Raw genomic sequence first — 144,179 nt, forward strand, 5'->3', positions numbered from 1 at the left:
TACTGCCACCAGGAGTCATGTCTCCAGCTCCACCCAAATGACATCCCTGAGAGAAGGACTATGTGCAGATCATATAAATCCATCAGGGTCTTTCACACATACTTGTACGATTTATAACAGCCATTTTCAGCATGTAAAATGATAGCAGAAATGGTCAAAGTGATGAACTTTGATTTGTAGTGGATGTTCCCCAGATCACTTATCTGTCTGAGTCAGACTATACAAATAACAGGATTGTTGGCTGGGTTACAGGAGAAAGTTGGACGGTGGTTTGAGGGTATTTTGATTTTTGTGTTATGTTAACTTTCATTATTCTACATCACTTTGGTCAGTCAGTATATATAAATCAATAAATGGAATGGAATAGACGTGACATGTTACATCTGTAAATGATGTGTTTTTACATGTAAAAGTCTTCTAGAATTGTAATCTCAGAGTGATATAAATATATTATCTGACCTCCACTAATCCAAGCAATTGAAAGGGAGAAGACCTGATGCTTCCTGGGGAGACTGGGGATTATTCTATCAAACCACCAGTGAGATCATTGAAAGAATTCATGTGCTGAATGGAAACTTCTTACACCCACCCATAGAAGGAATCAAACATGTCATAGCTTCAAAGTCCCATAAACCTTTGGGTTTCACACAGCCAGTAAGAACTGTGTTAATCATGGCATCTATTTCAAGCTCTATAGCACATTTTGGATTCGAGTCCCTTCCTCTCCTCTACATAGTGCTGTCCTTCAAACCTTTTGGTTATTAAGCCTGAATTCTTTTCTAGGTATTCAGCAGCTACACCTGTAAATCATCTATCTGCAATGACATCCAATTCTATTCTCTTTCCTACCTTCGTTGCCTTTTTCCCATGTTCTGTTCATGAACTGGCTCCATTCTCAACAAGAACAGTGTTTGCAAAGGCACTATAGAAACGTGGGCCCTTCCTATTAATCAACACCTGGATAGAAAGGAGAAATTGCTTTCAAAGTTCAACCCCCTTCTCTTTGGAAGCAGAAACTGTAGAGCAGGCTGCAAGTTTCTTTGCAGGAGGTCTATCTTTGGGAATGGAGGAATTTGTGCTCATGACACCGCTCTGTCTTTGATGGTAAAATGGATTTTCCCTGTACCACCCATGCCACTGAAATATTCTGTTCATATTCTGCTCGTTTTTTTGACTGACCGCAAACGTGACCTTCTCAGGGCTCTACAATATCATTTCATTTTTGTCACATTTGGCTCCGGTTCAGCAATGCCTCTGAGCACCGGTGTGACGATCTGTAGAGAAGCCGCACTGTGCTCATCCTATGCAGTTGCATTCTGCCGCTGAAAGCTTGTCCACAGTCTGCCACATATTTTTCGCATCCATGAATGATATCAGCTCGTACTTTGTAGGCCGACAGCAGGGATTGCTGCTGATCTTCTCATGTGGGCCTGGGGAGATGGCCTTGCTTTTCAACAGGCTGGACAGTGTCAAGTCATAGTTATTCCTGGACCGCTGGCAGGCACCACTGCAGTACTTAAACCTCACAAATTCATCAGAATTGTAGCCCAGTCCCAGGTCCCGCACCTTGACCATCAGGCTCCGTATGCGGCATCCCTTGGCCCCACGGGCTGACAGCTTTCTGTTCTTCTTGGGTTTATTTTGGTCCGCAGGAGAGCGCTCTGACCGGAAGAGGCGATCATCTGCAAACTCCTCAGCACTCTGCTCAACCGAGGTTGAATTGTTTCCTGTGGTAACAGGAACAAAACAAACACATATCAAAGAAAAGCCACAAGATACACAATAGAATACAGCAGGAGCAGAGTAAGAGTATTAGGCTTTCTGGGTGGATATTCAGCTGTTCCCACTTCCCCCAAGATTTTGATAATTAAATTCAACAATTTTGACCATCCGAACAGCATTCTTCCTAGAACAAGTCTGTAAAAATGCAGAATTAGACACCATAGGCCCAATATTCAAAAAAGCTGAGGGGTTGATATTCCAAGCTCTTGGCCGTTTCAGGGCTAACCAATAATTTTCAGTGTCATTTAACCAGTTAGTGCCGCTGAAAATAGCCGGTTAGCGCCTGTCAGACTTGTCAGTTCTTGTACCAAGTAGAGCACTGCTGAGCCCAGTACTCGGACCAGGTTCTTCTTGGCGGCCGGACAACCCCGGGTTTCACCTGCGCTGACCACTGTTCCCCAGAGGTTGAGCCCCTAGGTGCGGGCGGCCTGCAGGACTTACGAGACAGAGGTGAAAATGGGGTGGTGAACATATTGGCCAAGCAGACAGCAGGTCAAGAGAGTAATCCAGGCACAGGCAAAGTCAGTAGGCAGGCAGCAGGCAAGAGAGCAATCCAGGCACAGGTAAAGTCAATAGGCAGGCAGCAGGCAAGAGAGTAATCCAGGTACAGGCAAAGTCAGTAGGCAGGCAGCAGGCAAGAGAGTAATCCAGGTACAGTTAAAGTCAGTAGGTAGGCAGCAGACACAAGAGTAATCCAGGTACAAGCAAAAACAGCAACAAGGGACAAAGCAGAGAAGAAGCAAACTACTGAGCAAGTAACACCTACCAAAGTAGAAGCCGAAGCATGGAGTCCAGGAAGAGATCAGCTGATAAAGTGCTGGCGTCTGACATTAGCAGGAACCGGCAGAGAGAAAGAACACAGCCACAGGACAAGAGCAGGGGAAGGAGGAACCGGAAGACCAATAGGAGAGAAGCAAGGGAAGCCAGGCAGAGAGACAGCAGACCCAGGTGCATGGAAGCAAAGCAATCAAGGAGCCTGCAGCCAGAGAAGAACTACACACACATGGCTCAGGGCTGTGCCAGCCAAGTGTGCGTGTCGATGGGACCCCGTGCAGCCCGAGCCGCTTGCGTTGAGGTAGGGTACATGACAGCGCCAAACTGAAAACTGGCTATTTTGGAAGCATTTGGGGCAGAGTCCGCAGTACTGATATTCGCGGTTAACCGAATAAAAGTCAGTCCTATCTTTATGCACCAATGGTCTCTAATGTTTCTCATACCTCACACTAACACTATCTGCTTTTGCCTCAAGTAGAACGTAAACTGCACTGAACCCTGGAAAGGGGATATTAGCGGTATACAAGAATTGAACTGAATAACCCATAGCCGGTTAATGCTGAATATTGCACTTCACCAGCTATGTGTTAGCCTGCTCCAGAAACCTGGAAATTCAATGCCGGACATGGCTCGGCACGGAATTTCCAGGGTTAATGTCGGTGGCTGAATATCAGGCCCCGAGCCTCTAGATTTAGGCTCACAAGTTATGGTCATAAATTTGTGCCCAATTTTTGTAGCTGAAAATTCATCTTAATTTAGGAGCTGAAATTGCACCTAGCAAGCTGGCGGCTAATATTCAGCGGCAACTTAACTGGACGACAGTAATCAGCCACCAGGAGAGGGCTGTTCTGGGAATGGAGTCAGGAGTTACGCAGGCGCCCGTGCCACATAGCAAAAGGGGCATGAAGGACCAGAGTAGTCCATATTTCGTCTAATTTGCTATGTGGCTGCCGGCACCCACATAACTATCAGCTAGCGGTTGTGGCCTGAAGCTGATCCTCCTCTTTCCTGTCCCCCCCCCCCCACAACAAGGTCCCAAACCCTTCTTCCCAACCCTCCGCTGCAAAAAACTCAGATCCCCTCCCTCCCACGCCTCCCAAGACGAGATGGACCCCCCCCCCCACATGATCCACCCCTCCCCAACAACTGGACATCTCCTTTTGAACCTTTCACCCTGTAAAAAGATCCTCCACCCCCTGAATCCCCTGCAGACCATCCTCAGTCCTACCTTAACAGGTCTGGTGGTCTAATGGTGGTCAGGAAAGAGCAAAGCCCATTCGCTCCTGCTGGCTCCAAATACAAAATGGCCACCAAGACCTCTAGCGGTAGTCTCAGGGCTAGAGATAGTAGTGTGAGAATACTGCTCGAGGTTGCAGCAGCCACTTTTTTTCCTCAGGAGCTGAGAGGGCCGGGAACGAGTGCTAATTTGCGCAAGACCTGAACTGCGTTAAATCTGGCTTAGCGCATGATTTCCAAAGAATGTTATGCATCCCTATGAAGAAAGACTAAGGAGGCTAGGGCTATACAGCTTGGAGAAGAGACGGCTGAGGGGAGACATGATAGAGGTATATAAAATAATGAGTGGAGTGGAACAGGTGGATGTGAAGCGTCTGTTCACGTTTTCCAAAAATACTAGGATTTAAAACAAATCGGAGAAAATTTTTCTTCACCCAACGTGTAATTAAACTCTGGAATTCGTTGCTGGAGAAAGTGGTGAAGGCGGTTAGCTTAGCAGAGTTTAAAAAGGGGTTGGACGGATTCCTAAAGGACAAGTCCATAAACCGCTACTAAACGGACTTGGAAAAATCCAAAATTCCAGGAATAACATGTATAGAATGTTTGTATGTTTGGGAAGCTTGCCAGGTGCCCTTGGCCTGGATTGGCCGCTGTCGTGGACAGGATGCTGGGCTCGATGGACCCTTGGTCTTTTCCCAGTATGGCATTACTTATGTACTTATGTACATACTGCCAGGAGAAGTTTTGCCTCTTCGGACTACGACTAAGATTCTTGCAATATTTTTAGACCACACTTTATCTTTGATACACAAGTAAACAATCTGTGTAGAAAAGTCTTTCTTATTCTTCATAAACTGACAGCCATTCGTGCTCTTTCATAAACATTTTTTGCATTTCTATCTATACTGAGTTATCAACTAAGAATTATAAAAGGTTGCAATTATTGTACAATACTGTGGCTAGATTGACTTTTAAACAGTGAAAGTATGGGAGGTTAAGGGGGGGGACGAGTTGGGGAGGGATAGGGTGCAGGGGAAAGCAAATAGACGTAAGTAAGACAAAGAATAAGGAAGAGAAAAATGGTACTATGCAGCATAAGAGAATGTGTGGGGAATACATGATAAGAGGGGGGAACCATAGGCTGGGGTGGTTGCTCCCGGAAGATAAAGAACTTTTGTGGGTGATCGGATGCCACCACAACCCGTGAAAGATGGTTAAAATAGTGACCTGGAATGTGGGAGGCATCGGATCACCAGTGAAGCGCTCTAAGATACTAAAATATCTACAGAGAATCAGAGCGGATGTTGCTCTTTTGCAAGAGACGCATCTGAATGAGACAGAACATGATAAGCTTAAAAAATGGTGGGTAGGAGAATGCATTGGTTCACCAGCAAAAGGGAGAAAAGGTGGAGTGGTCGTCCTAATAAGGAAGGGGGTGGTGGACAGGATTTGTGATGTAATTAAAGATCCAGAGGGAAGGTACATTTTTTGCAAGGTACTATTGGCAAGGAGACAGATACTATTGGGTAGTATTTATGCACCAAACCAAATGGATACCAAATTCTATCAACAGCTACTAGGGCATTTAATAGTAGAAGACTCTTCCCGATTAATTTTGGGAGGAGACTTTAATACAGTATGGGACCCGCAGATAGACAAATCAAATGCTACACAGACACCAACTCACTGGATGTCAAAGGGACTACCGAACTTATGTTCCCTTTTGGACCTATTGGACATCTGGAGAGTTCTACATCCACAGGACAGAGATTACATACATATGTCCAGAGCACATAACACACAGTCAAGGATAGACTATCTACTGATGTCACGCACATTAATGGGAGAAGTACAGGATACCCAAATAGGACCGTATGCAATATCGGATCATGCGGAAGTTTGGGCGACTTGGAACCCTGGGGAGGCGGGAGGTAAATTTAAGCAATGGACATTCCCAAGTTATTTGACCCACAATGCGGGATTTCGGGAATATTTGTTGAATAGTTGGAAGGAATATAAACTTTTTTATGAGAACACAGCCTCCGACTCAATAGTATTCTGGGAGGCGGCAAAAGCGGTCCTGAGAGGAGAGATCATTAGTTATGTAAGCCAATTTAAAAAAGCAAGAGACAGAGAGATACTGAGACTAGAGAAAGAAATTGTAACATTGCGGAAGAAGTATGACAGGTCTTCCAGTGCTCAAATGAGGAAAGAATTGGTGTCAGCTCAAGTGGCTTTAAATACCCTTATCCATGAGAGAGAGATGAAGTCACAAGCTTATTATAAGTTCCAATTATATAAGCATGGTAGTAAAGGCGGAAAGATGTTGGCCAGACTTATTGCTCGGAAACAGACATCGAGAAGGGTTATAACTTTAAAGGATGAGACGGGCAAAATGTGTTTTACAGATTTGGAAATCCAAAATATTTTTAAAACTTTCTATCAGAACTTATATACAGAAGAACATAACTCAGGTCTTCCGAGCAACTTATACTTAGAGGGGGTGGCCCATCCGGTCCTCTCGGAAAGGGAACAAAAAGTATTAAACGAACCAATAAGTATTGATGAAGTACACTGGGCAATAGCTAATAGCACACCAGGGAAAGCGCCAGGACCGGATGGTCTAAGAGTAGAATTTTACCAACTATTAGGGGAAGACATACAGCCTGCATTGGTAGAGACTTTTAATGGGTGGGTAGAAAGAGGATTTCTTCCTAGACAATTGAACATGGCTCAAATTATTTTGCTACCCAAACCCAAGAGAGATCTTACATTGCCGGAGTCATATCGACCCATTTCTCTGCTGAACTGTGAAATGAAGATATTTGCTAAGATATTGGCAGGATGCATGAGTCGCGTATTACCAAAATTAGTGCAGGAGGGACAGGTGGGATTTGTCAAGGGAAGATCAGTTGCTAAAAATTTGAGGAGAATCATCGCAGCGCTGGAACATGTAAAGAGGGAATCAAAGCCAACATTGATGATCAGTTTTGATGCCAAGAAGGCATTTGATCGAGTTGACTGGAGTTATATGTTTGCCATGCTAAATGCATATGGATTTGCAGGGTGGTTTATTACAGCAATTAGAACACTATATACATCACCGCAAGCTAGAATAATGGTCAATGACAATTATTCGGAGGCCTTTGAAATAAAAAGAGGAACTAGGCAGGGGTGTCCCCTGTCGCCACTTCTTTTTGCATTATACTTAGACCCACTGATTAGAGATATTATCGAGATGCCAGCCATAAGAGGAGTGGTGATTGGGAAACAGGAATTCAAATTAGCTGCCTTCGCAGATGATTTGTTAGTTATGCTCACAAACCCAGAGGAGTCCTTGCAAGCACTATTGGAGGTGTTTAAAGAGTTTGGAACCTATTCTGGGTTTAAACTAAACCTGGAGAAATCAGAAGCATTGGTTAGTAATATACAGAATGCAACGTCCTGGCAGGGAACGTTCCCATTGAGAAGAGCAACCAATTCGTTTCGATACTTGGGTATAGAGCTGACGCCAGAAGTGGTAGAACTATATTCACTTAACATTAAGATGCTGTTGACTCAGACTAGACACCAATTGGAGAGTTGGAGACAGGCATATTCTACCCATCAGCGGCAGTTGCAACTAATTCATATGGTGATCCTACCTAGGTGGTTGTATGTCATGCAGACCATACCTATATGTATATTGGGGAAAGACCTGAAAACATTCACTAAGATGGTAATGAAATTTTGCTGGGCCAATAAGAAAGCTAAGATGAAACAACAGTTCATGATGGGCAATTGGCAACAGGGAGGGCTAGGATTACCAGACTTGAAGTTATACAATATGGCCTGCTTAATGCGGCATGTGAGGGATTGGATATTTGGAACAACATACTACACACCATTAGAATTAGAACAGGAATATTTTGATCTGCTGCGATTGAAATCCCTAATACAATTAGAAACGACGCAGGTCCCCGAGATACACAGGGACAATTTGCTGTTAAAACCGCTTAGGAGAGCGTGGCAATTCTTGGGGAACAGATTGAAGATGGGGAGAGGGGTAACAGAACTATTAACAATCAGAGGGAACCCAACCTTTACAGCAGGTATAGAAAACCCAGTCTTTCAGCGATGGGAAGAAAGAGGTTTAGAATGTCTGGACGATGTAATAGGCGATAACGGTGGGATTAAACCTTTAGATCAGCTATTGGAGGCAGATACAATTCAATGGGGTGATACATTTGTGCACTGCCAGCTCAAACATTTTATTCAGTCAATAGATCAAGGCCGATTGGAACAGAAACAGGGATTGAAACTAAAAAATTTTTTCCTAGAGATTTCTGAAGAAGTGCCATCAATTTCAGGGATACATAAAGCTCTGTGGCCATATGAGAAACCCAAAAACTTTCAAAAGATAAAAGAGCGCTGGGAGAAGGACTTAGGAGTCAAGTTATTGGTATGGGATGTTGAGAGGCAACTGAAGGGGATACCGAAATTGGTCAGCGGAGCTCAATATAGGGAATGTGCATTCCGTTTTATACATCGAGCATACATGTCACCTGCACAATTAGCAAAATTCGGGGGATTGCAGACGCCCTTGTGTGCGAGATGTGGGAGAACAGACAACACATTTTACCATAGTTTTTGGAGCTGTTGGAAGATTAGAAGGTTTTGGGGGAAAATAGCTCACTATATATCACAACTATTAGGTCGAAAGTTAGCAGGTACACCAGTGCAGATGCTGTTAAATTTACCAGGATCATTTAAAGGTCAAATACCAGAGCACAATTTATTTTTCCGTAAAATAACATTGCTGGCAAAGAAATGTATCTTGCAAAACTGGACAAATGATATAGGGCCAGATTATTGGCACTGGCGGAACCTTATCCACCAGTTAATGACGTGGGAAGCTAAAGAAGCCAAACGTTCACTAAAAAGAAAGAAAACATTTATGAAAATTTGGGGTGCTTATGTAGATTCTTTGTCTCATAGGGGAAGAAGTTTGGTCCTCAACACATTAAGATGATAACAAAGCATAAGTATCAATAAAAACGGGGGGAGGGGTGGGATTGGGGAGGAAGGGGAGAAAAGAAAAACTTTTGGAGACAGTAATAACAGGTTGTTGTATAGTTTTTGCTTGGCAGATGTGGTATCAATGATGATTGTAAGAATGTTCCTGTTATGTCTTCAATAAAAATGTTGAAATATAAACAGTGAAAGTATTCGCCTGTAACTCCATTATTGACTTCCCTTCATCGGTTGTCTATGTATTGCTGGTATTAATTTTAAATTGTCCTGTCATGTTTTTAAGATTTTACATGGTCTTACTTCTGTTTATCTTGTTAACTTGGTTCTTAAGATGGCTAGGAGGCATATACAGATCTACAGATTGTTTTTTATTACATTTTCCATATTTTTATTTATTTATTAGGATTTATTTACCGCCTTTTGAAGGAATTCACTCAAGGTGGTGTACAGAAAGAATAAATCAAACATGAGCAATAGGCAATTACAGCAGTAAAAATATTCAAACAATACAAAGTATGGCATAGTATACTACTTACAATGTCAACACAATACGTAATAAAACATTTTAATTGACAGTGTGGGGTATAAGCAAAGATGGAACATGTGGAGGGGCACAATCGAACGCGAACGCCTATCTCCATGGGCGTCTATGTCCGAAAATGGGTACGTGAAGAGGCAGGACAGACCGTATTTAAAAAAAAATGGACATTTTTCAGCTGGGCGTTTGTTTTTTTTAGCGATAATGGAAACTAAAAACGCCCAGCTCAAAAACGTTCTAATCCGAGCCATTTGGTCGTAGGAGGGGCCACGATTCGTAGTACACTCGCCCCCCTGACATGCCAGGACACCAACTGGGCACCCTAGAGGTCAGTGCGGTGGACTTCAGACAACGCTCCCACATGCATAGCTCCCTTACCACGGGTGCTGAGCACCCAACTCCCCTCCCCCAAAACCCACTACCCACAAAATGTACAACACTACCATAGCTCTTATGGGTGAAGGGGGCTCCTACATGTGGGTACAGTGGGTTTTGGAGGCCTCCCATTTACCACCACAAGTGTTACAGGTAGGGGGGATGGGCCTGGGTCCACCTGGCTGAAGTGCACTGCGGTACCCACTAAAAGTGCTCCAGGGACCTGCATACACGCAGGCCTCTAGGACTTGTTGCTGCTATATAACATTGGCACACCAGTTGACACCTGAAGACTAATCTCTCCGAAAACGTCCTTTATTGGAATAAGCACGCTTACGCACAGTTAACTGCAGATCAGAGGTTGTGCCCCACTGGCAACGAGTCTCCCTGGTACTGAGATTAGCAGTAGGTCAGAGCTGGCAGAATGCTGTACAATGCCCTCTTTCAGCCACATTCAAGGTAAGAACTAAGTTCTGTAGCGTGGCTTACAAAAATGGCCACTACCTCATGGACTACCGGAAACAAAACAGGGCACACTCTGACCCAGTAAGCAGGGGGAAAAGCACCATGGGAATAGAGCCTACCAACTACCAACATCGTGAGCATTTGCCACAAGCTAGTGGAATCACGGAGCCCAATACCCTACACCCACCACAATGCATTGCTGATGTGACTCTGCAGTGCGCATAACAGAAAAGGTGTCACACTCACCCGAGAGCCACATCAGAACCAGGGAAAGGCTGTCACAGGATAGAACACATTCTGCTGTCATGGAGGTGGGTATGGCATTTGAGGCTGGCATAGAGGCTGGAAAAAAGTTTTTAAAGTGGAGTTTTTTTTGGTGGTAGGGGGTTAGTGACCACTGGGGGAGTCCGGGGAGGTCATCCCCAATTCCCCTCCAGTGGTCATCTGGTCAGTTGGGGCACTTTTTTGGGACTTGTTCGTGAAAAAAAAGGGTCCAAAAAAAGTGACCCAAAATCGCGGTAAAAACGCCTTTTTTTTCGATTATCAGCTAATGACGCCCATCTCTCCTCGGCCGATAACCTCGCCCCAGTTCCACCTTCACCACGCCTCCGATATGCCCCCGTCAACTTTACCCGTTTCCGCGACGGATTGCAGTTGGAAACGCCCAAAATCAGCATTTGATTATACCGATTTGGGCGCCCACGGGAGAAAGACGCTCATCTCCCGATTTGGGTCGCAATATAGGTGTTTTTCTCTTTCGATTATAAGCAGGATAGATAGGTAAGAGAGTAAGAGAAAATAATTTGTAATTATTATTATTTATTGCATTTGTACCCCACATTATCCCACCTTTTTGCAGGCTCAATGTGGCTTACAGGGTGTTAATATGATATAGTCATTACATAATGTTAGATACAGTTGATAATAAGCTGAGGGTAAATGAGGATTTAGATGGAAAGGTGTTAGGTAAGGTCGTGTGAGAGGTGTTTTAAAGCACTGGGGTGATTTAAGGAGTGATTTAAAGCAGGGGCGTAGCTACTATGGGACCACGGGGGCCTGGGCCCCCGTAGATTTGGCACTGGAGCCCCTTGCCGACGACCCTCTCAACCCCCCTCCTGCCACCAACCCCCCGTCACCGTCTGCTACCTTTGCTGGCGGGGGACCCCAACTCCCTCCAGCCAAAGTCTTCTTCCTTCGTTTGGTTCCTGAGTCCGACGTCCTGCATGTACAACGTGTAGGACGTCAGACTCACAGAAACAGAAGCCTGCGCGGCTGCATTGCTGATCTGCAAGGGCAGGCTTCTACTTGGAATGTTGCTAGTGGAATAGCAACATTCCACGTAGAATCTCAAATAGGGAAAGGGAAATGGGACTTGACATACCGCCTTTCTGAAGTTTTTGCAACTACATTCAAAGCGGTTTACATATATTCAGGTACTTATTTTGTACCAGGGGCAATGGAGGGTTAAGTGACTTGCTCAGGGTCACAAGGAGCTGCAGTAGGAACTGAACCCAGTTCCCCAGGATCTCAGATCACTACACTAACCATTAGACTACTCCTTCACTCCAAAGAATACTACTAGGAGTCCTAGAGCTAGACTACCAGGGACCATCTTCTGCTAAGTTTCAGGGGGCTGGGGGAAAGGATTCTTGACAACTTGTAAGCACGACTTTAGTTCAAGGGGAGGGATTTATCTGAGGGATCAGTTCTGGGGGGAGTGTGGGGATCTGCTAAGGGGGTTGGGTGTACAATCAGAAGGGATGGAGGGGTCAGAGAATGAAATGGAATGTCAAGGGAAGAGTAGGGTATCGGGAGTGGGATCAGATTGGGGGGGGGGTGTCATGAGGGGTGAATGTGTGTGGGGGGAGCGCCACTGCTGCAGATCTGTGGTCTATTGTTGATTTCTTTCTTCTTGCGCCCACACTGGTTTACCCGCAGTGGTACATGGTGCAAGTACTGGATGTAATGCTAAGTGTAAACGTAGGGCAAATGCTGGACACGCCCCCTGCATTTACCGTGTGTAGGTTTTGCAGTTAACGCAGAGTAAGTACACAACCTTACCACACTTTACTGGAAGAGCCCCTTAATTTCCAGTTGCAAGGTTTTGAAAAATGTGATCCAAATAGTCCCCTAGTCAATGTGCCAAAGCTTTGTGTTTTATGAAGTCGCCTTCCCTACTACGACTGCATAGCAGAAGGGGGAGTGAGAGGTACCTGCTACAATCACGTCTGTTTCCTTTGGAAAAGTACCATTTGTGTACACTTAAGCAGGACACACTGGAGTTGCACTTATCCCTTTACTGAACTCCTAAAAGGACTAACTTAGCCTGAATCTGCAGTCCCTATAAGGCCACAAGATCCTGGTCATCTCCCCAGACCTCTGTGAATGAGGAAAGTCATCTGCCAGTGAAGATTAACAATATAATGGTCAATATTCAGCAGGCAGCGGAACAATGCAGGCAAAATTAGGCCTCAATATTCAAAACCGGGCCTTGTCTGGGTATGATAGGATTCCGTCAGGCCTCCAGCTCTTCTATGGATCCTGGCCGATATTCAGCCCCTCTCCTGCCAAGATGGCTGGTTCATACCCATATTCAGCTCTGCCCAATTAAGAACCACTGAACGTCAGCGGTTGGTCTGCTGGGCACAATTTAAGTGGGTAAGAGCTGAACCCTGCCTGATTACATCACTTTGAATACTGGACTCACAGAGCAGAAAGAAACCATCATCTCCACACTTGTAATGAACAAGCTTCTAAGCATTGATGAATCCCAACCCACTTCCACTGGACGAAGTACTTACCAAGTAGCGAACTCCACGTGGATTTTAACAGGAGGTCCGTATTGTCTTCTGCATCCATGAAACTGGGACTCGTAGTGCTCATGCCAGCAACAGTACCCATCTGCCAAGGCTCTGGTGGTGGGGATCCAGCGATCACGCTAGTTAATAGTGAGAGGAAGGTGAAAGCTGTCCAGAGTGTCACCTTGAAAACAGAAGGCATGGTTGTAGCCAGAGGAAAAACACATGATGAAGGAATAGAGTTTGGGACTGAGTTAACCCTTCTGGCACGCCTCCTGTTTACAGATAACATGTGTAGATTATAGTGTTACAATCCTCCTGCTCTGCTCAAGAGGCTCAGAAGCTTTCCTTACTTCTGACACACCCTTCTCAGAGTAGCTGACTGACTGCTGCCTCCGGCAATGCACTTCATGGAAGTGTTTAGGTCTTACAGAGCCCCTCAGCAAATTAAGTGACAAGGAAATGTGGTTTGAACTCAGGGCAAGACATCAAGAACACCCTCCTGACCTGAAATCCAGTTACAAGAGAGACATACCTGCAGGAACTTGATCTCCAAGAGACAGAGAAGAGAAAAAGATAAGCGGAAAAGGGCTGCTTGAGAATCAGAAGTGTAAAGGAGACATGAACTTTTATCCCTCCCCATCCACTCTTTCTGAAGCTTCCTTTGCTAACGGTGCATTTGGTCTACCCTGATCTCACTTGCTTCCCGGATCTGTGCTACGTAAAACCAACTGACACAAGACTCAAAACTGAGCATGGGATTCTCCATCCTTTGTAAGTAAGAATTGAGCGCCAAGCGGTGGCTTCCAGATCCTACAGCAAGACACAAGGCTGGGCAGTTCATGCAGTTCTGCTCTCAGGGCCAGCAATGCTGGGAGAGTCTAAAGAATGATGTTTCTTCACTATAGTGTGATGTCAAAGCTTTCAGTCAACACTTTATTTATATTCAGACAGACACTCCCATCTTAAGAAGTTACTTTTACTCCTCAGTCCTCAGCCAGGATTCCTGAGGCAAAATACATTAAGAAAGTGGTTTCATCCATCACAGATTTTCATCGGGATGTCACTGAGCCCACCCCACCCCCTCATCCCCTGCTATGTTTTAAAATCTACATATGATTGCTAGCACAAGGTTCTTTTTGGAGGTTAAGCCAATTTAGAAACATGATGTACTATTCTGTGTCAGGAAATATAGACTCACCTTGCAACTCTGGTGTGGTTTTTTCCCAAATACTAATCCTCTTCCCATAAACGCCAGCTCAAGCTCTGGGAACATCAGCACTCTCCTTCCTGAAATCACAACGGAATCCGTGAAAACACACAGTCTCACTCCAATCTCATCACAGTACTCAACGCCATACTAATCTTGTCCCCATCTAGCTACCAGACTGCGCCTCTTCCTACCTCACCCCAAGGCTGTGCCTTTCTCCGTCTGCGCCCCTGCCCCCCGCCCGCCACCATAAGCCATAATTTATCAGAGTTTAAAAGGAAGTTTAGAGCTCTTGGAACCCCACTTCACCCCGTACCTTGATATGTATCCACCACGTTTCAGTAGACAGTGGCAGAGATTTTCTTATCCCATCAGCTGCCGAGCCCAGAGTCTCCTCGCTGCTGCATCCCACCCTTGTGGAAGCAGGAAGTGACATCAAAAAGGGGCGGGATGCAGCAGCGAGGAGGCTCTGGGCTCGGCTGCTGACAGGATATGAAAATCGCTGCCTGATGCTCTCTACTGAAATGTGGATGCACATTAAGGTACGGAGCAGAGAGGTGTTCCGAGACAGGAGGACACATGTGCCGGAGATGCGTGGCCCCTAGGAGCGGTAGTGGAGGGATTGAGGCCTGAGGAATGGCTGCTGTCTACTCTTATTGACTAGTCATGTCTTCATGTGCACCCAAACATTGATTTCTTCATCATGGGTGACACTTTACATATTTTAAACTCAATTATTTCAAGCCCTTATCAACACTAAACCACATACAGATCTATAGAAACAATTCAACTGTATTTAAAGACCACTCAAGAGGCAGTGTCTCATAATTTAAACCTGATATAGTAACATAGTAGATACCAGCAGATAAAGACCTGTACGGTCCATCCAGTCTGCCCAATAAGGTAAACTCATTACATATGGTATCTGATACTTCATATGTATACCTGATCTTGATTTGTCCTTGCCATTTTCAGGGCACTGTTCTTGTTCTAAAACATCTGAAGTTATCATGGAAACCTCTGAAAAGCTCCACTTTAGTCCATCCAAATCTATTCAGCCATGATCAGGACACAGACCACAGAAGTCTACCCAGCACTGGCTTTGCTTCCCCATTACTGGTGTTGCCACCTAATCTCTGCTAAGCTTCTTTGGATCCATTCCTTCCAAACAGGATTCATTTGTGTTTATCCCACGCATTTTTGAATTCCATTACTGTTTTCATCTGCACCACCTTCCGCGGGTGGGCATTCCAGGTATCTACCACTCTCTCCGTGAAAAAATACTTTCTGATATTATTCCTGAGTTGGCCCCTCTTCAACCTCAATTCATGTCCTCTAGTTCTACCACCTTCTCGTTTGTGGCTTGTTTGTGGATTAATACTTTTCAAATATTTGAATGTTTGCATCTTATCCACTGACGTCAGGCTCACCATTCTATAATTTCCCGGATCACCTCTGGAACCCTTTTAAAAAATCGGCATTACATTGGCCACCCTCCAATCTTCCTGCATCATGCTTGAATTTAAAGATAAATTACATGTTAAAGATGTGACTAATTGTTTGGATCTTTCAATCAATAAAAAAGAATTAAACATAAAGATAAATTACATATTACTAAGAATAGCTGTGTCTCTATCCCCCATTTTTCAGCATTGCTCTTCTGTATCATTATCCTCTTCCCATCCAGTGTCATTTCTCTATGTCTCTGTCCCTATGTTCCTCTATGCCCAGCATCTCCTCTCTGTGTCACTCCCCCTCCCCATGTCCAGCTTCTCGCCTCTCTCTTCTCTTCCTCCTGCACCCATCACCCTGGAGCCAACATCTGTAACCTAGACGTTAACATTTACACATGTATGATGCATGCAAATGTTTAGAGTAGCATTTCTGAGCCCCTATCAGTGTGCCACCCAAGTGCTATACTGCCAGCACTCACTTTGAATGTTCATAGTCTGGTCACCAGGGGGAGGCACCCAAGAACATGCATTAATGACCAAAATACCGGTATATAAGTGTGTATGGCCCTTCTTCTAATCCTTTACCTCTCTTATCTACCCCTCTCCACTTGTCTCTACCTCTCCTCCCCCACTTTCTGTCTACAGGTTTTGGTTTTTTTTGGTGTTAACCACGTAGTCGCTGTTTCTGGCTCCCTTGCGGTATATCAAATGCTGTGAATAAAATAAAATAAATGCCAATTGTGACGAAGCAGTGGGTTTTAAGCCTGTAACTTGTACTGATTATTTCTTGAAGTGTATTTCACTAGTTTGGCCAGCAGGTGGTGCATGTTTATGTTTAAAGTTGTTAGAGAAATGACTGTTCCCTCTTTAGTTAACACAGGTAAGAGGTAACCAGTGATGTGGCCAGCTATTTTTAAAACTTGTTGTTCTGGGCTCTGATTAGCCCAGGAGCTCAAATTCATCTAGGAAATACTGGATTTTTCTCCAGTCTCAGTTTGGGAGAAGAGAGAGAAAGATCTCTTTGCTGAGGCCCTGTTAAGTTATATTTGATAACCTGTGAGCAGCTATATTACCCGTACTACTACTACTACTACTATTTAACATTTCTAAAGCGCTACTAGGGTTACGCAGCGCTGTACAAGTTAACATAGAAGGACAGTCCCTGCTCAAAGAGCTTACACTCCAGGCACTATTCAGGTAGTGAACAAATGTTTAGATAGTTTTATAATTGATCCATATTCAGTTACCTGTTATTATGTGTTATTTTGTTCCATCTGTTTTTATGATTCACTGTTCAATATTTCTATGACAATAAACATTTTTAGTTTATTGCCTCTGCTTGTCTGGACTGACTAAGAATCCTGGTGGTTTCTGTGTTGGGTCTGTGAGTGCTTTCCAGGAACTGTGGGAGCACTGGGAGTGTGGCCCCAGGAACCTAAAAATCACTGGGGAACACCTTGAAAGCAGGAGACTCGCACAGAGGCAGTTGGGACCCAGTCGGTGGGAGCAGGGTGCTAGTGTAGAGAACAAGCGGCAGGTGCAGGTGGACCTGAGCTGTGCTGGGGATAACCCTCTAAGTTGCTGCGGGGTAGTCCCAGGTGGGTGGTTGGGTGTTTTGTGACACCAATATTCCAGCTCTGTGCTTTTGGTGTGCAGTTTGAAGGTAGATGTACAAGTGGGTGGAGAAGGGAACACAGTTGCAGACAGGACACACATACAATTCAGCAATCTAGGTGCAAGCATTTATATGAGCTGTTTGGCTGGTGTAAGTCGTCACGCCTCAATTACACGCACGTATTTCTGCTAGTAGGTGTCTACTTCTCTTTGTAGAATGGACTCCAGATAGGCCCCTCTTAATAACTACTGCACCTGAATAGAATGTGCCTTTATCAACTTATAAAGAGAGAGAGCTAGATTTGTAGCTCTCCCTGTCTTGGGGGTCGGAGTGGACGGTTGCCGCTATTTATCACAACGAGTCAACACCTCCTCAACCTTTGGAGCTTGCACGGGTGTTTAACAGCATTTGCATGGGCCATTTTGGACTCCTTTATCTCTACTCTTTTTCTTTCTCTCTACTCTGATTACTTATCTCTCTATATAAAAGGCAACCCCAACGTTCTGAAGCCTCCACGGAAGTTGAGGCGCCCGAGATATCCGGTGTGCCCTGGAGTGTCTGCACTGCCCTCGCGTCAAAACGTCATGACGTCGAGGGCGGAGCTATGACACTAGAGGGCCGAAACGGAAACGCCACAGCGAACAACTAACAAGGCAAGTAGCTCGGAGGGACGGAGGGAGGGGGCCCCTTGCTAGCGCCCGTTTCATTGTGCTCAGAAACGGGCATTTTTTCCTAGTCTATTTAATATTGTAGTTGTATGTTCACTGGATTGGCACTAGCCTTTTCAGTCACTTGTAAGCCACTTTGAGCCTGCATCTTGTGGGAAAAGATGGGGTGTAAATACGAGAAATAAAATAAATAAATAAATAAATAAATGCTTACATAGTAACATAGTAGATGACAGCAGAAAAAGACCTCCACGGTCCATCCAGTCTGCCCAACAAGATAAACTCATATGTGCTACTTTTTATGTATACCTTATCTTGATTTGTACCTGTCCTTTTCAGGGCACAGACCGTATAAGTCTGCCCAGCACTATCCCCGCCTCCCAACCACCAGCCCCGCTTCCCACCACCGGCTCTGGCACAGACCGTATAAGTCTGCCCAGCACTATCCCCGCCTCCCAACCACCAGCCCCGCTTCCCACCACCTGTTCTGGCACAGACCGTATGCCCAGCACTATCCCCGCCTCCCAACCACCAGCCCCGCTTCCCACCACCGGTTCTGGCACAGACCGTATAAATCTGCCCAGCACTATCCCCACCTCCCAACTACCCACCCTGCCACCCACCACCGGCTCTGGCACAGACCATATAAGTCTGCCCAGCACTATCCCCGCCTCCCAACCACTAGTCCCTGGCACAGACTGTACAAGTCTGCCCAGCACTATCCCCGCTTCCCAACCACCAGCCCTGCTTCCCAACACCGGTTCTGGCACAGACCGTATAAGTCTGCCCAGCACTATCCCCACCTCCCGCCACCAGCTCTGCCATCCGATCTCGGCTAAGCTCCTTAGGATCCATTCCTTCTGAACAGGATTCCTTTATGTTTATCCCACACATGTTTGAATTCTGTTACCGTTTTCATTTCCACCTCCCCCCGCGGGAGGGCATTCCAAGCATCCACTACTCTCTCCGTGAAAAAATACTTCTTGACATGTTTCTTGAGTCTGCCCCCCATCAATCTCATTTTATGTCCTCTCGTTCTACCTCCTTCGCATCTCCGGAAAAGGTTCGTTTGCGGAGTAATACTTTTCAAATATTTGAACGTCTGTATCATATCACCCCTGTTTCTCCTTTCTTCCAGAGTATACATGTTCAGGTCATCAAGTCTCTCCTCATACGTCTTGTAACGCAAATCCCTTACCATTCTCGTAGCTTTTCTTTGCACCGCTTCAATTCTTTTTACATCCTTTACAAGGTACAGCCTCCAAAACTGAACACAATACTCTAGGTGGGGCCTCACAATGACTTATACAATAGATAAATTAATAATTGTCCTTGAAGGTATCACTTTTTGGTGATTGCCACGTCTTTCCTCCCTCTAGATCTGCCTCACTGCTAACTGTGGATGGTTTGCAAGTATGTGCAGCCAGAGCAGGGTGAGATCATTAGGTGCCCACCTTGGCTAGTCAGATCCATGAGGCTGCTAGAACAGGCCTAGATTTACCAAGAAACCTCCCTCTCCCACCAACTGATAACCAATCCATTTCCTTGGGGTGACAGCCCCACATCCCTCCCTCCCACTGGCTCTGACTGAAAATAAACTTGGAGGGGCCCAACAGCCATTCTCTCCTCACCTTTCATTCATCAATGCACTGCTGAACCTGATGTATGCCATGCTCTTAGGTCCGTGTGATACAGCATTCCTAATACTGTCTGAACACACGTGTGTATATTCACAATCTGATTTTGAAATTTAATCTTGATGAACATCTTGGGCTTGAAAATAGGTTTCTACATCTTCTTTTTTTATTTATAAATTCAAGTGTGAACAATTCAACGTATTTTTTTACCGCTGTAATTGGCTATGGCTTATGTTTGATTTATTTTTACTGTACACCGCCTTGAGTGAATTTTTTCAAAAAGGTGGCAAGTAAATAAATAAATAAATAAATAAATAAATAAATAAAAGAGTACAAGAACATTGAAACATCACATAAGAAAAGGAAACCAACAAGCCCACATCATGGGAGGTGGGCTTCTACTTAAAAGTGCACATGTAACTTTGTAGTTAGGAACCCTATTGACAATTTAGCCCATACAGTATCATGTGACCCATGGGACATGCCTTCTCCATGCAGTGGATCAGCAGGTGCTTCATGTGTCTCCACATGTAACACATAAAAACATAAAAATAGCTATACTGGGTCAGACCAATAGTCCTTCTAGCCCAGTATCCTGTTTCCAATCCAGGTTACAAGTACCCGGCAGAAACCCAATTAGTACATTTCATGCTACCATGTCTGTCTCCATGGACCTTTCCTCCAGGAACTTGTCCAAACCTTTTTTTAAACACAGATACGCTAACCGCTGTTACTATATCCTCCAGCAGTGAGTTCCAGAGCTTAACTATTTGTTGAGTGAAAAAATATTTCCTCCTATTTGTTCTGAAAGTACTTCCATGTAATTTCATTGAGTGTTCCCTGATTTTTGTACTTTTTGAAAGAGTAAAAAATCAATTTTCTTCTACTTGTTCTACACTACTCAGGATTTTGTAGACCTCGATCATATCCCCCCTCATCAGTCTCTTTTCCAAGCCGAAGAGCCCTAACCTCTTTAGCCTTTCCTTATGTAAGAGGAGTTCCATCTCCTTTATATTTTGGTTGCTCTTCTTTGAACCTTTTCTAATTCCGCTATATCTTTTTTGAGATAGGACGACCAGAACTGAATGCAATATTCAAGGTGTGGACGCACCATGTAGCGATACAAAGGCATTATCGTATTTTTGGTCTTATTTACCATCCCTTTCCTAATAATTCCTGAGCAGAAGATTTCAGTGTATTATCTACAGCGACACCCAGATCTTTTTCTTGAGCGCTGACCCCCCAAGGTGGACCCTAGCATCAGGTAACAATGATGTGAATTATTCTTTCCGATGTGCATCACCTTGCATTTGTCCACATTAAATTTCATCTGCCATTTGGATGCCCAGCTTTCCAATTTCCTAAGGTCTTCCTGTAATACTTCACAGTCCACACGTGTTTTAACAACCTTGACTAGTTTTGTATCATCTGCAAATTTAGTCACCTCACTCGTTGTTCCGATTTCCAGATCATTTATAAATATGTTAAATACCACCGGTACAGGCTTTGTACCTGCAGAGGTACTTCTTCCTAGACTGACCACTATTGGAAACAGGATACTGGGCGTGATGGACCTTCAATCTGTCCCAGTATGGCAACGCTTATGCTATGTTAACACTGTGTGACCTGTCAGCATCTGCAGAGACTTCCATTAGCAGGGCACTGCACGTGATGAGCGGAGATGAGGACTCTACCATTATTAAACATATTGAATCTCTACGTGTGGGGAGAATCCTGGCTCAAGCCACGGCATGTGGCACTGTTTATTGTGACAAGAACATTTAGCACTCAGGATCCACACACTGCCACTGATTTGCACTGCTGAGAGTCACTTAGCCCTTATTTTGCTAATATTGAGAGAGAGAGAGAGAGCGCAGTTCTTTACACCCGGTGGCAGCCCTGAGTCTAACACTGAATCTCCCAAAGGAGACAGGAGTTGGGCCCCTTGGAAATATTAGCTGTCTGGGTGTTTGTATGAGAAAGTGATACTTAAAGCTCTGGGAAATAATATTTTTCCCATGAAGTTCCACTGGAATGTCTTCTCGAAGGAGGAGTTTGGCCTGAGCGAAGGCAGTGAAATCAGCCTGGGTACATGCCAATCGCCAGGGCGAGCAGGCTCGATGGGGAGTAGAACAGGTGCTGTGATCTGGGGGAAGAGGTTTCAGCAGGGGAACATATTAGAGCAAGGACAGAATTGAAAGTGGCATGCCTTGCTTTTAAGTCACTATATGGCCTGGCCTCTGAGAAATTGGGCATAGTTTGAATATTCCAAGATCTTTGACATCTACTCGGCTGACTCATCGTATGCAAATTATCCATCCATGAGAAATATTTGTCATAAACATCTCTTAGAGCTTACTTTTGCCTATCAGGGTGCATCAATTTGGAATCAGCTGTCTCTTGAAATAAGGCAAACTGATTCCTATTCTCTGTTCAGGGAGGCCTTGAAAACGCATCTATTTGAAGCTGAAACTTGTTGATTTTGTTTACTAAATTGTACAAACTCTTAATTGTTATATATTCTTTGTTATATCATCTGCGTTGAACCTTTGGGATAACTGTGGAATAGAAGAACCAAAATAGAATAGAACAGAGGGCAATGAAAACAGCCTTAGTCTGCTCTGCTTTCTGACACTTTCAGAATTCACAAACAGGTACAGTGCAAAAGGAGAGATGGTTTCAGGGGCTCCCTACGCAGAAATATGCACAATACATCTCTACTATACAATTAATGCTGGGCACCTGCTGTAGCCTCTTGAATGGGGATTCCTTCTGCAAACTGCTTGCTGTATACTTGCTGTAGACTCTTAGATGGGGAAAGGGATCCTTCTTAAACAGCACATGCTCTTCATCTTCTGTACACCCTCAGAAGGGTTCACTTTAACACTGTGCAGCTGTTCTAGTCCCTTACAAGGGGATTCTCTCTTCTGCTATGCAAGCTGCTTAACTTTTGTTGACCCTTACAAGGGGTTCCCTTTAACTTGGTACATGCTGTGCACCTGTTCTAGACTCTTAAGGAGGTTCCCTATAGCACAGTACATGCTGTGCACCTGATTTAGACCCTTACAAGAGGTTCCCTATAACACAGTACATACTGTGCACCCGTTCTAGACACTTACAAGGGGTTCTCTTTAAACCATTACATGCTGTGCACCTGTTCTAGACTCTTAAGGGGATCCCTTTAGCAAAGTACATGCTGTGCACCAGTTCTAGACCCACACAAGGGGTTACCTTTAACTCGATAATGCTGTGCACCTGTTCTAGACTCTTAAGGAGGTTCCCTTTAACTCAGTACATGCTATGCACCTGTTCCAGACACTTACAAGGGGTTCTCTTTGAATCATTACATGCTGTGCACCTGTTCTAGATTTTTAAGGAGGTTCCCTTTAACTCAGTACATGCTGTGCACCTGATTTAGACTCTTACAAGAGGTTCCTTTTAACACAGTACATACTGTGCACCCGTTCTAGACACTTACAAGGGGTTCTCTTTAAATCATTACATGCTGTGCACCTGTTCTAGACTCTTAAGGGGATCCCTTTAGCAAAGTACATGCTGTGCACCAGTTCTAGACCCACACAAGGGGTTACCTTTAACTCGATAATGCTGTGCACCTGTTCCAGACATTTACAAGGGGTTCTCTTTGAATCATTACATGCTGTGCACCTGTTCTAGACTTTTAAGGAGGTTCCCTTTAACTCAGTACATGCTGTGTACCTGATTTAGACTCTTACAAGAGGTTCCCTTTAACACAGTACATACTGTGCACCCGTTCTAGACACTTACAAGGGGTTCTATTTAAATCATTACATGCTGTGCACCTGTTCTAGACCCACACAAGGGGTTACCTTTAACTCGGTAATGCTGTGCACCTGTTCTAGACTCTTAAGGAGGTTCCCTTTAACTCAGTACATGCTATGCACCTATTCTAGACCCTTACAAAGGGTTCTCTTAAACTTCATAAATGCTGTGCACCTGTTCTAAACCCTAAAAAAGGGATTCCATTTAACTCAGTACATGCTGTGCACCTGTTCTAGACTCTTAAGGAGGTTCCCTTTAGCACAGTACATGCTGTGCACCTGTTATGGTCCCTGACAATGGGTTCCCTTTAACTCAGTACACACTGTGCACCTGTTCTAGACTCTTAAGGAGGTTCCCATTAGCACAGTACATGCTGTGCACCTGATCTAGATCCTTAAAAGGGATTCCCTTTAACATAGTACATACTGTGCACCTATCCCAGAAACTTACAAGGGGTTCTCCTTAAATCAGTACATGCTGTGCACCTATTCTAGACTCTTTAAGGGGATCCCTTTAGCAAAGTACATGCTGTGCACCAGTTCTAGACCCACACAAGGGGTTCCCTTTAAAAGTACATGCTATACCCTTGTTTTAGTCTGTTACAAAGTGTTCCCTTTAGCACCATACATGCTGTGCACCTGTTCTAGACTCTTAAGGAGGTCCCTTTTAGCACAGTATATGTTGTGCACCTGTTATGGTCCCTGACAAGGGGTTCCCTTTAACTCAGTACACACTGTGCACCTGTTCTAGACTCTTAAGGAGGTTCCCTTTAGCACAGTACATGTTGTGCACCTAGACCTTACAAGGGATTCCCTTTTAGCACAGTACATGCTGTGTACCTGTTCTAGAATGTTAAGCAGGTTCCTTTTAGCACAGTACATGCTGTGCACGTGTTCTGGTCCCTTACAAGAGGTTCCTTTTAACTCCATACATGCTGTGCACCTGTTCTAGACCCTTACAAAGGGTTCCCTTTTAGCACAGTACATGCTGTGCACCTATTGTAAACCCTTACGAGGGGTCCCCTTTAACTAAGTACATGCTGTGCACCTGTTCTAGGCCCACACAACGGGTTATTTTTAACAGTTCTTGCTGTTTTAGTCTGTTACAAAGGGTTCCCTTTAGCACCATACATGCTGTGCACCTATTCTAGACTCTTAAGGAGGTTCCCTTTAGCACAGTACACACTGTGCACCTGTTCTACACCTTTACAAAGGGTTCCCTTTAACTCAATACACGCTATGCACCTGTTCTAGACTCTTAAGGAGGTTCCTTTTAGCACAGTACATGCTGTGCATCTGTTCTGGTCCCTGACAAGGGGTTCCCTTTAACTCAGTACAAAAGCACACAGTCTTGGAACGCACTACCCATGGCCCTGAAAACCATGACCAATCTAACCAGCTTTCGCAAAGCTTTGAAAACACATCTCTTCAACAGAGCCTATAAAAGTCACCCTCAATGAAACAAATCATTCCTTAAACCACTCAAGTACACCAAAAACACCTCTCACCCGACCTTACCTAACACCTTTCCATCTAAATTCCTCTTTCACCTCAGCTTATGATCGACTGTTTTCTTAAATCATATCCATACTCTGTAAGCCACATTGAGCCTGCAAAAAGGTGGGAAAATGTGGGGTACAAATACAATAAATAAATAAATAAATAAATACTGTGCACCTGTTCTAGACACTTACAAGGGGTTCTCTTTAAATCATTACATGCTGTGCACCTGTTCTAGACTCTTAAGGGGATCCCTTTAGCAAAGTACATGCTGTGCACCTGTTGTACACCCACACAAGGGGTTCCTTTTAACTCAGTACATGTTCTGCACCCGTTTTAGTCTGTTACAGAGGGTTCCCTTTAGCATAGTTCATGCCATGCACCTGTTCTAGACTCTTAAGGAGATTCCCTTTAGCACAGCTCATGCAGTGCACCTGTTCTGGTCCCTTACAAGTGGTTCCCTTGAACTCAATACACACTGTGCACCTGTTCTACACCCTTACAAAGGGTTCCCTTTAACACGGTACATGCTGTGCACCTGTTCTAGACTCTTAAGGAGGTTTCCTCTAACTCAGTACATGCTGTGCACCTGTTCCAGACACTTACAAGGGGTTCTCTTTAAATCAGTACATGCTGTGCACCTGTTCTAGACTCTTAAGGCAATCCCTTTAGCAAAGTACATGCTGTGTTCTAGACCCACACAAGGGGTTCCTTTTAACAGTACATGCTATATACCTATTTTAGTCTGTTACAAAGGGTTCCCTTTAGCACCATACATGCCATGCACCTGTTCTAGACTCTTAAGGAGGTTCCCTTTAGCACAGTTCATGAAATGCACCTGTTCTGGCACCTTACAAGTGGTTCCATTTAATTCAGTACACACTGTGCATCTATTCTACACCCTTACAAAGGGTTCCCTTTAACACGGTACATGCTGTGCACCTGTTATGGTCCCTGACAAGGGGTTCCCTTTAACTCAGTACACACTGTGCACCTGTTCTAGACTCTTAAGGAGGTTCCCATTAGGACAGTACATGCTGTGCACCTGATCTAGACCCTTACAAGAGGTTCCCTTAAACTCCATACATGCTGTGCTCTTCTTCTAGACCCATACAAAGGGTTCCCTTTTAGCACAGTACATGCTGTGCACCTGTTCTAGACTCTTAAGGGGATCCCTTTAGCAAAGTACATGCTGTGCACCAGTTCTAGACCCACACAAGGGGTTCCCTTTAACAGTACATGCTATACACCTGTTTTAGTCTGTTACAAAGGGTTCCCTTTAGCACCATACATGCCGTGCACCTGTTCTAGAATCTTAAAGAGGTTCCCTTTAGCACAGTTCATGAAGTGCACCTGTTCTGGTACCTTACAAGTGGTTCCCTTTAACTCAGTACACACTGTGCACCTATTCTACACCCTTACAAAGGGTTCCCTTTAACACGGTACATGCTGTGCACCTGTTCTAGTCTCTTAAGGAGGTTCCCTTTAGCACAGTACATGCTGTGCACCTGTTATGGTCCCTGACAATGGGTTCCCTTTAACTCAGTACACACTGTGCACCTGTTCTAGACTCTTAAGGAGGTTCCCATTAGCACAGTACATGCTGTGCACCTGATCTAGATCCTTAAAAGGAATTCCCTTTAACACAGTACATACTGTGCACCTGTTCCAGACACTTACAAGGGGTTCTCTTTAAATTAGTACATGCTGTGCACCTATTCTAGACTCTTTAAGGGGATCCCTTTAGCAAAGTACATGCTGTGCACCAGTTCTAGACCCACACAAGGTGTTCCCTTTAAAGGTACATGCTATACCCTTGTTTTAGTCTGTTACAAAGGGTTCCCTTTAGCACCATACATGCTGTGCACCTGTTCTAGACTCTTAAGGAGGTCCCTTTTAGCACAGTATATGTTGTGCACCTGTTATGGTCCCTGACAAGGGGTTCCCTTAACTCAGTACACACTGTGCACCTGTTCTAGACCATTACAATGGGTTCCCTTTAACTTGGTACATGCTGTGCACCTGTTCTAGATGCTTAAGGAGGTTCCCTTTAGCACAGTACATGTTGTGCACCTGTTCTAGACCCTTACAAGGGATTCCCTTTTAGCACAGTACATGCTGTGCACCTGATATGGTCCCTGAGAAGGGGTTCCCTTTAACTCAGAACACACTGTGCACCTGTTCTAGACTCTTAAGGTGGTTCCCATTAGAACAGTACATGCTGTGCATCTGATCTAGACACTTACAAGAAGTTCTCTTAAACTCAGTACATGCTGTGCTCTTGTTCTAGACCCTTACAAAGGGTTCCCTTTTAGCACAGTACATGCAGTGCACCTGTTCTAGACACTTACAAGGGGTTCTCTTTAAATCAGTACATGCTGTGCACCTGTTCTCGATCCTTGCAAGGGATGCACATAAATTGAGTCTCTTTCAACTGAAAGGAAGCTCTAGAACGAGGGAGTATAAGGTGAAGGTGAAAGAGGACAGTCTCAGAAGTAACTGAAAGGGTGGTGAATTCGTGGAACGGCCTCCCGGTGGAAGTGGTAGAGATGAAAATAGTATCTGAATTCAAGAAAGCTTGGGTCAAGTACACAGGGTCTCTAAGGGAGTAATAGGGAGTGTAGATGGCATGGATGGGCAGACTGGATAGGCCATATAGAAACATGACAGCAGCTAAAGGCCAAATGGCCCATTCAGTGTGCCCATCCTCTGTAACCCCATCTCTTCCTTTTCCTAAGCGATCCCATATGCTTATTCCATGTCTTGTTAAATTCTGACACATTTTTCGACTCCACAACCTCCACCGGGAGGCCTTTCCACACTTCCACCACCCTTTCCATGAAATAATACTTTCTTAGATTACTCCTAAGCCTACACCCTCTTAACTTTATCGTTAATGGTCTTTATATGGTCTTTGCCTGCACACCTGTTGTAGACTCCTCCACGGTATTCCTGCCTGTGCATGCACTGTAGGCTCTGCTGATCATTGTTTGTACACAGGGCAGACTGACAATTGGAACAGCAGGGCAGTGCCCGAGGGTCCCACTCTCTCCTAGCTTCCATGTAATGTAATAACTTTGGATCAGTGGGCTCAGATCACTGTCAGTCTGTCCCTGTATGACCGGATCCTTTTTCACATTATCATGGCATGGGGGTGATAAGACAGAACCAGAATCTTTAGGTACTGCTGCTAGAGAGGGGGTAACCTGTAGGTTGTGTCATCAGCTGATTTGAACCAGATTGTAACTCCTTTCCTCTTCTTCTTCCATATCTAATGTCCGGCTCTGTCTTTCTGTTATTGTAAACCACCTAGCTGTTTTTTTAATTATAGCCTGTATAATACATTTATATTATATAAAGTAAACGTGTACATCACAGTTCCAGCTTTCTTGTGTCCCTCTTGAAATGGTTACCTGCACATTATTATTATTATTATTATTTGTTGCATTTGTATCCCACCTTATCCCACCTCTTTGCAGGCTCAAAGTGGCTTACAATACATCATGAGTAATGGAAGAATGTTAGTAATAGAAACATTTACTATTGCATGATCTTGGTCAGCATGATGACAATACAAAGTAGTAGTATACAAGCAGATGTTAAGAAACAGTTCCGAAGTTAGATAGGCGAGTTGTGCATATTCACATGGGTTGATCTTTTGGGTATGCTCTTTCAAAGAGATGGGTCTTCACTAGTATGCGGAAGTTCGTTATTTCGTATATCGATTTCAAGTTGCGCGGCAGTGCGTTCCATAACTGCGTGCTCAAGTAGGTGAAGTTTGACGCATGCATTAGTTTGTATTTCATTCCTTTGCAACTTGGGAAGTGTAGATCAAGGAATGTGCGGGATGATCTTTTGGCATTCCTAGGTGGTAGGTCTATTAGGTCAGACATGTAAGCTGGTGCGTCTCTACATCCTGTGTAAATGTGCTTTAGACAGCTTTTTACTTTTAAATCATGTGTAAAGTACGCTCTGCAAGCTAGAAGTCATTTATAAACCACCCCATAGTGCGGGACCCCTCTGATTCAGGGGGAGTCAGGATGGGGCATTTCAGTACATCATTCTGAGATGCAAATCATTTATAACAAATTCTAAAATCTACATCAGATACTCAGACAACAGGAAACCAGTTTCAAAGGCAAGGAGCTTTTGACAGGCTCTCTCTAGAGTCTCCCAAAGCTGCCCTTCAGATCCCAGGAAAACCAAGTAACTACTGCCTCTCACTATCAGAATTAAATGACAGTGGTCCTGCAACCGAATCACAAAACGAAAGTAAGCGGATAAAATATACACAAGCTGTGTGTAAGGGGGTTCTGTTTACCTTCTTCTGCTTGCCCTAAATACACAGTTGAGGTGTCTGGAAAAAGGAAAAGTCGTACTTTTGTTTAAAAAAAGAAGCCTTTTAAAGAGAAAAGCAACGGTGACCAAAAAATAAGGGAATATGAAAAGGTAGCTAGATGTTAGGAAAACTTTCTCTCTGTAGGTGCATTGATCAGTACTGGGCTGCAATTACACTTCCTAATCCCCAGAACTGACCCAGTGATCTGCTTCCTAAGACCCAAGAGGAGAACCGAAAGGCAGTAACCCAGAGAACCACTTCTCAGGACAGGACCAGTGACTGCTCACATGGGCGGAGAGACAGTGAGTGCTCTCTCAAGAATCTTCTCCAAGAGACCTGGAAGGAGAGACGGTGAGCACTCACCTGGAGATCCCTTGCCTGGGACCTGGGAAAAAAGACAGTCAGTGCTCTCTTCTCCTCAGCACCTGGAAGGAAGCAGAGAGTGAGTGCTGACCCAGGGATCTGCTCCCAAGATCTGGAGAGAAACTGAACAAGGAGCTGCAAGCACCCCTTCTTAGATCCCAGAAGCAAAGGGTGAACTTGTACGGATGCACTTGTTTGCCTGTATACACACCCCTATTTCTCCATCTGTCAGTAATCAAGCAGGGCACGTGGAAAGCAGAGTAAAGAAGACCCTTAAGAATGTTTCCCAGGCTCTTGTGCCATTGCTAAAAAGTTGCTCTTGCAGTCCTGAAATAAATGGAGAATCTCTTTTCAGTTTGGTCCTTGGATTTCACGCTAAGTTGCTTTCCTCTTTTCCCTGAAAAGATTTCCTCCACCTGAAGGAAGAAAGGAAAATGACCGCTACACCTGTCACCATGGAAAAGTTCAGTTGCAGGAATAAGGCAGCTTTGTCCATTCCCATCTCTAGGGTCACTTTCAGTAGAGGTTAGAGACTGAATTCCCCTCCCATTCAGACTGTGCTAAAAAAGGAAATATTAGAAACATTAACAAATAAAAATCAAACCCAGCTCAGATCATATTTCTGAGTTTCTTCCAGATTATCAGATGTAAACATAAGTGGCCAAGCCCTGTGGCCTATGTAAAGCAGAGTAAATGAAAGCCACATTCAGGATTTCTCTCATTTCCCTTCTGTCTCAGACTCATCTGAGTTCAGGCATCTGAAACCCATTAGTGACAGAAAAGAGCAACTTTCAAGTATTTGCAGGACATTAGCAAGACTGACATTCTCTGACGCTTTGACAAAACCCATACCCTGAGTTTAAAAAAGGGCGATTTGGGGGTAAAGCACTGACCTAAAGTCAGGGCTCCGTGTACTAATATGAAAGAGAAAAACTCAGACACTCGATAGGAGGCTGGTCTTGAAACTGTGTAAACGCATGTACCAGAGTATTCCTCGCTCACGCACTACCACAGTATGAACAGTCATGGTACGCACGGACCCACAGTGTGAGGCTGCTTGTCCTAAGCCCAGAGTTCAAGGGTAAGAAATGCACAGTAACATAATTACCAGCTGAACTCTATTCAATTCAATTCTTGTATAGCGCTAATATCCCCTTTCCAGGGTTCAGTACGGTTTACGTTCTAGGTGAGGTAAAAGCAGATAGTGTTAGTGTGAGGTATGAGAAACATTAGAGAACATTGGATTAATGCATGAGATTAAAAACATTAAGGAAAGGATAATGGATGATACTAGGAAGTAGAAGTCATGATGGATTGTTATGAAGCAGTCTTTGGGAAGAGAAAGGTTTTTAGCATTCAAGGCCTCCAGGATAAGTAAGGACACGTAGGATGACAGACATTATAACATTAGCCACACAACCCACTGTGACAATCCAGGTGTACTGCCATCAATATCCCTCCTTCAGTTCCTTGGTGTCTACCCCCCCCCCCCCCAAACTCTTTCCTGATGAAGAACACACAATAACAACCCCCCCATGCCCTGCAGATAGGGTTACCATATTTTGTCCTCCAAAAAGGACACATGCCCCGCCCCCACCACACCCGCCCCCTGTCACACCCTCGCTCCGCCCCCTGTCACATTTTCCCTTCCCCCCTGTCACATACCCCATCGCCCCCCCTCCCCCCCTTACCTTACTACTGCCCTGGTGGTCTAGTGACCTCTTCGGGGCAGGAAAGAGCCCCCTCTTTCCTGCCCGGAGCGCTGCCCTGCATGCTTCCTTCCTGTTGCTGATTCTCGGTGCCGAGTGAAAATGGCCGCCGAGAGTTGAAGTCTCGCGAGGTCACTTCAACTCTCGGCGGCCATTTTGAATCGGCTCTGAGGATCAGCAACAGGAAGGAAGCATGCAGGGCAGCGCTCCGGGCAGGAAAGAGGGGGCTCTTTCCTGCCCCGAAGAGGTCACTAGACCACCAGGGCAGTAGTAACTAAGGGGAGGGGAGGCTAGCAATCTGCCCGTTAGTCCGGATTTCTGGACAAACGGGTAGGCTGGCGGGTGGGAGGTCCTATAGGACGGCTTGCCCACCAGCCTGCCCGTTTGTCCAGAAATCCAGACAGCTTCCCCCAGTCATTGCCCAGAATAACTTTCTCCATTAGACTGGACAGTGATTCTCTCGTTCATTTCACACCTTGCCTCAGTATATGATACAGAATAAGTCTCCCCACTGCCCAGCACACTCTGTCCTGATACTACTGCATTTGCAACTGCGTCTGATTTCATGGAAGTGCCTGGGGAATGCCAAACTTGATCAGAAGGAGAAGATACACAGTATCGATTTATTGGGATTTATTAACCGCCTTTCTGAAGAGACTCACCCAAGGCAGTTTCCAGTAAGTACAGTTTAACATCAAACTTCCAATTTTGTTAACAGCATAACAATAGTAGAATGTACAAGTATAAACATAAATACAATGAAAGAGGAAAACAGCAAATTGAAACCTAATAATAGAACAAACATGAAACAGGATCAAAAATATACACATCTAACAGCACTGAAATTCAAATCAAAACTAGAACATTCAAATGACATTGTTGTGATGCTTTTCTACAATACAGCTTATCAAAAAGCTGAGGGACCAAGAGCAGATACATGATGGGAGCAAGATGGCTGGTACAGAGTCAGTTGAGATAATTTGATGGTTAGCTAAACTCAAGGCAAGTTCATTGTATAGTTAAGCAAGATATAAGGAACTGATCAAAGTTACATTGTGTGTAGGAAGCCAGTCCAGGTGCAGAATGGGTGTATAGTCAGTCACCCTATGGGAGAAGAGCCAGGCTTTCACCTGTATGAATGTTTGGGCTCATTTTCGAAAGAGAAGGGCACCCATCTTTCGACACAAATCGGGAGACGGGCGTCCTTCTCCCAGGGTCGCCCAAATCGGCATAATCGAAAGCCAATTTTGGGTGCCCTCAACTGCTTTCTGTCGCGGGGACGACCAAAGTTCCCGGGGGCGTGTCGGAAACATAGCGAAGGCGGGACTGGGGCGTGCTTAACAGATAGGTGTCCTCGGCCGATAATGGAAAAAAGAAGGGCGTCCCTGATGAACACTTGGCTGACTTGACTTGGTTCTTTATTTTTATACGACCAAGCCACAAAAATGTGCCCTAAATGACCAGATGACCACCGGAGGGAATCAGGGATGACCTCCCCCTACTCCCCCAGTGGTCACTAACCCCCTCCCACCCTAAAAAAAAATTAAACATTTTTTCCAGCCTCTATGCCAGCCTCAAATATCAAACCCAGCTCCATGACAGCAGTATGCAGGTCTCTGGAGCAGTTTTAGTGCTCTTCATGCAGGCGGACCCAGGCCCATCCCACCCTACCTGTTAAACTTGTGGTGGTAAATGTGAGCCCTCCAAAGCCCACCAGAAACCCACTGTACCCACGTCTAGGTGCCCCCCTTCATCCCTAAGGGCTATGGTAGTGGTGTAAAGTTGTGGGGGAGTAGGTTTTGGGGGGCTCAGCACACAAGGTAAGGGAGCTATGCACCTGTGAGCTTTTTCTGAAGTCCACTGCAGTGCCCCCTAGGGTGCCCGGTTGGTGTCCTGGCATGTCAGGGGGACCAGTGCATTACGAATGCTGGCTCCTCCCATGACCAAAGGGCTTGGATTTTGTCGTTTCTGAGATGGGCATCCTCAGTTTCCATTATCGCTAAAAATCGGGGATGACCATCTCTAAGGTCGACCTAAATGTGGAGATCTGGGCGTCCCCGACCGTATTATCGAAATGAAAGACGGCTGCCCATCTTGTCGATAATACGGGTTTCCCTGCCCCTTCGCAGGGACATCCTGCGAGGATGCCCTCAGGCAAACTTGGGTGCCCCGTTCGATTATGCCCCTCCATGTGTCCCTTATGGTACAATTGATCAAAACGATTCAAACATAATTCAAGACAAATATACATCACTACGCAGCGAATACCAGCCAGGACACGCATAAGATCCAGCAGTTAGAACCCGAGGAATTAGCCCCAATTATTCAATGCTGGTGGCTGCCGAAGCCTGAAGATTGACCTGGTTGAGTATAACGGAATTCATAGACATTCCATCAACAAAATGTTTTTCAGGAAAAACAAAACCAGAAGATCAGAAGAGAGGACTAATGCCTGCATTTTTTCCCCATATTTAAGGACATCTGATTCGCACGCAACCAGGTATTAATAAAACATAAATGTAGTGAGACAAAGTCAATCACTGACTGAATCGATGTTTCTATTGTGAGAAAAACTGTAAATGTTCTGCATATAACCTACAATTTACTCCCAGACATAAAAGCAATTTACAGACGGGTAGCATGCACCTGAAAGGGATGAACCCTGAGGGATGACTGCTAAACACTGCATCTACAAAGGCCTTTCAGTACTCTGGGAAACTTTAAAATGACGATGGACCAAACTAAGACACATCCTGAAAGTCCTAATGAATTTCAATGTTCCAATAAAATCAAATGATTAATCGTATTGAAAGCAGCTGATATATCCTAAATAATCATTAAAAGTCATCTAAGTCCAAATTGGGAGGTTTTGCTGATAACGTCCCCCAAAAAATGTTCTAGGAGAGAGACGTCATAGCCTGAAAATATCTAAAAAGTAGAGCCATTTTCAAAAGTAGCTTTTGGACGGCAAGAAAGCAGGCACAAAAACGTCTGACTCGCATCAGTTTGAGAGAAATGGCCACACAGATATGCCTGCAGAGCAGAGAGGCAGCCTAGTGGTCAGTGCAGGTACAATGGCACCTAGGTATACGTCCCACCATAACTCCTGTGAGCCCTCCAGGAACAGAAAAAAAACCTACTGTACCTAACTGTACACCACTACAATCACCTTCTAGCCTGCAGGTGTCTCCTATATTTAGGCACAGGCGGTATTTGGTTGGTTCTGGAGGGCTCACAGCTTCTTCCTCAGCAAAATTCGCCCTTTCCTCTCTGAGCACACCACCCGAACTCTCATCACCTCTCGCCTTGACTACTGCAACCTACTCCTCACTGGCCTCCCATTTAGCCATCTATCCCCCCTTCAATCCGTTCAGAACTCTGCTGCACATCTTATCCTCCGCCTGAACCGATATACTCATATCACTCCTCTCCTCAAGTCACTTCACTGGCTTCCAATCAGGTACCACATACAGTTCAAGCTTCTCCTACTAACCTACAAATGCACTCGATCTGCAGCCCCTCATTACCTCTCTACCCTCATCTCCCCTTACGTTCCAACCCCAAACCTCTGCTCACAGGTCAAATCCCTCCTCTCAGTACCCTTCTCCACCACCGCCTCCAGGCTCCGCCCTTTCTGCCTCGCCTCACCCTATGCTTGGAATAAACTCCCTGAGCCCATACGCCAAGCCCCCTCCCTGCCCATCTTCAAATCCTTGCTCAAAGCCCACTTCTTCAATGTCGCCTTCGGCATATAACCATTATACCTCTATTCAGGAAATCTAGACTGCCCCAACTTGACATTTCGTCCTTTAGATTGTAAGCTCCTTTGAGCAGGGACTGTCCTTCTTTGTTAATCTGTACAGCGCTGCGTAACCCTAGTAGCGCTTTAGAAGTGTTAAGTAGTAGTTTCCACCACAAATGAAGTAGGTAGAGTGGGATATGGACCTGGCTCCCCTTGTACACATTCCACTGAACTGACCACTAGGCAAACCCACAAACCTGCTTGCTGCTCTGCTGTCACTTTCACTTCTTAGAGGGGGTGGGAGGGGGGGTCAGTGACTACTGGGGGATTAGATTAGAGAGGGATCATGATTAATCCCTCTAGTGGTCATTTGGTCAGAGCACCTTGATTGAAATAGGTCTAGACAAAACTGTCCTTTTTTTACCTTGGATGTTTCTTCCTGTTTCATTATCGCTAAGACGTCCAACTTTTCGGCCTGCTCTAGTCCTGCCCAAGTCCCCTCTCCAAAACATCCCCTTACTATTTGGGAGAACTCAGTGAAAATGTCCCAATTATGTTTTTTTTGATAATTACGATTTAGACATTTTTGGCAGATGGACGTTTTTCTGGCCATTTTGAAACGTCCATCTGCTTTGAAAACGAAAGCCTAAATAACTCCAAGCAGCCCTAATAGAATCAAAAACTGTCATTAAAAGAGTTTCTGTGCCACGTGTCTGGTGGAAATTGAACTGAAATTGAACAATCAAGAAAATCCTATAACTGAGCCAGAACTAGTTTTTCAAGCCGTTTTGACAAAAAAAGTTAATGATGATATTGGCCAGTACTTAGGAGGATGGAAAAAACAGGTATTTCCACATGGTACTTCAGTGGTTTAGTTCATATCTTAGGGAGGTGGTGGTGAATTAAAAAATGGAAAGGGATCCTGTATGGAAAGAGAATGGAATCAAACAGTGCTTAGATTAATTGGATAATATGACCCCCCACCCTCAGCTCTGACAGCTTCACAGTTGCCACTTAACAGGGCAGCAACTGCTCCTTAATCAGCCTGAGTTTATGTAGCTATTTTTGGGATCCTCCTCTCCTCCCAGGGTCCCGGCGGAGGTACAAGAAACCAAAGATCACTCCCCCCCCCCCCCAAGCAGGAACCATTATTACTTCCAGTTCTATCTCTCTTGTCAATCAAACTGCCTTCCCACTCTCTCTCTCTACAGCATGTTTCCACAACACACCCCTTGGGCTGGGCTTCCTCCCACCCAGGGCCATCCCACACTCTCCCCCCAATAATTCTAGGGAAAAGCTGTCAGTAATCCCCATATAATGGGGGATTACACATGGATATGCTATTGTAGCTGACACTTTGCTGGATGTGGACGAGAGTTTGGAGGGGAGGCCCAGGAGATACCCCAATCCCAGAGTATTTATTAAGGCCCAGGACCCGCTTCATGGACCTCACTGATCCACAATGCCTTACTAGGGATACCATACAGCAACTCTGTAACCAGCTACAACTCCTCCTCCAGGCCAGGACACGCAGAAATAATCCAGTGCCAGTCCACCTTAAGGTCACTGCCTCCCTGGCCTTTCTTGCCACCATCACTGTTCAGTCAGTGCTAGCGGTCAAGGCAGGCCTCACCCAGCTTGCCATCTCCAACTCAATTGCCCACTTCCTCGATGCCTCCCTCACCCACACTTCAGACTATATTACCTTCCCCATTACTGCCCAGTCTGTATCTCCCTTGGGGCCTTCTTTTACCAAACTGCGCTAATGATTCCCGGCACAGCAATGCCAACACAGTCCATTCACTTTGCTACAGAGGAGTCGCTAGCGCAGTTTGGTAAAAGAGACCCTTAGGGCATTGATGTGATACAAAAATAATAAAACACACCTGATAACTCTCTTGTGGGCACTAGCCAGCTGTGGAAGAGTAGTTTAATGGTTCAAGTGGGGGCTGGGATGTTAGGGATCAAATTCTGAGGCTCTCATTGACATTCCTTGTGACCTTGGGCACAAATATTATTTAACACAGGCCCCGTTACTGCCAGGAGGGCCTATTTACTAATCAGGCACATTAATCACAGATTCCTACCGTATCTGAATATCACGTGCTTTGAACTTGGGTTTGGAAAGATAGGTAAACAAATCCAGTAACTGCATGTGAGGTGCAGTACACAAGACCTCTTCCCTTATCCAAACAAGTTAATCTACACCATACGCTAGTTAGAGGTGTCAGGGCAGATATATGTCAAAATACATTCCAACCACACTATAACACCATTATCAAAAGTTGCTGTCCCAGAACCCAGATGGTTATCATTTTGAGCAGTTGCTTTCTTCTTCCAGGAAAGGACTAGTTGATATTAAACAAATATTTATCCAGTTTCAACAAAAGCAAATTACAGCTAAGTTTACTGTTGTCTTTCCTCAGAAAATGATTCTCTGATTAAACCCTTTCTCAATTTTTGGCTAAGTAGCAATGAAGTGACAAAACCCCTCCAGACGGCAGGGTTAGGACAGGTCCTGCTCACATAGCAGATGGTGCACAGGATGAGAATTCTACGAAGCACGGTTTGTCCTGTCCTTGCATTGAATTCTTAGCAAGGTGTTGGGCCTTTTAGGTTCTGCAGTCTGACGTATTCCAGTCTTCTCAAGACATGTCCTGTGCACAGTCCTGTAAAACCAAGATTCCACCTCAGTGCAATTAAAAGTCACCAGTTGGCTCTGACACCTTGAGTCACTAGGAGCCAGATTCCATAAATGCTGCACTCAATGCTATTCTATAAAGGCACTTTGGGATGAGCAGTCTATAGAATAGCCTTGAATGCCAAATTTGGTGCTCAACATTGGCGCATGGAATTATGCTAGTTGAAGACAGGTGTAAATCCCAAAAATGTACAAAACATTTTATACTGCTTACCCCAGAAATAGTGGATTTTCCCCAAGTCCATTTATTAATGCTCTACGGACTTTTCCTTTGGGAAGCTGTCCAAACCTTTTTTAAACTCCGCTAAGCTAACCGCCTTTACCACATTCTCTGGCAACGAATTCCAGAGTTTAATTACACGTTGAGTGAAGAAACATTTTCTCCGATTCGTTTTAAATTTACTACATTGTAGCTTCATCGCATGCCCCCTAGTCCTAGTATTTTTGGAAAGCGTGAACAGACGCTTCACATCTACCCGGTCAACTCCACTCATTTTATAGACCTCTATCATATCTCCCCTCAGCTGCCTTTTCTCCAAGCTGAAGAGCCCTAGCCGCTTTAGCCTTTCCTCATAGGGAAGTCCCATCCCCTTTATCATTTTTCTCACCCTTCTCTGCACCTTTTCTAATTCCACTATATCTTTTTTGAGATGCAGCGACCAGAATTGAACACAATATTTGAGGTGCGGTTGCACCATGGAGCGATACAAAGGCATTATAACATACATATACAAAGGCAGTACAACAGCACAAGTTCTTAAAAGCAACAAGCAAAACAGTGATGCTTCCAGGGCAGCGATGCACGATAGGGTTATATCCTTTCCTCTTCTTATTTCTTTTAATACAGGGGACACCTTTCTTCCCTTCTTGTGCAGTATTGGACTCCCTGTTTCTTACTTGGGGGGGGAGGGGGAGTGATCTTTGGTTTCTTGTACCTCCGCCGGGACCCTGGGAGGAGAGGAGGATCCCAAAAATAGCTACATAAACTCAGGCTGATTAAGGAGCAGTTGCTGCCCTGTTAAGTGGCAACTGTGAAGCTGTCAGAGCTGAGGGTGGGGGGTCGTATTATCCAATTAATCTAAGCACTGTTTGATTCCATTCTCTTTCCAGAACCGGTGGGGGGAGGCGGGGCTGGTGGTTGGGAGGTGGGCCTTGTTCTGGGCAGACTTCTACGGTCTGTGCCCTGAAAATGGCAGAAACAAATCAAGGTCAGGTATACACATAAAGTAGCACATATGAGTTTATCTTGTTGGACAGACTAGATGGACCGTGCAGGTCTTTTTCTGCCGTCATCTACTATGTTACTATCCAGCTTATAATCAAAATAGTAAAACGCCTATATTGTGACCCAAATTGGGAGATAGACGTTTATCTCACAAAAACGAATAAAGCGGTATAATCGAAAGCCGAATTTGGACGTTTTCAACTGCACTCCGTCACAGATGCGGACAAAGTTGATGGGGGCGTGTCGAAGGCGTGGTGAAGGCGGAACTGGGGCGTGGTTATCGGCCGATCAGAGATAGGCGCCTTTCGCCGATAATGGAAAAAAAATATGCGTTTTTAGCGAGAATTTAGGGCACTTTTCCTGGACCCTGTTTTTCCACGAATAGGGCCCCAAAAAGTGCCCTAAATGACCAGATGACCACTGGAGGGAGTCGGGGATGACCTCCCCTGACTCCGCCAGTGGTCACAAACTCCCTCCCACCACAAAAATATGCCGTTTCACACCTTTTTATGTTCACCCTCAAATGTCATACCCACTTCCCTGGCAGCAGTATGCAGGTCACTGGAGCAGTGATTAGGGGGTGCAGTGGACTTCAGGCAGGTGGACCCAGACCCATCCCCCCCCCACCTGTTACACTTGTGCTGGTAAATGGGAGCCCTCCAAACCGCCCCCCAAACCCACTGTACCCACATGTAGGTGCCCCCCTTCACCCCTTAGGGCTATAGTAATGGTGTAGACTTGTGGGCGGTGGGTTTTGAGGGGGATTTGGGGGGCTCAACACCCAAGGGAAGGGTGCTATGCACCTGGGAGCTCTCTTACCTTTTTTTTTTTTTTTTTGTAAAAGTGCCCCCTAGGGTGCCCGGTTGGTGTCCTGGCATGTGAGGGGGACCAGTGCACTACAACTCCTGGCCCCTCCCACGAACAAATGCCTTGGATTTATTTGTATTTGAGCTGGGCGCTTTCATTTTCCATTATCACTGAAAAACAAAAACGCCCAGCTCACAAATTGTCGAATAAAACATGGACGTCTATTTTTTTCGAAAATACGGTTCGGTCCGCCCCTTCACGGACCCGTTCTCGGAGATAAACGCCCATGGAGATAGACGTTTTTGTTCAATTATGCCCCTCTATGTATGTTACTTATTAATGAATTAAGATTATATACTGCTTCTCTCCAAAACTCAGCTACAAAGTAGGTGGACAACAATTAAAATACATGCTTTATAAAAAAAAGATATCAGAAGAAATGAAATTAGGGGTTGATATTCAGCCAACAGTAGTGAACAATTTTTAGTCGCTGGTAGGTCATGTCCGGGCACCGGGTTTAAGTGGCCAGCTATGTCTTATACAGTTAAATGTAATATTCAACATTTAACCACATAAAGACAGGACTGACTTTTATACAGTCTGATTTAACCGCTAAATTTAGGCAGTTAAGTGCAGAGTATCGCCACTTAAACACATAACTGGGAACCACCCACCAAATAGTTGGCTTTGAGTTTAGCAGTCTGTGGTGACATTCAGCAGCACTGCCAGGCTTAGTGACACTGAATATGAATGGATAACCCCGAACAAGCAGGTTAAATCACTTGGAATATTGACCCCTTAATTAGAAAATGCAGTAGGAAGTAACCATGCTTTGCACAATTCCATCTTCAAACTGAACAAACATAAGGTCAAAGGCTACGGACGTACCACAAAGGTAGAAAACAAGACCTGACTCACATGAGTAAACGGAGTTATGTGCTCATCACTTATAATCCCAAAATACTGACATGTTCTCTTGGTGCAAATACACTTCAGGAGCAGATACTGAAAGAGAAGGAAGATACAACCACCACAATTCAAACTTATTATCACTCAGCCAAGCTACTACATCTAATAGGTCACTATTCAGCTTATCTCGGGTATACATATAAAGTATCACATAGCATGTAAAATGAGTTTATCTTGGGCAGACTGGATGGACCGTTCAGGTCTTTATCTGCCGTCATTTACTATGTTACTCTTTGGGGTTCTACATCGAATGTTGCTACTAATTGGGATTCTGGAATCTTGTGACTCTTTAGGATTCCGGAATCTTCAGAACTTTTAGTACAAGAACAGTGCTGGGCAGACTTCTACGGTCTGTGCCCTGAGAGCGGCAGGGACAAATCAAACTCGGGTATACATATAAAGTATTACATACCATGTAAAATGAGTTTATCTTGTTGGGCAGACTGGATGGACTAGGTCTTTATCTTCCGTCATTTACTATGTTCCTATTTTTTCCAAATTTACCTGCCAATCCTCCTCCAACTCACAATCGACTTTTATATCATCCAGATACATCATGTACTTCAAGCCAGCTTTGTCTATAACTTGACTAAGCCATTACAGATACAGATTAAATGATAAGGAGGATTTAAGGTACCCCACACCATAGGAGCCAACTTTTCAAAATTATTGCGGGTGCTAAACCCAATGGAAATAACCCCTCCCTGGACACATACAAGGAATTTTCGCAATATTGGGGGTACTCAAGCACCCACAGTGTCGGCTCCTATGCCCCACACAATAACTGCTAAAATTCAGAAATGAGTTGAGTTCTATACTAAAATATGAAAGAAACCAGCCATCCCTCTGCCTCCACAGGCAGCCTGCCTTCATTGCTGACGCTGCCGGCGATCCACGGGAAGGTTGAAGGACAACCGGGTTTTGGAGGGAAGGGAGAGGGAGAGAGATGCTGCACCAGGCAGTTGGGGGGAGGGAAGATGCTGGACCTGTGAGAGAGGGGGAAGGGAGAGACTAAGGAAGGAAAAGATAAAATGCCATGCCACAGCAGGGAGTGAGGCAACACTGTTCTGCTCCCCCCCCCACACACACACACTACACACATATCGAAATTACGATTGCAGGCCATTATTTTTTTTTTTGGGGGGGGGGGGGGGACTTCTCACTCCATAGTGATGCCTATGAAGAAAACTGATGGAACTTCACGTGGGGTCTCAAGGAGCACTCCAGAAGGGGAGCATCCAGCCAGAGGTTCAGTCCAGAACATTTCTACACCGATTCACCTCTGGGTCCCAGTGGGCGAGCTCAAGCACGTAGCAGAAGACACTTTGACATTCATATATTCCTACAGAACATTCAGTGACTTTTCTGTCCCTGTTCCAGTCTTTACAAGCCCACCTGATGGATTCAGATGGATCATAGATACTTAGCTAAACACCATGGCAGTCTCTTTTTCTGCTGTAGCTAATTGTACAACATCCACGGAGTGCAGACACAACCACGTTAGCTCAGAAAATGCAGTAAGCAACCAGCAGGAATCTTTTCGTCTCTGGACCAACAAATTTGTTCTCAGCTCCTTATACTAATAATGCAGCCTTTGATCTTGTAAAAGAATCAATCACACTGACTGCACAATTATCCTGGCCACTAAAGCAATAAGACAGAGAAAGCCTGAGGTGCCTCCAGCTAATACTGAGGGGTTCATCTGTGTCAGGGACACTACTGAGGAGACAGTCTCAAGGACACTGCGAGACCACCAACGTGGATGGGGATCTCTCCAGGGCATTTTGCGAAATGTTAATGGCTCAGGGGCTGCTTCTGTATATTTGCACACACTCTGTAGTAAGCAGGCGCCTGGATTATAGGCTGTGTGTAAGATGTTGAACAGGACTTACTGGTGCAAAACCAGATGCTTGCAGCAGGCTGCAGACATCTGCGTGACTACATCCAGAAGTGCTTTCCTCAGCTTCCTCATCTCTTAAGTGAAAGCCAAGAAGTGTAGTCTTGTGCTTTATGACCTGATGTGCCTTTGAAATTTTGTTTACATTCATTAAATCTTATATTACCACCTTAGTAGCTCAAAGTCATTCAAGGACATTTTTCTGTGCACTGGTGGAAAAAACGAACTGTGACCTTTCTACAAATTGTGAATGTAAAGCACTTCATCATAAATACAAACGACTACTGCACAATTTGTAACAGGAAAACGCAGATAGGCAGGCAGGCAGGATGCCTTTGACCAACACTATTCACAACGCTGTCAACCTGAAAGATCCCCTTTCTTATCCTCTGCTCAGCTTACTGGATGTGGCTAAGACTGTGAACCAGAAAAACGTACTTAAAAAAACAAAAACAAAACACGTCTATTTTGATTCATGAAACATCTTCAGTGGATCGCAAAGGAACAGAAAAACCAATAAACGTAGTCATGAAAGGTAAAAATACAATAAAACAGTTTAACAGAGACTGAAGAAATTAAAGTGGAACCCTAGATATTAAACAACAATTAACATCAACATCGACAATGAAAGAAACAGCCTGAACACCTGTATCTTCTACAGTATCTGTAAGCAAAGAGAAAACCAGCTGGACGAACAGGATACCTACACTAAGTGGAACGAATGCTACTCAGAATGATCCTGGGAGGGCTGAACAGTTACTCCCCATCATCGGTTCTGGAGCTCCTGAGGCCCAAGTTCCAGATGGAAGCTCAGCTCACTGAGTAGGAGGAAGGAGCTTTCAAGCTTTACACCTTTCCCAACAGCACGTTTTGCCAAGACAAACAAAAGACCTCATCTCACAGTGCTTTAATGAAATGTTTCACAGGGGACAATAAAAGTTAACCAGGAACAATGCCAAGGAAAATGCTTAACCTAAATATTTACTGTTCAGTGCATTACGCATGTAAAGGCAAAACTTTCAGAATGATGTGACCATAATCTGCATTCCTAGTTAGGATCATGTTCTGAGAGGCAGAAGGGAGGATCTTGGGTCAATCAAGAGTTTAAACTTCTCAACACTACTCATACTGGGCACAGTTCTTCCTCTGACCTCATTCTAGGCACCCCAATGCCATGCTCTTAATGCCGATGTTATATGACAGTATTTTGACACCAGGATTCTGCTACAGAATACAGGGTCGGCACTGGCACGCCCGAGTGGAGGCACCACTCTTACACCAAGTGACGCCATACTTTATAGAATTCAAACTGGAGACACATCTGTGGCCCACCCAAGTTCCATCCATGTGTACCCTTCTGCAGTTAGGCATTATGGGCCCGAAATTCAGACTGTGGGAGGTAGCCCAGCTGACTCTCGCATTAGGTGCCAAGCCCGGATATTCTATGACAGGCTGTTTCCAGTGTGTTTAGTTTTGGCCTGGTAAGTTTGAACTGGCCAAAGATGGGTCTGGTATTCACACGGCCATATGTGGCCACCAAACTTAGTTGGCGATGCACTGGAAATTGACAGAGAGCTGGTTATATCTTGTGATATATCTGGTTGGCCACTAACTGTGAATTTTCAGCGGGTCATGGGCAGCCATGTGTTGCTGAAAATTTGCAGATGCCGATCCTGGCTGGTTAAATGATGTTGAATATTGGGCTTGTGACCTTGGGCAAATCATTTATCTCTCCATTGTCCCAGATACAAAAACTTAGATTGTGAGCCCTCTAGGGACAGAGAAAGTACCTGCATATAATGTGTACAGCGCTGCCCTCTAGGGACAGTATAAAATGTTTTGTACTTTTTGGACTCTTGCCATGTATTTGTGATCTGGATTGGCCACTGTTGGAAACAGGATGCCGGGCTTGATGGACCTTTGGTCTTTCCCAGTACGGCAATACTTATGTACTTATGTATGACAGAGAAAGTACCTGCATATAATGTGTACAGCGCTGCCCTCTAGGGACTGAGAAAGTACCTGCATATAATGTGTACAGCGCTGCCCTCTAGGGACAGTATAAAATGTTTTGTACTTTTTGGACTCTTGCCATGTATTTGTGATCTGGATTGGCCACTGTTGGAAACAGGATGCCGGGCTTGATGGACCTTTGGTCTTTCCCAGTACGGCAATACTTATGTACTTATGTATGACAGAGAAAGTACCTGCATATAATGTGTACAGCGCTGCCCTCTAGGGACTGAGAAAGTACCTGCATATAATGTGTACAGCGCTGCCCTCTAGGGACTGAGAAAGTACCTGCATATAATGTGTACAGCGCTGCCCTCTAGGGACAGTATAAAATGTTTTGTACTTTTTGGACTCTTGCCATGTATTTGTGATCTGGATTGGCCACTGTTGGAAACAGGATGCCGGGCTTGATGGACCTTTGGTCTTTCCCAGTACGGCAATACTTATGTACTTATGTATGACAGAGAAAGTACCTGCATATAATGTGTACAGCGCTGCCCTCTAGGGACAGAGAAAGTACCTGCATATAATGTGTACAGCGCTGCCCTCTAGGGACAGAGAAAGTACCTGCATATAATGTGTACAGCGCTGCCCTCTAGGGACTGAGAAAGTACCTGCATATAATGTGTACAGCGCTGCCCTCTAGGGACTGAGAAAGTACCTGCATATAATGTGTACAGCACTGCCCTCTAGGGACTGAGAAAGTACCTGCATATAATGTGTACAGCGCTGCCCTCTAGGGACAGAGAAAGTACCTGCATATAATGTGTACAGCACTGCCCTCTAGGGACAGAGAAAGTACCTGCATATAATGTGTACAGCACTGCCCTCTAGGGACAGAGAAAGTACCTGCATATAATGTGTACAGCGCTGCCCTCTAGGGACTGAGAAAGTACCTGCATATAATGTGTACAGCGCTGCCCTCTAGGGACAGAGAAAGTACCTGCATATAATGTGTACAGCGCTGCGTATGTCTAGTAGCGCTATAGAAATGATTAGTAGTATTAGTAGAGTATGGAACTTATAGAATAGCACCCAGTGTGTATATATATATATGACTAACTGTCAATTTGATGGCACTTTAATTTATTTATTGATTAGGATTTATTTATTGCCTTTTTGAAGGAATGCACTCAAGGCGGTAAATAGCAAGAATAAGTCAAACATAAGCAACGAACAATTACCGCAGTAAAAATATTCAAACAACAATACAAAGTATGCCACAGTATTCTACTTACAATGTCAACACAATACGTAATAGAACATTTTAATTGACATTGAAGGGTATAAGCAAAGATGGAACATACTGCAGCCGGTGGGTGTTGCATCTTAACCCCCAGATTCTACATAGTGCCTCCTCTCCTCCTTCCTGTACACATTAATTGATTTGATTACTTTATTTTTTGTCTATTAGATTGTAAGCTCTTTGAGCAGGGACTGTCTTTCTTCTGTTTGTGCAGCGCTGCGTACGCCTTGTAGCGCTATAGAAATGCTAAATAGTAGTAGTAGTAGTAGTGCGACTTGAATTGCACACGCAGTTCAGGTCATATTCTGTATTGCACGTGCAACTTAATTATCTTAACAAGCCAATCAGTGTCGATAATTGTCCATGCACCACACCGTTGTCACCTAATGAGAGCCAAAACATGAAGTGTTAGGGCTACAATAGGGTTGGAGTTTCCTACTACACAGAGAGAGGAGACAGCCCCCCCCCCCACACACTCATTTTAATAATTAAAATGAACAATCATGATTACCCAATATCATTCCTCTCAGAATGAGACTATAAAAATATAAAATTGAACATCATTTTTTAAAATATGAACTAGTTAAAATCACAGGTTGATGGTTCTCAGTGTGTGTCACGAACCCCCAACTGCCTAGTTTGCCTAACGGATAAGCCAACCCAACATGGGGCACAATATCAAAGGTTTTGTGAAATCCAAGTAGACCAACATATGCCCTTGATGTAGTTTTATAATTAGTCAAGTGAAGAAATCACTCAGATTCATTTGGCATAACCTACTTCTGGCAGAAAGACGATCCCACACTCAACGCTTGGAAACAACTCCGAAGGAAATATAAATATACCATAAGACAATCCAAAAGACTATACTACAAAACTGAAATTGGACCAAATTACAAAGACACACATAAACTCTTCCAACTCGTGAACAAATTGTTAGACACCACACCAGTCACGAATAACAGCAAAGACGCACCAGGAGCTGACGACCTTGCAAAGTACTTCAAGGAGAAAATCATACAACTGCGACTCAAAATACCTGTTAGCCCTGTCGCATACACTACACTCCTAGACTGCCTAGACCCAGACCCCGGAGTATATCCAGAAGACAGGACTTGGACTGAATTCGAATTACTATCAGAAGATCTCATCTCACAAACGCTTAAAAGATTCGTCAAATCTCACTGCAAATTAGACATATGCCCAAATAATCTTATGAAATCGGCCCCTCAACAATTCATAACAGACCTAACGAACCACGTGAACTTTATGCTACAAAATGGACTCTTCCCAAGGGAGAAAGGAAATATTTTACTCACCCCCATACCTAAAGATGCAAAGAAAAACGCCAATGAATTAACTAACTATAGACCAGTAGCATCCATCCCCTTAATCACCAAAATAACAGAAGGGATGGTGACCAAACAACTCACAGAGTATCTATACAAGTTCTCAATACTACACGACTCCCAGTCAGGATTTCGCTCTAATCACAGTACTGAAACCGTACTAGTCACCCTTATGACCAAATTCAAACAAATGATAGCAAACGGCAAGAACATATTACTTCTACAATTCGACATGTCAAGCGCCTTTGATATGGTTGATCATGGAATATTATTACACATCCTCGAATACTTCGGCATCAGAGGCAAAGTTCTCAATTGGTTCAAGGGGTTCCTAACCACACGTTCATATCAATTGACAGCAAATTCGACTACATCAGCTACTTGGATACCTGAATGCGGAGTTCCACAGGGATCTCCCCTCTCACCGACCATATTCAACCTAATGATGACACCCTTGGCCAAACTACTATCGAACCAAAACCTCAACCCATACATATATGCTGATGATGTAACGATCTTCATTCCATTCAAACAAAACCTAAGTGAAATGTCCAACAAAATCAACCAAAGTCTACATATCATGCATTCTTGGGCATGAAACTCAATGCAGAAAAAAAACAATGCCTAGTACTTACCTCGCAACACAACATGGACAAATTTACCACCATCAAAACACCAAAACTAAATCTACCAATCTTGGACTCCCTAAAAATTCTAGGAGTCACCATTGATCGGCACCTAACACTTGAGAATCATACGAAAAACATAACCAAAAAGATGTTTCACTCAATGTGGAAATTAAAAAGAATAAGACCATTCTTTCCAAGGACCGTCTTCCGCAATTTGGTACAATCATTGGTACTCAGTCATCTGGACTACTGCAACTCACTCTATGCCGGCTGTAAAGAACAAATACTCAAAAAACTCCAAACAGCCCAGAACACGGCAGCCAGACTAATATTTGGAAAACCAAAATATGAAAGTGCGACACCCCTACGAGAGAAACTACACTGGCTCCCACTCAAAGAATGAATCACGTTCAAAGTATGCACCCTAGTTCATAAAATTATCCATGGAGATGCCCCAGCCTACATGTCAGACCTAATAGACCTGCCACCCAGGAATGCAAAAAAATCTTCTCGAACTTCCTTAATCTTCATTTTCCCAACTGCAAAGGTCTGAAATACAAACTAATGCACGCCTCTACCTTCTCCTATCTGAGCACGCAACTCTGGATCGCGCTACCACGCAAACTGAAAGCGACCAACGAACTGGCTAACTTCCATAAATTACTAAAGACTTATCTCTTTGAAAAGATATACCACAAAGATCAAAGCATGTAAAAATCTCCAAATATGCCCAGAAACGTCGTAACGTGCCTAATGTCTTATAATGTCTTCTGCTGTACTACTATCTTGTATTCCTAATGTATGTTAACGTGTTCTGCAATACCACTATCTTATATTTTATGACCATGCAAACCAAAATCCTTCTGTAAAACCAAATGTATATCCCCTTCCTATTTCCAGTATCCATGATATATTGTAAGCCACATTGAGCCTGCAAAGAGGTGGGAAAACGTGGGATACAAATGCAATAAATAAAATAAATATATAAATCATCTTGCCATGGATCTTAAGAACGTAAGAATTTCCAAACTAGCTCAGACCAAAGGTCCACCTAGCCTAGCATCCTGTTTCCAACAGCAGCCAATCCAGGTCGCAAGTACCTGGCAGAGTCCCAAAATGTTGCAAGATTCTATGCTACTTATCCCCAGGGATAAGCAGTGGCTTTCCCCAGGTCTATCTTAGTAATGGGTTTATGGATGTTTCTTCTAGGAATTTGTCCAAACTTTTATTAGACCAGAACTTCCAGAACTGAACTATGCACCGATTGAAAAAAAAAAACCCAAACCAGAATTATCAATAGTTCATTGGATCAGCATTTCCATTACTTTTCTGAACACTGAGGTAACTACAGGCCTATAGTTTCCCACCTTTTCCGTTACCACTTTTGTGAAAAGAAGCCGCATCACTTTGTCTCCAATTCCTTGGAACCTGTTCCATTTGCTAGTATCTATTAAATACATACTTTAGCAGAGACAACAGGATCTTACCAAGTTCCCTTAGCATCCTGGGATGTATCTCATCTGGCCCCATGGATTTATCTACTTTCATTTTTGTAAGATATTCGTAACCTCACCATTCAAGGAAGACAGTGTTTATCTAGTCCATACCTAAGTTCTCTTGCTGGAGATCTGTGGTTCTTATCTAGGATTTTCTTCTGTAGAGATCACTAAGGTTCTGCCCTTAGATCAGTTGCTCTACCACAATAGAGTTTTGACTTTTTTCTAACACCACAGACAGGGTGGGAGGAAACATCCCTTGGAGGGAAAATTGGGCTGATATAAATGCCCAGCTCAGGGAGAGGGTCAGTGTCTTTGGTTCCAGATCCCCAGTCAGTGCACCTGAAAGGAGAAGGACCAGGGGTTGATTCAGAACCTCTGGCCATTCCCTTAACACCTATGCAAGGGGACTAGAGTTACTTTCAGCCTCCAAGCTGCAGTACCTTTTTACTACTAAAAGCAAGGTCTTCGACTAGCATAGTTGTTGATGTTGAGGAACCAGGAGTGGGAAGCAACCTCAGAGCAAAGAAAGTTGCTGGACTGTTCATAAATACATAAGTACCTAAGTATTGCCAAAGGTCCATCAAGCCCAGCATTCTGTTTCCAACATTGGCCGATCCAGGTCACAAATACCTGGCAAGATCCCAAGGAAGCACAGGCATGGGGACCCTGTCTTCCACCGCTACTGGTGTGGAGGAGAAGAGAACAAGGAGAAGAAGTGTTACAAATTCCAGCTGCAGCAGCAGCAGAAGAGCCAAGGTAAAACTTCTCTATAGCCCAGACATCCCTGTGAGAGAAACCAGCTTTACTTTAAGGTCCCAGTGGCACCCGTACCCCCAATGGGTATGAGAAGAGGAAAAACGGGGTGCAGAGAAAGGTCTGGAAATCTGAGGCAATTTATTGAAACTTGCTAGACAGAATGAAGGCGGTTATTAGGCAGGTTTTATTGATAGTATAACTGTGAACTACATGTCAGCAGTTTGAACTGTTAACGGCTAAGAGCGACATATGTAACTGTTAGTAGTCATTAAAGGGGTTGTGGCAACCAAAAAAGCTACGAACTCCTGCTTCAAGGACTGTAAATAAGAAAAAAATAAGAAAGGGGAATTAGGACAAAGAACCTATAGGATTGTAAGTGTTATTCTTATCTTTTCTGGCATATACGAGGGCCAGTGTAAACAGTTGCTTGAAGCTTGTCCCAGTTATCTAACTACACAGTTTATGTAAACCCTTCTCAGTTTGAAGCGTGCTTGTGTGGATTAACTGATTGTGGAGTATAGTGCAGCTGGCCTCCAGTCCAAGAAATACATCTGTGTAGCCTGCGGACGCCCAGGGTTACACTTTGTAGAAGTGTAGGGTGGTGCTGTCCAATTCAGTCAAAAATTTTCGATTCGATACAATTCGATTTAAAAAGAAATTGGCTTTTCGATTCAACTTAACTAGATTGAAATAGTGAGGACCATATGCTAATATTATAACACGAAGGGTTAAAAAAACTCAGACAGCAGCAATTGACATAAATGCAAACTTTAATGTGAGTACGCCATGCTGTGTTACATCATGTGAAAAGTAAAGTTTGGTCAAGTCCTACATCTTCCAGTTTTTATTAAGAAAAATCATGTTGTCCACTTTGGCTGGCTTCAGACAACTGCGTCTTGCAGCTATAATTTGCCCAGCAGCAGAAACATGTTCAAAAACAGAATAATCCATTTGTGTATCTAAAAGGTAAATTTCTACAAAACAGATGAAGATGTGATTCCATGTGCCCCAATGAAAAGAGAGTTTAATTTCAATATATTCTATCACTTATAACACCAGGCTTCCCAAGGCAGATTACAACAACAGTTAAGATGAACCCATCAGGAAACAGGATATCCTCACTGAAATCTGAACATCTGTATTGTATAGAACAGTAAAGAAAAATGAGCACAACCAACAGAGTTTATAATTGCGGTTTCTACCGGCTACAATAAATTTTGAAGCTGTTTTAGTGATATTTAATTGTTATTTCTTTTCTCCTCCAGCTTTTAAGGCACTGCCTATCCAACTGAAATAGCTTTAGACTTCTCAACCCCCCCCCCCCCCCCCCCCATCTTTCGCCCGCTCTCTCCTGTCTGCATGGTCATTTTCACTGCCCTGAAGCATTCTCCCTCCAGCACCGGCGATTCACATAGCCTTCTGCCAGCGTCTGAGCCTCTTCTCAGGCAGGTCCCGCCTACTCTAATGCAACTTCCTGTTTTCCGCAGAGGTGGGACGCACTTGAGGAGAGGCCCCGATGCTGGCAGAAGGCTGACTATGTGAATCGCCGGTGCCAGAGGGAGAATGCTTCAGGGCAGTGAAAATGACCACGCGGATGGGAGAGAGCGGCAAAAGATTTAAGAGACCTCGGGCACTGCTATGGTAAGCGACAGCGGCTTGGATGACAGCAGGAGGGAGGGAAGCAGTGGCTTGTGTGACAGTGAGTGGGTGGGAGGTGGGAAAATCAAGAATCCCGATTTTTTTACAAAATGAATTGATAAATTGATTTGAATCGTGAATTGGACAGCATTAGTGTAGGGTAATGAGGAAAAGGCAGAATTGTTGGGTCTTTGTAAAACAATTCTGCCTTTTCCTCATTACGCTCCGTACCTTTCAGTCTTGTCACCTTACCTTATACCTTTACACATCTTTTCTTCTGCCCTTTATTTCGCTGTGTTGATTTCTTTCTTCATCTCTTTGCTCCTCTTCTTGAAACCTTTTTGCCTTTATTCTTTCAGACACTTTCTTGGTAAACCCTATTGGTTCCTCTTCCTCTTGCTTTTCTTACGTAATCAGCTGATGCCATTGTTGTAGCTTATTTTAGCTTAGCCCTTGTCCTCTTCTACTCTACCAGGTACTTTCCCATTTTGAGAAAATCGGCATTTCTGACATTCAGGAATTTGATCTTTGTGTGTCTGCCTCCACCTTAGCTTTTATATCAAACCATACTGTCTAATGGTAACTGGTATTTAAGAGAGCACCCGCCCGAACATTACACACACTATCTCCATTTGTGAGTTTTAAATCCAGAGTAACTCGTTCCTGGTGTGTTCCACCATCATTGCCACCCAGGAATGCTAAAAAATCATCCCACACATTCCTTAATCTTCACTTCCCCAACTGTAAAGGTACTAAAATACAAACTAACGCATGCGTCAACCTTTTCCTACTTGAGCACACAATTCTGGAACGCGCTGCCGCGCAACTTAAAAACGATCTATGAACTAACTAACTAACTTCCGCAAACTACTGAAGACCCATCTCTTTAACAAGGCATACCACAAAGACCAACAAATGTGAACTCCTACAAATATACCCAGAATTGTCTTACAGCATTTGCTTGTCACTCTACTATCTTATTTCATCATTATCATGTTAAACAAGATCCTTATGTAATACTAAATGTATATTCTCTTATGCATTTCCCACATTCATGATGTATTGTTACGCACATTGAGCCTGCAAAGAGGTGGGAAAATGTGGGATACAAATGCAATAAATAAATAAATAAATAATTTTGTCTGAACAGAGCCTCTTTTAAGGCATCCACGATTTTTCTACTTTCTGATTTTACCGACGAGAGGCTGCAGGACACATCTAGCAGAGTAAAGTCTACCAGTAACATTTCCTCTCTTTAACTGCCATCTTTTCAATATCTTTCATCATATCTCCATCCAGTTCCCAATCTATTTGAGTCAGAGCTCTGTGGATGGAAATGCCGTCCATATCGCTTCCTCCTCTCCCGTAACCCCCTCCATTGCACTTGCTTTAAACAGAGAAGCTAAAGATTTTCCCACTCTTAACGGACAAAAGTTCAGTTACTTATAGGAAGTTAAAGACAGAAATTAGCAGCACAGATAACTTTTGGAGCAAGCAAGGAAGGTAGAGATTTCTTATCCTGTCTTTTAAAAGGTACGTATCAGGCCGAAAAAAATATTTAAGCAATACACAACATTTAAGAGAACAATACATGTGGAAATAGGGCACAGAAAGTTTAAAAGCAAACAAGATATAAATGTAGCCAAAAATAACCTAGCTGTTAAATCTGGTTTCTTCTACGTAAAAGCTGCAGGGGTGTGGGCGAGAGAGTTTAAAAACTTGTTCTTACTGATTTTTGCCACTCCCCTAAAGAGTGACTAACAACGAACAGGTGATTAAAGCCATTAAAATTTAAATATAGTGGTCAAAGAATAAGGATTTTCCAGACGTGACTAAGGCTACGCAAGATAGAAGGAAACAATTTCTGGCATTAAGAGAGGAAACTAGGTGAATCCCTTTTGTTAGCAGATCCTTGCACGTGTTTGATACGCTTTCTGGGCAATAAATATGTTTTCTATGAACCGAATCAACTGCGCACCTTTTTAGATATGAAGAAACTATCCAGTGGACCGATGGGGGCTAATGATTTAGATGAATAATCAGTGGGGATATTCAGGCTTAAGCCATTTTCTTTTGTAAAAGTTTTTCAATAGATAATTGATGTCCTTGTCTTATCCCATTCCCCCCTCGATTTGTGGTCTAAGAAAGAGTGAACTGAATTACCTCAATGTAATACTTGTCTTTATATTACTTTCTCTGTATTTCATGACAAGTTTATTTTACTACTTGTAAAATTTAAATTGCTACAAATGAAAAAAAAGTAAATTTAAATATACTTTCTGAGAGGCGGCTGGCACAATATGGAAAAACCAGCAATTTTAATAGTCAACTCTTATTAAGAAAGCAGCAAAGAAAAACAAGGATTTTAATTGCCAAAGGGCTTGAAAATCCAGACTAAACTGCTGGCAATCACAAAACTCTTTATAAAGAAGGTCAAAGCTGGGGAAAACACAGAAACCAGAGTTCAAAAACCTATGGACAAAACCAGCTAATCAGCAATAGATTTCAATATAGGAAGGCAAAGACAGAAATTAGTGCTGACAGATAACTTTTCAACCTCCAAAGGGGTTTTCCCCCCTCTATAAAGTATTAAGAATATATTTACCAGGCCCAGCTGAAGTGAAGTCCAGAGTGTCAGGATTTATTATTTAACCTTCATGATTCAGTAATTTGGCTCTTAATGCCTGCTGGTACACGCAACCTTGGATAAACCTGATGCATACACTATGAACAGCTGAGCAGTGATTTTCACTTTCTAGAAACTATTTTTTGAAATATTGCAGCACTGAATTTTAGGTTTTTTTTTATTTTCTAATGTTGTTTGGCAGTGTAATTCCCTTGTCTCATTAAGTCTGGTGTTGATTTTTAATCTGGAACCAAAGAGGTAGGGGTGCCCCGAATGTGTTTCAGATTGTGAATGATGAGGTCAGATAGAGTTCCCTGACTCTTCCCACTGGGAGGTGTCTTCAGAAAGTACTAGAGAAATAAACATTTTCCTTTCCCGGATGAGAAAATGATTCTGGACGATTTCCAGTTAGGGTTTTGCACAAACCACAAGCCAACTTGTAGAAAGTATTCTCAGGATTTTGGAAAGAGGGGAAAGTAAAATTGTTATTTTGTTGGCTCTGACAACCATTCATGGGAGTTTGGTGGATGACCTAAAAGCAGTAGCAGTGGGAGAGACAATGTTCAGATGGAATTGTCTTTTTTATGACTGTTTCCTTGGGTAAATTTAACTCTGCCCCATCGTCTCTCTCTTGAAGTGTCTTCCAGGGACTGATCTAGAGATTTCAGCTTGCCTGATGGGGATTGGAACATCTCATTGACCGAATCAGAAAAAAGTAGAGAGATCGTGGATGCCTGTTAAAGTGCTTTGCTCAGAGAAATGGTGACGGAATCCATGAGGGAAGGGTTGATGTTGGATCTAGTGCTCACAATTGGAGGAAGTGTTTCCAATATCTGGGTGTGTGCCAACCTAAGCAGTTGTGATCATAACACGATATAACAGCAAAAGCGGAGTGCAGACACACAAAACTCAGTACTGGATTTCAGACGTACTGATTTTGGTAAAATGGGAGATGTGGTAGCCGTGTTAGTCCACTCTTAAAGGTAATGTCAGGTCCTCGAGGCAGAACCGGAATACATGAGCCCTTAGACCACCGCCGAGGAGCGGCAGCGGCAGGCAAGAGCACCCTGGAACTGGATACCCGGAAGGACAGGGCTGGACCTCTGGACTGGAGTCAGGACTGAGGCAGGCAACTGGAACCGGCAGAACAGGAACGGCTTCACCTGCACTTGACCACCGTTCCACTGGAGTTGAGCTCCAGCGTGCGGGTGGCTGGCAGGACTTGCAGGACGAGGCCGACACTGGAGATCCAGAGGATCCACCCTGGGTCAGGGAACACGAGGAAGCTAGACTAACTACTAGACTAAAAGCATAACAGGAGCAAGGACTAGGGCACGCAGCAAGCTAGGCAGAACGGGGATCAGGGAATACCCACAGGGTAAACCCACTAGCTAGGTAGAGGCAGGATACAGGATATACACCCAGGAAATACACACTAGCTAGACAGAGACAGGATTCAGGATGTACACTCAGGATATACAAGCAGGGTTCAGAATATACACTCAGGATATACAAGCAGGGTTCAGGATATACACTCAGGGTAAATGCCCTAGCTAGGCAGAGGCAGGGTTCAGGATAACCTCAGGGTAAATGCCCTAGCTAGGCAGAAGCAGGGTTCAGAATATACCCTCAGGATATACAAGTAGTGTTCAGGATATACAAGCAGGGGTCAGGATAGGCACACAGGAGGAGTAACCAGGAACTAACAGGGCTGGCAGCAGGCAGAAGAGTATATCTGGGTTCAGGCAATAGTCAGAGGCAGGCAGCAAGCAGAGAATATCGGGGTTCAGGCAATAGTCAGAGGCAGGCAGCAAGCAGAGAATATCGGGGTTCGGGCAATAGTCAGAGGCAGGCCGCAAGCAGAGAATATCGGGGTTCAGGCAATAGTCAGAGGCAGGCAGCAAGCAGAGAATATCGGGGTTCAGGCAATAGTCAGAGGCAGGCCGCAAGCAGAGAATATCGGGGTACAGGCAATAGTCAGAGATAGGCAGCAGAAAACAGGAGACACCAGAAACTAGCAGTCAGGCTGAAGCTACAGACTCCCACCACGAACCGAGGGAGAATGGCTGAAGGCTTCAGACTCCAAACACAGAGCAAGGGAGTAGAAGGACAAGCAGTCCCCAGACACAGAGTAGCAGGGCAGAGCCCCCCACGGAAAGACTAGCAGTCCACAGACACAAACAGAAGCTGGGCCAGAACCCAGAGAAAGGCTAAGCAGTAGTGCAGCAGAATACTAACTAACCTGGCCTGGCCTGGCCTAAAGGCATAACACCATGCAAAGGCCCTGAATGCCAGCACAGCACTTCCTTATGAAGGTCCTCACTGATGATGTCACCTGCGCAGGACAGGAGCAGGAAACACACTCACACCAAGGGGAGGCTGGGAACACATAGGAAGTGAACACACAGGAAAGACAAGCAGGAGCCATCTTGGAAGCTGGCACAGAGTAGGTGGCAGCCATCTTAATTGCTGGCTCCCCAGAGAGGCATAGCCCACACAGGTGAAGTCTAGTGAGGTAATCAGCACACAGAGCCAGAGACAAAACTAACACAGAGACACACAGAAGCCAGCACAGATGCTGACCCCCAGAAACAAGGTAAGGCTAAGGGTGGTCACGGCCACAGACGTGACAGGTAATCAATAGAAATAAAGTAAAATAAAACATTAAAAAGAAAATAAGATGATCCCTTTTTTATTGGACTAACAGTACATTTTTTGATTAGCTTTCAAAGGTAACCCTTCTTCATCAGATCTGACATAAGCAAATGTTGATAAATAACAGTATATATATAAGTGAAACATCAAAGCATTTCAGTGTGACATGGAGGGGCATAATCGAACGTCGATCTATTTTGGCGGCGGCGCTACAGCTGGCCGGAACCATATTATTGAGAAAGATGGCCAGCCATCTTTTTTTTTCAATAATACGGTTTAGCCCGGCCAAATGCCAGAGTTTGCCAGGTTTGAGATGCTGGTTTTGCTTTTCAGCGATAATGGAAAAAAATGCCGGCCATCTCCAACCTGGCGATATCCAAGGCATTTGGTCGTGGGAGGAGCCAGCATTTGTAGTGCACTGGTCCCCTCACATGCCAGGACACCAACTGGGCACCCTAGGGGTCAGTGCGGTGGACTTCAGAAAAAGCTCCCACATGCATAGCTCCCTTACTTTGGGTGCAGAGCCAAACCCACTACCCACAAATGTACACCACTACCTTAGCTCATAGGGGTGAAGGGAGCAACAACATGTGGGTACAGTGGGTTTTGGAGGGCTCCCATTTACCAGCACAAGTGTTACAGGTAGGGGGGGATAGGCCTGGGTCCGCCTGCCTTAAGTGCACTGCGGTACCCACTAAAAGTGCTCCAGGGACCTGCATACATGCAGGCCTCTAGGACTTGTTGCTGCTGTATAACCTTGACACACCAGTTGACACCTGAAGACTAATCTCTTTGAAAAAGTCCTTTATTTGAAAACGCACATTTACTCACAGTTAACTGCAGATCAGAGGTTGTGCCCCACTGGCAAAGAGTCTCCCTGGTACTGAGATTAGCAGTAGGTCAGAGCTGGCAGAATGGTGTACAATACCCTCTTTTAGCAACATTCAAGGTAAGAACTAAGTTCTCTAACGTGGGTAATACATGAAAGGGATCTAAAAGTGGCTGACAAAATGGCCATTACCACATGGACTACTGGAAACAAAACTGGACACACTCTGACCCAGTTAGCAGGGGGAAAAGCACCATGGGAATACAGCCCACTACCCTACACCCACCACAATGCATTGCTGATGTGACTCTGCAGTGCACCTAACAGAAAAGGTGTCACACTCACCCGAGAGCCACATCACAACCAGGGAAAGGCTGTCAGATGATAGAACACATTCTGCTGTCATGGAGGTGGGTACGGCATTTGAGGCTGGCATACAGGCTGGCAAAAAAGGTTTTTAGTTTTATTGTTTTAGTGTGGGAGGGGGTTGGTGACCACTGGGGGAGTATGGGGAGGTCATCCCCGATTCCTTCTGGTGGTCATCTGGTCAGTTGGGGCACAGTTTTGAGGCTTGGTCGTGAAAATAAAAGGACCAAGTAAACCCGGCGAAATACTGCTGAACGCCGCTTTTTTTTTCCATTATCCGCGAAAGCCGGCCATCTGGTACCAACGCCCATGCTCGCCTTCGCTTTGCCGCCGACACGCCCCCTTGAACTTTCGCCGTCGAGGCGACGGGAAAGTAGTGATGCTGTCAAAAAAGCCGCTTTCGATTATACCGAATTGGCCGCTTTTGCGAGATCGCCGGCCATCTCCCGATTTATGTCGGAAGATGGTCTGCGATCACTTTCAAAAATAAGCCTGAAAGGGTGCTATATTGGAGAAACAAGCCAGATGTTGAAGAAGAGAATTAATTTACTTGAGACATCATATGAAAAATGCCAGTGCCAACCAGGATGTCACAATGTTAAACTTTATTACAGACGCGACACAGATCTGTGTTTCGGCCACAGGCCTGCCTCAGGAGTCTTTGTGAAATGCACGCGGCTGAGAAGCCGCAAAAAAAAAAAACTATGTAATGTGCGTGTGGGTATGAAGCCACAACCAATAAAAACGGGGAGTCCTGACAAAGACCTTTTGTACTTGGATTAGCCGTAGTGCGTAAGAAGATACTCTGCATCTGTCCCAGTCCCTGGAGTTATTGGTCCACTTCCCACTTCTGGGTGAATTACCCATCCCTGTCTTATCATAGGAATATTGGAGAAATGATTTCCAGCACCACACCAACTTTGTTTGATTCAGGGGGCCACTTTCAATATGGCTAATGTATGTATTGCAGATATGCATTGATGGTTCACGCATTCAGATTCCACATTTGGATAAGATTTTCTATTTGAGATATAGAACTGACTGCAACTGATATACTGTATTACACAACTTGCGTATTGTACTATATTGGGCAGACACGACGGACTGTCAAACGTGGGATTGGGGAACATCTGAGTAACATTCATACCCGTAAGCAAGAAGCTCTTCTCACAAGCCATTGGGGGGCCCTTTTACTAAGCCCTGTAGGTGCCTACGTGTGCCCAACATGCGCCAATTTGGAGCTGTGGCCCAGGCGGTAATTTCATTTTGTACACGCATCCAGTAGGTGCTAACCAGCAGTGTAGCAATGAGAGCTGTGTTCTGCTACCTTAAGCTTCACACTTTATGGAACACGGCAGCACAGACAGCGCCATTTGTGCTTTCTTCCATTCTGCGTCTGTAGGAAAATCCTTAGTGTGTTGCAGGTAATGGCGTAGCACTCTTTACTGCCCTGGAGAGGCCCCTGTCCAGATAAACATGAGGGGATACTCAGTGGCACTGCTGAATGTCTGCTCTGTGCCAGGGAAGTCTGACAGTGGAGTGTGAGTCATGAAGACAGCAGCGATAATCAGTGCCGATGTCTGTGTGGATAACTGGGCAGGCAGTCTTAACTTTGTCTGGTTAGCTAAATGGTACAGAACTGAGTGTCCAGGTGCTGGCCAAAAACTCGAATATTCAGTGCACTTGGAAAACAGTGATTCCAAAGTTATGAAGAAAATGATGGGTTAACATTTATAAACATACTGATAGCAGTCGTGCAATGTATTTGACACCAGAGATATTTTAGCATTACAGAAAGAGCCGGACCTACCTTCTTCAGATTAGGTACCACCTCCTGTCACCTCACATCCAGTGCGGGACCACCCTTAAAGTTCAATGCGTGTAACGTAAATTCCCTGCTGTAATTTAAACCCATCTCCAGATCTTTATTCGGCAGGACTGATCTATTTCAGCTATTCACTTTCTGTGCTAAACCCAGCACAAACTTCCTGTCAAGAGGAAACAAGGCTTGTCCAAAAATTCCTTTCCATGTTGCCAAAAATCACAGAAGCCAAAATAAACAAAAGCCAGAGGAGGGCGCAGGTAGAAGTACACACATGCTTTCCCCAGGGAAAATGCCTGCACAGATTAACACTTACTCTGAAGCAACGCAGACATCTACCGCTTTTACCTTTTATACCCTGAACCCCTCCAATCAGATCAGAACAACTTATCCAGCTGGCGGGCAGGGTTTTTCTTCCCAGGCCATGTCCGGGAACCGACACTGGATATCTGCTTTCAGGTTGGCCACCAACGCTTATGTGGTTCAGCGCAATATTCAGCCCTTGATGTCATAAACTGAAGCGCCTAAAGATGGGACTGCTATTTATGCAGGCCCAGTTTAAGTGCGTATCTTATGTGGTCACGGGCTTAACCACATAAGTGCCAACTCTGCCCCCAGAATGACCACAAGTTAGCTGGTTTTGGCGCAGGCGCTAGCCGGATAAATGCTGCTGAATATCAGTGGTAGCAACAGAGAAGCGATTTAAGTGTGCAGGAGCCTCTTCTGCTTGCTTTAATCATTTTAAACATCAACTGGAACATGTGTATGGGGTGTATGTGCATACCTTTAGTTATCTATTTATTTACTGGGATTTATTGACCTCCTTAATAAATAGATTCACCCAAGGCGGTTTATATGTACATAACCCAGGCAATAATAATAACAGCTGTTTCTGCACAAAAAAAGCCTTATAATGTTACCTCCAAAGAGTACAATTTTCAACAAAAAAAAAAGGCTAAGCATCTGTATTTGACAGCCTAAATTTGGCATCCTAAAGTGACCTGATGTTCAGTGAAATCTACATGGCAATTGTATAAATCGGCGAAGCAGTGAGTTTAGCACAAAGTGCACCATGCAAGCACACAACTGATAGCACATGGCACACCCATGAAAAAACACAACTGATAGCACATGGCACACCCATGCAAGCACACAACTGATAGCACATGGCACATCCATTCAAACACACAACTGATAACACATGGCACACCCATGCAAGCACACAACTGATAGCACATGGCACAACACGCCCAATCAAGCACACAACTGATAGCACATGGCACACCCATGCAAGCACACAACTGATAGCACATGGCACAACATGCCCAATCAAGCACACAACTGATAGCACATGGCACACCCATGCAAGCACACAACTGATAGCACATGGCATGCCCATGCAAGCACACAACTGATAGCACATGGCACACCCATGCAAGCACACAACTGATAGCACATGGCACGCCCATGCAAGCACACAACTGATAGCACATGGCACACCCATGCAAGCACACAACTGATAGCACATGGCACAACACGCCCAATCAAGCACACAACTGATAGCACATGGCACACCCATGCAAGCACACAACTGATAGCACATGGCAAGCCCATGCAAGCACACAACTGATAGCACATGGCACACCCATGCAAGCACACAACTGATAGCACATGGCACACCCATGCAAGCACACAACTGATAGCACATGGCACAACACGCCCAATCAAGCACACAACTGATAGCACATGGCACACCCATGCAAGCACACAACTGATAGCACATGGCACACCCATGCAAGCACACAACTGATAGCACATGGCACATCCATTCAAACACACAACTGATAGCACATGGCACACCCATGCAAGCACACAACTGATAGCACATGGCACACCCATGCAAGCACACAACTGATAGCACATGGCATGCCCATGCATGAACGCAACTGATAGCATGACACACTCATCCAAGCACACAACTGACAGCACATGGCACAACACGCCCAATCAAGCACACAACTGATAGCACATGGCACACCCATGCAAGCACACAACTGATAGCACATGGCACACCCATGCAAGCACACAACTGATAGCACATGGCACACCCATGAAAAAACACAACTGATAGCACATGGCACATCCATGAAAAAACACAACTGATAGCACATGGCACATCCATTCAAACTAGAGAGTTGCACGGGGACAGAAATCTTACCCATCCCCGCCCGTCCCTGCTGGAATCTTACCCGTCCCCACCCATCCCCACTGGAATCTTATCCATCCCCATCCATCCCCGCAAAAATTTAAACCATCCCAACCCGTCCCCACCCGTCCCCGCAAGAATTTAACCCATCCCCACCCATCCCCGTAAGAATTTAATAGTACATAAAAGAAAGATCCAGTCAGCTCCCTCAGTCTCTTTCTGGATTTGAGCCACAGCACTGTAGGCAAGGAAGGAACGGAAGTTGGAACTTGGAACACTCTGGTGCGCACATGTAAGATTTGTCTCTGATTCACTGGCAGTGTGAGTGTGTGCTGAGAGGCCGCCACATGCACGCGCCAGTAGGTCAGGTTACATCTGATTCTCGTGCCTGTGTCAGACCTGAGGTCTGTGCACCAGCCTGGGAGCAAAGAGGATTAATAGTAACATAGTAAGTGACAACAAATAGACCTGAACGGTCCATCCACTCTGCCCAATAGTCACACTCATGATCAATTCATCATTAAATCAACGAGTGTGATATTATATACTTGATTATGGTCTTTCTTTCGTGTTTCTGGAACAAAGACCACAGAAGTCTATCTGGCCCCATCCTTATGTTCCAACTGCTGGAGTTGCCATCGAAGCCCACTCCAGCCTATTCATGTACTCATTTGTGGGACACAGACCGTAAAAGTCTGTCCAGCACTGTCCTCATGTTCCAGCCACTGAAGTTGCTGTCTAAGCCCTTTCCAGCCCATCCTACACCAGATTGCCATGTATGAGACACAGACCATACAAGTCTGCCAGGTATCAGCTCTAGTTCATCACAGTCAGAGTTGCCATCTAAGTGTCACTTGACATATCCACACACATGCAGCCATTTAAGGTTAGCTTTTATATAACTTCCATTTTCTAATTAGAGATCCTCTGTGTTCATCCCACACCTTTTTGAATTCCGTCATCATTTGTGACTCTACCACCTCCTTAATGGAAGACTTTCCACATTTATGCTGTTAAAGCAAGGAAGAAGAGGAGGAGGAGGAGGAGGAGGAGACAGCACTCAAATCAATTGGTATTCGGTAGATGAGAGGCTGGTGCAGGTGCAGCTTACACTTCCACGGGAAGCCCACAGAACTGGTTCCATCCCCGCGGGAACCCCGCAGGAACTGCCTCCGTCCCCACGGGAACCCCGCAGAACTGCTTCCATCCCTGCAGGAACCCCACAGGCACTGCCCCCGTCCCCGCGGGAATCCCGCGGGTTCCGCGGGATTCCCGCGGGGACGGAAGCCGTGCAGCTCTCTAATTCAAACACACAAATGATAGCACATGGCATGCCCATGCATGAACGCAACTGATAGCACGACACACTCATCCAAGCACACAACTGATAGCACATGGCACAACACGCCCAATCAAGCACACAACTGATAGCACATGGCACACCCATGCAAGCACACAACTGATAGCACATGGCACACCCATGCAAGCACACAACTGATAGCACATGGCACATCCATTCAAACACACAACTGATAGCACATGGCACATCCATTCAAACACTCAACTGATAGCACATGGCACACCCATGCAAGCACACAACTGATAGCACATGGCACACCCATGCAAGCACACAACTGATAGCACATGGCACACCCATGAAAAAACACAACTGATAGCACATGGCACATCCATTCAAACACACAACTGATAGCACATGGCACACCCATGCAAGCACACAACTGATAGCACATGGCATGCCCATGCATGAACGCAACTGATAGCATGACACACTCATCCAAGCACACAACTGATAGCACATGGCACAACACGCCCAATCAAGCACACAACTGATAGCACATGGCACACCCATGCAAGCACACAACTGAGAGCACATGGCACACCCATGCAAGCACACAACTGATAGCACATGGCATGCCCATGCATGAACGCAACTGATAGCATGACACACTCATCCAAGCACACAACTGATAGCACATGGCACAACACGCCCAATCAAGAACACAACTGATAGCACATGGCACACCCATGCAAGCACACAACTGATAGCACATGGCACACCCATGCAAGCACACAACTGATAGCACATGGCATGCCCATGCATGAACGCAACTGATAGCATGACACACTCATCCAAGCACACAACTGATAGCACATGGCACAACACGCCCAATCAAGCACACAACTGATAGCACATGGCACACCCATGCAAGCACACAACTGATAGCACATGGCATGCCCATGCATGAACGCAACTGATAGCATGACACACTCATCCAAGCACACAACTGATAGCACATGGCATGCCCATGCATGAACGCAACTGATAGCACATGGCACACCCATGCAAGCACACAACTGATAGCACATGGCACATCCATTCAAACACACAACTGATAGCACATGGCACACCCATGCAAGCACACAACTGATAGCACATGGCACACCCATGCAAGCACACAACTGATAGCACATGGCATGCCCATGCATGAACGCAACTGATAGCATGACACACTCATCCAAGCACACAACTGATAGCACATGGCACAACACGCCCAATCAAGCACACAACTGATAGCACATGGCACACCCATGCAAGCACACAACTGATAGCACATGGCACACCCATGCAAGCACACAACTGATAGCACATGGCACATCCATTCAAACACACAACTGATAGCACATGGCACACCCATGCAAGCACACAACTGATAGCACATGGCACACCCATGCAAGCACACAACTGATAGCACATGGCATGCCCATGCATGAACGCAACTGATAAAATGACACACTCATCCAAGCACACAACTGATAGCACATGGCACAACACGCCCAATCAAGCACACAACTGATAGCACATGGCACATCCATTCAAACACACAACTGATAGCACATGGCACACCCATGCAAGCACACAACTGATAGCACATGGCACACCCATGAAAAAACACAACTGATAGCACATGGCACATCCATGAAAAAACACAACTGATAGCACATGGCACATCCATTCAAACACACAACTGATAGCACATGGCACACCCATGCAAGCACACAACTGATAGCACATGGCATGCCCATGCATGAACGCAACTGATAGCATGACACACTCATCCAAGCACACAACTGATAGCACATGGCACAACACGCCCAATCAAGCACACAACTGATAGCACATGGCACACCCATGCAAGCACACAACTGACAGCACATGGCACACCCATGCAAGCACACAACTGATAGCACATGGCACACCCATGCAAGCACACAACTGATAGCACATGGCATGCCCATGCATGAACGCAACTGATAGCATGACACACTCATCCAAGCACACAACTGATAGCACAAGGCACAACACGCCCAATCAAGCACACAACTGATAGCACATGGCACACCCATGCAAGCACACAACTGATAGCACATGGCACACCCATGCAAGCACACAACTGATAGCACATGGCACACCCATGCAAGCACACAACTGATAGCACATGGCATGCCCATGCATGAACGCAACTGATAGCATGACACACTCATCCAAGCACACAACTGATAGCACATGGCACAACACGCCCAATCAAGCACACAACTGATAGCACATGGCACACCCATGCAAGCACACAACTGATAGCACATGGCACACCCATGCAAGCACACAACTGATAGCACATGGCACATCCATTCAAACACACAACTGATAGCACATGGCACACCCATGCAAGCACACAACTGATAGCACATGGCACACCCATGCAAGCACACAACTGATAGCACATGGCATGCCCATGCATGAACGCAACTGATAGCATGACACACTCATCCAAGCACACAACTGATAGCACATGGCACAACACGCCCAATCAAGCACACAACTGATAGCACATGGCACATCCATTCAAACACACAACTGATAGCACATGGCACACCCATGCAAGCACACAACTGATAGCACATGGCATGCCCATGCATGAACGCAACTGATAGAATGACATACTCATCCAAGCACACAACTGATAGCACATGGCACACCCATGCAAGCACGCAACTGATAGCACATGGCATGCCCATGCATGAACGCAACTGATAGCATGACACACTCATCCAAGCACACAACTGATAGCACATGGCATGCCCATGCATGAACGCAACTGATAGCACATGGCACACCCATGCAAGCACACAACTGATAGCACATGGCACATCCATTCAAACACACAACTGATAGCACATGGCACACCCATGCAAGCACACAACTGATAGCACATGGCACACCCATGCAAGCACACAACTGATAGCACATGGCATGCCCATGCATGAACCCAACTGATAGCATGACACACTCAACCAAGCACACAACTGATAGCACATGGCACAACACGCCCAATCAAGCACACAACTGATAGCACATGGCACACCCATGCAAGCACACAACTGATAGCACATGGCACATCCATTCAAACACACAACTGATAGCACATGGCACACCCATGCAAGCACACAACTGATAGCACATGGCACACCCATGCAAGCACACAACTGATAGCACATGGCATGCCCATGCAAGCACACAACTGAAAGCACATGGCACATCCATTCAAACACACAACTGATAGCACATGGCACACCCATGCAAGCACACAACTGATAGCACATGGCATGCCCATGCATGAACGCAACTGATAGCATGACACACTCATCCAAGCACACAACTGATAGCACATGGCACAACACGCCCAATCAAGCACTCAACTGATAGCACATGAAACACCCATGTTAAGCACACAACTAATAGCACATGATATCCTTATGCAAACATGCAACTGATAGCACATGACATCCCCATGTCAAGACGCAACTGAAACACATGCCCATGCAAGCATGCAACTAATAGCACATGGCACGCTCATGAAAAAGCACACAACTGACAGCACATGGCACACCCATGCAAGCACGCAACTGAAAGCACATGGCACACCTAAGCAAGGACGGAACTGATAGTACATGGCACAAGATGTCCATTCAAGCACACAATTGATAGCACAACACACCCATGCAAACACACAACTGATAGCATATGAAATCCTTATGCGAACATGCAATTGATAGCACATGGCACGCCCATACAAGCACGCAACTGATAGAACATGCATCAAAAAATCACTAGAACTGGTATTTTTTCTGTGGCCGGACCTTTGGCATGGAATAAGTTACCCCTGGTGCTGAAGTCCCAGCAGAATATTGCATTGTTCTTACTGATGCTGAATCGTTTTTTGTTGAGTCGATAAATTGGCTCATAATGCGTTATGAAATCTGGACTGTTCTTTTTTGTGCTGTACTAGTTCTTTTGGTGAATTTGTACACTAGGAAAGCGAATAGAATGTTGGGTGTTATTAGGAAGGGTATGGAGTCCAGGTGTGCGGATGTTATAATGCCGTTGTATCGCTCCATGGTGCGACCGCACCTGGAGTATTGTGTTCAGTACTGGTCTCCGTATCTCAAAAAAGATATAGTAGAATTGGAAAAGGTACAGCGAAGGGCGACGAAAATGATAGTGGGGATGGGACGACTTTCCTATGAAGAGAGGCTGAGAAGGCTAGGGCTTTTCAGCTTGGAGAAGAGACGGCTGAGGGGAGATATGATAGAAGTGTATAAAATAATGAGTGGAATGGATCGGGTGGATGTGAAGCGACTGTTCACGCTATCCAAAAATACTAGGACTAGAGGGCATGAGTTGAAGCTACAGTGTGGTAAATTTAAAACGAATCGGAGAAAATTTTTCTTCACCCAACGTGTAATTAGACTCTGGAATTCGTTGCCGGAGAACGTGGTACGGGCGGTTAGCTTGACGGAGTTTAAAAAGGGGTTAGATAGATTCCTAAAGGACAAGTCCATAGACCGCTATTAAATGGACTTGGAAAAATTCCGCATTTTTAGGTATAACTTGTCTGGAATGTTTTTACGTTTGGGGAGCGTGCCAGGTGCCCTTGACCTGGATTGGCCACTGTCGGTGACAGGATGCTGGGCTAGATGGACCTTTGGTCTTTCCCAGTATGGCACTACTTATGTACTTATTTTAAATTATGTACGTTGGTTTGTTACCCACCTTGGATAAAGGTGGGCTATAAATAAATAAAATAAACATACATTTTGTAAGTCTGTGCTTAGAAAATGATCCTATAGGCTATCATTTAAGGGGGATATTTTACAGTTACTATAGTATCAGTGTAAAGTAAAGCTAATAGGCACAGGAAGCCTCAGTGTAGACTAATTCCTGCCCACCCACCCCCTCCCTTGAACCAATTAGGAGGCATCTCTATCAGCCAATAATTAGCTCTTAGAAATACAATCTACTTAGATCCCTGGAGGGGAACTTACTAATAACATTAAAATAATAATAACTCCTACATTTTGTGCAGAATTAACAAACTGTGGGTTCCTTTTACCAAGCTGCGGTAAAATCGGCCCTGCGGTAGCAGCAGGGGCTGTTTTTCCTGTGTGCCAGGCCCTTACCGCAGCGGATAAAAAGCCCCTAAAAATGGCCATGCAGTGGGGGGCACTTGGCTCCCGCGGTAACCCAGGCAGCGCCAGGTTAGCACCACAGTAAAAATTACAAAAATATTTTTCATTGCACCGGAAATGGCATGCCCTCGAGACGGAGCTACTGCTGGAGGCTGCGTTGGGCCGGAGGTAGTTAATAAAAGGGCCCCTGTGTGAGCCAAATATTTATTTATATATTTGGATCCATTTACAGCCTTTTTGAAGGAATTCACTCAAGGCAGTGTACAGTAAGAATACGTCAAACATGAGCAATAGACAATTACAGCAGTAAAAATATTCAAATAACAATACAAAGTATGGCATAATATACTACTTACAATGTCAACATAATCCGTGATAGATCATTTTAATTGACAGTGTAGCGTATAAGCAAAGAAGGAACATATAGCTAGGTAAGAGAGTAAGCGGAGTTAGAAAGTAAAGGGACTAATTTAAAGATCTAGGAATACTGTCCTCAACAACATCCAGATCGCTAGAGAAACATTGCAGTTGATTTGACATCTTTCTCTTCAAAATGGTTCCACTGTAAATCTACATATACACTGTCCACTTTCTCTTCTTCTATCTGAAAATGTAATCTATCCCAGGGGCGTAGCCAGACACCCTAGTTTGGGTGGGCCTGGACCCAAGGAGGGTGGGCAGAACTCCGCCTTGTCCTACAAGTGATTTGGTTTCTCCCTCCCTCGCCTGCATGCCATATGGTCTTTCAAACATCCCCTCTCCCCCATATACCTTTTAAATAGCAGATTTTCACCACCAGCAAACAGTTGTTGGGAGTTTTTGGCTGGTGGGGCTTGGGGTCCCTGCCAGCCACATTATAGGTGTGCTGCAGCTACTACTTGGTGGGCCTGAACCCAAAGTGGGTGGGCCTGGGCCCACCCCAGCCCACCCTTGGCTACGCCACTGATCTATCCACCTGAGATTTAAAGCTCTGCCTAATTGTATCAATCTTTGTTTGAAAATAAATAGCTAATGCTCTGCATCAGATTGTAGATCTGAAGAAATTATTTGAACTGAATCATTCGATTTAATAGATGCAAAAATCTGAAATAAACATTTAGAGGAATTATCAGCCTCATCTGTACAAATCTCAAAATAATTCTTTTCAGCCTCACAGATAGATGCTTTATATAACTTAATCCCTGTCTCCATCTTTCATAGTTCTCTTAATCCTTAGATTTGCTCTACAATGTCTCTAATCTCCTACAATTCCTCTTAATCCAAACTAAATCTTCATCAAACCAAGGGGTTTGTTTAACTCTACTTTTTCTTGTTTTTAGCCGTGCTAAATCATCTAAAGTGGAAATCACCCTATTATTCCAAATTCTAAATATTCTAATTTATCCTCCACCTTCTGCCTAAAAGATCGTACCATCTATTTTATTCCACTGTGTACACAATTTTACCTCTAGTCTAGAATTTAATTTCTTAAAAGGTCTCATATAAAAATTCAAAGCAAAATGATCTGTCCAAGATTCTGCCTCCCACTTCTGATGATCAATTAAAATCATATTTCCATCACTTTGTGTATAAGGTAAAAAATCTAATACATGACCATCTTTATGAGTCCCTAAATAACTCTCTCAACTTAAAACTCTAAAAATTGTCTAGCAGATGAATCATTCAAGACTTCCAAAGGAAGATTTATATCTCCTAAAACAATTAGGGGGTCGTTTACTAAGGTGCACTCGCATTTTGAGCTCATGCTAAAAATCAGCTGGTACTGAATGCGGAGACGCCCATAGGAATATAATGGGAATCTCAGTGTTTAATGTGAGCTAGAAACACTAGTGTTCCTTTAGTAAAAGACCCCCTACTTGTTTTAGGAGATATAAATCTTCAAACAACCCTTCTTTCACCATATTCCATTGCCCTGGGGTTGATAGATTAAAATAATTCCCAAATAATCTCTCTTCAGAAAATCCAATAACTGACAAACCATTAAGTCTAACCCTGGTTCAATAAAATGTTCAACTATCTTCATTACACAAACAAATCCTTATAAATCATAGCTAAACCCCCTCCTTTCCTATCTTGCCTTGGACACTTCAACATTAGGGCAGATGTCTAAGCTATCAGGCGAGTTCAGATCTGACAACCATATTTCTGTGATAAAAGTTAACCCCACCTGTGAGCAGGGCCGCCGAGAGGGGGGGACAGGGGGGACAAAATTCCCCGGGCCCAGGCCTCCGGGGGGGGGGGGGGGCCCGGTGCCACCGCCACAGTTCAGCCCGCCCGCCCTCCGTCGCTCCCTGGCATTAAATTTAAGCGCCTCAGCCTCACCTTCAAAAGCGCAGCAAGCAGCGTCAGATCACTCCTTCCTTCCGTGTCCCGCCCTCGCCTGACGTAACTTCTGCGAGGGCGGGACACAGAAGGAAGCAGTGGCCTGCCGCTGCTTGCTGGTGCTTTCGAAGGTGAGGCGCTTAAGGTCAGTGCAGAGGGCCCGGGGGTGAAGAGAGAGCCTGGTGGCGGGTGAAGGGGGGGCCCGGCGACCTCAGGTGGGGGGGGGGGGCCCAGGGGCGGCTTTGTCCCAGGCCTGGCCCAGTCTCTCTGCGCCCCTGCCTGGGAGTCACCATTCAAATCCCTACTTAGAAAGGTCTTATTACAGACAGATCTAGCATCTAGATACAAATGTTCAACAGATCCATACTCTACCTCAGATGTTTTGGTGTTACCTAAGAGTGGGTAAAGTAAGCTGCTACGCCTAGGCAGTGATCCTTTCCACCTCTTATAATCGATACGAGACCTGTTGTTCAACTGCAATCTGTCATGGAAATGGCCAAAGTTGATGGGGCGTGTCGGAGACGTGGTGAAGGTGGGACTGGGGCGTGTTTATCGGCCGAGGAGAGATGGGCATCCTTGGCCGATAATCGAAAAAAGAAAGGCGTTTTTAGTGCAAATTTGGGTCACTTTTTTGGACCCTTTTTTTTCACAAACAAGTCCCAAAAATGTGCCCTAAATGACCAGATGACCACCGGAGGGAATTGGGGATGACCATCCCTGACTCCTCCAGTGGTCACTAACCCCCTCCCACCCATAAGTACATAAGTACATAAGTACATAAGTACATAAGTAGTGCCATACTGGGAAAGACCAAAGGTCCATCTAGCCCAGCATCCTGTCACCGACAGTGGCCAATCCAGGTCAAGGGCACCTGGCACGCTCCCCAAACGTAAAAACATTCCAGACAAGTTATACCTAAAAATGAGGAATTTTTCCAGTCCATTTAATAGCGGTCTATGGACTTGTCCTTTAGGAATCTATCTAACCCCTTTTTAAACTCCGTCAAGCTAACCGCCCGTACCACGTTCTCCGGCAATGAATTCCAGAGTCTAATTACACGTTGGGTGAAGAAAAATTTTCTCCGATTCGTTTTAAATTTACCACACTGTAGCTTCAACTCATGCCCTCTAGTCCTAGTATTTTTGGATAGCGTGAACAGTCGCTTCACATCCACCCGATCCATTCCACTCATTATTTTATACACTTCTATCATATCTCCCCTCAGCCGTCTCTTCTCCAAGCTGAAAAGCCCTAGCCTTCTCAGCCTCTCTTCATAGGAAAGTCGTCCCATCCCCACTATCATTTTCGTCGCCCTTCGCTGTACCTTTTCCAATTCTACTATATCTTTTTTGAGATACGGAGACCAGTACTGAACACAATACTCCAGGTGCGGTCGCACCATGGAGCGATACAACGGCATTATAACATCCGCACACCTGGACTCCATACCCTTCTTAATAACACCCAACATTCTATTCGCTTTCCTAGCCGCAGCAGCACACTGAGCAGAAGGTTTCAGCGTATCATCGACGACGACACCCAGATCCCTTTCTTGATCCGTAACTCCTAACGCGGAACCTTGCAAGACGTAGCTATAATTCGGGTTCCTCTTACCCACATGCATCACTTTGCACTTGTCAACATTGAACTTCATCTGCCACTTGCACGCCCATTCTCCCAGTCTCGCAAGGTCCTCCTGTAATCGTTCACATTCCTCCTGCGACTTGACGACCCTGAATAATTTTGTGTCATCGGCGAATTTAATTACCTCACTAGTTATTCCCATCTCTAGGTCATTTATAAATACATTAAAAAGCAACGGACTCAGCACAGACCCCTGCGGGACCCCACTAACTACCCTCCTCCACCCAAAAAAAACAACTTTAACAACTTTTTTTTCCAGCCTGTATGCCAGCCTCAAATGTCATACCCAGCTCCATCACAGCAGTATGCAGGTCCCTGGAGCAGTTGTTAGTGGGTGCAGTGGACTTCAGCCACGTGGACCCAGGCCCATCCCCCCTCCCACCTATCACACTTGTGGTGGTAAATGGGAGCGCTCCAAACCGCCCCCAAAATCCACTGTACCCACATTTAGGTGCCCCCCTTCAGCCATAAGGGCTATGGTAATGGTGTAGAGTTGTGGGCAGTGGGCTTTGGGGGGGATTTGTGGGGCTCAGCACCCAAAGGAAGGGAGCTATGGACTTTAGAGGTAGTTAACTGTTTATTTTAAATTGTTACAAGTGCCCCCTAGGGTGCCCGGTTGGTGTCCTGGCATGTGAGGGGGACCAGTGCACTACGAATCCTGGCCCCTCCCACGAACCAATGGGCGTCCATCTTTTTTTCCGATAATACGGTTTGTGCCCGGCAAATGCACTGGATTTGGTCGTTTTTGAGCTGGGCGCCTTCGGCTTCCATTATCGCTGAAAAACGAAACCGCCCAGCTCAAATCTGCACAAATCCAATGCATTTGCCGGGCACAAACCGTGTTATCGGAAAAAAGATGGACGCCCATTTTTTCGAAAATACAGTTTGTCTCGCCCCTTCACGTACCCGTTCTCGGAGATAGACGCCCATGGAGAAGGGCGTTCGCGTTCGATTATGCCCCTTCATATGGGCCAAGAGGATTTAGTCATCGAAATACACGTATTAGGGATCGTAAAAATTTGATAGACTGTTCCTTATACTTTTCTAGGCAATTCTAGAAATAATAGAGGGTCTTTTACTAAGCCATGGTAGCATTTTTAGCTTGCGGTAGAAATCAGCTGGCGGTAAATACCGAGACGGGCACATTCAACTGGTCAGGAGCGCTAAACCGGCTATTCGTGAACATTCAGCGGTTGATGGCCAGTTATCTCCTGCTGACTATTCTCAGTCAGTTTTAGCGGCTAAACTGTTATATCACGCAATATAACTAGCTATTTGCTAATATTTATCACGTCGCTGGCTAAGTCTGGTGGCCAAATTGGGCTGCTGAAATAGCAGGTCTATCTTTGGCTGGTTTAAACTTAACTGGCCAGTACTGAATATTGGCTTGGCCGGTTAAGTTTAAACCAGCTAAAAATTAACCAGATCGTCAATGCCGGTCACTGGAAACAGCTCGGCATTGAATACCCCGCTCTCACTGCTGACCGTGGGAGTTGGTCAGGCTGCCTCCTGTGGTCTGAATAAGGAAACAACAGTTTCAACACAAATAAAACAAACAATGTAAAATAAAGGAACACAAACGTTTCAGCACCACAACCCAATATTTTTACCTGTCTAGAACACCAAATTGTGCTAGTTATACATTTTTAAATAAAATACATTTCAGCTATGGTAATCTGTGCTACTCAAGGTTACGTACATTCAAGGGTACTGAAGGAGCTTAGGGAACTTCTGACAGCTCCACTGGCTGACCTATTTGCTGCTTCTCTAGATCTGGGAATGGAAAGAAGCGGATGTGGATATAAGGAAGAGGATGGGAACTACAGGCCAGTTAGTTTGATCTCTGTGGTACAAGTAAATTAATGGAAAGGCTTTCAAAACAGAGAATAGTGACGTTTCTGGAGTCAAACGGATTGCGGGACCTAAGGCAGCATGGTTTCACTAGAGGCAGGTCTTGTCGGACAAATCTGATTGATTTCTTTGACTGGGTGACCTGAGACTTGGATAGAGGGAAAGCGCTAGATAGAAAAAGCCTTTGACACAGTTCCGCATAGACGACTAATAAATGAATTGAGTGCCCTCAGTATGGGCCCTAAAATAACTGGTTGAGTGCAAGATGAAAGAAGATAACGGTAAATGGACCTCATCCTGAGGAAGTTGTGTCACAAGATTCGATTCTTGAGCCGTTTGTTTTTGTAAGTAATATTGCGGAAGGGCTGTCTGGTAAAGTTTGCCTCTTTGCCAGCTCAGCTCCTCACCCCGGGTTGTTTCACTCCTTAATCAGGAGCCAGGATCACACAAACAGATATATTTCTCTTCTCTGCCACTGGCAGGTTCACACGAGCTGGGCGCAGACCAGGACCGGACTTACTCCGGCAGGCTGAAGGTACTCTTTCTCTGGGCATTCACTCAATAATTAGTCAGCAGTCTCAGCTGCAGTAAACGTCAACTTGCTTTACTAACACAATTGGAAAAGCAACTGATAAACTTGATAACTTGGTCTGTACAACGTTGGGTCTTTCAGGGTGATCAGTACAGTTCAAACAGGTTTTCCCATACAGTCAGAGCACATAAATCACAGTTCAGTTCTATGTGAAAATCTCCTCCTTTTGAACAAGGTACTTGACATTCTCCTCATGATTAAATTTACAGTCTACAATAATCTCCACACGCACAGCTGTTTTAAGTCTTTCCAGTTTTACCTCAAACTCCTCTGATCTACTGTTGGGGAACTAGAGCAGGATAACCAGTCACTCCAGGTCTCCGTCAGAATTTCGGCTTCAACACATTACATCTTTGGCTTACAGCAGAGAGGAGTGGCCTAGTGGTTAGGGTGGAGGACTTTGGTCCTGAGGAACTGAGTTCGATTCCCACTTCAGGCACAGGCAGCTCCTTGTGACTCTGGGCAAGTCACTTAACCCTCCATTGCCCCATGTAAGCCGCATTGAGACTGCCATGAGTGGGAAAGCGCAGGGTACAAATGTAACAAAAATAAAATAGATACTATTGGAGATTCTACATGGAATGTTGCTACTATTTGACATTCTACATGGAATGTTGCTATTCCACTAGCAACATTCCATGTAGAAGCCTGCGCGGCCACACTGGTGATCTGCAAGGGCCGACTTCTACATGGAATGGTGCTAGTGGAACTGAGTTCGATTCCCACTTCAGGCACAGGAAGCTCCTTGTGACTCTGGGCAAGTCACTTAACCCTCCATTGCCCCATGTAAGCCGCATTGAGCCTGCCATGAGTGGGAAAGCGCAGGGTACAAATGTAACAAAAATAAAATAGATACTATTGGAGATTCTACATGGAATGTTGCTACTATTGGAGATTCTACATGGAATGTTGCTACTATTTGACATTCTACATGGAATGTTGCTACTGTTGGAGATTCTACATGGAATGTTGCTATTCCACTAGCAACATTCCATGTAGAAGCCTGCGCGGCCACACTGGTGATCTGCAAGGGCCGACTTCTACATGGAATGGTGCTAGTGGAACTGAGTTCGATTCCCACTTCAGGCACAGGAAGCTCCTTGTGACTCTGGGCAAGTCACTTAACCCTCCATTGCCCCATGTAAGCCGCATTGAGCCTGCCATGAGTGGGAAAGCGTGGGGTACAAATGTAACTAAAAAAAAAAAAAACCAGCAAGCAGGTAAGCCACACTAATCTACAATGGCTCCTAATCAAAGAACGCATTGCTTTCAAAATCTGCACTCTGGTTCACAAAATTATCTACGGTGAAGCCCTGGTATACATGACAGACTTGATCGACCTACCAACTAGAAACACATCCGAATCAACACGAATGTACCTAAATCTCCACCACCCAAGCTGCAAAGGACTCAAATACAAATCAACTTACGCATCCAGTTTCTCCTACACAAGCACACAACTGTGGAACGCATTACCAAAAGCCTTGAAAACAACGTAGGACCACCTAAACTTTTGGAAATCACTAAAAACCAACCTGTTCAAAAAGGCATACCCTACCAATCCAACATAAATGCCTGATCTGTGTAACACAACAAAAAAAGTAGGTAATGGACAGGGCCGGTCTTAGCAAGTGCGGGGCCCTATGCAGACCAATTTGGTGGGGCCCCATCCTAGCCCCGCCCTACCGTAGTCCCACCCCCACCCCCATCGTAGCCCCGCCCCCTACCCTAGCTCCACTCCATTGATAAGATTATTCCATTTTTAGAACATTTTTTTATTTATGAAATTTCACATAAAGACAAATGAAGCTAAACTTGTACAAAAAAACTGATTGAAATAATAAGCACAATGCTATCATGAAACCTCCCCTCCCCAGAAATTATTCAGTTCAAGTCCACTACAATTAGTAGTTCCAATTCTCATAACAAAGGAGAATAAAGGAAAAATATTAAGAAAAGATTCAGTACTTTCAAATTCCCCTATTACTCTGTAACCCATATATGCAATAAAATAAAAATGAAATGAAAAGATATACAATAAAATAAAGTGATATGTAAAATATAATGTACAATATAAAAACATATAGACCACCAAGGTATTAAAATTGTTTTAAAATATATACCACAACTCTCTGACTCAAGAAGACTCTGACTCTGTCATCCATAATTGTCTGACAACACACAGAAAAAAATAAGTAAAAAAAAAAAAGTCACAATTAATACCTTAAACACCAATATACCAGCCATACGGAAAATGCAGATTATCAACAATATGAAGCTAGCAAGGGATCATAATACCACAATTCTCATGTAGAGCCACAAAACACCCTTTTAGGGTGGATAGTGTTCACAATGAGTTCCTTTTATTAACGACCATATATAGATCCTTCAAGAGGTAGTGTGTCATGATTTAGGCTCTACACCCTTTCTGATCTTTGGTGCCACCTTAGTAAGGCCAACACACAATCTCTCCACTGCAAAACACTATACACAAACTTGTGCAAAAACACACTCATAACCTTACCAAACCATAACAGCACTAATTCCAAGGACAGGACGAGCTACAACCTTATGCGTGGAAAGGCAGCGCTATAATTACACCGGGCTCTAAAACACTAGTGCACAACCTAGTGAAAAAAAAACAAACAAAAAGGGCTGCAAACTATACGCTAGCAGAATACTGCACCCTCCTTGATCATACCTGAAAAGCACATGAAGGCAAAATACTGAACTGGAAAGTTACCTCAAGAAGTCAGACTCAGCATGCAGCAATACTACAAAAATTGAAACTTACATGAAAAATATCACAGATGCACATTTCCAAAAACTGACATATTCCAATTAATAAATCCTGAATAAAATAGTTTTTTCTACCTTTGTTGTCTGGTGACTTTGTTTTTCTGATCATGCTGGCTCAGTATCCGATTGTGCTGCTATCTGTCCTCTTAACTCCGTTTCCAGGGCTTCCTTTCCATTTATTTCTTTACTTTCCTCCTTTCATTTCTTGCCCTACATCCGTAAGTAAAAGCTGGGTCCTCCGCAGACTTGACTGTCCAGTGGATCCAGCTTCTGCCTATTTTCTATATCCATGTGCACTTTTTCTCCTCTCTTCCTTTTCCCTCACCTCATCTCCTTCCTCACTCTTCCCTCGCCTCCATCCATGTCCAGCATTTCTTCTCTCTCCTCCATCCACCCATGTCCAGTGACCCTCCTGTGCCCCCTGCCATCCACCTATGTCCAGAACCCCCCTCCCCTGCCATCCACCCATGTCCAGCGACCCTCCTGTGCTCCCTGTCCTCCACCTATGTCCAGAACCCCCCTCCCCTGCCATCCATCTATGTCCAGTGACCCTCCTGTGCCCCCTGCCCTTCTCTGCCATCCACCTATGTCCAGAAACCCCCCTCCCCTGCCATCCATCTATGTCCAGTGACCCTCCTGTGCCCCCTGCCCTCCCCTGCCATCCACCTATGTCCAGCGACCCTCCTGTGCCCCCTGCCATCCACCTATGTCCAGAAACCCCCCTCCCCTGTCATCCACCCATGTCCAGCGACCCTCCTGTGCCCCCTGCCCTCCCCTGCCATCCACCTATGTCCAGCGACCCTCCTGTGCCCCCTGCCATCCACCTATGTCCAGAACCCCCCTCCCCTGCCATCCACCCATGTCCAGCGACCCTCCTGTGCTCCCTGTCCTCCACCTATACTACTACTACTACTATTTAGCATTTCTATAGCGCTACAAAGCGTACGCAGCGCTTCACAAACATAGAAGAAAGACAGTCCCTGCTCAAAGAGCTTACAATCTAATAGACAAAAATAAAGAAAGCAAATCAATTAATGTGGGGGAGTGGTTACAAGTCAAAAGCAATGTTAAAGAGGTGGGCTTTCAATCTAGATTTAAAGATGGTCAAGGATGGGGCAGTAATATTCCAGTAAGATGTGTAAATAAAAAACTTAAAGCAAGACGGTCAATATATTGTATATGGATTTTCAGAAGGCACTTGGCAACATGAAAGACTCCTTATGATGAAGCCACAACTTAAGTACTGCAAGCAGTTCTGGGTAGCTGCACCTCAAAACAGCAGAATGAGGAGAAAAATGATTATAGGGCTGATCAGTCCTCTTATAAAAAGAAAGGCTCAACTGGTTAGGAGAAGAAACAAGTGACAGCTGATACCAACAGAGGTCTATAAAATTCTGTATGGTGTGAACAAGTTATTTATACTATCAAACAGTACTAAGACTAGAAGATGCTCCAATGAAACTATCCAGCAGTATATTTAGGAAATCATGTTTTGAGCCAACATGCAAACTCCAGAATTAATTCTGCTAGAAATGTGGTCAAGACGTATAGAATAGCTGAGTTAAGACCACCACAAAAAGGTCTGGACAAGTTACTGGAAGAGAGGTCCAAGAATAATCGTCAGCCAGACAGATTGGAAAGTCTCCAACATTTTACTTCCAGGAAGGAGCAAAATGGAACGTTCCTATTGGGATCCAGAACCCCCCTCCCCTGCCATCCATCTATGTCCAGTGACCCTCCTGTGCCCCCTGCCCTTCTCTGCCATCCACCTATGTTCAGAAACCCCCCTCCCCTGTCATCCACCCATGTCCAGCGACCCTCCTGTGCCCCCTGCCCTCCCCTGCCATCCACCTATTTCCAGAAACCCCCCTCTCCTGCTATCCCCTCATGTCCAGCGACCCTCCTGTGCCCCCTGCCCTCCCCTGCCCTCCACTCATGTCCAGCGACGCGACTCTCCTCGTTCCCCTGCTCCCCCTCCCTCCAGCCACTTGAGCCCCCCTCCCATCTGAGTCCCCCCCTCCCCAACCCGCCAAACGACCCTCTTCTGCCACCCGACCCGCCCGCACCTCACCTGACCCAGCATTTTTAAAACATCTACAAGCGGCGGTGCCTCGCGTCTGTAAAAGAAGAAAATTCGCTTCGTCCATTGGCCTTCCTTCCCTCATGTCTCGCCCTTGCGGAAGTTACATCAGAGGGCGGGACATGAAGGCCGGCCAATGGACGAAGCGATTTTTCTTCTTTTACAGACGCGAGGCACTGCCGCTTGTAGATTTTTAAAAAATGCTGGGTCAGGTGAGGTGCCGGCGGGTCGGGTGGCAGAAGAGGGTCGTTTGGCGGGTCGGGCAAGGGGGGCTCAGATGGGGGAGGGGCTCAGATGGCTGGAGGGAGGGGGAGCAGGGGAACGAGGACTGGAGAGTCGCGTCGCTGGACATGGAGGGCAGGCGAGCAGTGGCGGTGGTCAGAGTGGCGAGGCAGACTTGAGGCGCGCTGCGCGGGGCCCTATGCGGCCGCCTCGGTCGCCTCTGCCTAAGACCGGCCCTGGTAATGGACATAACACAATTCTTCCGTTATACAATTCCCTAATGTGGCTGTGCCACATGAACTTTATCTTACCACAAAATCACATTTGTATTTGTTTACACCGGAGTCTGCAAAGGTCTCTCCGGTACTATGTAAGCCACATGGAGCCTGCAATTAGGTGGGAAAATGTGGGATACACAAATAAATAAATAAAAATAAATCTCAGATTTCTACCATCTTCTGTCTGATCCTGGAACAAGATCCATTTACCAAGAGCATTGCAAGTCCTGTCAGAAGTCAGGAGTATCTTCTACCTGGGGATTTTTCCCCTCAGGCTCCCTCTTTGGGACCACTGTTGCAGGTACCCCTTCTGCCTTATGCAGAGGCTTCCAAGTACCACACTTGCAAATTTCTCCTGCCTTGGTACCCATGACTTCCCCCTCGGTACTATGGATCTGGGCAAGGGTGGGCTAGCAAAGAGCAGAATTTTCTCTAAGCAAACACTTAGCTAGCACAGTCTAGTGACCTCTTTGAAAATCCTTTCTCCCACCCACTAAGCATGGGCATTTTCAGGGGGAGGGGGTCACATATACTATGGAAGAAAGGTGAGAGAGGGGAGATAAGATACAGATGTTTAAATACCTGCACGGCACAAATGCATAGGAGGCGAGTCTCTTTCAATTGAAAGGAAGGTCTGGAACGAGGGGGCATAGGATGAAGGTGAAAGGGGGTAGACTCGGAAGTAACCTAAGGAAATACTTCTTCACGGAAAGGGTGGTGAATTCGTGGGACAGCCTCCCTGTGGAAGTGGTGATGAAAACGGTATCTGAATTCAAGGGAGCTTGGGACAAGTACACAGGATCTCTAAGGGAGTGAAAGGGAGAGTAGATGGCATGGATGGGCAGACTGGATAGGCCACATGGTCTTTATCTGTCTACGTTTTTCTGTTTCTATGTTTAATTCTCAGAAGCCACACTGAATTAATATGTCTCCAGTGCTGCTGTAAATTTATTTATTTATTGCATTTGTATCCCACATTTTCCCACCTATTTGCAGGCTCAATGTGGCTTACAATGAATCGTTATTGGTAGATAATCGATTGGAAGATAACAATTAGTGTTACATAGAGAATATGGATGACGTAATAGAGATTGAACAATTGAATAAACAATAAATTAAACAAGCAGATATAAGAAAAGCAGTTCTGATTGTAGGTAATGTGGAGATGTGTTACAATTGCATTTGCTGATCTTTGTGGTATGCCTTGTTGAAGAGGTGGGTCTTCAGTGATTTACGAAAGTTAGTTAGTTCATAAATAGTTTTTAAGTTGAGCGGCAATGCGATCCATAACTGTGTGCTCAGGTAAGAGAAGGTTGACGCATGCGTTAGTTTGTATTTTAGACCTTTAAAGCTGGGGAAGTGAAGATTGAGGAATATGCGGGATGATCTTTTAGCGTTCCTGGGTGGCAAATCTACCAGGTCTGACATGTAGGCTGGGGCGTCTCCGTGAATGATTTTATGAACTAGAGAACATACCTTGAACACAATACGTTAAGTGGGAGCCAATGTAGCTTTTCCCTTAGGGGTTTAGCACTTTCATATTTTGTTTTTCCGAATATAAGTCTGGCTGCAGTGTTCTGGGCAGTTTGAAGTTTCTTGATGATTTGCTCTTTACAGCCTAATCTTACCAGACAGCTCTCTGCTCTAAGAGCCAAAGGAAGGGAGTTCCAGAAAAATGGGCTCAGATAAAAGAAAACTCTCTTTTTAAAAACTGCTGTGTTTTTAAAGTATTTTAAATGGTTTTTTTTTTATTAGCGATGATATCATCATTAGTTTTTGGTAGGAAAACACTATTTTAAATGGGAAAAGGGCTGGTTTCACTGGAGCATATTACTGTGATTTTGGGAACCTGCATTGAAAGTTAAAAAGCTGTTTCTTTTGCTTCCTTTCTGAGAAATGTTCCAGTAGATATTCAGCCAGCAGTGATCAGTGTTTTTTTTAAACGCTAACCGTTGCAGTTAAATTAGGCCCTGATATTCAAAGCTGGAATCAGTCCAGGCACCGGCATTCAATATCAGTGGCCCAACAGACCCTTGAAGGATGCTGGACTTTAGGCAGGTCTGGTCTGATACCCAGGATGCTTTGATTGACCTTCAGTCTGACTCAGTATGGTGATGCCTTATGCACTTACCTGGGTAGGCCTAGAGAAAGCCACTGCTTATCTTTGGGTATAAGCAGCCCCTCACTCTGTTTGCCTAATTCCTGCACCAGACCCTCAACCTGTTCCTATGATTGCTGTACAAGCCTCTTGACTTGATACTGTGATTCCCATTGACACATATATATACACAACAGGATAATAGATTATAGAAGCCCCCTCGCTCTGTTCCTGTGATTCCTCTAGAAATCCCTCCACATGACTGTGTGAGTTTTGCACTTTTCCACTCTTGGCAAGTGGAATCTATTATTTATTTACCCCAGCTTTGTTTGTCAGATTGTGCAATGAAAATGCAATCCCCCATTATACGGGGATTACTGAGTAGTGTGGGTTTTTCCTGGAGTCACTGGGGGGAGCGTGTGGGATGTCCCCAGGTGGGAGGGAAGCCCAGCCCAACAGGAGTGTTGTGGAGATAACTTGCAGAGGAAAACGGGTTTGTTGTATGATTGACAGTGGAGGTGAAGTGTGAAGGTAATAAACGTTCCTGTTTGTTTGTGCACATGGTCTTTGGTTGCCTTCACCCCCACCGGGAGGGGAGGGAAAATCCTAGAAAGGCCAGATAATCTAAGGCTGGATTTAAGGAGAGTTATTGTCAGCCAAAGACAGTAAATGTTGGAAGGGAGTGCTCTGGGTGGGTAAGAGGAGCCCAGATCATGAGCAGGAACAAGGCAGAGCCAGTGTAAGACCAGACGGTGCGACCCAGTGAGATGCAACTCTGGGAGAGAGGGCAGAAAGGTCTAATCCTGGAGAGTTTGCTGGTAACCGCCAACGCTATCAAAACATCCTTGGATTACGTAGCCCAAAAGGATGGGTGATGAACTGGAGTTGTTCTTTGTTGAATAGTGGTGTAACCGATAGTCTTGGATGGACCGAAACCTCTTAAACCAAATGTTGAGTGTATACATAAAAAGTTGAAGTTTGGAATTACTACCACTACAGAGTTCAGTGAAGTTTTTGCATAAAATTGCAATCCCTTGGTGTGCTGAATCTTCTTTGGAGTGAATGAGTAGGGAAATGGCTCTTGGACTGGCAGAGGATATTCAGAAATAGGCCCAGCTTAACATCCCACTGCCTTCCAGATCTTTATCCAGCCCTGGCCTGCGCCCAAGTTCGAATCAGAAGGACTGGATGAGGTGTGAGGAGAAAATTTATGTTTGTAGCCTAGGTCTGAGGGAGAACTGAGCTGGTTGGTGAGACCCAGGTTACGCCACTATATCTCAGTAGGTGGCAGTTCAGAATTTCAGTTCATTGTCATTAGATTTATGGGTGTAAATACTTTATTGATTTTGTTATAAAAGAGAAAGCAACAACAAGGAACACAACTGCACAAATACAGCAATCAGGTACAAGTGCAAGAGGTCATTGAAGAAATAAAAAAAAGAGAGGATTTTGTTTAAAAAAAAAAAGAAGGGAAGATAGGTGACACATAGTAGCTGAGGATATATTCAACAAACAGGATTGTTCATGCAGAGAAGACCAAGGAACGTGCAACCACGCACAGTTCACTGTCGAGAGATAGGACGCTAACACAGACCATTTTTCCTTAAACTTGACAAAAAACGTGGCTGCTTTTTAACCAAATACATTTCAAATTTATAAGCTTGGAGCAACAGACTCCACCACTCCTGATGAGTAGCTAGATGCAATGCCTTCCAGTGGGAAAAAAAACACCTTCATGGCTAAAGAAAGCACAGTACTGACCAGCAGAGACTCATCAGAACTGAGCATATCAGTAAAACATTGACCCTTGAACACCAAGTACTTGTAAAGCATTGGACCAGTAAAATGAAAGATCTCTGTCAAAGTGAGCCATGTGTTACTCCAGAAGTTATGGACACACCTACAGTCAAAAGTAAGATGCTTAAGAGTACCCCGCTGCACCTGACAGGACCAGCACATACTGGAAACGCAAGGATCGATCGAATGCGACCTAAGAGGAGTCCAAAGTGACCTATGTGCGAAGAAATAAAGTGACTGTGTCACCGAAGAGGAGTAAGAACACTTAAAGAGAGAACACCACATTTGCTTCCAACTGTGGTCCGTAATGGTTTGCTGGAGATCCTCTTCCCAACAGCCACGCAGGCCAATGCATTTGACAGAGGAGCGACCTATAAGGAGAGCGTAAACATAAGACGTGACGTGCCCTGCAGAGCGCAATTTCTTAGTTAACTCTAGGATGTCGGGAGAATAAGGCACCATGCGGGATGCCACCTTGCTTTTTTTCAGCATGGTACTGAGTTGGAGCCATTGGAAGAATTGAGAGTCCAGTAAACTGAACTCAGATTGCATAGTGCAAAATGTTTTCCAGCCCTGACTGCCCGAGGCAAGAAAACTGCTAAGATTCCATATCCCTATGCACTGCTAATGGGACCAGGAAACTTGCCTTTTATTAATTAAAAATTGTCATTAGATTTATAACCTGCTTATCCTCATTAATCTAGGTGGTTTACAAGAGGAACAAAACCGCACTGAGAGGGTTCAAAGCACAAAACACAATCCGAAGCCTTCAAAAATGGGACAAGGTCTACGCTGTGGATTAAAAGGACTCTTGTTACAAGAGCAACAGACATAATTAAAATCACATAGGACATATGCATGCATTACATTTTTTAAAGTTGGGTTTTGCTAAGATTTTTGTTCTGTTGGACAATAGGGGTGAAAATCCCCAGCATCTAACCAGAGCTGCTTTCTCTGGGTATTTTGCCCCACGGCAATTAATTGTTCTAATTCTTCAGCCTCCACTGACATAGCTTCTCTCCTACCATGGGCCTTCCACACATGTAAAACTCATCTATTCACAGACAGACGGTGCAGTAACATATAATGCGCCTGACCCTAGCACCCACACTGACACAATGCTGAGCAGCGTAAGCTGAACCTAAGCCTGATAGTCCAGGCCTAGGCACTGAATATCCAGGTCAGTCACCAACCTGGAGGTACGCGATGCCACATAACTCTCTGTCTTTTGTGAGGTCAGGACTTAATTGGGTTGGTTCAAAATAACTCCCAGCTCCTCCATGACTCTGTCCACGGATGCTCAGAGGGGATATTTAGCAGCCCAATGTGGTGAAGTGCAGTTGAATACCTGGGAATATCAACCCCAATGCATTTATTTGATATTTTGCTGGGTGGCAATAGCATCAGAGGGGATTACAATTTTTAAGCATATGTACAAACCCTTTACATTAACATATGCCAGAGAAAGCCTTACATAAGAACAAATCCATAATTTTTCATCAATACACACCACATACCAGCACACAATGAAAGTGAGTTTACAGAGATACTTTCTCTCATTGACCTCCATGGGCTTTATCATCTAGCTCATCTCTAAGTCCTGGCCCTGGTTTAAGAGCCCCTTCCCTACCCCTCTATAGGCCAGCATCTCCCCTCTATACCTCCCCTTCCCAAGGTGTTCAGCATGTCACACCCCCCCCCCCCCCCCCTCAGACTATTAAGTGACTTCTTTTCCCCTCTGGAGTGACACCAGCAACAGCTGTCAGACTCATAGTGGCCGATGCAGGGCCTTGAGCATCCACTCAGGACCAAGGATTGCCAGGTTTCACCCTCTCCAAAACAGAGGGGGCAGGTCTTGGCAGGCCTTAGCATGCGCTAACGCTCAAGGTTCATGCTAGCCACAATGAGTCTTCTGTAGATATGCTGACTGGCATGTTGATGCTGCCCTAGGTGAATGCCTAGTTCACCTAATGCTCAGCCAGACCCTCCGGCAAATAGATGATAAAAACAAATGGCTATTAAAATGTAAAGAAATCTGAGACTGTATGGGTAAGGAAGCCATCCTGCTCTGTGGACGCATCTTCGTTAAATTTAGGAAATGTGAGTCTTCCAGTTTTACCAGTCGTTCAGAACCTAGCTGTCTAGGTGAATGAACATCTGGTCTTTAAAGACTGGGGGGGGGGGTTCTTTTACTAAGGTGCCCTAGAGTTTAAGCTGGCGCTAAATGCTGAGATGCCCATCCTATATAATAATTCTCACCTCCAACGTTCTATACGTCTGGCTGCCTGTGTCCGTGGCTTTCTTCAGAGTTGGTCTGCTAGGCTCCGAAGCACAGGCTGACGTCACACGCAGCACTGACCAACCGCACGACAGCAGCACGAGGCCCCGCCCCTGCTGCCCTCACCACCACGCCCCTCCCCCAAAGTCGCCGCTGCTGCCGCTCCCCCCTCCACCCCCCCCGATGTCACCTATCTCCCCTGCCCCCCTCCAGCCACCCAGGTTGTCCAGCGAATTCTTCGGGGCAGGCAGGAAAGATCCCCTGTCTTGCCTGCCCGCTGCCGGCGCTGACCCTCCCCCGCTGCCGGATCGCTCTTCAAAATGGCCGCCGAGACTTCAGCAGAAGTCTCATGAGGCTGCCGCTGGCGGCCATTTTGAAGAGCGATCCGGCAACGGGGGAGGGCCAGTGCCGGCAGTGGGCAGGCAAGACTGGGGATCTTTCCTGCCTGCCCCGAAGCATTTGCTGGACAACCTAGGTGGCTGGAGGGGGGCAGGGGAGAGAGGAGGGTCGCTGGACATGGATGGCTGCTCACAGAGAGTCTGTGTATCGCACACATACTCTCTCACACTCTCTCTCACACACACACTGTATCTGTGTGAAACACACTTTCTCTCTTTCACACTGTGTCTCAGATACGCAGTCACACACACTCTCGTTCTCACACACACACACTCTCAGACACACTCACACCCAGTCTCACTCTCTCTCTGTCACACACACACACACTAGCACATTCACTCTCTCTCTCATACACAGTCACTCTCACACACACTCTCTCAAACATACACACTCCGAGGAAAACCTTGCTAGCGCCCGTTTCATTTGTGTCAGAAACGGGCCTGTTTTACTAGTAGGAATATAATAGGCCTCTCAGCGTTAGCAGCAGCTGATTTCTAGATTTGTAAGGCTGTAGCAATGGATTTCTACAAATTACGGTTGGTGCTGCGTTTGCTAAAAGTGGTGGTCCTGCTGATTTTTCAAACAGTTTTGCAATTTCTGGTACTCTATAAACTTGTTTACTGTAATGCAGTTTAGTTGGGTTTTCCAGCTAGTTTGACCAGAGCCCTTCAAGTGGTCCAGATTGCAGCTGCTCAACCTTTTTGGGTTATGACGCTCCTGTCATCCAGCGTATGAAGTTTAAAACCTGTACGTGGTGTTTACAGCACTGCATGAATGTGCATATTACACAATCTTTCGTGACCAAGACAGGTTTGCGCATGTGATAAGAACCCAAGGACTTGACAGATCTGGACTGTACAGTAGGTTGGCAAGAAGGAAATCATTGCTCAAGGAAGACCACCTTGAATCCTGTTTGAAGTATGCAAAGGAATACAAAGAACACTCTGTAGCTATGTGGTAAAAAGCTTTGTGGTTTGATGAAATTAAGTAACACTTTGCATTGAGGCCAAAAATATCGAACATTTGGCAGGAAGCTAATATGTGTTGAGCATGTTTTGGATGGTCTGATTTGTAAATCAAATGAAAGGAAGAGTCCACCCACTGCTGCTGGCATCATTGTGCTATGGGGATGTTTCTTATCAGCAAGGACTGGGGAACAATGAAGAGAGAAAAGGACAGAAAAGTCCTTGAGCAAAACCTACTGCCTTCTGCAAGAAAGCTGCAACTGGGACAGAAGTTCACCAGCTGTCCTGAACTAGTCGGGGATGTTTAGGAGGATTTTATTTGGCTTTAGGCAGAGTTTGGGGTTTGGGGGGTTGCCTATTCCTGAGCTGCATCAAATTTACATACACAATTTGCACATGTAAATATATTTACATAGGTACAACAGTGGAAATTATTAATGCAACCCAAGCTTTGTATAAACCACTAGGCCAGACAGTATGGCCCTTTTTCTGTAGAATTGCTCTGAACATCCCCAACAGTAGCTGGAAAACAGGATGGGATTTTTTAAAATACGTTGATGTGCAGATAGTAATATAACATGGGCCAATAATGTGCAACATTTGTATAACAGAAACATGATACAAGGTCAGCAGAATGTAGAAGATACACCACAACAGGTAGCTTGGTAGAAATTCATATAATCAGTGCGTTTTTCTAGCGAAAAAGGTGCCGGTACTCAAATGCCAGGTCACCCTTCAGGGGTGGGGTGATCACTGAGGGACCCACCCCACAATAGCCAGGCCCCCTGCAACCAGTCACAGAATCTATAACAAGGCAGAATTGGTGTGTAGAGCCTGAGCTCTTTCAATAAAACTTAGGGACCATGGGTCAATTTTAGCAGACAATGGAAAAGGTGCTGGTACTCAGTACCCCCAAGTACCCCCTCAAAAAAAGCACTGCATATAATACACATGATACACGGTAACACACACCATTGATGCTACAATATCTACACAATACAGTGAAACCTTTTCAACAGGCAGCACAGCGGATACAGACAGCCATGATGGGTAACGTAAGGCATGAGATATTTAAGAGGAAGTTATATGTACATTGACTGAGTCTGTTTGTAATACTGTACTTGGTACAAACAGTAGAGCTTGATTCTATGGCTTCATGAATGTCCTAAAATGCCTAACTTTGAATTCTACTCATATCTTCAATTGCCCTTGTCAGAAACTATGGGCGTCTTTTACTAAGGCGCGCTCACCTTTTTAGAGTGCACTAAAATTGTGGGTGTGCTAAAAGTTAGAGACGTCCACAGGAATGCATTGGCATCTCTAACGTTTAGTGCGCCTACAATTTTAGCGCGCACCAAAAACGTGAGCGTGCCTTAGTAAAAGATCCTCTATATGTCGGTAGAACAAGTAGGAAAATGAAGATCAGGCTAATTGAACATAAGTCTAGAATCAGCTCCTATTGAGAATCGTTGGCTTCAGATGAAACACACTGTACAAGAAATTAAATGGCGGATTATAGACGGTCACAGATGATTGGGGGGGGGGGGGGGTAACTTGAAGACACTTTTGAACAAAAAAGGACAGCGTTGGATTTATGATTTAAAATTAGTAGCGCCAGCAGGTCTGAATGAAGAATTGGATTGGTTTTCATTGGTATGGTCCCATTGGATAGTTCTGATTGCGAAGGTATTTATAACTTCCTTTGAACGCTGCCGCTATCTTGCAATGGTGGCTATGAGAACAAGTGCCAACAAGACGAGTAAGGAGAAGTAACTTTAGGACGGGAAAATTAGGTTCTTACCTTGATAATTTTCTTTCCTTTAGTCACAGCAGATGAATCCATTAACTGATGGGTTATATCCGCCTACCAGCAGGTGGAGATAGAGAACACTGAAAGCACATGGTGTTCCTGGACCCCAACTCCCTCTGCCTTCAGTATATGAAATTTCCAAAGCAGAGTGAATAAAAAAGGCAATATAACATAAACTTTCCTCACAGAGAACAAACGACCCAGAGCCGGGGCAATAACCAAACAAAGGAGGGATGTTATCAACCTCCTGCAATAAAAACAGCTTGTAGAAACTCTGATAGCTTGTCTTCAAGTACTCCCGATGAGGCACAATGTCTGTATGCAACATCTGTACAAAAATTAAGTCAGACAGGGAGGGACCATGGATTCGTCTGCTGTGACTAAAGGAAATAAAATTATCAAGGTAAGAACCTAATTTTCCCTTCCTTGTCATCAACAGCAGATGAATCCATTAACTGATGGGATGTACCAAAGCACTCCCTAAGTAGGGTGGGAACAGGGAACTCCACGAACAAGCACTTGCGCTCCAAAATGCGCATCCTGCCGCTCTGCCACATCCAGCCTGTAATGCCGCACAAAAGAGAGCTGAGAAGCCCAGGTAGCCACACGACAGATCTCTTGAAGAGAAAAGACACCCGTTTCAGCCCACGAAGAGGACATTGCCCTCGTACAGTGCGCTTTAAACGCTTCAGGCGGCAACCACCCTGAAAGCAGATAAGCAGAAAAAATGAGTTCCTTAAGCCAGCGGGCTATAGTGGCCTTAGACACCGGAAACCCCCGTCGGACCTGCCAACAGAACAAATAAATGATCAGAATTCCTAAACTCATTTGACATCTGCAGATACTGCCACAGAGCCCTGCGGACATCCAAACGGCGCAATTGCCCAAAGGAGTCCAGAAACTCCTCCTTAGAGAAGGAAGGAAGAAAGATGGGCTGGTTGAGGTGAAAAGCTGAAATCACCTTAGGCAGAAAGGAAGGCACCGTACGAACAGTTACCCCGGATTCCGAGAACTGTAGAAAAGGATCACGACAGGAAAGAGCCTGAAGCTCAGACACTCTTCTAGCCGACGTCATTGCCACTAAAAAAACTGTCTTGAGAGACACATCCTTGTCAGAAGCCCGTTTAAGAGGCTCAAACGGAGATCGCTGGAGCACTACAACACGAGCCCCAGGTTCCAAGCTGGAGAGGGCGAATGCAAAGGAGGACGGAGACGAAACGCCCCTCTGAGAAATCGGACAATATCCGGATGTACTGCACACAGTGATCATGTCAGGCTGTCTAACGTCAAGGTGGTCTTCCTGCCACCAAACACTACCTCTCTGATGCAACCTATGGATCAGGGCATAATAGCCAATTTCAAACAACATTATTGGGCTCGTGTGCTACATCATCTAATGAGCGTCTTTTTCTGCCGTCATCTACTATATTGCAGCAAAGGGGGATCGTCAGTCGGTCCTTCAATGTTTTATTTCCTGTAGTTTCGGCTTGTTTGAATGCAAGTGTTCCATCAGGAATCGCTCGCCAGTAGAGTCCATTTTTGTCAGCATTGAAAATATCACGAGGTGCAAACTCATTCAAGATGGTAGGAAGAACTGAACCAACCCAATTCTCAGCACCAAAGTCATCAGTGTCTTGCTTTTCACCATGCTGTTTCTTGAATTTTATGTTGTTCCTCTCCTTCCATCTTTCCAACCATCCAACAGTGGCTTTGAATTCAGTTAGTCCAAGGCTTTCAGCTAGCTGATTAGCTTTCTCCATAAGCAGTGGACCACTGACAGGAAATTGTCTGCTCCTGACTTGAGAAAACCACCGAAGAAGAGCATCTTCTACATCCTCAGCTTTTCCCGCCTGTTCTCGTTTCCTCTGTGGATTTGTATTGTTTCGCCAGTCTTCCAGGACCTGGTCTTTCTGCTTCAAGATATATGAAATTTGACTGGGATTGACACCATATTCTTTAGCAGTAGATGTTTGACTTTGTTTGTTTTCTAATTTTTTAAGAACTTCTATTCGTTCAGCCAGTGTTAAAGTCTTACAGTTGCGTGACGATGACGACTCCAGAGTACACTGTAACAACATTCTTTCACTTATTCTGCTTGTGGCAGTTAACCAAAGAGATTTCAAATTTACCGCCCCTTTGTCACGCGCCAATCGGCTTCCATATTCCGTGTGCGCGCTTATGTGGAGTTTTTCCTGCAGAGGAGCGGTCTTAAACCATGCATATAAGCGTATCTTGCACTTATCAGTGGTGCGCTAAACTGAAGTTTGAAACCATAGAAATTGATGGCGCCAAAAACGGGACCGAAGTACGGCATGCAGTTATTCGACGTGCACTTAAATGGAGTGCACTGTATAAATATAGATATATACACACACATATAACTTTACTATAATAATAATGAACACCTTATAAACCAACCATAAAATCATTAAATATATATTATCAGCAGATATAAGGGGTAGCTATGGGGGCTACACTTGCCGCATCTGTAGCCACCCTATATTTAAACAATTTTCAGGAATGTTATCTTTATAGTGTTATTATAGAAATGGTTTTTGGATGATGTGTTATTCATATGCAGTCAAAGAAGAGAGGGTAAAAAGTACACCAAAGAGATAGTACAACGAAAAAAGCACATGTTGACCTCCAGAAACAGGACAGTGAAAAGTACTTTATTGACAAGACCCGACACGGGCAGTGTTTTGGCGACCAAGCGCCTGCATCAGGGGTCACTGGAAACTCAGAACTCTTAAACAATGGAAAGAATGCTTCTGTATGTTCCTCTAAATACCACACAGTGGTCCCACTTCTAATCGGGAGAACAGAAACTGAAAGTAGTTGCCTGGGAGAGAGGGTCAAGGGGAGAAATGCTGATGGGGAGAAAAGGGGCAAGGAGAGAGATGCTGGACGGAGAGAAAGGGCATGGGGAGAAATGCTGGAAGATTGGATAGTAAGAAAGAACTAAATGTGGATAAAGGTAGAAAATAAAATTGAAGGAAGCTGAAAGGAAAAAGAGGAGAGAAAATGGCAAACAGTAAATCCTGGCAATAGCGTTAAGAGAAGATGAGGAAAGTAGAAACCAGAAACTGGAACCAACATAAATGAAAAGAAGTACACAGCCAGACAACAAAGATAGAAAAAAGAATTGTATTTTTATTCTAAGATAAAGTAGTGTGGTAGCTGTGCTAATTTTTTTGTTGTTTTATTAATTTTTTTTTAGTTGTTAATTTGTAATGTAGTGAATGAATGGAATATTTGAAATTTATGTCTGCTATTTTTATAGCAAGGGGTGTGGTAGCCGTGTTAGTCCACTCTTAAAGGTTATCAATAGAAATCAAACAAAATAAAACATGGAAAAGAAAATAAGATGATACCTTTTTTATTGGACATAACTTAATACATTTCTTGATTAGCTTTCGAAGGTTGCCCTTCTTCCTCAGATCGGGTTCTACATGGAACGTTGCTACTCTTTGAGATTCTGCTGTGGAATCTTGTCACTCTTTAGCATTCCGGAATCTTGCTATTCTTTGGGGTTCTACATGTAGAGAGGTGTGGTAGCCGTGTTAGTCCACTCTTAAAGGTTATCAATAGAAATCAAACAAAATAAAATATGGAAAAGAAAATAAGACGATACCTTTTTTATTGGACATAACTTAATACATTTCTTGATTAGCTTTCGAAGGTTGCCCTTCTTCCTCAGATCGGAAATAAGCAAATGTTGGTAGATGACAGTGTATATAAGTGAAAACATTCAAGCATTACTATGACAGTCTGACAGGGTGGGAGGATGGGGGTGGGTCGGAGGTATGCATGGGAACATCAAAGCATATCATTGATATTCTAACAGGGTGGGTGTGGATAGGTGAGGGGAGGGTAATAAACAGAGAAATAAACAGAGAAATACAGCTTTATGGTTTATAAGGGGAAAATATTTTTGTTTTTCTGGTGTTATCCTGTACGCCAGAGTCTGGGTTTTGGTGGTTTCAGCTGATTTTTATGTCTACATATTTTACTAGTTCATGGTCAGTCTTAAGGGTTCTTTTGTTGGGCCTTGGGACGTGTACTATTTTCAACGATACCTTTTTATATGCTCCATGGCTGGTTAAATGGGTGTGGCTACTGCAGGGGTGGAGCCATAGTGACTCCGCCCTTAAGGTTGGCACTGTATGAGTACCAGTACCTTTTTTCCTACAAAAAAAGCACTGATCATAAAAATTATGCTAACATTGTATTATACCTCTCGTATTTGAATTCCAGTGCTGTTAAATGTGTACGTTTTTGATACTGTCTCACAGTAGTGCTATTATTAGGTTTAAATTTACTGTTTTCAAGTTTACCTCATTTATTGTATTTATGTTTATTCTTGGTTATTTTACTATTGTTATGCTGTTAACAAAATTGTAAGTTTTATGCTAAACTGCTGTTCACCGCCTTGGGTGAATCTCTTCAAAATAAACCCCAATAAATAAATAAGCTAAGTGCTTTCCTGACTTACATTTATAAATTAAGTTAATGAACTAGAATATAAATTAAGAAAGATAATGCTTACATTTAGAACCAACGACAATTTGGTACATAAAGCTTAGGTAGCAATGATTTTATGAACTGCTATTTGACTGTACATATATTTGCATGTGCATGTATTCTGTTTTTACTTTGTACTTATACATATGCATGTTTATAAGCCATTCTTGTTGCATAATGTGGCCAATATTTTGCCAGGTAGGTAGCAGGGAAAGCCAGGCTGCCAAGACAGTATGGAAAAACAGAATAGTACAGATCAGATCCAGGCACTTAAGCCACCCTATTTTAGGCATACTGAGGGAGGGCAGTTTTTAGACAGTCAGTTTTATGAATGGCACTTCATACAGGTCTTTATATGTCGTTATCTACTATATGTTACTAAGAGGGGCATAATCGAAAGGGGCACCCAAGTTTTCCTGAGGACGTCCTCGCAGGATGTCCCGGCAAAGGGGCAGGGAAACCCGTACTATCCAAACAAGATGGGCATCCATCTTTCGTTTCAATAATACGGTCGGGAACGTCCAAATCTGGAAATTTATGTTGACCTTAGAGATGGTGGTCCTTAGAGATGGCTGCCCCGATTTTTGGCCATAATGGAAACCAAGGACGCCCATCTCAGAAACGACCAAATCCAAGCCATTTGGTCGTGGGAGGAGCCAGCATTTGTAGTGCACTGGACCCCTGACATGCCAAGACACCAACCGGGCACCCTAGGGGGCACTGCAGTGGACTTCATAAAATGCTCCCAGGAACATAGCTCCCTTACCTTGTGTGCTGAGCCCCCCAAAACCCCCCCTAAAACCCCCCTAAAACCCACTCCCCACAACTGTACACCACTAGCAAAGCCTTTATTGGTGAAGGAGGGCAGCTACATGTGGGTACAGTGGGTTTCTGGTGGGTTTTGAAGGGCTCACATTTACCACCACAAGTGTAACAGGTGGGGGGGGGATGGGCCTGGGTCCGCCTGCCTGAAGTGCACTGCACCCACTAAAACTGCTCCAGGGACCTGCATACGGCTGTCATGGAGCTGAGGCTGGCATAGAGGCTGGAAAAATATTAAAAAAAAATTTTTTTGTGGGTGGGAGACGGTTAGTGACCACTGGGGGAGTAAGGGGAGATCATCCCCGATTCCCTCCGGTGGTCATCTGGTCATTTAGGGCACATTTTTGTGGCTTGGTCGTAAGAAAAAAAAGACCAAGTAAAGTCGTCCAAGTGTTCCTCAGGGACGCCCTTCTTTTTTCCATTATCGGTCCATGACACCCATGTGTTAGGCACGCCCCAGTCCCGCCTTTGCTACACTTCCGATACCCCCCCAAGAACTTTGGTTGTCCCCACGACAGAAAGCAGTTGAGCAGGGACTGTCTCTCTATGTCACTTGTTCAGCGCTGCGTGCGGCTGGTAGCGCTATATGTTATTAGTAGTAGTAGTAGGACACCCAAAATTGGCTTTTGATTATGCCGATTTGGACGACCCTGTGAGAAGGACGCCCATCTTGCAATTTGTGTCGAAAGAAGGGCACCCTTCTCTTTCGAAAATAAGCCTGTAAGTTTCCTCCTGTTTCTGAGATGTTTCCAGTTCCTTTGCCTCCAGGACTGTGAACCGATTCTTCAGTTCAACAGAAGATAGTTGGGTGGTTGATTTTGCAGGATTTGGTGACCTGTGTCCAGTTGTCCTCTTCCTGCACAAGATCTTCTCTCCCTTTGCTGGAGATCCCCAATGTTTCAACAGGCATATCTGGGATAGATTTCTGGTTGTCACAGATGCTTCTAAGCCACTTCCTCTCTTAGTTCCTGTACTTCTTTCATGAGGGATTCAATGTGCATGCATTTATCACATGAATCCAAAATCTTGCCTTGGGCCAAGAAATAAGTCTGAACAGAAGCAGAAGCTGTAATGAGAGCCACAACTTTAGGGGTCCTCTGTTTCTTTACCATACTTAAAGTATAGGAGCTATTTGTACCCGTGGATAAAAGAAATTAAAAGGCCTACTAAAGCCCCAACCAGTGCAGTAAATTTAAAACAAATCGGAGAAAGTTCTTCTTCACCCAACGCATAATTAAACTCTGGAATTCTTTGCCGGAGAACGTGGTGAAGGCGGTTAGCTTAACAGAGTTTAAAAAGGGGTTAGATGGTTTCCTAAAGAACAAGTCCATAAACCACTACTAAATGGACTTGGGAAAAATCCACAATTCCGGGAATAACATGTATAGAATGTCTGTACGTTTGGGAAGCTCGCCAGGTGCCCTTGGCCTGGATTGGCCGCTGTCATGGACAGGATGCTGGGCTCGATGGACCCTTGGTCTTTTCCCAGTGTGGCATTACTTATGTACTTATGTATTATACTGAGACAGACCAAAGGTCAATCGAGCCCAGCATCCTGTTTCCAACAGTGGCCAATCCAGGTCACAAATACCTGGCAAGATCCCAAAAATGTACAAAACATTTTATACTGCTTATCCCAGAAATAGTGGTTTTTCCCCAAGTCCATTTAATAATGGTCTATGGGCTTTTCCTTTAGGAAGCCGTCCAAACCTTTTTAAAACTCCGCTAAGCTAACCGTTACCACATTCTCTGGCAATTAATTCCAGAGTTTAATTACACGTTGAGTGAAGAAAAATTTTCTCTGATTCGTTTTAAATTTACTACATTGTAGCTTCATCGCATGCCCCCTAGTCCTAGTATTTTTGGAAAGTGTGAACAGACGCTTCACATCTACCCGTTCAACTCCACTCATTATTTTATAGACCTCTATCTCCCCTCAGCCGCCTTTTTTTCATAGCTGAAGAGCCCTAGCCACTTTAGCCTTTCCTCATAGGGAAGTCGTCCCATCCCCTTTATCATTTTCGTCGCCCTTCTCTGCAACTTTTCTAATTCCACTATATCTTTTATGAGATGCGGCGACCAAAATTGAACACAATATTTGAGGTGCAGTCGCACCATGTCGTGATACAAAGGCATTATAACATCCTCATTTTTGTTTTCCATTCCTTTCCTAATAATACCTAACATTCTATTTGCTTTCTTAGCCACAACAGCACACTGAGCAGAAGGTTTCAACGAATCATCAACGACGACACCTAGATCCCTTTCTTGGTCCGTGACTCCTAACCTGTTCTTTAAGTTATAGGAAGCAGGTAGTTTTATTGTAATATCTGAGGGCCTGTTCAAATTTACTGTGTGGGTGTAGTTCAATGTACTTTTTTGCCTGTTGTTGGGATATATAGAAGGGCTTTTTCGAAAGAAACATCCAAGTTGCGATTTGGATGTCTTTGCAAAACGTCTAAATCCAGGGGCAGGGAAACCCGTATTTTTGAAAAAAGATGGACGTCCATCTTTCATTTCGAAAATACTGTCAGAGACGTCCAAATTTAAGAATTTGGACATCCCTACATTTGGATGTCCCTAGACATGGACGTCCTTGACTTTTGGCGATTTTCGAAACCAAAGACGTCCATGTCAAAAACGTCCAAATGCAAGCCATTTGGACGTGGGAGGAGCCAGCATTTGCAGTGCACTGGTCCCCCTGACATACCAAGACACCAACCGGGCACCCTAGGGGGCACTGCAGTGGACTTCATAAAATGCTCCCAAGAACATAGCTCCCTTACCTTGTGTGCTGAGCCCCCCAAACCCCCCCAAAACCCACTACCCACAACTGTACACCACTACCATAGCCCTTACGGGTAAAAGGGGGCACCTATATATGGGTACAGTGAGTACGTGGTGGGTTTTGGAGAGTTTGCTGTTTCCTCAACAAATGTATCAGGTAGGGGGGTATGGGCCTGGGTTCGCCTGTCTGAAGTGCACTGCAGTACCAACTAAAAGTGCTCCTGGGACCTGCATACTGCTGTCACGGACCTGAGTATGACATCTGAGGCTGGCAAGACATATTTTTAAAGATGTTTTTTGAGGGTGGGAGGGGGTTAGTGGCCACTGGGGGAGTAACTGGGGGAGTAACGGAAGGTCATCCCCGATTCTCTCCGGTGGTCATCTGGTCATTTCGGGCACCTTTTTGTGCCTTATTCATAAAAAAAACAAGGCTGAGTGAAAACATCTATGTGTTCATCAGGGATGTCCTTGCTTTTTTCGATTATGGGTCAAAGACGTCCAAGTGTTAGGCATGCCCAAGTCCCGCCTTCGCTATGCCTCCAACACGCCCCCTTGAAATTTGGACATCCTTGCGACGGACTGCAGTTGGAGACGTCCAAAATCGGGTTTTGATTATACCAATTTGGAAGTCTCTGGGAGAAGGATGTCCATCTTCCGATTTATGTCAAAAGATGGACGTCTTTCTCCTTCGAAAATGAGCCTGATAGTGATTCAGCTTATCCTGTCAGGTTTTAGGAATTTTTCTTTTTTCCTGATGTGTACTGATTGGTTGTACGCCTAATTCAAGGGATTAAAGTTACAAAGTAGAGACCCTGAATAAAACTGATTTCAATCATTTCTTCTTGGTTATCCCTCCAACAATTCTGCTACTGCTAACAGTGCCAGAAGGAACAGATATCTATAGAGTATACAAGAGTATGACTTCTTGCCCCTTTGAAGTGGACAAAGGAAATAGCTTGTATTATGGTGATGAACAAGTTTACAAGTAAGCAGGGCTGCCGAGAGCCAGAGCCGGGCCCGGGACAAGGCCGCCCCCGGGCCCCACCACCACCCGAGGTCGTCGTCGTCGCTGGCCCCCCCTCCACCCGCTACCGGGCCGGTCCCTGCACTAACCTTAAACGCCTCCTTTCAGCACGTTTGCAGCAGGCAGCAGCAGGGCAGACCTCTCCTTCCTTTGTGCCCCGCCCTCGCGGATGTTATGTCAGGCGAGGGCGGGACACGGAAGGAAGGAGTGGCCTGCCCTGCTGCTGCTTGCTGCAAACGTGGTGAAAGGAGGCATTTAAGGTTAGTGCTGGGAGCGACGGAGGGAGGGTGGGTCGGACTGTGGTGTCACCGGGCCCCCTCCGGAGGGCCGGCCCGGGGACTTTTGTCCCCCCTGTCCCCCCCTCTTGGCGGCCCTGCGAGTAAGAGAAGGTAAATTAATATCCTTCTATTAGAGGTATATAAAGATTAACAAACCTGTGTATATGTTAAAAGAGATCTTTTTAATCTAAAACAGGAAAAGCTACTACTACTACTACTATTTAGCATTTCTATAGCGCTACAAGGCATACGCAGCGCTGCACAAACATAGAAGAAAGACAGTCCCTGCTCAAAGAGCTATGTAATAAAAGTGAGCCAAGTATAGGACAATCAAGCCATTGTGACATCACTGATGAGGTTGGCTCTTATTGGTGGCCTGAGGCATTATGACATCACAATATTAGCTCTGGTTACAAGAGACTACTACTACTACTATTTAGCATTTCTATAGCGCTACAAGGCGTACGCAGCGCTGCACAAACATAGAAGAAAGACAGTCCCTGCTCAAAGAGCTTACAATCTAATAGACAAAAAATAAATAAAGTAAGCAAATCAAATCAATTAATGTGAATGGGAAGGAAGAGAGGAGGGTAGGTGGAGGCGAGTGGTTACAAGTGGTTACGAGTCAAAAGCAATGTTAAAGAGGTGGGCTTTCAGTCTAGATTTAAAGGTGGCCAAGGATGGGGCAAGACGTAGGGGCAAGTACCTGGCAGAAACCCAAATAGTAGCAACATTCCATGTAGAACCCCAAAGAGTAGCAAGATTCTAGAATCCTAAAGAATAACAAGATTCCATGCAAAATTTCAAAGTGTGGCAACATTCTATATAGAATCCCAAAGACTAGCAAGATTCCATTCAGAATCCTAAGTACATAAGTATTGCCATACTGGGACAGACCGAAGGTCCATCAAGCCCAGCATCCCGTTTCCAACAGTGGCCAATCCAGGTCACAAGTACTACTACTACCACTACTATTTAGCATTTCTATAGCGCTACAAGGCGTACGCAGCGCTGCACAAACATAGAAGAAAGACAGTCCCTGCTCAAAGAGCTTACAATCTAATAGACAAAAAATAAATAAAGTAAGCAAATCAAATCAATTAATGTGAACGGGAAGGAAGAGAGGAGGGTAGGTGGAGGCGAGTGGTTACAAGTGGTTACGAGTCAAAAGCAATGTTAAAGAGGTGGGCTTTCAGTCTAGATTTAAAGGTGGCCAAGGATGGGGCAAGACGTAGGGGCTCATGTCCAGCGACCCTCCTCTCCTCTGCCCTCCATCCACCCATGTCCAGTGACCCTTCTACTACTACTACTACTACTATTTAGCATTTCTATAGCACTACAAGGCGTACGCAGCGCTGCACAAACATAGAAGAAAGACAGTCCCTGCTCAAAGAGCTTACAATCTAATAGACAAAAAAATAAAGTAAGCAAATCAAATCAATTAATGTGTACAGGAAGGAGGAGAGGAGGGTAGGTGGAGGCGAGTGGTTGCAAGTGGTTACGAGTCAAAAGCAATGTTAAAGAGGCGGGCCTTCAGTCTAGATTTAAAGGTGGCCAAGGATGGGGCAAGACGTAGGGGCTCAGGAAGTTTATTCCAGGCGTAGGGTGCAGCGAGACAGAAGGCGCGAAGTCTGGAGTTGGCAGTAGTGGAGACGGGAACAGATAAGAAGGATTTATCCATGGAGCGGAGTGCACGGGAAGGGGTGTAGGGAAGGACGAGTGTGGAGAGATACTGGGGAGCAGCAGAGTGAGTACATTTATAGGTTAGTAGAAAAAGATTGAACAGGATGTGAAAACGGATAGGGAGCCAGTAAAGTGACCTGAGGAGAGGGGTAGTATGAGTATAGCGACCCTGGCGAAAGACGAGACGGGCAGCAGAGTTTTGAACTGACCTGATAAAAAGCAGAAGGCTGGAGAGCTACTGGTAACAGGGGGGAAAACCCCCCAGCTGCAATCTGGATAGATTTAATTGTAGCAGACAAATAGTGGATTAGGCAAACTATATAGGAAGTGTCACCGTTGGGGTGGCTGGACCTAAACAACCAAGATCTGTAGAACATGTTAGCTGTGAAACCTATCTCCAATGCTGTATTAAATCACCTTACTACAAAACTATTTTGCAACATGCTCTCTGTGGCTATCCAGATTACATTCATACTTTCGAGACACTTCCTTCAGGAGCCGGTTTCCAGATTACCCCCACACTCTCAGCAGTGGACGCTGGTCACATTCATGACACTCTTCTTTCAGTGACCGCTGCCCAGATTACTGCCACTCACTCGTCAGTGGATACTGGTCACACCTGAGACACTCAATGGTCATTATGCAGGACCCCCCCTGCCCCCCCAACTCACCAGGCCCTGCTGACAGCTTTAAGACCCAAGTCGGATCATTAAATCAGGAAAGTCTGGCTCACATCTACCATGTTCCTCGAAGTGATCACTGAACTTTCCTGAGAATTTCAAGCTGTGCTGCTGGCAGTTAGTTTATTTCCATTAGTGACTGGAAATAATCATTTATTTAACATACTAATAGTATATCTTTGCTTGGGAAGGCCTCCAGGCACAGTACTCATGAACTTATTAAATTCAGTCAGTGAGAAGTATCTGAAAATTCCCTGAGAACAAACGTCCCAGTTGCTAAACCAAACAACAAGTAGCAGGCACAGATCAGTCTTCAGCATTGGGGCTGCACTGTCCAAGCTCATCGGAGATGGAGTTATTAATTAGGGGGGGGGGGGGAGCAAAGAGAGAACTATAAGATGTGGAAGGTTGGGGGAGGGGAAATAGGGATTAATGATGTAACGGTATGATACAAGTGGTTAAAGAACGCACAAGATTGTACGACAGTAGCTTTATCGGCTGTATCTGAGAAAAGAAATGTCATTGTTGAATCTGTTGAGTAAATTGTACTGTTATTAGAAAACTGAATAAAACATTTAAATTAAAAAAAAAAAATGTGTGAGGTGCAGAGACCCCCAACCCATAAGAAGGGGCTTTCACCAACAGAAACACAGCCCCCTATAATGAGGGCAACACCCTACTACTACACAACACACCATATTCAAGAAGCAGTCCCTTAGCTCGAGACCCCCTACCGCACAGAGAAATGCTCTGTACCACAAGAAGGGCTTCTTTCTGTAGCTTACCAACCTTGTACCCGAAAAACACAGCCCTGCAACAAGAAGCAATACTTCTTACCAAAAGCAGAGCCCTCTACTTCAAGACACAGAGAGGATCATAATCCAAGTTAGCTGTTCAAAAACTGACAGCTGGAATTTCCTCCCCCACCTTCCCCTATCTCTCTGCAGGGGAAGGTTCCTTTTCTGTGCAACTAACTATCTTTGAAATTGAAGGTAGAATTCAATGACATGATATACCGACCCCCCCCCCCCCCCCCCCACTGAAAACCTGGGTTTTGGAGAAATATGTGGATGAGTTATAACTGGATTCTATGGTATGAATTAGATTGAACTGTTTTCTTCTTTTGATTTATTTTTGGCTTGTTTTATGTTTATGTTTTTGCATTTTATTGTTTTCTTTTTATGATGTTGTATATCTCTTAGATTAGTGTTGGTTGTTTCTTTCTGACTAATGATGTCAAACTTGTTTTCTACTGTTATCCACCTGAATTCTACACAGTTAAGCACAATATAAAAAAGTCAAATTAAATTACATTTAATCCCATTCAGATCTGCACTGAATAAAGTGAATCTGACAAAGATGCCTGGTTGCTGCCAAACAGCTCATGGCAGCCTCACGGAACAGCCATTTTAGAGTCCCAGCCACTAGGGACTGAAGGATCCTGCCCTCATCGGGTTTTATGTGGCCCCAGCTGAATATGGACCCAGACCTGCAAAACATCTAGTGGCCAGCACATGCCTGGACAGCCATGGATTTTCAATGTCGATACTCAGACATGGCCCGATATTGAATATCTAGTGCTTACAGAGCTCCTTACTGCAAAACACATATCCCCCCACCACAAGACAGAGCTCCTTACTACAAAACACACATCCCCCTACCACAAGACAGAGCTCCTTACTACAAAACACACATCCCCCCACCACAAGACAGATCTCCTTACTACAAAATACATATCCCCCCACCACAAGACAGAGCTCCTTACTACAAAATACATATCCCCCCACCACAAGACAGATCTCCTTACTGCAAAATACATATCCCCCCACCACAAGACAGATCTCCTTACTACAAAATACATATCCCCCCACCACAAGACAGAGCTCCTTACTACAAAACACATATCCCCCTACCACAAGACAGAGCTCCTTACTACAAAACACACATCCCCCCACCACAAGACAGAGCTCCTTACTACAAAACACATATCCCCCCACCACAAGACAGATCTCCTTACTACAAAACACATATCCCCCCACCACAAGACAGAGCTCCTTACTACAAAACACATATCCCCCCACCACAAGACAGATCTCCTTACTACAAAATACATATCCCCCCACCACAAGACAGAGCTCCTTACTACAAAACACATATCCCCCTACCACAAGACAGAGCTCCTTACTACAAAACACACATCCCCCTACCACAAGACAGAGCTCCTTACTACAAAACACACATCCCCCCACCACAAGACAGATCTCCTTACTACAAAATACATATCCCCCCACCACAAGACAGAGCTCCTTACTACAAAACACACATCCCCCCACCACAAGACAGATCTCCTTACTACAAAACACACATCCCCCCACCACAAGACAGATCTCCTTACTACAAAATACATATCCCCCCACCACAAGACAGAGCTCCTTACTACAAAATACATATCCCCCCACCACAAGACAGATCTCCTTACTGCAAAATACATATCCCCCCACCACAAGACAGATCTCCTTACTACAAAATACATATCCCCCCACCACAAGACAGAGCTCCTTACTACAAAACACATATCCCCCTACCACAAGACAGAGCTCCTTACTACAAAACACACATCCCCCCACCACAAGACAGAGCTCCTTACTACAAAACACATATCCCCCCACCACAAGACAGATCTCCTTACTACAAAACACATATCCCCCCACCACAAGACAGAGCTCCTTACTACAAAACACATATCCCCCCACCACAAGACAGATCTCCTTACTACAAAATACATATCCCCCCACCACAAGACAGAGCTCCTTACTACAAAACACATATCCCCCTACCACAAGACAGATCTCCTTACTACAAAACACATATCCCCCCACCACAAGACAGAGCTCCTTACTACAAAACACATATCCCCCTACCACAAGACAGAGCTCCTTACTACAAAACACACATCCCCCCACCACAAGACAGAGCTCCTTACTACAAAACACATATCCCCCTACCACAAGACAGAGCTCCTTACTACAAAACACATATCCCCCCACCACAAGACAGATCTCCTTACTACAAAACACATATCCCCCTACCACAAGACAGAGCTCCTTTCTGCAAAACACATATCCCCCTACCACAAGACAGAGCTCCTTACTACAAAACACATATCCCCCTACCACAAGACAGAGCTCCTTACTACAAAACACATATCCCCCTACCACAAGACAGAGCTCCTTTCTGCAAAACACATATCCCCCTACCACAAGACAGATCTCCTTACTACAAAACACATATCCCCCTACCACAAGACAGAGCTCCTTACTACAAAACACACATCCCCCTACCACAAGACAGAGCTCCTTACTACAAAACACATATCCCCCTACCACAAGACAGAGCTCCTTACTACAAAACACACATCCCCCTACCACAAGACAGAGCTCCTTACTACAAAACACATATCCCCCTACCACAAGACAGAGCTCCTTACTACAAAACACATATCCCCCCACCACAAGACAGATCTCCTTACTACAAAACACATATCCCCCTACCACAAGACAGAGCTCCTTTCTGCAAAACACATATCCCCCTACCACAAGACAGAGCTCCTTACTACAAAACACATATCCCCCTACCACAAGACAGAGCTCCTTACTGCAAAATACATATCCCCCCACCACAAGACAGATCTCCTTACTACAAAACACATATCCCCCCACCACAAGACAGATCTCCTTACTACAAAACACATATCCCCCCACCACAAGACAGAGCTCCTTACTACAAAACACATATCCCCCCACCACAAGACAGAGCTCCTTTCTGCAAAACACATATCCCCCCACCACAAGACAGAGCTCCTTACTACAAAACACATATCCCCCTACCACAAGACAGATCTCCTTACTACAAAATACATATCCCCCCACCACAAGACAGAGCTCCTTTCTGCAAAACACATATCCCCCCACCACAAGACAGAGCTCCTTACTACAAAACACATATCCCCCTACCACAAGACAGATCTCCTTACTACAAAACACATATCCCCCTACCACAAGACAGATCTCCTTACTACAAAACACATATCCCCCCACCACAAGACAGAGCTCCTTACTACAAAACACATATCCCCCCACCACAAGACAGAGCTCCTTACTACAAAACACACATCCCCCTACCACAAGACAGAGCTCCTTACTACAAAACACATATCCCCCTACCACAAGACAGAGCTCCTTACTACAAAACACACATCCCCCTACCACAAGACAGAGCTCCTTACTACAAAACACATATCCCCCTACCACAAGACAGAGCTCCTTACTACAAAACACATATCCCCCCACCACAAGACAGATCTCCTTACTACAAAACACATATCCCCCTACCACAAGACAGAGCTCCTTTCTGCAAAACACATATCCCCCTACCACAAGACAGATCTCCTTACTACAAAACACATATCCCCCTACCACAAGACAGAGCTCCTTACTACAAAACACACATCCCCCTACCACAAGACAGAGCTCCTTACTACAAAACACATATCCCCCTACCACAAGACAGAGCTCCTTACTACAAAACACACATCCCCCTACCACAAGACAGAGCTCCTTACTACAAAACACATATCCCCCTACCACAAGACAGAGCTCCTTACTACAAAACACATATCCCCCCACCACAAGACAGAGCTCCTTACTACAAAACACATATCCCCCCACCACAAGACAGAGCTCCTTACTACAAAACACATATCCCCCCACCACAAGACAGATCTCCTTACTACAAAACACACATCCCCCCACCACAAGACAGAGCTCCTTACTACAAAACACACATCCCCCTACCACAAGACAGAGCTCCTTACTACAAAACACACATCCCCCCACCACAAGACAGATCTCCTTACTACAAAATACATATCCCCCCACCACAAGACAGAGCTCCTTACTACAAAATACATATCCCCCCACCACAAGACAGATCTCCTTACTGCAAAATACATATCCCCCCACCACAAGACAGAGCTCCTTACTACAAAACACATATCCCCCCACCACAAGACAGAGCTCCTTACTACAAAACACATATCCCCCCACCACAAGACAGATCTCCTTACTACAAAACACATATCCCCCCACCACAAGACAGATCTCCTTACTACAAAACACATATCCCCCTACCACAAGACAGAGCTCCTTTCTGCAAAACACATATCCCCCTACCACAAGACAGAGCTCCTTACTACAAAACACATATCCCCCCACCACAAGACAGAGCTCCTTACTACAAAACACATATCCCCCCACCACAAGACAGAGCTCCTTACTACAAAACACATATCCCCCTACCACAAGACAGATCTCCTTACTACAAAACACACATCCCCCCACCACAAGACAGAGCTCCTTACTACAAAACACACATCCCCCTACCACAAGACAGAGCTCCTTACTACAAAACACACATCCCCCCACCACAAGACAGAGCTCCTTACTACAAAACACATATCCCCCTACCACAAGACAGAGCTCCTTACTACAAAACACACATCCCCCTACCACAAGACAGATCTCCTTACTGCAAAATACATATCCCCCCACCACAAGACAGAGCTCCTTACTACAAAACACATATCCCCCCACCACAAGACAGAGCTCCTTACTACAAAACACATATCCCCCCACCACAAGACAGAGCTCCTTACTACAAAACACATATCCCCCCACCACAAGACAGAGCTCCTTACTACAAAATACATATCCCCCCACCACAAGACAGAGCTCCTTTCTGCAAAACACATATCCCCCTACCACAAGACAGATCTCCTTACTACAAAACACATATCCCCCTACCACAAGACAGAGCTCCTTACTACAAAACACATATCCCCCTACCACAAGACAGAGCTCCTTACTACAAAACACACATCCCCCTACCACAAGACAGAGCTCCTTACTACAAAACACATATCCCCCTACCACAAGACAGAGCTCCTTACTACAAAACACATATCCCCCCACCACAAGACAGATCTCCTTACTACAAAACACATATCCCCCTACCACAAGACAGAGCTCCTTTCTGCAAAACACATATCCCCCTACCACAAGACAGAGCTCCTTACTACAAAACACATATCCCCCTACCACAAGACAGAGCTCCTTACTGCAAAATACATATCCCCCCACCACAAGACAGATCTCCTTACTACAAAACACATATCCCCCCACCACAAGACAGATCTCCTTACTACAAAATACATATCCCCCCACCACAAGACAGATCTCCTTACTGCAAAACACATATCCCCCTACCACAAGACAGAGCTCCTTTCTGCAAAACACATATCCCCCTACCACAAGACAGAGCTCCTTTCTGCAAAACACATATCCCCCTACCACAAGACAGAGCTCCTTACTACAAAACACACATCCCCCTACCACAAGACAGAGCTCCTTACTACAAAACACATATCCCCCTACCACAAGACAGAGCTCCTTACTACAAAACACACATCCCCCTACCACAAGACAGAGCTCCTTACTGCAAAATACATATCCCCCCACCACAAGACAGATCTCCTTACTACAAAACACATATCCCCCCACCACAAGACAGAGCTCCTTACTACAAAATACATATCCCCCCACCACAAGACAGAGCTCCTTTCTGCAAAACACATATCCCCCTACCACAAGACAGATCTCCTTACTACAAAACACATATCCCCCTACCACAAGACAGAGCTCCTTACTACAAAACACACATCCCCCTACCACAAGACAGAGCTCCTTACTACAAAACACATATCCCCCCACCACAAGACAGATCTCCTTACTACAAAACACATATCCCCCTACCACAAGACAGAGCTCCTTACTACAAAACACACATCCCCCTACCACAAGACAGAGCTCCTTACTACAAAACACATATCCCCCTACCACAAGACAGAGCTCCTTACTACAAAACACATATCCCCCCACCACAAGACAGATCTCCTTACTACAAAACACATATCCCCCTACCACAAGACAGAGCTCCTTTCTGCAAAACACATCCCCCTACCACAAGACAGAGCTCCTTACTACAAAACACATATCCCCCTACCACAAGACAGAGCTCCTTACTACAAAACACATATCCCCCCACCACAAGACAGAGCTCCTTTCTGCAAAACACATATCCCCCTACCACAAGACAGAGCTCCTTACTGCAAAATACATATCCCCCCACCACAAGACAGATCTCCTTACTACAAAACACATATCCCCCCACCACAAGACAGAGCTCCTTACTACAAAATACATATCCCCCCACCACAAGACAGAGCTCCTTACTACAAAATACATATCCCCCACCACAAGACAGAGCTCCTTACTACAAAACACATATCCCCCCACCACAAGACAGAGCTCCTTACTACAAAACACATATCCCCCCACCACAAGACAGAGCTCCTTACTACAAAACACACATCCCCCTACCACAAGACAGAGCTCCTTACTACAAAATACATATCCCCCCACCACAAGACAGATCTCCTTACTGCAAAATACATATCCCCCCACCACAAGACAGAGCTCCTTACTACAAAACACATATCCCCCCACCACAAGACAGAGCTCCTTACTACAAAACACATATCCCCCCACCACAAGACAGATCTCCTTACTACAAAACACATATCCCCCCACCACAAGACAGATCTCCTTACTACAAAACACATATCCCCCTACCACAAGACAGAGCTCCTTTCTGCAAAACACATATCCCCCTACCACAAGACAGAGCTCCTTACTACAAAACACATATCCCCCCACCACAAGACAGAGCTCCTTACTACAAAACACATATCCCCCTACCACAAGACAGATCTCCTTACTACAAAACACACATCCCCCTACCACAAGACAGAGCTCCTTACTACAAAACACATATCCCCCTACCACAAGACAGATCTCCTTACTACAAAATACATATCCCCCCACCACAAGACAGAGCTCCTTACTACAAAACACACATCCCCCTACCACAAGACAGAGCTCCTTACTACAAAACACACATCCCCCCACCACAAGACAGATCTCCTTACTACAAAATACATATCCCCCCACCACAAGACAGAGCTCCTTACTACAAAATACATATCCCCCCACCACAAGACAGATCTCCTTACTGCAAAATACATATCCCCCCACCACAAGACAGAGCTCCTTACTACAAAACACATATCCCCCCACCACAAGACAGAGCTCCTTACTACAAAACACATATCCCCCCACCACAAGACAGATCTCCTTACTACAAAACACATATCCCCCTACCACAAGACAGAGCTCCTTTCTGCAAAACACATATCCCCCTACCACAAGACAGAGCTCCTTACTACAAAACACATATCCCCCTACCACAAGACAGAGCTCCTTACTGCAAAATACATATCCCCCCACCACAAGACAGATCTCCTTACTACAAAACACATATCCCCCCACCACAAGACAGAGCTCCTTACTACAAAACACATATCCCCCTACCACAAGACAGAGCTCCTTTCTGCAAAACACACATCCCCCCACCACAAGACAGAGCTCCTTACTACAAAACACATATCCCCCTACCACAAGACAGAGCTCCTTACTACAAAACACATATCCCCCCACCACAAGACAGAGCTCCTTACTACAAAACACATATCCCCCCACCACAAGACAGAGCTCCTTACTACAAAACACATATCCCCCTACCACAAGACAGATCTCCTTACTACAAAACACACATCCCCCTACCACAAGACAGATCTCCTTACTACAAAATACATATCCCCCCACCACAAGACAGAGCTCCTTACTACAAAACACATATCCCCCTACCACAAGACAGAGCTCCTTACTACAAAACACACATCCCCCTACCACAAGACAGATCTCCTTACTGCAAAATACATATCCCCCCACCACAAGACAGAGCTCCTTACTACAAAATACATATCCCCCCACCACAAGACAGATCTCCTTACTGCAAAATACATATCCCCCCACCACAAGACAGATCTCCTTACTACAAAATACATATCCCCCCACCACAAGACAGAGCTCCTTACTACAAAACACATATCCCCCCACCACAAGACAGAGCTCCTTACTACAAAACACATATCCCCCCACCACAAGACAGATCTCCTTACTACAAAACACATATCCCCCCACCACAAGACAGATCTCCTTACTACAAAACACATATCCCCCCACCACAAGACAGATCTCCTTACTACAAAACACATATCCCCCTACCACAAGACAGAGCTCCTTACTACAAAACACACATCCCCCTACCACAAGACAGATCTCCTTACTACAAAACACACATCCCCCCACCACAAGACAGAGCTCCTTACTACAAAACACACATCCCCCTACCACAAGACAGAGCTCCTTACTACAAAACACACATCCCCCCACCACAAGACAGATCTCCTTACTACAAAACACATATCCCCCCACCACAAGACAGAGCTCCTTACTACAAAACACACATCCCCCTACCACAAGACAGAGCTCCTTACTACAAAACACATATCCCCCTACCACAAGACAGAGCTCCTTACTACAAAACACATATCCCCCTACCACAAGACAGATCTCCTTACTACAAAACACATATCCCCCTACCACAAGACAGAGCTCCTTACTACAAACACATATCCCCCCACCACAAGACAGAGCTCCTTACTACAAAACACATATCCCCCTACCACAAGACAGATCTCCTTACTACAAAACACATATCCCCCTACCACAAGACAGAGCTCCTTACTACAAAACACACATCCCCCTACCACAAGACAGATCTCCTTACTACAAAACACACATCCCCCCACCACAAGACAGAGCTCCTTACTACAAAACACACATCCCCCTACCACAAGACAGAGCTCCTTACTACAAAACACATATCCCCCTACCACAAGACAGAGCTCCTTACTACAAAACACACATCCCCCTACCACAAGACAGATCTCCTTACTGCAAAATACATATCCCCCCACCACAAGACAGAGCTCCTTACTACAAATACATATCCCCCCACCACAAGACAGAGCTCCTTACTACAAAATACATATCCCCCCACCACAAGACAGAGCTCCTTACTACAAAACACATATCCCCCCACCACAAGACAGAGCTCCTTACTACAAAATACATATCCCCCCACCACAAGACAGAGCTCCTTAGTACAAAACACATATCCCCCCACCACAAGACAGAGCTCCTTACTGCAAAATACATATCCCCCCACCACAAGACAGATCTCCTTACTACAAAACACATATCCCCCCACCACAAGACAGAGCTCCTTACTACAAAACACACATCCCCCTACCACAAGACAGAGCTCCTTACTACAAAACACACATCCCCCTACCACAAGACAGAGCTCCTTACTACAAAACACACATCCCCCCACCACAAGACAGATCTCCTTACTACAAAATACATATCCCCCCACCACAAGACAGAGCTCCTTACTACAAAATACATATCCCCCCACCACAAGACAGATCTCCTTACTGCAAAATACATATCCCCCCACCACAAGACAGATCTCCTTACTACAAAATACATATCCCCCTACCACAAGACAGAGCTCCTTTCTGCAAAACACATATCCCCCTACCACAAGACAGAGCTCCTTACTACAAAACACATATCCCCCCACCACAAGACAGATCTCCTTACTACAAAACACACATCCCCCCACCACAAGACAGATCTCCTTACTACAAAATACATATCCCCCCACCACAAGACAGAGCTCCTTACTACAAAACACACATCCCCCCACCACAAGACAGATCTCCTTACTACAAAACACACATCCCCCCACCACAAGACAGATCTCCTTACTACAAAACACACATCCCCCCACCACAAGACAGATCTCCTTACTACAAAACACATATCCCCCTACCACAAGACAGAGCTCCTTTCTGCAAAACACATATCCCCCTACCACAAGACAGAGCTCCTTACTACAAAACACATATCCCCCCACCACAAGACAGAGCTCCTTACTACAAAACACATATCCCCCTACCACAAGACAGAGCTCCTTACTACAAAATACATATCCCCCCACCACAAGACAGATCTCCTTACTACAAAACACACATCCCCCTACCACAAGACAGAGCTCCTTACTACAAAACACACATCCCCCTACCACAAGACAGAGCTCCTTTCTGCAAAAGAAATATCACCTTACCACAAGACAGAGCTCCTTACTACAAAACACATATCCCCCCACCACAAGACAGATCTCCTTACTACAAAACACATATCCCCCTACCACAAGACAGAGCTCCTTTCTGCAAAACACATATCCCCCTACCACAAGACAGATCTCCTTACTACAAAACACACATCCCCCTACCACAAGACAGAGCTCCTTACTACAAAACACACATCCCCCTACCACAAGACAGAGCTCCTTTCTGCAAAAGAAATATCACCTTACCACAAGACAGAGCTCCTTACTACAAAACACATATCCCCCTACCACAAGACAGAGCTCCTTACTACAAAACACACATCCCCCTACCACAAGACAGAGCTCCTTACTACAAAACACATATCCCCCTACCACAAGACAGAGCTCCTTACTACAAAACACATATCCCCCCACCACAAGACAGATCTCCTTACTACAAAATACATATCCCCCTACCACAAGACAGATCTCCTTACTACAAAATACATATCCCCCCACCACAAGACAGAGCTCCTTACTACAAAATACATATCCCCCCACCACAAGACAGATCTCCTTACTGCAAAATACATATCCCCCCACCACAAGACAGATCTCCTTACTACAAAATACATATCCCCCCACCACAAGACAGAGCTCCTTACTACAAACACATATCCCCCCACCACAAGACAGAGCTCCTTACTACAAAACACATATCCCCCCACCACAAGACAGATCTCCTTACTACAAAACACATATCCCCCTACCACAAGACAGAGCTCCTTACTACAAAACACATATCCCCCCACCACAAGACAGAGCTCCTTACTACAAAACACATATCCCCCCACCACAAGACAGATCTCCTTACTACAAAACACATATCCCCCCACCACAAGACAGATCTCCTTACTACAAAACACATATCCCCCTACCACAAGACAGATCTCCTTACTACAAAACACATATCCCCCTACCACAAGACAGATCTCCTTACTACAAAACACATATCCCCCCACCACAAGACAGATCTCCTTACTACAAAACACATATCCCCCCACCACAAGACAGAGCTCCTTTCTGCAAAACACATATCCCCCTACCACAAGACAGATCTCCTTACTACAAAATACATATCCCCCCACCACAAGACAGATCTCCTTACTACAAAACACATATCCCCCTACCACAAGACAGATCTCCTTACTACAAAACACATATCCCCCTACCACAAGACAGAGCTCCTTACTACAAAATACATATCCCCCCACCACAAGACAGATCTCCTTACTACAAAACACACATCCCCCCACCACAAGACAGATCTCCTTACTACAAAATACATATCCCCCCACCACAAGACAGATCTCCTTACTACAAAACACATATCCCCCTACCACAAGACAGATCTCCTTACTACAAAACACATATCCCCCTACCACAAGACAGAGCTCCTTACTACAAAACACACATCCCCCTACCACAAGACAGATCTCCTTACTACAAAACACATATCCCCCTACCACAAGACAGATCTCCTTACTACAAAACACACATCCCCCTACCACAAGACAGATCTCCTTACTACAAAACACATATCCCCCTACCACAAGACAGATCTCCTTACTACAAAACACATATCCCCCTACCACAAGACAGATCTCCTTACTACAAAACACATATCCCCCTACCACAAGACAGATCTCCTTACTACAAAATACATATCCCCCCACCACAAGACAGATCTCCTTACTACAAAACACATATCCCCCTACCACAAGACAGAGCTCCTTACTACAAAACACATATCCCCCCACCACAAGACAGAGCTCCTTACTACAAAACACATATCCCCCCACCACAAGACAGATCTCCTTACTACAAAACACATATCCCCCACCACAAGACAGAGCTCCTTACTACAAAACACATATCCCCCCACCACAAGACAGAGCTCCTTACTACAAAACACATATCCCCCTACCACAAGACAGATCTCCTTACTACAAAACACATATCCCCCCACCACAAGACAGATCTCCTTACTACAAAACACATATCCCCCCACCACAAGACAGAGCTCCTTACTACAAAACACACATCCCCCCACCACAAGACAGATCTCCTTACTACAAAATACATATCCCCCCACCACAAGACAGATCTCCTTACTACAAAACACATATCCCCCTACCACAAGACAGATCTCCTTACTACAAAACACATATCCCCCTACCACAAGACAGATCTCCTTACTACAAAACACATATCCCCCTACCACAAGACAGATCTCCTTACTACAAAACACACATCCCCCCTACCACAAGACAGAGCTCCTTTCTGCAAAACACATCCCCCTACCACAAGACAGATCTCCTTACTACAAAACACATATCCCCCTACCACAAGACAGATCTCCTTACTACAAAACACATATCCCCCTACCACAAGACAGAGCTCCTTACTACAAAACACATATCCCCCTACCACAAGACAGAGCTCCTTACTACAAAACACACATCCCCCCACCACAAGACAGAGCTCCTTACTACAAAACACATATCCCCCCACCACAAGACAGAGCTCCTTACTACAAAATACATATCCCCCCACCACAAGACAGAGCTCCTTACTACAAAACACACATCCCCCTACCACAAGACAGAGCTCCTTACTACAAAACACACATCCCCCTACCACAAGACAGAGCTCCTTACTACAAAACACACATCCCCCCACCACAAGACAGAGCTCCTTACTACAAAACACATATCCCCCCACCACAAGACAGAGCTCCTTACTACAAAATACATATCCCCCCACCACAAGACAGAGCTCCTTACTGCAAAATACATATCCCCCCACCACAAGACAGATCTCCTTACTACAAAACACATATCCCCCACCACAAGACAGATCTCCTTACTACAAATACATATCCCCCCACCACAAGACAGAGCTCCTTACTACAAAATACATATCCCCCCACCACAAGACAGATCTCCTTACTACAAAATACATATCCCCCCACCACAAGACAGATCTCCTTACTGCAAAATACATATCCCCCCACCACAAGACAGATCTCCTTACTACAAAATACATATCCCCCCACCACAAGACAGAGCTCCTTACTACAAAACACATATCCCCCCACCACAAGACAGATCTCCTTACTACAAAACACACATCCCCCCACCACAAGACAGAGCTCCTTACTACAAAACACACATCCCCCCTACCACAAGACAGAGCTCCTTACTACAAAATACATATCCCCCCACCACAAGACAGAGCTCCTTACTACAAAACACACATCCCCCTACCACAAGACAGAGCTCCTTACTACAAAACACACATCCCCCTACCACAAGACAGATCTCCTTACTGCAAAACACATATCCCCCCTACCACAAGACAGAGCTCCTTACTACAAAACACACATCCCCCTACCACAAGACAGAGCTCCTTACTACAAAATACACTATCCCCCTACCACAAGACAGAGCTCCTTACTACAAAACACATATCCCCCCACCACAAGACAGAGCTCCTTACTACAAAACACATATCCCCCCACCACAAGACAGATCTCCTTACTACAAAACACATATCCCCCCACCACAAGACAGAGCTCCTTACTACAAAATACATATCCCCCCACCACAAGACAGATCTCCTTACTGACAAAATACATATCCCCCCTACCACAAGACAGATCTCCTTACTACAAAATACATATCCCCCTACCACAAGACAGAGCTCCTTTCTGCAAAACACATATCCCCCCACCACAAGACAGATCTCCTTACTACAAAACACACATCCCCCCACCACAAGACAGATCTCCTTACTACAAAACACACATCCCCCCACCACAAGACAGATCTCCTTACTACAAAACACACATCCCCCCACCACAAGACAGATCTCCTTACTACAAAACACACATCCCCCCACCACAAGACAGATCTCCTTACTACAAAATACATATCCCCCTACCACAAGACAGATCTCCTTACTACAAAACACATATCCCCCCACCACAAGACAGAGCTCCTTTCTGCAAAACACATATCCCCCTACCACAAGACAGATCTCCTTACTACAAAATACATATCCCCCCTACCACAAGACAGATCTCCTTACTACAAAATACACATCCCCCCACCACAAGACAGAGCTCCTTTCTGCAAAAGAAATATCACCTTACCACAAGAGAGATCCTTACTACAAAACACAGAGCTCCATACTAAAATCACAGTCCTTTACCACAACAGAGCTCTTCATCATAACAGACTTCCTTACCACAAGACACAGCCCCATACTAGAAAGACAGAGCCCTTATTATAAAACATAGAGCCCCCCTTGCTATAAGAGCCAGCCCTTTACTACAAAAGACAGAGCTCCCTCCCTGTCACAAGAATCAGAACCCCAAATGCACTAAGCAGAGTCCCCCATCTGAGGACACACTGACGTTTCTACTGCAATGTGTAGTGCCCCTTACCACCAGAAGAAGAGTCTCGTCTGGCGAGATGGAGAGATCCTTAGCAAAAGAATCAAGTGCCTTTAGTCCCAAAAGCCAAATCTGTTATCACAGGAAGGCTCTATGCTCTGATACAGTGATTCAGAAGTATTTTTGTACTTTTCTGAGTAATGTCTGCTCCTCCCCTCTCCCCCTTCCATTTTATTCCCAGGACAGCATTCCTGACTTGAACGCTGCACATCTCACACAGAGCTGTCATGGTATGAGCAAAACCAAGCCATTTGGGAACGCTGAGAGCCCAAGTGATACCGTACAGGCGTAGCACAGGCTGAGTCTAATGAAAGTTTACCAACTGCTCTCCACCCCTGCCAAACGTCCGTTTTCCTCCTTTTTCCACGTGTAATAGTGAAACTGTGAATGTCACAATGCTCAGATCTCTTCTCTAGGGTCCATGCACTATACATACAGTTATCTTTCCAATTCACATTCTACATTTGCTTTATATATCACAAATAAAGAATATCTAAGCGGTTTGCTCAAAATAATAATTAGAAAGAAAGGGTGAGAGGAGAGAAATTTCAGGAGGCCTAAGTCATAGCTGCAAATCATATAGGTATAAAATTATTCTGAAATACATCAGGGAGGGAGGTAGTGAGAAGAAGCAGACGCTGCTGGCAGGGATCATACTGCATATCATTGGCTTTTAGTGGGAAATGCCTCAGAGAAAAAAAAAACTGTAGGAATTGCTTTGTACTTTTGAAAGGATAGTTCAACTCGTAATTCAACAGGAATGGTATTCCAGAGCGAAGGAGCGACAACATCTCAATTATTATTTCTGCTATACATAGAGAAATGCCACTGAAAGAAATTGCTTCTTTTCTAAGATTCTGCTCCAGACTGGAAGATACAGGCTTCAGTGTGTTTGATTGTGGTTAATGAGTCATAGGAGAAATGTTTATAATCTAGGAAACAGGTCACGCCAAAATGGCAGAGACTTTAAGTGACTAAAGTCTCTGAAGCATCTCAGTAGCATCTGAAATTGGGACTTAAAGCAGCAGGGCAGAATCCAGGGGCATAGCTACCATTGAGTGAGCCCAGCAAAATACCCAGGTCCAGGGTTGCCAGGTGGAAAATATTTTTCCAGCCTAAAGGAGCCCAAAATCCAGCCCAAAACCCGCCCAAACTCAAACCCCGCCCCTGACACCCCCGCCCCCGCGTCATCACCCCCGCCCCCGCCGTCATCAACCCCCCCCCCGCCGTCATCGGCCCCGCCTTCCCCGTCACTAACCCCGCCTTCCCCGTCACTAACCCCGCCTCCCACGTCACTAACCCCGCCTCCCACGTCACTAACCCCGCCTCCCACGTCACTAACCCCGCCCACAAACGTCACTAACCCCGCCCACCGCGGCCGAAAAAGCCACCTAAAAAAACCACCCGAAGCACAAAAACCAGCCCAAAAAACCGCAACCCGCCGCGGGCAAAAATTTCCCGCGGCGGGTCGCGGAAAACCGCCCAATTGGGCGGTAAAACCGCCCACCTGGCAACACTGCCCAGGTCTCAGTCTTTCACTGCCACATCCCACCTACAGGAAATGACATCAAAGAGGCGGGACATGGCCCTGGTGGTGCCGGCCAGAGATAGGTTTCAAGAGCTCTGGGAGGTGGATAATGGACCTATGAAGCGGTAGCGAGAGGGGGAGAAATGCAGAGTTGTGGGGGGAGGGCAGAAGGAGGGGATGGAGAGATGCTAGACCCATGAAGATGGGGGGGGGGGTGGCAGAGGAAAGAGGGATACCAGACCTGTTAGGGGAGGGGAAAGAGAGGGGATCTGTGTGGTGGTGGGGAGTTTGAGGCAGAGGGAAGAGAATGAGACCTGGGGAAGAAAGGGTAAGACATGATGCTGGACTGAAGGGGGTGAGTGGAGAGAAGATAGATAGATAGATAGATAGATAGATAGATAGATAGATAGATAGATAGATAGATAGCGAGAGAGTCTTGACCCTGATGGGGAGTGACACTGAACCAGTGCACTGAGTCTGGGGAGGGGGAGAGAGAAGGAGAGACGCTGAACCCAGGGTGAGGAGTGTGGAAGGAGAAGAAGAGAGGCAACAAGCTGGATAAGCAGAAGGACAGGGACACAGAAAAGAGATGCTGGACACAGGGGAGGGATAAGGTGACAGGGAGCAGATGCTGAACATGACGGGAGGATATGGATAGGGATGAAAGATGAATAATGTGCATAGGGAGAAAAGATATATCAAAATGATGGGAGACACTGGAAAGAAAGGTGAGAAAAAAACAGAGAAAAGCAGAAAAGAGAAACAACAAAGGAAGAAAAAAAAGTATTCTTTTCTGAATTTATGAGACTGGGCATCTAAATTCTAAATTAACTTCCCCAGTTGCAAAGGCCTAAAATATAAACTAACACGTGCATCTAGTTTTCCCTACATAATTCAACAGCAGCTTTGGAATGCTTGATGTGAAAATAATGAGCGACTTAACTTTCGGAGATCACTGAAGACCTATCTCTTCAATAAGACATACCACAATGATCCATCATTTGAACCTTAGCGCACTACTGCTTTAACTGTTATTACATTTTTGATCTCGTTGTACCTAATGCTTTATCCCATTATGTTACTCATGTTCTTATGTTAATTGTATCTTTACTCCGCTGTGGCGATAACCAGAGCGGAATACTGTAAGCCACATTGAGCCTGCAAATAGGTGGGAAAATGTGGGATACAAATGCAATAAATAAATAAATGGCGGATGATGTTTAATGTGAACAAGTGCAAAGTGATGCATGTGGGAAACAGAAACCCGAACCATAGCTACACGATGCAAGGTTCCACGTTAGAAGTCACCGACCAGAAAAGGGATCTAGCTGTCATCATTGATAATATGTTGAAACCCTGTGCTCAGCGTGCAGAGGTGACTAAGAAAGCAAATAAAATATTAGGTATTATTAGGAAAGGAATAATGGAAACAAAAATGAGGCCGTTATAATGCCTTTGTATCGCTCCATGGTGCGACTGCACCTCGAAAACTGTGTGCAATTCTGGTCACAGCATCTCAAAAAAGATATAGTGGAATCAGAAAAGGTACAGAGAAGGGTGACGAAACTGATAAAGGGGATGGGACGAGTTCCCTATGAGCAAAGGCTAAAGCAGCTATGGTTCTTCAGTTTGGAGAAAAACGGCTGAGGGGAGATAGAATAGCGGTCTAGAGGTTAGTGCAGTGGACTTTGATCCTGGGGAACTGAGTTCGATTCCCACTGCAGCTCCTTGTGACTCTGGGCAAGTCACTTAACCCTCCATTGTCCCTGGTACAAAATAAGTACCTGAATATATGTACACTACTTTGAATGTAGTTGCAAAAACCTCAGAAAGGCGGTATATCAAGTCCCATTTCCCTTTCCCCCTATAAAATAATGAGTGGAGTGGAACGGGTAGACGTGAATCGCTTATTTACTGTTTCCAAAAATACTTGGAGTAGGGGGCAAGCGATGAAGCTACAAAGTAGTAAATTTAGTACAAATTGGAGAAAATATTTCTTCACTTAACATGTAATTAAACTCTGGAATTCGTTGCCAAAGAATGAGGTAAAAGAAGTTAGCTTAGTGGGGTTTTAAAAAGGTTTGGATAACTTCCTAAATGAAAAGTCCATAAGCCATTATTAAGATGAACTTGGGGAAAATCTATTGCTTATTTCTAGGATAAGCAGAATAAAATGTATTGTACTGTTTTGGGATTGGCCACTGTTGGAAACAGGATGCTGGGCTTGATGGACCTTCGGTCTATCCCAGTACGGCAACGCTTATATTCTTATTCCATCATATTTCTCTAATGTTACAGCCCAATGTGCACCCCCTAGACTTCTTTGATCACTTAATGACTGAAGATTGCATATCCCTTCGCCATCTCTGGCCAGCCTGGATTCCACTAGACAATCTGCCTTCCATTGTGTACCACCTACATTCTGTAACTTACTACCCTCGTCACTTTGCCTCAAACTTTCATTTCTCAAGTTCAAGACAGTTTTAGAGACCTGTTTATTTAGACCTGCTTGTTAAGCATTATTTCCTGTCACAGGGCAACTGTGGCCCTTGTTCTGTTTCTAGTTCATGTGTGATTGACACTAAACTTCTCTGCGTATATCTTCTTGAGATGATTGATGCTGGTTTTTTCCCCCCTATTCTATTAGAATTTGAGTTCTTTTCTGTTCTATTGATGTATTTTATATATTGTGAACCACTGTGCCGTATGGTATATCAAATACATTTTAACCGTAACCATTTCTATGACAGGTTCTCTACATAGGTCTGGAATGTGTTTGCTTTTTGCAGGGTTTGTTTACTGGACCTTTGAAGGGGTTTCTCCTCTTTCACCTCCCCCCTCCCCCCCTTTTGAGCCCAAACTAGAGAGTTGCACGGGGACAGAAATCGTACCCATCCCCACTCATCCCTGCTGGCATCTTACCCATCCCCGCAAGAATTTAATGGTATATAAGAGAAAATTCCGGTCAGCTGAGCTCCCTCAGTCTCTCTCTGGATTTGAGCCACAGCACTGCAGGCAAGGAAGGAATGGGAAGTTGGAACACTCTGGTGTGCACCTGTAAGATTTGTCTCTGATTCATTGGCACTGTGTGCTGAGAGGTCACCACATGCACGTGCCAGTAGGTCAGGTGACATCCGATGCTCTTGCCTGTGTCAGAGCTGAGGTCTGCGCATCAGCCCGGGAGCAAAGAGGATTAATTGTAACATAGTAAGTGACAGCAAATAAAGACCTGAATGGTCCATCCAGTCTGCCCAATAGTCACACTCATTATCAATTCATGATTAAATCAACGAGCGTGATATTATATACTGATTATGGTCTTTCTTTGGTGGTTCTGGAACATAGACCATAGAAGTCTATCTGGCTCTATCCTTATGTTCCAACTGCTGGAGTTGCCATTGAAGCCCACTCCAGTCTATTCATCTAAGACTAAGGAGGCTAGGGCTTTTCAGCTTGGAGAAGAGACGGCTGAGGGGAGACATGATAGAGGTATATAAAATAATGAGTGGAGTGGAACAGGTGGATGTGAAGCGTCTGTTCATGCTTTCCAAAAATACTAGGACTAGGGGGCATGTGATGTTTAAAACAAATCAGAGAAAATTGTTCTTCACCCAATGAATAATTAAACTCTGGAATTCGTTGCCGGAGAACGTGGTGAAGGCGGTTAGCTTGGCAGAGTTTAAAAAGGGGTTAGACGGTTTCCTAAAGGATAAGTCCATAAACCACTACTAAATGGACTTGGGAAAAATCAACAATTCCAGAAATAACATGTATAGAATGTTTGTACGTTTGTGAAGCTTGCCAGGTGCCCTTGGCCTGGATTGGCCGCTGTCGTGGACAGGATGCTAGGCTCGATGGACCCTTGGTCTTTTCCCAGTGTGGCATTACTTATGTACTTATGACACAGACTGTAAAAATCTGTCCAGCACTGTCCTTATGTTCCAGCCACTGAAGTTGCTGTGTAAGCTCTTTCCAGCCCATCCTAAACCAGATTGCCATATATGAGACACAGACAACACAAGTCAGCCTGGTATCAGCCCTAGTTCATCACAGCTAGAGTCGCCATCTAAGCGTTACTTGACACATCCATACACATGCAGCCATTTACGAGAAAAACTACACTGGCTCCCAATCAAAGAGCGAATTGCGTTCAAAATCTGCACCCTGGTTCATAAAATTATTCACGGCGAGGCCCCAGTCTACATGGCAGACCTCATAGGCTTACCAACCAGGAACACAAACAGGCCAGCACGCACATACCTAAATCTCCACTACCCAAGCTACAAAGGACTAAAATATTTGTTTGTTTGTTGCATTTGTGTCCCACATTTTCCCACCTATTTGCAGGCTCAATGTGGCTTATATAGTACCGTGATGGCGAACGCCAATTCCGGTGTCAGAAATACAGAGTAGTAATTGCGTTAAAGTTCATGAGTAACAGGGTGTCGTTAGGTAGTTGAGGAGGGAGAATTAAGTGTTCTGTTCTGGTACAAGTTTCGTTGTGTTGCAGGGTTTGGGTGTTTAGGTTGAATCGTTGTGGTAAGCCTTCTTGAACAGATTGGTCTTTAATGATTTCTGAAAGGTTGCTAGGTAATGCATTGTTTTCGTGATGTTTGGTAGTGCATTCCATATTTGTGTGCTTATATAGGAGAAACTGGATGCATATGTTGATTTGTATTTTAGTCCTTTGCAGCTTGGGTAGTGGAGATTTAGGAATGTGTGTGCTGACCTGTTTGTGTTTCTGGTTGGTAAGTCTATGAGGTCTGCCATGTAGATCGGGGCCTCGCCGTGAATAATTTTGTGAACCAGGGTGCAGATTTTGAACGTGATTCGTTCTTTGATTGGGAGCCAATGCAATTTTTCATGTAGTGGTTTGGCGCTTTCATATCTTGTTTTTCCAAATATGAGTCTGGCTGCGGTGTTTTGGGCAGTTTGAAGTTTCTTCATAATTTGTTCTTTACATCCAGCATAGATTGCATTGCAGTAGTCTAGGTGACTTAGCACCATTGATTGTACCAGGCTGCGGAATATTTCCCTCAGGAAGAAAGGTTTTACTCGTTTGAGTTTCCACATTGAGTGGAACGTTTTCTTTGTTGTAATTTTCGCTTGGCTTTCGCAAGGTGGAGGGAGCCACATCAGCAAAAATTTCAATGTCAGTCTCTTCCCATTTTACCTTCAGACCACCCTCAAAACTCACTCTTTATCCACATGCTTGTGAAAACAGACAAGAGTGTCTCTGGGCCTGTTTCCTTCCCTAGGCCCTGCAGCTTAGTGTTCTCAATTAAGTTGAATTTCTGGGGAACAAGGCTTGTCCATTATCTTTCTACACCACCACCTGAAAACTCTATTGAACAACCTCTGTATATCGAGCATCTGCAAGAGTCTTAGTGACCTCCCTGATCCTCAAAGTGTTTCACCATGACCTATTGTCTAGGTCCTCAGACTTTAAGAACAAATTCTCATAATGATTTTGTGGTTGTGTCAGGTTGCCCTGCAGTCGCCCTCCCTTCTGCTCACTAAGATGAGCTTCTATATCTTCCAGCCGCAAGCTCACCTCACTTAAATCTTTGCGAAGTTCCTCTATAACTCTCTGAATCTCACTTCACACTGGTCAGGTCCGTTTTCAGCTCTGAAACCAGGAACATCTCTCCTGTCACACTGTAGGCAACTTGGTCTTATGTTGCAGATCAATACCTCCTGCTCAGCAGCAACAGCCGCCATCTTAGAATCCTATTGCACTGGTAGAGCCTTAATGTCCAATTGTCTCTTTTTGGATGTCATCATCAGACCTTCTGAGTTTGCCACCTTCGATCACCCACCAGACCACCAGGAGCTCACAATTGGCAAGGTAAGCCCAATATTTTACACAGGTTGGCCACAGAGCTCCAATCCTCTGCTGACCTCAGTTATTGCAATTCTATTTATGCTGCCAAAGCCTGTAACCAGCTTAAACATCTGCAAATACTGGAAAACTTGGCAGCATAATTTCTATGTAAAGCTTGTAGACATGACTGTCATTCCATTATTAAGTTACACTGGTTACCTGTTAATTGCTAGATTTGGTTTAAGATCCTATGCTTAGCTCATAGCGACTAGCTCAATTCCCACTGCAGCTCCTTGTGACTCTGGGCAAATCACTTAACCCTCCATTGTCCCAGGTGCAAATAAGTACCTGAATATATGTAAACTGCTTTGAATGTAGTTGCAAAAACCCCAGAAAGGTGATATATCAAGTCCCATTTCCCTTATGACATCACAATATCAGAAGTGAGCCAAGTATCGGGCAATCAAGCCATTGTGACATCATTGATGAGGTTGGCTCTTATTGGTGGAATGAGTGGAGGAGTAGCCTAGTGGTTAGTGCAGTGGACTTTGATCCTGGGGAACTGAGTTCAATTCCCACTGCAGCTCCTTTTGATTCTGGGCAAATCACTTAACCCTCCATTGCCCCAAGTACAAAAGATGTAAACTGCTTTGATTGTAACCACAGAAAGGTGGCAAATCCCACCCCCTTTCATAAAGCTTATCATACAGGTATCCTACCTGTCTTTGCTGACAAGTCCCTCTACCCATACTTGTTTCCTCAGATTCCTAGATACTCACCGTCTTGTTCTTCCATCTCCTGTGTGAGCATGTTACGCATCTGCTTTTTTCTTCCTGCCTCCCCACTTGTGCTCCAAACAATTCTTCTCCAAATGTAAGGCCTTGCTCCAAACCTACTATTTTGATGCAATTTTGGTGCATACGCTTTCAGCTCCTGCTCTTTAATCTTGAGGTCTGCATACTCTCCATTCATCTCTGTCCCCATCTCCCCCTACGTTTGATTGATTGTCTACTCTATTCAATTGTTGTTTTTCTTTTCTATTTTTGATCTGCTGTTTTTTAATTTGTAAACTGTCTCGATCTGTGTGCCAGATAAGGCTGTATATCAAGTTCAAATAATAAACATAAACATTTAAAGTTAGGAACACAAGATGCAAAATGTCTTGTACAATGCATGTGGCATCTTCAATGACTTCATGTACTTGAGGGAGACCAAAGTTTTTATGTTACATCACCTCTGTCAATTTTCTAGGTTGTCCTGTTTTTCTTTCAAATTTTCGGTCAGTTCTTCTAGTTTGTTAATTTTTTTTGATGGACTATGGCTGACCCTATCATCCCTAATAATAACTTTTCCCTATTTGCTTTCCTATGCGTGTTTTGTTTTGGGTAACCATATCTTCCACTTCATTGAGTTCCTTTTGATTTCTCCCACTGCTTTAAACAGATCTCTCAGGAGTTTTAATTCATGGAGAAATTCTAGGAGATCTGCTTTAATTACAAAATTGGTGACGGAGGGGATGCATTGTAGGAATGAGCCCTAAAAGATACACTGGATGTACTTCCCATTTCTTCTTTGGTTTCTTGAGGTGCTCTTCTGAGTTTAGTCAGAGTTTCTGTGTAGCCTCTGAAGATATATTGAAGTGACTTAAGTAATTTAACCACTGGGAGCCATTTATGCAGACGATGTTACTATTTTTATTCCCTTCAAGTCCAACATAACAGAAATCTCCAATAAAATAATAAAGGGATTGAACATCTTAGCCTCTTGGGCCAATGCTTTCAAGATGAAATTGAATATGGAGGAAACACAATGCTTAATCCTTACGTCCCAGTATTCTACATTTAATCTGACTACACTCAACACCCCTGATGTCTCCATCCCTATATCAGACAACCTAAAAATATTAGGAGTATTATTAGACAAACACCTTACTATGGAAAATCACGCAAAAGCTACGACAAAGAAAATGTTTAACATGATGTGGATGTTGAAGCGTGTGAAACCTTATCTTCCCCTAAAAACCTTCCACAATTTGGTCCAATCCACTGTTCTTACCCATGTTGATTACTGCAATAGTATTTTTATTGGATGCAAGGCCCAAATCCTGAAGAAACTACAAACTGCCCAAAGACTTATTTTTGGGAAGTCGCGATTTGAGAGCGCAACACCTATCCGTTTAAAACTTCATTGGCTCCCTGTTATGGAATGTATACATTTCAAAGTCCACACGATGATTCATAAAATTATCCATGAAGAATCCCCAGCCTACATGTACAATCTGATCGACCTTCCAACCAGGAATCGCTCTAGATCTTCCCAACTGTAAAGGAATCAAGTACAAAACTTATTATGCATCCAATTTCTTCATTTTGGCCAGCAAGCTCTGGAACGCCTTACCGAGATCGATTTGAATAGTCAATAACCATTTACCCTTCCAGAACCTGCTAAAAACTCACCTTTTTAAGCAAGCCTACTCAAATGACTTAACTTAAATTAGGAATCTTCATATGATTTTATGACAGCTTGTAATATGCTTCCTCATTTATCCTTTTGAATTCATCCCTCTCCCAACCATCATTATTCATTCTTCTTTAATTTACAACACATTATCCCCAATTTTTTTTTGTTACATTTGTACCTTGTGCTTTCCCACTCATGGCAGGCTCAATGCGGCTTACATGGGGCAATGGAGGGTTAAGTGACTTGCCCAGAGTCACAAGGAGCTGCCTGTGCCTGAAGTGGGAATCAACCTCAGTTCCTCAGTTCCCCAGGACCAAAGTCCACCACCCTAACCACTAGGCCACTCCTCCACTGTTGCTACTATTTGAGATTCTACATGGAATGTTGCTATGTCACTAGCAACATTCCATGTAGAAGTCGGCCCTTGCAAATCACCAATGTGGCCGCGCAGGCTTCTGCTTCTGAGTCTGACGTCAGACTCACAGAAACAGAAGCCTGCGCAGCCTTCTACATGGAATGTTGCTAGTGGAATAGCAACATTCCATGTAGAATCTCCAATAGTATCTATTTTATTTTTGTTACATTTGTACCCTGCGCTTTCCCACTCATGGCAGGCTCAATGCGGCTTACATGGGGCAATGGAGGGTTAAGTGACTTGCCCAGAGTCACAAGGAGCTGCCTGTGCCTGAAGTGGGAATCAACCTCAGTTCCTCAGTTCCCCAGGACCAAAGTCCACCACCCTAACCACTAGGCCACTCCTCCACTGTTGCTACTATTTGAGATTCTACATGGAATGTTGCTATGTCACTAGCAACATTCCATGTAGAAGTCGGCCCTTGAAGATCACCAATGTGGCCGCGCAGGCTTCTGAGTCTGACGTCAGACTCACAGAAACAGAAGCCTGCGCAGCCTTCTACATGGAATGTTGCTAGTGGAATAGCAACATTCCATGTAGAATCTCCAATAGTAGCAACATTCCATGTAGAATCTCCAATAGTATCTATTTTATTTTTGTTATATTTGTACCCTGCGCTTTCCCACTCATGGCAGGCTCAATGCGGCTTACATGGGGCAATGGAGGGTTAAGTGACTTGCCCAGAGTCACAAGGAGCTGCCTGTGCCTGAAGTGGGAATCAAACTCAGTTCCTCAGTTCCCCAGGACCAAAATCCACCACCCTAACCACTAGGCCACTCCTCCACTGTTGCTACTATTTGAGATTCTACATGGAATGTTGCTATGTCACTAGCAACATTCCATGTAGAAGTCGGCCCTTGCAGATCACCAATGTGGCCGCGCAGGCTTCTGCTTCTGAGTCTGACGTCAGACTCACAGAAACAGAAGCCTGCGCAGCCTTCTACATGGAATGTTGCTAGTGGAATAGCAACATTCCATGTAGAATCTCCAATAGTATCTATTTTATTTTTGTTATATTTGTACCCTGCGCTTTCTCACTCATGGCAGGCTCAATGCGGCTTACATGGGGCAATGGAGGGTTAAGTGACTTGCCCAGAGTCACAAGGAGCTGCCTGTGCCTGAAGTGGGAATCAAACTCAGTTCCTCAGTTCCCCAGGACCAAAGTCCACCACCCTAACCACTAGGCCACTCCTCCACTGTTGCTACTATTTGAGATTCTACATGGAATGTTGCTATGTCACTAGCAACATTCCATGTAGAAGTCGGCCCTTGCAGATCACCAATGTGGCCGCGCAGGCTTCTGCTTCTGAGTCTGACGTCAGACTCACAGAAACAGAAGCCTGCGCAGCCTTCTACATGGAATGTTGCTAGTGGAATAGCAACATTCCATGTAGAATCTCCAATAGTAGCAACATTCCATGTAGAATCTCCAATAGTATCTATTTTATTTTTGTTACATTTGTACCCTGCGCTTTCCCACTCATGGCAGGCTCAATGCGGCTTACATGGGGCAATGGAGGGTTAAGTGACTTGCCCAGAGTCACAAGGAGCTGCCTGTGCCTGAAGTGGGAATCAAACTCAGTTCCTCAGCACCAAAGTCCACCACCCTAACCACTAGGCCACTCCTCCACTGTTGCTACTATTTGAGATTCTACATGTAATGTTGCTATTCCACTAGCAACATTCCATGTAGAAGTCAGCCCTTGCAGATCACCAATGTGGCCGCGCAGGCGTCTGCTTCTGTGAGTCTGACGTCCTGCACGTACGTGCAGGACGTCAGACTCACAGAAACAGAAGCCTGCGCAGCCTTCTACATGGAATGTTGCTAGTGGAATAGCAACATTCCATGTAGAATCTCCAACAGTAGCAACATTCCATGTAGAATCTCCAATAGCAGCAACATTCCATGTAGAATCTCCAATAGTATCTATTTTATTTTTGTTACATTTGTACCCTGCGCTTTCCCACTCATGGCAGGCTCAATGCGGCTTACATGGGGCAATGGAGGGTTAAGTGACTTGCTCAGAGTCACAAGGAGCTGCCTGTGCCTGAAGTGGGAATCAAACTCCACCATCCTAACCACTAGGCCACTCCTCCACTGTTGCTACTATTTGAGATTCTACATGGAATGTTGCTATGTCACTAGCAACATTCCATGTAGAAGTCGGCCCTTGCAGATCACCAATGTGGCCGCGCAGGCTTCTGCTTCTGAGTCTGACGTCAGACTCACAGAAACAGAAGCCTGCGCAGCCTTCTACATGGAATGTTGCTAGTGGAATAGCAACATTCCATGTAGAATCTCCAATAGTAGCAACATTCCATGTAGAATCTCCAATAGTATCTATTTTATTTTTGTTATATTTGTACCCTGCGCTTTCTCACTCATGGCAGGCTCAATGCGGCTTACATGGGGCAATGGAGGGTTAAGTGACTTGCCCAGAGTCACAAGGAGCTGCCTGTGCCTGAAGTGGGAATCAAACTCAGTTCCTCAGTTCCCCAGGACCAAAGTCCACCACCCTAACCACTAGGCCACTCCTCCACTGTTGCTACTATTTGAGATTCTACATGGAATGTTGCTATGTCACTAGCAACATTCCATGTAGAAGTCGGCCCTTGCAGATCACCAATGTGGCCGCGCAGGCTTCTGCGTCTGACGTCAGACTCACAGAAACAGAAGCCTGCGCAGCCTTCTACATGGAATGTTGCTAGTGGAATAGCAACATTCCATGTAGAATCTCCAATAGTAGCAACATTCCATGTAGAATCTCCAATAGTATCTATTTTATTTTTGTTACATTTGTACCCTGCGCTTTCCCACTCATGGCAGGCTCAATGCGGCTTACATGGGGCAATGGAGGGTTAAGTGACTTGCCCAGAGTCACAAGGAGCTGCCTGTGCCTGAAGTGGGAATCAAACTCAGTTCCTCAGGACCAAAGTCCACCACCCTAACCACTAGGCCACTCCTCCACTGTTGCTACTATTTGAGATTCTACATGGAATGTTGCTATTCCACTAGCAACATTCCATGTAGAAGTCAGCCCTTGCAGATCACCAATGTGGCCGCGCAGGCTTCTACATGGAATGTTGCTAGTGGAATAGCAACATTCCATGTAGAATCTCCAATAGCAGCAACATTCCATGTAGAATCTCAATAGTATCTATTTTATTTTTGTTACATTTGTACCCTGCGCTTTCCCACTCATGGCAGGCTCAATGCGGCTTACATGGGGCAATGGAGGGTTAAGTGACTTGCCCAGAGTCACAAGGAGCTGCCTGTGCCTGAAGTGGGAATCAAACTTAGTTCCTCAGGACCAAAGTCCACCACCCTAACCACTAGGCCACTCCTCCACTGTTGCTACTATTTGAGATTCTACATGGAATGTTGCTATTCCACTAGCAACATTCCATGTAGAAGTCAGCCCTTGCAGATCACCAATGTGGCCGCGCAGGCTTCTGCTTCTGTGAGTCTGACGTCCTGCACGTACGTGCAGGACGTCAGACCCACAGAAACAGAAGCCTGAGCAGCCTTCTACATGGAATGTTGCTAGTGGAATAGCAACATTCCGTGTAGAATCTCCAATAGTAGCAACATTCCATGTAGAATCTCCAATAGTATCTATTTTATTTTTGTTACATTTGTACCCTGCGCTTTCTCACTCATGGCAGGCTCAATGCGGCTTACATGGGGCAATGGAGGGTTAAGTGACTTGCCCAGAGTCACAAGGAGCTGCCTGTGCCTGAAGTGGGAATCAAACTCAGTTCCTCAGTTCCCCAGGACCAAAGTCCACCACCCTAACCACTAGGCCACTCCTCCACTGTTGCTACTATTTGAGATTCTACATGGAATGTTGCTATGTCACTAGCAACATTCCATGTAGAAGTCGGCCCTTGCAGATCACCAATGTGGCCGCGCAGGCTTCTGCTTCTGAGTCTGACGTCAGACTCACAGAAACAGAAGCCTGCGCAGCCTTCTACATGGAATGTTGCTAGTGGAATAGCAACATTCCATGTAGAATCTCCAATAGCAGCAACATTCCATGTAGAATCTCCAATAGTAGCAACATTCCATGTAGAATCTCCAATAGTATCTATTTTATTTTTGTTACATTTGTACCCTGCGCTTTCCCACTCATGGCAGGCTCAATGCGGCTTACATGGGGCAATGGAGGGTTAAGTGACTTGCCCAGAGTCACAAGGAGCTGCCTGTGCCTGAAGTGGGAATCAAACTCAGTTCCTCAGGACCAAAGTCCACCACCCTAACCACTAGGCCACTCCTCCACTGTTGCTACTATTTGAGATTCTACATGGAATGTTGCTATGTCACTAGCAACATTCCATGTAGAAGTCGGCCCTTGCAGATCACCAATGTGGCCGCGCAGGCTTCTGCTTCTGAGTCTGACGTCAGACTCACAGAAACAGAAGCGTGCGCAGCCTTCTACATGGAATGTTGCTAGTGGAATAGCAACATTCCATGTAGAATCTCCAATAGCAGCAACATTCCATGTAGAATCTCCAATAGTAGCAACATTCCATGTAGAATCTCCAATAGTATCTATTTTATTTTTGTTACATTTGTACCCTGCGCTTTCCCACTCATGGCAGGCTCAATGCGGCTTACATGGGGCAATGGAGGGTTAAGTGACTTGCCCAGAGTCACAAGGAGCTGCCTGTGCCTGAAGTGGGAATCAAACTCAGTTCCTCAGGACCAAAGTCCACCACCCTAACCACTAGGCCACTCCTCCACTGTTGCTACTATTTGAGATTCTACATGGAATGTTGCTATGTCACTAGCAACATTCCATGTAGAAGTCGGCCCTTGCAGATCACCAATGTGGCCGCGCAGGCTTCTGCTTCTGAGTCTGACGTCAGACTCACAGAAACAGAAGCCTGCGCAGCCTTCTACATGGAATGTTGCTAGTGGAATAGCAACATTCCATGTAGAATCTCCAATAGTAGCAACATTCCATGTAGAATCTCCAATAGTATCTATTTTATTTTTGTTACATTTGTACCCTGCGCTTTCCCACTCATGGCAGGCTCAATGCGGCTTACATGGGGCAATGGAGGGTTAAGTGACTTGCCCAGAGTCACAAGGAGCTGCCTGTGCCTGAAGTGGGAATCAAACTCAGTTCCTCAGCACCAAAGTCCACCACCCTAACCACTAGGCCACTCCTCCACTGTTGCTACTATTTGAGATTCTACATGTAATGTTGCTATTCCACTAGCAACATTCCATGTAGAAGTCAGCCCTTGCAGATCACCAATGTGGCCGCGCAGGCGTCTGCTTCTGTGAGTCTGACGTCCTGCACGTACGTGCAGGACGTCAGACTCACAGAAACAGAAGCCTGCGCAGCCTTCTACATGGAATGTTGCTAGTGGAATAGCAACATTCCATGTAGAATCTCCAACAGTAGCAACATTCCATGTAGAATCTCCAATAGCAGCAACATTCCATGTAGAATCTCCAATAGTATCTATTTTATTTTTGTTACATTTGTACCCTGCGCTTTCCCACTCATGGCAGGCTCAATGCGGCTTACATGGGGCAATGGAGGGTTACAGTGGGGGAAATAAGTATTTGATCCCTTGCTGATTTTGTAAGTTTGCCCACTGACAAAGACATGAGCAGCCCATAATTGAAGGGTAGGTTATTGGTAACAGTGAGAGATAGCACATCACAAATTAAATCCGGAAAATCACATTGTGGAAAGTATATGAATTTATTTGCATTCTGCAGAGGGAAATAAGTATTTGATCCCCCACCAACCAGTAAGAGATCTGGCCCCTACAGACCAGGTAGATGCTCCAAATCAACTCGTTACCTGCATGACAGACAGCTGTCGGCAATGGTCACCTGTATGAAAGACACCTGTCCACAGACTCAGTGAATCAGACTCTAACCTCTACAAAATGGCCAAGAGCAAGGAGCTGTCTAAGGATGTCAGGGACAAGATCATACACCTGCACAAGGCTGGAATGGGCTACAAAACCATCAGTAAGACGCTGGGCGAGAAGGAGACAACTGTTGGTGCCATAGTAAGAAAATGGAAGAAGTACAAAATGACTGTCAATCGACAAAGATCTGGGGCTCCACGCAAAATCTCACCTCGTGGGGTATCCTTGATCATGAGGAAGGTTAGAAATCAGCCTACAACTACAAGGGGGGAACTTGTCAATGATCTCAAGGCAGCTGGGACCACTGTCACCACGAAAACCATTGGTAACACATTACGACATAACGGATTGCAATCCTGCAGTGCCCGCAAGGTCCCCCTGCTCCGGAAGGCACATGTGACGGCCCGTCTGAAGTTTGCCAGTGAACACCTGGATGATGCCGAGAGTGATTGGGAGAAGGTGCTGTGGTCAGATGAGACAAAAATTGAGCTCTTTGGCATGAACTCAACTCGCCGTGTTTGGAGGAAGAGAAATGCTGCCTATGACCCAAAGAACACCGTCCCCACTGTCAAGCATGGAGGTGGAAATGTTATGTTTTGGGGGTGTTTCTCTGCTAAGGGCACAGGACTACTTCACCGCATCAATGGGAGAATGGATGGGGCCATGTACCGTACAATTCTGAGTGACAACCTCCTTCCCTCCGCCAGGGCCTTAAAAATGGGTCGTGGCTGGGTCTTCCAGCACGACAATGACCCAAAACATACAGCCAAGGCAACAAAGGAGTGGCTCAGGAAGAAGCACATTAGGGTCATGGAGTGGCCTAGCCAGTCACCAGACCTTAATCCCATTGAAAACTTATGGAGGGAGCTGAAGCTGCGAGTTGCCAAGCGACAGCCCAGAACTCTTAATGATTTAGAGATGATCTGCAAAGAGGAGTGGACCAAAATTCCTCCTGACATGTGTGCAAACCTCATCATCAACTACAGAAGACGTCTGACCGCTGTGCTTGCCAACAAGGGTTTTGCCACCAAGTATTAGGTCTTGTTTGCCAGAGGGATTAAATACTTATTTCCATCTGCAGAATGCAAATAAATTCATATACTTTCCACAATGTGATTTTCCGGATTTAATTTGTGATGTGCTATCTCTCACTGTTACCAATAACCTACCCTTCAATTATGGGTTGCTCATGTCTTTGTCAGTGGGCAAACTTACAAAATCAGCAAGGGATCAAATACTTATTTCCCCCACTGTAAGTGACTTGCCCAGAGTCACAAGGAGCTGCCTGTGCCTGAAGTGGGAATCAAACTCCACCATCCTAACCACTAGGCCACTCCTCCACTGTTGCTACTATTTGAGATTCTACATGGAATGTTGCTATGTCACTAGCAACATTCCATGTAGAAGTCGGCCCTTGCAGATCACCAATGTGGCCGCGCAGGCTTCTGCTTCTGAGTCTGACGTCAGACTCACAGAAACAGAAGCCTGCGCAGCCTTCTACATGGAATGTTGCTAGTGGAATAGCAACATTCCATGTAGAATCTCCAATAGTAGCAACATTCCATGTAGAATCTCCAATAGTATCTATTTTATTTTTGTTATATTTGTACCCTGCGCTTTCTCACTCATGGCAGGCTCAATGCGGCTTACATGGGGCAATGGAGGGTTAAGTGACTTGCCCAGAGTCACAAGGAGCTGCCTGTGCCTGAAGTGGGAATCAAACTCAGTTCCTCAGTTCCCCAGGACCAAAGTCCACCACCCTAACCACTAGGCCACTCCTCCACTGTTGCTACTATTTGAGATTCTACATGGAATGTTGCTATGTCACTAGCAACATTCCATGTAGAAGTCGGCCCTTGCAGATCACCAATGTGGCCGCGCAGGCTTCTGCTTCTGAGTCTGACGTCAGACTCACAGAAACAGAAGCCTGCGCAGCCTTCTACATGGAATGTTGCTAGTGGAATAGCAACATTCCATGTAGAATCTCCAATAGTATCTATTATATTTTTGTTACATTTGTACCCTGCGCTTTCCCACTCATGGCAGGCTCAATGCGGCTTACATGGGGCAATGGAGGGTTAAGTGACTTGCCCAGAGTCACAAGGAGCTGCCTGTGCCTGAAGTGGGAATCAAACTCAGTTCCTCAGGACCAATGTCCACCACCCTAACCACTAGGCCACTCCTCCACTGTTGCTACTATTTGAGATTCTACATGGAATATTGCTATTCCACTAGCAACATTCCATGTAGAAGTCAGCCCTTGCAGATCACCAATGTGGCCGCGCAGGCTTCTACATGGAATGTTGCTAGTGGAATAGCAACATTCCATGTAGAATCTCCAATAGCAGCAACATTCCATGTAGAATCTCCAATAGTATCTATTTTATTTTTGTTACATTTGTACCCTGCGCTTTCCCACTCATGGCAGGCTCAATGCGGCTTACATGGGGCAATGGAGGGTTAAGTGACTTGCCCAGAGTCACAAGGAGCTGCCTGTGCCTGAAGTGGGAATCAAACTTAGTTCCTCAGGACCAAAGTCCACCACCCTAACCACTAGGCCACTCCTCCACTGTTGCTACTATTTGAGATTCTACATGGAATGTTGCTATTCCACTAGCAACATTCCATGTAGAAGTCAGCCCTTGCAGATCACCAATGTGGCCGCGCAGGCTTCTGCTTCTGTGAGTCTGACGTCCTGCACGTACGTGCAGGACGTCAGACCCACAGAAACAGAAGCCTGCGCAGCCTTCTACATGGAATGTTGCTAATGGAATAGCAACATTCCGTGTAGAATCTCCAATAGTAGCAACATTCCATGTAGAATCTCCAATAGTATCTATTTTATTTTTGTTACATTTGTACCCTGCGCTTTCTCACTCATGGCAGGCTCAATGCGGCTTACATGGGGCAATGGAGGGTTAAGTGACTTGCCCAGAGTCACAAGGAGCTGCCTGTGCCTGAAGTGGGAATCAAACTCAGTTCCTCAGTTCCCCAGGACCAAAGTCCACCACCCTAACCACTAGGCCACTCCTCCACTGTTGCTACTATTTGAGATTCTACATGGAATGTTGCTATGTCACTAGCAACATTCCATGTAGAAGTCGGCCCTTGCAGATCACCAATGTGGCCGCGCAGGCTTCTGCTTCTGAGTCTGACGTCAGACTCACAGAAACAGAAGCCTGCGCAGCCTTCTACATGGAATGTTGCTAGTGGAATAGCAACATTCCATGTAGAATCTCCAATAGCAGCAACATTCCATGTAGAATCTCCAATAGTATCTATTTTATTTTTGTTACATTTGTACCCTGCGCTTTCCCACTCATGGCAGGCTCAATGCGGCTTACATGGGGCAATGGAGGGTTAAGTGACTTGCCCAGAGTCACAAGGAGCTGCCTGTGCCTGAAGTGGGAATCAAACTCAGTTCCTCAGTTCCCCAGGACCAAAGTCCACCACCCTAATCACTAGGCCGCTCCTCCACTGTTGCTACTATTTGAGATTCTCCATGTAGAAGTTGGCCCTTGCGGATCACCAATGTGGCCGCGCAGGCTTCTTCTTCTGTGAGTCTGACGTCCTCAGTTCCCCAGGACCAAAGTCCACCACCCTAACCACTAGGCCACTCCTCCACTCTTCCCACTTCCTCCCTTACCCATCTTACTTACCCGCTTTTATTGTTCACCTCTTTATTTACTATATTTAGCTGTTTTATCCTTTTTGTGTTTTCTTGTAAACCTATTATATATTATGTAAGCCGCATTGAGCCTGCTAATAAGTGGGAAAGCGCAAGGTATAAATGCTACAATACAATACAATATGTATGCACACTTGAGGCTGTGAACCATAACAATTTTTTAATTTAATGAATGCTCCAAACACAACTTTATTTGGACCCAAATAAAGTTGTGTTTGGAGCATCTTATCCTGGTGTTTGGACTGATCTCTTGAACTTGGTTCTTTTCCACCTTGTTTTCGTTGTGTTTCACTTCTGTGGAGAGTGTGAACCCCTTGTTTTTTTTGATTTTTGGTTAATTTAATGAATGACAATTTTCCGTCTATGGTTCTCGATTACAAAACATGTCAGAGCATTTCATTGCATGCCCCAAAGGTTTCAGAATATACAGTTCTACAGAGAATAAGCTCACTCTTTCTAAATTGTACTTTGACCAATTTTTGAACTTACACTGCTCACACCTTCAGTCTTACTGGTTTTCTCAGCCATCCCACTGCCATGTTCCCAATTGTTTCAGTTACGTGGTTTGAATAATTATAATTTCAGGGCTTCCCTTGTACTAGGGTTTGTTTGAATCCCTCACCAGTCAAGTGGTAAATTTTTCGCCCTCGTCATTTTTGCTGTTGGACTCACACTATTAAGTCTGACACATGCAATATACTCAATCCTGGCCTTAGGGCTTCTTGTGAACAGCGATCTGTTTAAATAACTCACCGGCCATGTGGGAGACTCTTCGGCTTAGTCTTCTGAGTCACGCTTTCAAGGTGGCTCCGACATGCCTTTTCTCAGTCACAGTATTAAAGCTTTTCGTATGTAATGGTCCTCTTAAGTTACTCATCAGTTATGTGGCAGATTTTTCACCTCTGTTATTTTATTTGTCTAAGACATGCTGATAAGATTACCACATAGAGTATATTTAATCTCAGGATTAGAGTTTCACTTGTTCAGAGGCCCACCTGAATCACTCATCAGACCAGGATATATGTCACAGATTAAAGCCACATGATCAGATGCTTTCACTTTTGCTGCAGCATTCAGCATTCAGATGGGCTGCACAATCTCACATTAATTATCTATCTTTTCCTGTATGAGACTCAATGAAATCACTAATTTTAAATTTTCTTCAATTTACATGTTTGGGGGAGAGATTCAGAGTCAAGCAGCTGTTCTTCACTGGCTTCTCATGGGACCCTGGAACTGGGAGGGAGAAACGGAGGGACCCTGGAAATGGGAGGGAGGGAGGGGGACACTGGAACTCGGAGGGGGGAGGGAGGGAGGGGGGCCTGGAACTCAGAGGGAGGTGGAGGGGGCAGGGGTGAGATGCTGCACATGGATGGATGGAGGGGGCAGGGCACAGAGGATGTTGCCTGCATATGGATGAATGTAGGGGAGAGAGCATAATGCAGGGGAGGGAGGGGACCCTGAAACTCGGAGGGAGGCAGGGAGGGGACAACCCTGGAACTCAGAGGCAGGGAGGGAGGGAGGGGACGACCCTGGAACTCGGAGGCAGGGAGGGAGGGGGGGACCCTGGAACTGGGAGGGAGGGGGGGCCCTGGCACACACTCTCATGCTCACACATACACTCTCTCTCTCACAGACACACTCGCACCCAGTCTCTCTCTCTGTCACACACACACACACTCGCACATTCACTCTCTCTCACACACACTCTCTCAAACATATACACTCCGAGGAAAACCTTGCTAGCGCCCGTTTCATTTGTGTAAGAAATGGGCCTTTTTTACTAGTTGAAAATATTATACTAGTATAGGAAAAAAATGTGATTTTGTTTTCATTATAAATAATTTCTGTAAGCTGTTACAGGTCCAGTATACCCAGTGCAAAATAAGACAGCAGATGTAAATTCTCAAATTGGACATATTCCAGACACTAAAATGAAAATAAAATTATTTTTTCTACCTTTGTTGTTTGGTGACTGTTTTTCTGATCATGCTGGCCAAGTATCCGATTCTGCTGCTATCTGTCCTCTTAACTCCGTTTCCAGGGCTTCCTTTCCATTTATTTCTTTACTTTCTGCCTTTCTTCTTCATTTCGTGCCCTACATCCGCAAGTAAAAGCTGGGTCCTTCTCAGACTTGACTGTCCAGTGGATCCAGCTTCTGCCTATTTTCTTCATCCATGTGCAGTTTTTCTCCTCTCTTCCTTTTCCCTCATCTCATCTCCTTTCTCACTCTTCCCTCCTCCTCTCCATCTATGTCCAGCACTCCTTCTCTCCCCTGCCCTCTCCTCCATCCACCCATGTCCAGCAACCCTCCTCTACCCCCGCCCCCCCCTCCAGTCACCCATGCCCAGTGATTCTCCTTGCTCCCCTGCCCGCCCTCCAGCCACCCATGCCCAGCGATTGTCCTCGCTCCCCTGCCCCCAATCCAGCCACCCATGCCCAGCGATTGTCCTCGCTCCCCTGCCCCCCTCCAGCAGTGATTGTCCTCCCTCCCCTGCCCCCCTCCAGCCACCCATGCCCAGCAATTCTCCTCTCTCCCCTGCCCCCCCTCCAGCTACCCCCTCCTCTCCCCCTGCCCTCTCCTCCAGCCACCCATGTCCAGCGATTCTCCTCTCTCCCCTGCCCCCCATCCAGCAGCGATTCTCCTCGCTCCCCTGCCCCCCCCTCCAGCCACCCAGGTTGTCATGGATTCTTCGGGGCAGGCAGGAAAGATCCCCAGTCTTGCCTGCCCGCTGCTGGCGCTGACCCTCCCCCGCTGCTGGATCGCTCTTCAAAATGGCCACTGAGACTTACAAGGGTGGCCTCCAAGACTTCAGCAGAAGTCTCACGAGTCCGCCGCTGGAAGTCTAGACGGCCTTTTTTAAAGAGCGATCTGGCAGCGGGGAAGGATCAGCGCCGGCAGCGGGCAGGCAAGACTGGGGATCTTTCCTGCCTTCCCCGAAGAATCCGTTGCCTTCTTCAGGTATGGACCCCTGTAGCTCGGGGGAGGGAGGGAGGAGAGCCAGCTCCCCCTGAAGAACAACCGGCTCTTGCGAGCCGGTGCGAGCCGGCTCCAGCACACCACCGGAAAGACAAAAAAGGTGCCGGTACACAGTACCGGTGCGTACCGGCACAAAAAAAGCACTGCATTTAAAGCACTGCACTTGCCAGAGCCAAGAAGCAGCCAGTTTTTCTCCTGCTGGTTGAGGAAAAAAAGGTGTTCAACTGAGTTCATTGGGAGTTTCTGCATTATGTCCTAACAAAGGTTGGTGTGGGGCACGGTAGACTATGGGTGAGCAAATTACATGTAACCCGAGTCTCACCAGCCAGCTCACTCACGTCACACAGTCCACCACCACTCTCTCACTCAGTGTCTGGTCTCAATCACACGAACTTGGGCATAGGCCAGAACTGGACCTTCCTCCAGTAGGCCGTAGGATGTTAAACTGCGCTTGCTCAAGTATTATGTTTAAATCATCTTTATTGGTAGCAATAAAACACTTTGACAATACTTCAGAAAATGATGACATACATGTGCATGTAAGCTTCTGCATACAATTCTGGCTCCCAACATTTTATTTTATTTTATCCCCCCCTCCCAACATCGCTACCCTACCCCAACAATAGCTCCTAAATCTGTAGTTAACTTTGTAGTATTTGTGTCTGTACATTCATTTTGCAAAATGAAACCTGAGAGCCACACTGATTCATTATACAACAAAGAAGCCCTTCATCAATAGCAAAATCAGTCATTAAGTGATCCCTAGCCCTCCCCCCCCCTCCTAACCCTCCCCCCTTTCTAATGTAAGCGCCCCAATTCCTAAGCAAGTGAATTAACGAACAGTCCCCAATATATATCCCTAATTGGTGAGGGCTCAAGTTATGCAACACCTAGTTCAGTCCTCTCCCCTTTCAGAAATTCAGTATAAAGCTTCTTCCTCCAGGGGGAAGAGTCAGCCACAAGGGTTCCCACTGCTTCCAGAATTGCTCCCCAGGGTCACTGTCCCACGTTTTGACCTGACATCGGTCCAATCTCATTTGTGTGATCATCTGGGATCTCCAAAAGGCCAGAGAGGGTTCCTTCTCCGAAATCCAAAATTTTAGGATGGTGGCCAGTCCAAAATAAACGGCCTTCTGTATGTACCCCTTAAAACCTACCGGCGGCGAAGAGGAATAGCTATATTTATGAAATATGATAAGGGGATCCCTCAACAGAGTGCACCCCCATTGACCTTCCACCGCTTGTAGCATCCCCTCCCAAAACCGTTGAACCCACAGGCAGTGCCAAAACATATGACCCAAATTCGCAATAGCTGTTCCACACTTTGGGCATGTACCGTCACATCGGGCGACAAACTTAGCAGCCCTCCTCGGAGCTATATACGTTCTAAGTAAAATTTTGTACAGTTGTTCCCGTTGTGGGATCGAAAGTCTCATTGTATACAATTGTTTTACTAAGGATTGGCATAACTCTACTGTCACTTCACATTCCAGGTCCTCTGTCCAACCACGGGCCAAGCGCGCATAATCTATTTCTGTAGCTGTGTCCCTCAACTGTTGAAGATGAAATTTAAGTGGCACTGACAACTGTGCTCCCAAGGTGTACATTTCCGCCAAAACCTCCTGCACATCCTCCGTGAGATCAGTCCAACAGAGGGAGGCGACATAATGCTGTAATTGAAGATACGCGAACTGATGACCCACGCCCGTTCCTATTAATTCCACTAACTCCGGAAGGGGCAGCACCCTCCCTTCCTCTGTAAGCACCTGAGACAAGTAAATTACCCCCTTCCCCGCCCACCGCGTGAAAACACTTCTACCATGGCCTGGCGGAAAATCTGGGTTATCGCAGAGGGGCAAGAGAGGAGTCACCCGTGCTGTAAACTGGTGTCTCCTACAAATCCATCTCCAGGTAGCCCGAAGGGCCGATAACATGGGATGAAGCCGAAGCGCCCGCCGTGGCATCCCCCGTCACCCATGCAGAAGGCAGCTAAAATGCCATCCCGGGAACCACGATACCTCTATGGGGGTCAGGGAAAACTCAGATGTGCCTCTAAACCAATCGTTTATATGCCTCATCCCACAGGCCACAGAGAGGAGCTTTATGCTAGTTAGTCCCATCCCGCCACCTTCCCGGGGCGCGACAAGTGTCGACATCGGGAGGCGAGGTCGTTTCCCTTGCCAGAGAAACTGTTGTAAAAGCTTGTTTAGGCATTTCTCCTCCTTGCCTTGGAGGAATATCGGCAATTGTTGAAATAGGTATAACCATTTGGGGGCTAGCAACATATTGACCAAGGCTATCCTCCCCCATAGAGACAAGGGTAACGCCTGCCAGAGTGACAGTTTCTGTTTTGTCAGCTGCACCAAAGGTTTAACATTACATGAGTATAGTGCTCTTAAATCTCTGGGAATAAGAACCCCCAGGTATTTCAATTCTCCCTCCCATCTCAAGGGAAAGTCCCCCCTCCACTTATGTTGTAATGTCTGATCTAAAGCCATAGCACAGGATTTTTGAATGTTTAATGAGAAGCCAGAAAGTCTCCCGTATTCCTTAAGTAAAGACAAGGCACTCTCCAGCGAGGGTTGCGGATCTGTCAGAGCTAACACAATATCATCGGCATAGGCCAATGTTTTAACAATTTTGGGGCCGAGATTCACCCCTTTTATCTCAGTGGAGCCATTCAAAAGTCTGAGTAGGGGCTCTAGGGAGAGGTCAAACAGCAAAGGCGACAAAGGGCACCCCTGCCGTGTTCCTCTATAAATAGGAAACCGTTCAGATCTACCCCTATTAACAGCAATCCTTGCTCCCACATCAGTATATAAAACTTGTATGAATCTCCTGAACCCCCTCGGCATCTCCATCCATTCCAACACGTGAAAAAGGAATTCCCATGACACACAGTCAAACGCCTTGGAAGCATCCAAACTGGCTAGCATCATGGGATCTCCCTTGGCTGCACATTGCGCCATGGCCAAAAGTATTCTGCGCACATGTAACACCGAGTGCCTCTTCGGGATGAACCCCACCTGTGCCTGGCACACCACCTCGGGAATATGCCTAATCAGTCTGTTTGCCATCACCTTGGACAACAATTTAATGTCCACGTTAATGAGGGAAATAGGCCTATATGATTCGGGATCCTCCGCCATTTTCCCAGGTTTAAGGAGCATTACTATTAAAGCCGTATTTTCATGTTGTGGGAACTCCCCTGTGTCTAATACTGCATTATAGTACTCTAGTATTGATCCCATTATGGGGAGTTGCATCGCTTTATAAAATTCCCCAGAATATCCATCCATCCCCGGCGCAGAATTCAATTTTAGCCCCTTTATTGCCATCTGTAATTCCTTAGGGTGCAGGGGAGCATCCAAAAAATCCTGCACCTCGTTAGAAAACTTCCCCAACCCCGCCCTGCCCAGAAATGCAGTAACTTCTGCTCTGTTGAGGGAATTCCCACGAGCATACAATTGTTGAAAATGCTCCTGGAATATCTTCAGAATCTCCTGTGTTTGGTTTGTGACCTGTCCATTATCCCCTTTCAGGGCAGCTATGGTCCTGTCCCCCCCCCCCCCCCCCCCCCGACTTTAACTAATTTTGCCAAGAGGCCACCTTGACGGTGCCCATATCTATGAAACCTATAATTCTGAAAAACTAGCTGCCTTTTTGTTTGTTCGTGTATCAAGGAGTTGAGTGTTGCTTGCAAAGATAGGTAATTGTCCTTTGTGTTTTGTGATGGAGACGTCAACATTGCGCGCTTGGCCCGCCGTAGACGACCAGACAGATTTAAAATATTGGCCGCCAATTTTTTACGCCTCGTGACCGTGTATTGAATAATGTCCCCTCTTAGAACGGCCTTGGCAGTACACCAAAACAGCTTTGGA

The 144,179-nt window shown here is 45.1% G+C and overlaps 1 protein-coding gene across 1 annotated transcript; it reads right to left on the reverse strand.

Annotated features, from left to right (window-relative positions):
• Positions 1–420: 420 nt before the first annotated feature.
• ARTN (artemin) lies at positions 421–60,107 on the reverse strand. The gene is made up of 4 exons (XM_030206982.1): positions 60,034–60,107; positions 14,183–14,271; positions 12,985–13,165; positions 421–1,727 (listed from the first exon to the last, which is right to left on the reverse strand). Exons 2-4 carry the CDS (start codon positions 14,255–14,257, stop codon positions 1,297–1,299), a joined length of 687 nt encoding a protein of 228 aa, XP_030062842.1. The 5' UTR covers positions 14,258–14,271; positions 60,034–60,107; the 3' UTR covers positions 421–1,296.
• Positions 60,108–144,179: the final 84,072 nt, after the last annotated feature.

Source organism: Microcaecilia unicolor, chromosome 6, assembly GCF_901765095.1.
Source record: "Microcaecilia unicolor chromosome 6, aMicUni1.1, whole genome shotgun sequence".
In the NCBI taxonomy this organism is placed as follows: Eukaryota; Metazoa; Chordata; class Amphibia; order Gymnophiona; family Siphonopidae; genus Microcaecilia; species Microcaecilia unicolor.

Bases quoted from the DNA above. Each gene is read 5' to 3' on its own strand.
- ARTN (XM_030206982.1), bottom strand. From the start codon at position 14,257: ATGTTCCCAGAGCTTGAGCTGGCGTTTATGGGAAGAGGATTAGTATTT. The intron at 13,166-14,182 runs GTGAGTCTATAT...TCTGTTTTCAAG, and splicing joins AACCACACCAGAGTTGCAAG to GTGACACTCTGGACAGCTTT. The intron at 1,728-12,984 runs GTAAGTACTTCG...CTGTTACCACAG, and splicing joins CACGTGGAGTTCGCTACTTG to GAAACAATTCAACCTCGGTT.